The sequence below is a fragment of the Tubulanus polymorphus genome, chromosome 3 (assembly GCF_964204645.1).
Source record: "Tubulanus polymorphus chromosome 3, tnTubPoly1.2, whole genome shotgun sequence".
Classification (NCBI taxonomy): domain Eukaryota; kingdom Metazoa; phylum Nemertea; class Palaeonemertea; order Tubulaniformes; family Tubulanidae; genus Tubulanus; species Tubulanus polymorphus.
In genome coordinates, this window is record NC_134027.1 from 25,938,544 (window position 1) to 26,082,722 (window position 144,179).

Consider the following 144,179-nt stretch of genomic DNA (forward strand, 5'->3'; position numbering starts at 1 on the left):
AAGCTCCACCGATTCCGCTCTGCAGTCTAGTTAAGTACGCGAAATATTCGATAGATTGTTTTCCACGATTTTATAATTAAAATCGCGGTTTCAGTCACACCTCGGAGTGCGCGTCTCAGGAGAACTGCTCTGTTGAGTAAAAATGATGAACTTTCCACGTCACTGATCAATACCTTACACGAGACGCTACCGCGCCGACGCCGCCGCTGCTGTACAGCGAACTCTTTATATTATAACACAGAATTAATTTCAAAAGACGAAAATGCTCGCGGATTTTTCGATGCGATCGACCCGGTCTTAATAAGGTCCTGCGAGACGTGAATCCTTCACCATTTATCAAATTTCTGTTGCAAATTAAATTAGGTTTTTGACTGGCGTTTTAAGGAATTATATATGGCATGAAATAATCCTGGGATTCGAGCCGGATTAGGCGGCGATTTCGACGGATGGAAATTAGACAATTTGCTAAATACGGACGGACACATTTTTGTCACGAGGCGAAAATCGTTATTTACAGAACTGAGCGCGTGAGAATTAAATGATATAAAGTAACGTTACGCAGATGTTTATAGAATTACGGAGAGAGGGGGAGGGAGGGGGAGGGGGAGAGGGAGAGAGTATCACTTGAAGGTTCATGTGAAAATGTCACACAGAAATAAATGTCTGCGATTTCTCGTTAGACTAACTAAGTTTATTTGAAAGATACAAACCATCTTTGCGGTAGCTACAATGTTTGGTCCAGGTGAATTCTATGGGCAAAAATATTGCTTGTGGTATGGGCACTACATACATTTCTGGTTGTTTCATTTTTAAATGATTTTCGATTGACCTTTTGAATTATCATTGGTTCCTAGAGTGATTGATCCTTAACACCGTGGAGACCGTGTCGCACCAGGAGTGTTTCATATATCGGTATAGTTCGGCTCATTTTCCGGGCTCCATGGGCAGTGAGTGAACAGTGAAGACGATTAGTAAGTAAGACCAGACCCTGATCGATTTTTTAAACCACTAAACCATTGAACTAGGAATGATACCAACGGGTCGGGGGTTTTTCGACATGGAATAAAGCTCAAGAGAGAAATAAGGTTTATTTCATGGAGTAGATATCTAGAAGTATTATCCACGTGGAACGTACGTAAAGCCCATGAGTGGTTTCCACACATGGAATAAGAAGCCCATGAGTCGTTTCCACGTGGGACATACGTTAAGCCCATGGGTGGGTTCCACACATGGAATAAGAAGCCCATGAGTCGTTTCCGCGTGGAATATGAGTAGCCCATGAATAGTTTCCACGTGGGATAAGAAGCCCATGAGTCATTTCCACGCTCTGGAATGTATCCACGTGGAATATAAAGTCGATGAGAAGTGAGATTTCCACTGATAACTGCATAGATAGATTTAACTGTCAGACGAATTGACGACAGACAGTTGGAAAAACTGAAGAACGGAGAAGAACTAACCCTTAACGAACATAATGCTATTTCTAGCTGGCGCGCGTAATTAAATCCTGGTCTTAACACCTGAGGTCAGAATGTTCTACAATCTACCGATATTAGAATAAATATGAGGCTTTTCTTCCGATCACAGAAAGTCAAATTATGTAAAAACGGGCCGGAATTGTCACTGGAGTCCAATTTGCCTTGTAATAGACTACCGAGAATAAAGCATACCAGATGAGCACCATATTGATAAGTGATAAAATTGTCGATGGCCATTACGACTGGCGGTGCAGTCTAAATTTCTTTATATAACTATAATCTAGACGAGGGACGACTAGCATACGAAAAATATGACTTCGTTATAGTTGTCTCAGCCGCCGCACGGCCAATTGACGTGATCACCACTCGGGGAATATGAAACCTTCGTTCGCGATAATCTATTGTGTTGTACAAGTTTCACAGTTAAAAACTTGATAAGTGCGAAACTAGAATAAAAATTAATAATTTCTTGTGTGTGTATATCAGAAGAAATCGCGTCGTGTCTTCAGAAAATAGATGCCACCTACAGCGGAATGAAAGAATAGAATCTATTTTACGAGAATAAATATCTAGAATAGCCCCACGTGTGGAGATGAGATGGTGAGGTTAAAAATCCGCTGATTATAGTTTAGAAAATTCAAATTCAAATTTATCAATCAAGAATTAAGATCAAAAGACACAAAGTTTCACATTCTTCGTCAGGCGCGACGAGATAACAAAACCGAGGGGTATACACAAGATCAATGCAAATTTTGGCTAAAAAGCTTTCTAACCTTCACACTTCGTAGAAGATGATCTGAAGCATATGAAAATAACATAATACCATAAAACTCTGCACCACAGTCCTCTGAGTTATAATTTGATTCAAGTTTTTTAGTTTACTCATCGAAAATGAACTAATTTTAACTCTAGTTTATTCTGAAATAGGATTTGGGGTCAAATAAGATTTTTCATTCAGAAATTCATTTATCATACTTCATAAACGTATCATTTATCCATTATATACAAGCTAACCTATAAAGACTTAAAAAAAACAAAATCTCCAATATAACGTATTACATAATCACGTACGGTTGCATATGTCGCGGATTAGACAAGACTCCGCGTGGCGCAGTAAAATACCAATGGTGGATTGACTGATCTTTTTACCAATCAAAAACAGAAATTAGAACGGAGGAATTAATCAGCGAGAAGTGATTGTATTTCACCCCGTTAATGAAAGCTTGATGGGAAATTGCACAAGTCCACTTAGATGGATTCGTGTAATTAAACCTACGGTGGTTTTACACCCTGCGTCGCTGCTACGGTTGCTGCTGCTGCTGCTGCTGCTGCTTTGTGGGGTGATCATTAAAAATTGAAATCCGTATTTCTCACCATATCGCGACGCGTTCGGATTATAACAGCAACTTCTTTCAAAGTCAAAACGATTTCAACTGAAATAGATTTGCGTAATTCTTAGAAAAACACTAACAACAAACTTGAGCAATCTGAACTTTACCTGTTTAATACATACATTCATACATTCATTGTCGTTTAAAGCTAATTTTAGAGGAAATGCCGTTTTAATGGCCGTCAAGCGAAATCGCCTAAGAAATAAAGGTGAAAGTAACATTTGACGGCCAGTTGACGGCCGAAATGACGTATGCGAACATCAATGTATACCATTTAGAAATAGTTCCGAGACTTTGTTTCATTAGTGCGGGATTTCTATATTACACGCATGAGTGAAACAGTGCTCTGGTCCTATAGTCTTACAAACCACGCTGAGATAGCAAAAAACCGTTCTATTCTTACTACCGGTGCCTGGTATTAACTTATTGACAGCTCTAAACCCGAACCGCGCGTGGTTAGCTATGATTCGTTTGTAATTTGCATTTTGATGACTTTTTCATGGACAGTTGATATAATAACATTTTGTCTGATATCCATTAAATAAATTTATCGCATTATTGCCTCGCGGATCGTTGCGAGAGAAATCGTCGCCTTTTTTCATACTGTCTCAAAGTCATTATACAAGAAAATACGCGCAAAACCGATTGGAAATTACTGAAATCGTGCGTCATTCACCAGCAAATGAATCTAGTCGAAAATAAATGGGAAAACCTATAAAAATACAAAATGGTATCGACGTATCAGCGCGACGCACTAGTCGCACTGCGAGAGAACATCCAGCATTCAGATCACCGAGCCTATACATCATAACATACCTATCAAAAACTGATGAAGTCTAGAAGATATTTTTGTATACATGGATAACTCCGCTTAATTCGTATCTTCGGGGACCGTTGATGATTTTCATATGGATGATTAAGTAAAGTATATGAGTACTTTCAAATTCCAACATCCCCAACGTGGTCACACACACAGTCCTAACCTTACCATCTTAAATAAAGCCTGGATGATTCAGGAAATTCAGGAAGCTGTTGTCAATTAATAAACTCTGAATTGAATTGACCGGCAACCAGTCTAGCCCGGTCTAGTTGATGACGTAGTGCACATCCAATCAAAAATTTATTGTTGAAGACATTGTTTTGAAACGCCAATTTTTAATGACGTAGTACACATCATTCACTCATTCGCTGACTAACAAATAACGTATGGTAGACATCAATATATAAAGCATTTTGTAACGGTTTTTACAGCGTCAAAATACGAATAAAGCGGTGTCGACTGTACTAGATTAGGTGGTAATTTCAATACATATATATAACTGGAAATAGATGCGATAAGTTTTCGTAGATGTGATCTCTATATATCAATAGTAATAATGTGGAACTTGATCGAAAGATATCAAAAGTAACTTCATCCAATGACGACAATATTCTCTCTCTCTCGCACGTACACATATGTCTATCATAACTGTATATGGTATAATAGTATTTCATCATTCGCTGGTCGGGTATTTTTTTCTCATACGACGCCAGCTCATCAATGATATAAGCTGGCCGTAATTGGCGCCGCAATTTTCATATCTTACAATCGGTCAGATAATGAAATTTCGAGTGATATTCCGCCAGCCGAAATTGGTTCATCACCATATAGAATAGCAGCGCTGATAGGGCGACCCCGGTAAAAAACGCGTCTAAATGAATTTGCTCATAAACCGTCGATAGAAATCATCAGATTAGGCGCGGATTATCAGATTAGGCGCGGATTATCAGGAACTATGTTATAACGTACAATATTTCATACGTGATGAATCGAGTTCAATGGGAATAGTTTTTTTCTCGTTAATGGTCCTAAATATTATTTGTTGATTGGTTTGATTCATAGTTGTGGTGTGGCCCGTACAAACTTACCAGTCACACCTGCCAGAAACGAAACAGCAAATGAAATTTTTAAATCGGAAATCGAAGTGCAAATATTTATCTTCAAATAGGGATTGACCACGTCTTTACGTATTCGATTGGTAGATTTCGTTTAATTTATTTTGATACAGATATTACGTAGTTAAAAGGCTAGTCGAATTTAGAGAAATTGTTTTTTTTTTTAAGTGCAAGAGGAACGTTTTTAGGATCGTCTCCTGACAATCCTTTATTGTTATATGGCGGCATATCTTCAGCACTCGTTGGCAAACAGACTAACACGCCACGTGCCAAGACCCCGTAAAGGGTTAACCTAATCTCAATGGTAGTTTTTTACTTGATCAAAAGTAGGCCCGCTTCATTAACGGCACCTCAGGTTTGACGGTCGAGGCGTTTTGAATCTACACGCATTCGACCCAGCTTTGAAACAAACAATCATTACTGGGGTGTATATATATATATATATAAATATCTGCGCTGAAATAGATATAAAACCTGACAATAATAACTCACTGCATAATCCTACAAATCCCTCGCTGAATGGAACCGAATAATTAATACTGTCGTGATTATGATGCAAATAACAGACGCGGTTTGATAATGCTAGCCACGAAACAAGATGTATTGCTAAGATTAGGCATTCTTATTATTACACTTATACACGGCTTAATACGGCGCTCATATCCGCCGCGCACCGGTCGCCGCATTAAAATTAGTAATTAATAAAAATACATACTGTCAACGCCGACTGTGTTTTCAAAGCTGGGAAAATATGTGAACGGATTTCTGCGCTTTTGTGCGGCAGAAACCTTTTTTTAAAATGAGCTTCACGCGCGGGTTGTGAACGATAAATCAGTTCGCGTATCGATAAGATTTTAAAGCCCGGTCTGGCTATAATTTAAAGGATCTAACTGTGTCGAATCCTGTCATTCTGGAAAACAAGATCCTGATTTAAGAAATCAAACTAAGGTTTGCTTCTATATTGAAAAAGATGAGAAGCTTTTGTGTGGTCGATCAAGCCTGTTTCACCATGTACCCCCTGAAACGCTTTAGTCTTCCATCGCTATCGTACCTGTCGATCCCGGGGCCGGGGAAGGGTCCTTGGAAAACGCCCCGTCCCTATTTTTCGTCAAGCATAATCTCAACTACCTTTTGATACTAATTTCTATCTAAAAGAAGCCATGAAACGGGTTTTAGAGGGTCCATAATTTTTTTTTCAAAATTCCACTGGGTGACGACCCTCGATAGGTACATAGTCAGTTAATCAAATTCCAGGATCCGCCTTGTCGATAATGATTTCATTTCTAAAAAAAGAAAAACGTATTAATATCGCGATAGCTAATAACGGGATTGAGAAATACTGAATAATGAATAACGAAGATGTAATAAGCAAACGCTAGAACCGCAGCGGCCGGCGCTGTTAGCAAAATGAAGAGATAATTGAACTGCGGTCATTTTGATGAAATTATCACCTCCATTCTCTCCCAATCATTGCCAAATCATGGTTTCTCTCATTTACCGCGCCGATGACCGCTAATAACCGCTAGTGACCGCCAGCTACTATTACCGCATTCTACTCTGTCATTGGTTCGCGGTGACCTCATTGTTGACCGGTTGTCTTGGACACCTATATTCTATGCAAATTAGATTACGAGAAACTGGTGTTTTCTTGTTAAATCAGTAATGACGGACATCACTGGCGATAATTGTGAAACGTCCGATACCGTAATTGTGTATATCATGAATCTGGGCACAGCTTGTCAACTGTTATTGAATTATCAGCTTCATGAATTAGCGGCGATGAGCTGAAAATTGGTCCACAATCCCGACGACTAAAGAATGCATTCGACCAGCTGGTAAAAAAATATACGACCGGTCAGTTTGAAATTTGAACCTTTCGATGTTTTGGTTATAAAGCGAAATAGCGACATCTTGAACAGTTGAGCCCAAATGCACAAAGTCAAAAAGTGGTTTTGAATCTGAAGACTGGTGTCAAGTTGTTAGATTGGCAATAGAACTAAGATGATCTTAGACTGGTCTTAAGTTGTTAGATTGGCAATAGAACTAAGATGATCTTAGACTGGTCTCAAGTTGTTAGATTGGCAATAGAACTAATGATGGTCTTAGACTGGTCTTAAGTTGTTAGATTGGCAATAGAACTAAGATGATCTTAGACTGGTCTTAAGTTGTTAGATTGGCAATAGAACTAATGATGGTCTTAGACTGGTCTTAAGTTGTTAGATTGGCAATAGAACTAAGATGATCTTAGACTGGTCTTAAGTTGTTAGATTGGCTATAGAACTAAGATAATCTTAGACTGGTCTTCAGTTGTTAGATCGGCTATAGAACTAAGATGATCTTAGACTGGTCTCAAGTTGTTAGATTGGCAATAGAACTAAGATGATCTTAGACTGGTCTCAAGTTGTTAGATTGGCAATAGAACTAAGATGATCTTAGACTGGTCTCAAGTTGTTAGATTGGCAATAGAACTAAGATGATCTTAGACTGGTCTCAAGTTGTTAGATTGGCAATAGAACTAAGATGATCTTAGACTGGTCTTAAGTTGTTAGATTGACTATAGAACTAAGATGGTCTTAAGATAGAACTATAGACTATGGCTATAGAATTAAAATGAACTTAGACTGGTCTCATTTTTTTAGCTTGGCTAGATGGTCTAGGGCTGGACTTAGGTTGTTAAAGACCAGTGGGCTTAGACTGATCTTAGAGCAATGACTGTACAACCTGAACAGGTGGACTCGCAGCTAGACTCGTTGCGCTAAGCTCATTTTGGTTATAGAACCAAAATGAGCTTGGCCTGGTCCTAAGTAGTCGTGTCTATTCAAAATTAGCTCAGTCCGGTCTTAAATCTAAGTCTTCGTGGCCCAGAAGTTAAAGTAAAGACACAGTCGATGTCACTGATGACGATAAAGCCAGTAGTCCGAACATTACGGCAGTAATCTCAGCTTCCTCGCTGCTGTTACTAATTACACACGAAGTTAAGTTACAGCCGTCAAGTTTGGAGACAGCAGGGAGTGATACGGAGACAATGTGATTAGCCCGGATCATTGTATGAGCACTCAACGATGAAATTACCTATATACCGAGTCAATTAACCGCGCGTATTAATCTAACGCAGCTCGTCACAGGTTTTTTGTTTTAAGGATTGACCTCGTCGCGTCAATTCTTTCATGTATAATCAGCTAAGGTGAAAATCGAATTGAACGCCGTTTCGCACTATATATATACGCGCGTGTGTAGAAGGTTTGATCGGCGGCTTTGACAGCGTGAATGCAATTACTAAACTATCCGATTAATTTCACGATAGATAATTAACCGGTTTGACGGGAAAGGAGGGTTTTACGGATGCGTTGCAGTTTCTTTTTCTAGTTTCGCCGAAAATAGAATTGATTGTGGATTGGATCTAGCAATACTCGGGTCGCCGATGCGGAAAGTGAGATCTGAAAAGCACAATGAAGGCTCCATTCAAAGCTTCGCTAAGAATGAACAAGAAAACTTAGTTGTTTTTTTGCGCCTTGAAATTTAACATCCGTATATCGCTGAATATTGTAGACAATGAATGTTATAATATAAATGACATGATATTGAGAATCAATAAAGTTATTTTTCAAATTTGAATTGCCCGGCAACCAGTCTAGCCCCAATATTGATGACGTAGTGCACATCAATTCACACAGTACCCCTTGAATAACGCATGGAATTAGCAATTGAATCGAATTGAATTGTTCGGGGATCAGTCTAGCCCTAATAGTGATGACGTAGTGCACAGTACCCCTTGAATAACGCATAGTAGTTAGCAATGTATAAAACACTTTTTGTAACGGTTTTTACGGCGTCAAATAATCAATATGTAATATACTTTTCTGAAAGTAAGTGTCAGACACGCGTTGAAATCAAACATTAGTGAAGTTTCGTCCATAAATTATGCACCCCAAATGTAACATACACCCACACATATATATACACGTCGTATATTGTCATCGGAGAAGATAGTGTCATGATTTTAATGGAAAATCACTTAATTCCGTAATGTCGAATGCATTTAAGCCAATCTTTATATATTCGGTGAAAAAAGTCCATTAAATCTTCGAACCTCTGTACGATGAACTAATAGGCTTTCGAATTCACTTTCACGGATTAGAGCATTGTAAACTGCGTATCGCATTTCTCCTTTAAATCAGCGCAGCATAAGAACATTTGGGGTCTTACTTCTTTCGTAGTGTTTAATTTGATCTTCTTCGTTTTTGGGAGTTCTAGAAATTTGATTGCAGAATGCGGCAATTAAATATGGTTTAGTACGCGCCAAAGGTCACATTATAGAGAACAATACCTCTAAGGTGCTATCTTTAATGGTAGGAATGGGACGGAAGGCGATGCGCTTATGAATATCCTTTAGGCAAGAAACAGAAGCCGTCTCGTCAAACTCAAATAAAAGAACGCGGAAACGAAATACTCGAATCTGAAGAAAGTAGTGCTCACGGCAACAATAACCCTCAAGGATCGAAGCTCAAGGCTGTCGTAATTTATATCTTTTTATTCAGATTAGGACGCGTTATGATATTAATTGACGTGACGTATTGGGAGATGAATCACGGGGCACGCAGATCACCGGGGACTAAGACACGCGTGTCACCGAGAACAACATTTCCGTCATTGCTTCCAGTTTCTATCTGCAATGATGACGGCTTATCAGCGGGTAATGACGTGAAATTTAAAATTTTTCAATCCGATGTCACTGGCAATTAAGACGCAGATGAAGGGATTTAAAAGGTCTCCAGATGTAATTACCGCAGCCGTTTCGGTGAAATGAAATCTAATACGGTGTCATAAATCATGCGATTTTTGCGCGCTTTCCGAAATTCGTTCGGAAGCGAAGGCGTCGTTTTGAAACGAGAAGAACAAGGCGAGGATTAAGACGGAGATCTGGTGACCTCGTCCATATTCACAATCACAGCTGCATTTCCAGATAACAGATAAACATGTTTAGAATTTCGAATACGATAAAAGTGGGTTCGAACCCTCTATTCAGTAAAATAGCTTTTTCATATGAAATTATATTTTTCGAATTTTTTTTTAGGGTTGGATGATGAATGATTAGTTCGTATATATCAATCCCTTAACCAATAGACGATTCCGAAAATAGTGGGTTCGAGCCCCAATTATTGTCCTCTATTCAGCGTAACAACTATTTCATTTGAATTTCTATTTTTCTGAATATTCTAAAGGGTAGAATGATTGCTGAAGAAATGTCAATCTCTTCGCTCCTCCTTTACACGTCAAAAAAGTTCTTTTTTTCAAGTGTCGGAGCAAACCCCCAGAATGATATGTATGTATGTATGTATGTATGTATGTATATATTGAATGGCGCCCGCTATGTATAAACTGTTATCAATAAACGTGCTCGAAAATCATAACATAACCGCACATTTTCCCTAACGACTATTAATTGATTAACTGATAAAATCCCTTAGCTTCAAATTATTAGAAATCATAACGGCGACAGTTTTCGAACACGGTCCAGTGAACAGAGCGCGTGAGCTCGTCGCAAAACTTAGTTAATTAAATCAACCGAGACCTGAGATCATTATCTCGCCATCTCCCCAGTTATAGCATCACCGACACCAACACTACTACACTCATCAATATACCGATATTTAATGGGAAAAAATTGATGAAACTTTGGTCCACTGACGGCGGGTTATTAACGAATCGTTGATACAGCTTACTGTACCCTGTCAGTTCGTGTACAAGGCGTATGTATCATGCACGGTTTATTGTATAACGATGGATTCATGATCGTCTGTTACGGGTTCCTCGCTACTCGAGCCTCGTCGATTCACGTTTCGTTGCGTCTTCGAGATTGATTTTCAACACTGTTTTCTAGTTTCGACTGTCAATAATAACGACTCGCGGACTAATAAGGCGACCTCATCTACTTTATCCGAGCACGGCTAATGATTTACAATATCCTCGACAGCCATAACTTAGGGCTAATGAGATCTCAACCGATGCGTGAAAATCACTGAACATCAACCTGCATAGGAAATCTTATCAATTATTACATTCCAGCTACATTAAGTGACGCTTGACGAAAAGCGTGAACTAATAGAGAATCGTCGAATTTAGGGGTTCGAACCCAAATTCGTATTGGCTATACATGTTAAAGGTCGCGCTGTTTATCGACCCGAGAAGTATTGAGTTTTATCTATCAATAAATGGTCAATAAAAATCAGAAAATGCCGGAAGATATGGAGGCCGAGTGAAGCAGATTCATAGCACCTCTTTTTAACAGATTGTGGATCAGGTTTATCTATCAGATCTAGAAACATCATTGCGCTGGGGGGGGGGGGGCAGGTTTTCCTAGGGGTTCTAGATACGAACAATGTTTTTCTAGACGAAGGAAACTATGGCGTTTACTAATTCGAGAAACAATAAAAACGTATATCCCAACAAAATATATCGATAGGCAAGTGCTTCGTGTGCATTTAGACTGGTCACGTTCTACGTCGATGCCATTAGACAGGTTGCCTGTCCATCTAATTGAAGATGGATACCGGTAACCAGTCTAATGCATCATAGACTGGTTACCGTTTCGATGACCGGAACGTTTCATAGACTGGTTGCCGTCTACGGTGGACCCGACAAAACACCCAACGGAACGATATCATTGATTGGAAAACGCCGCGAAAAAAAACGATGCGTTCTGGTTCTCCACAAACGTAATCAATTCCTGCGACGTATTTTTTATTATTCATCGGTAGAAAAATTGGCGATACCGCAATTATCCAACAATCTGCGCCTCTTGGAAGACTGGGAGACGCGATGCATCGATTGGCAATACTGCGAGACTTTCGGTGGCGTCTTCAATTAAAAAATCAATACACAGACACTTGACGTGTGGCCGTACACGCCGTTCACGCATGCAATTAACGTTTGACCCTATTCATCTTGAAGGTGTCGTCAAAATCCGCGTCGAAATAATCTGCCGCCGCGGATCTAATAGCGGTCAATTATCGGAATTTGTCGCCAAGGCGGAAGTCACTTTCAACTTTTAAATGTCTGGCAATTTGTGACTTTATTTAAAGGCGATGGCGGAAGCACCGCAGATGGAAGGAGACTCAGCCGGCAATAGGCTATAATTGATTACTAAGGTACTCGTCGGTAACCTCAGCAGCGGCAGCAGCAGCAGTAGCAGCGGATTCCCTGATAAAAAGGATTCCTCCTCAGTCGAGCCATCTTATCATTATGTATATATATATGCAGAGAGAGAGAGACATATAGCGCTCGTTCATTCGCCCGGAGAAACGACTTGTTAAATTCTGATAGTGCGGAATCGATGAATTTTTTTTTTCAGCGCGCGATATAAATCCGAGCCCTGTTTGCTATCGATCTGGCGGTGTAGAGGTACCGGGTTTATAAATGAGTGCGCCGCGCAGACCTACACCGATTGAACGCCGGATAATTATATCCGACAAGACCCTTCAATTTGATGAAAATTCTCCCAATCAAGCCGTGAATTTTTGCCAATGAGCGCCGAGTGGTTCCGCGGACGGCATTCCTAACAAATGTAAATAGAATTTAAGAACAATAAGTAATCTACGCCGGAGATCCGTGCCGTCTTAAAGAGTGCGCAAATTGCATTTTTCGCTCTTTTTATGGCGACGGAATTTTACATCATAATACATGCAAATTACGACGCGGATAACTCAATCAGCGCCGCGAACATCCGAGCAATTTGGTCGTCGAATTACGCATATAATTCGTGGTTTTTGATACGCTATTACATATATGCAGGCCTTTTGAAGAGGTTATGATCATTTTCAGGACAGCGCCACATCAGCGGCAACGCGAGCGACAACATCTCGCGCACAGACGACGCAGCGCTGGAAAAACATGGCTGAAACGACCAATCACCGGCATCGACCAGCAACCGTCGACATTTAAGTTCATTACAAAACTCATTGGTTATCTACGTGAATTAGAGAAAAAGAGGGAAAATCCGTAATTACATTCCGCAGTCATGTGGCGAGTTGGTAACTGAATTAAGCCGCTCGTAGATACGCGAAATCAAAACTCTGTTAGACGAAGTTATAGCCGAAGTTAAAAAATGCTGGTGACAGAGATATATGGAAAATGATTCCGCTCTCAAAAGAGATCCGAGATCGTCGTTTATTGCTCGAATCGTCGCCCGAGGCCCCAGAAATATCATACGAGTTTAAATGAAAACATGTAACGTAAAACCGTATAGTTATGATAGAGTTAGTGGGGGGGGGGGGGGTACAGCATGTATAGTCATCACTAGATCCATCAGTAATTTATTCGCTGTTTATGTTGTCAGTTTGAATTTTGTGGTGGTGGGGATGGATGTGGTAGGGGGAGTGGATGTGGTGGGGGATGGATGTGGCGGTGGGGATGGATGGGGCGGTGAAGGTGGATGTGGTGGTGAGAGATGGAAGGGGTGGTGGGAGTGGATGTGGTGATGGGGGTGAATGTGGTGGTGGGGATGGATGGGGCGGCGAAGAGGTGGAAGAGGTGGTGGGAGTGCATGTGGTAGTGGGAGTGGATGTGGTGGGAGTGCGTGTGGTAGTGGGAGTGGATGTGGTGGGAGTGCGTGTGGTAGTGGGAGTGCGTGTGGTAGTGGGAGTGGATGTGGTAGTGGGAGTGGATGTGGGAGTGCGTGTGGTAGTGGGAGTGGATGTGGTGGGAGTGCGTGTGGTAGTTGGAGATGCATGCGGTGGCGATAGTGTTCTTCAAATGATAAAAAGCAGGTGTGAAGATTGGTAAGGATTTTACCCGGGTCCGGTGCGGTATTTCAACATCAGCGCCGATATTTTTATTCAGAATCCGATAGTCCTGATGTCGTAGGTCCGGGTTAGTCCAAATGTTTGGTCCGCGTCCGGCATTTCATTGTTGGCTCGGCCGGGTCCGGGTTCGTATCCGAATTTCAATTCAATTAATCACTACAGATATCTTAGTGCAATTTCATCAAATTGTTCAATGCTTAACTGGTATCATTTACGAGAAATACATCCATATATCTATCATATCTAAAATATCCATTCTATCGAGACCTATTACTCCCACCATACAACATATACTACATTACATATGGCTGGGCTGATTAGAGACCTCAATATCAAAATAGCTATTTCTACCAGTTGCTAGTGTAAATTGATTGAATATCGAAATATATACATATCTCAAATATCGTAATTTCAACCAACACACATCCAGCCCTGCTATAAAAACACGTATCCTTTTTACTCAAATACATTATATCGATTCTTTCTCGCGAGGATTTTCTAATTCCTGTACAACGTAATGATTTTGTGCCGGTGATATTATCGCCATCGAGTATAGATCGTATTATGAATATGTACTTCAATCGGCGTGATCACAACTGAACTAATATATGTGCGGTATTTATTTCAAAGCCGTCAGAACAAAATGGAATGACGACGCTGTTGAATGAACGATTTCAACAAAACGGGTTCAAATAAAAATCTCAAATTAGGCTAAACAAAAATGATACCTTGTTTCTCCGCAGCGGCCGGGTCATTTTTGTAAAATATGATACAATTTATAAACAGTTCATTTCTATAGCGGCCGGGTCTGTTATGGTAACATTGATCACGATTTAAAAAAAAGTAATGTATAGGGTAGATAGGCGGCCGGCCGGGTCAACATTAAAGCTCAGCAGAGCGGAGAAACAAGGTATCAATTTTTTTTAGCCTTAGGCTAGAAATGATACATTGTTTCTTCATCCGCTGGGCTTAAAAGTTGACCTGACCAGCCGCCTATCTACTTTACCCCGTACATTAGGCCTACTCCTTTAAGACATAATCAAACTGACCATAACAATCATAGCAGTTATAGAAATGAACTGATTGCACATTTTATTGGAATAGACAAAATGACCCAGCCGATTAGGAGAAACAAGGTAAAATTTTTAGCTCTAGTATAAGGTCACTACCCCCTCATACCCCACGACAAGACGCCCCCCTTCGAACAACAACACCACAACTACCATCACAAGAAAAAAGACACTTAAACCATAAAAACCAATTGTGTCCATTAATTTAGATTACTCATCCAAGCCGCAAGCGCGTTATCTGCATTTCATTGTTTTCGCCCGATAATTGTTTGTGTTAATCAGGTCATTTTGCCCGTGGGTCAATCTTATCTTTTGTTTCAAATCAATTAAATGCGTTACTAAACAACTCGCTCTACTGGGCCAACGTATCCGTCGGTGAATCATAGATAGCTACGCTCCAGTGACGACTCCGCGTCCGACTGAGACAATCGAATATGCCATTTGTGACAAGCGAGAATCCGCCAGGTGGCGATAGTGTAGATTCGGACAACGATGCCGGATTTCTTTTCAAATTCAATTAAATTCTATCCATAATTTCTCAGATTCTATGAGTGAATCCTAAACATTGATTAACGAGGACTCTTCTGTGGCAATCGAGGATCCACCAGGTGTCGCTAGTGTTCATTCGGACAACGATACCGGATTTCATCTCGGATGAATCTTACATGAACCATAAAGATCAATGTGAGTTTATCAAGAGTCGTAATTTGCCTAATTTCTGATGTGGGAGGCTAAAATGCTTGATGAAATTTCATTGAAAAATAAACTTAATTTTGAGCCAGTGGGTTACCTGGTTGTACGGGGTACGAATTTACGAAGGAGCCATTTAGAATATTAAGTTATTCCTTCACAAAATGAGCATATATTACGACGCATATTTGTAGTTGTCGCAAATAATTCTAAATGTAGAAAAAAGATTTGAACATTGTTGAATGTCGGCGCTTTGTTTTGATGTTACCGGATACGAGCTCTTCGACTGGAATATAGCTTAAAGAGTTTATATGTAGATACGAAAATAATTAGATATACGCGTATATCATGAAATATACAATAACGAAACTCGCCGCCAGCGCCATTATATGATAGTCTCTCTGTAAAAGCAAAAATTAAACATCGTTTTCGCGTCCGCGGGTGAATAATTTCAGTCGTGATATTATTGTCTTAATTATTTGCCTGGCACCCCGCGGCTGTCCTGACGGGCGGGTCCTACTGACACGCCCTATCACTAGTCATCTATACAGTTAATAATATCAAATAAATAAACAGCCAAAAAGCACAAAATCGTCTCCGATTATCTTACAATCGATTTTTGATAGGAGTTAGCTGAGGCTTAATTTCGTGTACGTAACATCCTGGCAAAGTTTTTGGCTCCGGTTTTTACGCTTAACCACACGTTTAGTGCTCGGAACATTACGACGATTTAAACGCTTAAAATACGATACGCTTTATGTTTCAAATTCTGAATTTTCAACGTCGAATTTTAGCCTCGGGCGGATGAAAGTCGGCGGTGTGTGTGTGTGTATAGTTATTTTTAATATCATTCGCTCATATCAGTTAGTACGTCGATAATGACTGACAGATATGAAATACACGGGTTCTCAGATATATAATGACAAACCACAAAACGTTATCATTATCTTATAGGATTGTTGCAAAGAGGAGTCGTGTTAACCCCGCAGGACCCGTTTCAACAGTTTTGACTTTTGGATAACTCTGAGCTCGGAGCAATCATATTTGACAGCCAAGTTTTCGCTGAGTAAAATTAGTTCATTTTCAATGAGTTAACTGTGTGTCGAATCTAAATGCAGAACTGTGGAACTGGGTCCTGGTGTCAAATCAGTAAATGTTAAGACATATAGATGTAGTACTCGATATGGTATAGAGCCATGCTCGCTATCTATTCTCTAATAGATTAATTAGTAAATCAATTAGTACTCAATTAGTATCACTCTCCCTAAAAATACTGTAACATGCACTACGCGCTGTATAGCGAAAGTAAATTTTTCAAATTCAAGAAAATTTATGAATCTTATTTTACACCACAAGACCCAAACATATTGGAAGCTAGTATTGTTTATACAAAAAGCAGATGAAAGCTTCATGTATCTCTCGATACATCCGAACCTTATAAAATCTGGAGTGTATGTTAATAGTTTTCAATATCACATAATTTATATTATATACATTTTATTCATTTTCGACAATATTAAGCAATATATATGTTTCATTTTTCAACTCGTCAATAAACTTTCAAGTTAGTTCGCTTGGTTTTATTCTACCGACAAAATACTATCTGTCTTTTCGTCGACTGATTTATCTTAGAGGAATGAAGAAAACGAAGGAGAAATCGACAGGAGAAAGTTGCTCTTTATCGCCGATAGCGGCCGTGTTCACCGCGCGCACCCAGGTGCTCTACGATACCAGCTGTATTTTAATGACAAAAACTCATCATCTTTAATATGAATTCCGGGCGGTAATTTTCTCCGTGTCGCCCGGGCTTATCGCAATAGACAGGTCACGGTTCGCTCTCATCACCGCGCGCCACACAATTTATTAATAAATCCGCAAAAAATTGACACCGCGTCGCATTAATAACATCGGAAAGGCGATGTACACAGGCTGGATTAAAGCAACGCGTCTAATGGCATTATCTGATACGCGGCTAACATATCTAAGAAGCCGCTCGAATTTCTGGCTAAATAAGATTAAAAAGTGTAATAAAGAACCGAGTCGGCGCATTAAAACGCAATTGGTAACATCTGTGCCCTAAGTAGAATCTATCTCCTTTATCGGCGGGTTTGACTTCAGTTGTAACCACCACATCAAACAACTCAGTTTCAGACCGTTATAAAAAATATTATCTACGCATTGGCGAGTATGTTGTTGTTACTATCTTTGCCGCGATTTTCGTAAACTAATTATGAAATTGGAGACGAAAGTTTCCGCTATTAAAATCGTGTTTGAAAGTTGTCGTAAAGTTTAAATCCTTTAATATTTGCTTGGATGAACTTTTGAAGCGAAAGCTATTGAAGTCGCTACCAATTAGAGTTGTAATGTTCATACTTGGTTCGGTTTTAGCGTCAGAATGAGATCTGAAAGTCTTCAAAAACATCGGACGACGTCTTCGTACATGACCGAATCTTTTGAAAGTTTTCTTCTTTACCGTGCCTTTCCCGGATTTACAAATACGTCCCTTCCGTAATATCGAACTCAGACGGTAGATTTTGATATAGAGATCGCGGCGCTCTTTTGCTGGAAGGACGAAATCCTAAAATTAGCTTTAAAAGCTTACGACAAAACTGCATCAGACGCAATTGCGCTTATCGACTATCATCGTTAACATGGTCATTTCGTAATGGATAATGTTAGCTTCATTTACCAATACAGGACAGTGGACCTTTTCAAAGTATTTTTTGTCTCTCGATTGACCGCAATGGTTTAACATTTCAGCCGTCGGTTATGGAATAAACATCGCTGTCAATAAAATACACGAGAAATGATTCATTTATCGAGATAAATATAGAGGAATTTACCCGAATTGATCCCCGAGGGGACATTTCTATCTTATTCTATTGTTAGGGAAATTTATCCGGCAACCTTCGTATAATTATCTCGTCGCACTAGTCGAGAAAATGTCAATCGACTTTAAAATAAACATCAAACACAAAACAAACAGTTTGTTCGCACCTTTCAATGAAAATCACATCAAAAAGCTTCAGTTGCTACTAGTGTGGAAACGCTCTAAGAAAAAGTGCAGGTTTTTATGCGCGGTACCTGTTTCGGTATCTGGAAAGTTCTAATGAATAAATACCGCAAATATCTACGATTTCGATCGATGAATCTACGATAGAATATGATTCTAATTTTGGGGGGGGGGGGAAAGCTGAAATCATCATCGATGACCGTGAGTTGATCTGTGCAAGACGACCGATCGTCTGCGATATCGTTGTGTTTAATTGCTGCCTATGGGTGTTGTGTTACAAGTCAGAAAATACTCCGCTAATTGGTTGACTAGAACGTGTTTTCTTTCACTCGGCTGCCACAGGCGACTATAACCGATCTAAAATAATCAATTGAAATCGTGATTGATGATATATCATCAGTTTATATATGTTGAAGAGAAACGAACGCTATCGCACATACGATTCATCGTATCAGGTTTTATCATTGTAAATAACTTGTATTCTATTTACCGTAATCAATATATCTACATTTCCCTCAATATCGCATACCCTGACCATCATATACCTTAAAAAACCCATAATATATAAGAAAAAAAGAGTCTTATTTCTCATGATAGCTTATTCCGAGGTTTCGACTTTATCCAAAATGAGGTATTTTTTATTGTTAATAATGCGATCATTGTGTAATACGAAATTATTATCACTTTATATTTGAAATTCCGCTTCCGGTTGAGTTCCCTTACTTCATCATTTTGAAGATTCTTGGGCCTATCAAGTGGGAAGTGACGTCACAACCAGTCTCTTTTCGGGCTGTCGGTTTTATCATGAATGAATGAACCACGACGACCTGCTAACAAGGGCTTTTAAATTCCTAGTATCAGCAGTGGCTGTTCCAGGGGGCGGAGCATTCCCCTACCCGGACTGTACGTGGAAAGAAGTTATTCGAGACAATCTGCTTGGGTTCGAACCCTGCTACAATTTCTATTTTTGGATATCAAATAAGGAATTTAATGCCTTCGTAGTGAGTTAATGGGATGAATAAATTTGGTTTCCTTCTCTTTTTGGCAAAAAGAAGTAAAACTATATTCCAGCTCTAAACTGGAATTAAATCGAATTGAATAAAACGCGAATCTTATCTGTTGGGTTAATCTAATATATGTATCTCAGTACAGTTAAATCAATCGCTTATTTCGAGGCGAACCAAAACACAAAAACTACTCGTTTTAAAACTCTGATTATAGATATCGATGTTTGGCGCGGTAGTACACTCGTAACTCAGCGCTTGAGATATTCAACACCTCAATCAATTCCAATATGTAACAAACAGAAAGTATTTTGATTACTTGTGTGTGACATTTCATGATAGACCTACCAATAAATCTAAATACCCCCCTAAACAATATAAAATCGATCGTTTTACAAAAATATATCTAATAAAAATATATTGTTCGCGAACTTTCCTTTTTGTCTAGAACTTTCTAATGAACCAATCAGATGAGTAGGTGTGACAATAAACGCTGTCACTAACAGCTAGATAATTCGCTTGCGCAATGATTTTTTTTCAATTCGCCTCAAACACGTTTATGATCGAAAGAAAACCGTGATGTTTTAAACGAATTTAATTTAGCAAATTAATATTTAAAAAATCGCCCCCACCCCGTAGGGTCTTTTCATTATGTTGAACCAACATTATCATTGTATTGAAAGTTTGTTTGCGCCGAGAGGGTATTTCAAAAAAGTTTTTTTCAGCAATGTCTTCAAGCTGCAAATGAGTGGAGGGGGTTAGTTAGTTTTTGTTTCAATCTTGCCTTACGTCGTTCGGATCTAGGTTTTGCCAATACTCATCCTTGGACCGTTCTTTTAACGTTAACCTCACGACAGGAACACGGCCTTAGAAGTGTTGCCCGCACACCGCAATGGAAACTTCCATAGTTATGACTTAGACTAAAAGACCAGCCTAATATCATTTTGGTTCAATAACCAATCTAACAAAAGACCAGTCTAAGACATCTTAGTTCCATTGCCAATCTATGTTTCAAGACTACTTTCGCACTGGAGCCGACCCCATCAATAGTTAGAATAAAGATATTCGTCGAATCAGGGAATCTTCATTACACTGTTAAAAAAGAATCTAGTGATTCGTTCGCTTTGTTTGATATATTGCGTATTTTATATTATCATCATTTCCATAATCATCAACATCATCGAAACTTCTCGACACTTCTCGATTCAATAATTCAAATTACGCATTCTTATTTTTACACCTTACACGCGGCTTCCTTCATTAACAATGCATAGAAAAAGCAAGTCATCTGTAAATGAATTTATACATATTCGGCGGTGGCAGCGGCGGTGGCGGCGGCGTTTTCAGCTGCTAAATCCATACGATATTCAGATTTGTTCCGCGTTCGGCGTCAGATACTGACGAGCATATTAAAACCCAGCTCGCTATTGTCCTGCTGTAATTGAGTCTTGTGGTTGATTTCACTTCGAATACATTTAAAAACTAGATACACCGTTTTTATTTCGTCCATTATCAATTCATGCCTGTAAGGTAGAGATTCACGTCTACGCATCGCTAGACTGGTAGCTTGTCTTTGTTCGTCGTCAGATGTACGGATTCATATACGTTCGTACAAATATAGAAAACTGTTAAACAAACAGAACCGACCACGTTTGATTTCATTTTAATTGAAGTCGCAACAACCTCGGGCGAAAACAACCCCACATCATGAGCTATAAAGGTGTCGAACGTTTTGACAGACATCTTTGAAAAGCTATTCAAAAATATTCGTTTTAGTTTTAGTATTTGGTTTCTATAGACGAGTAAGCGACTGTCTAATTCATGAATACCTCTATGCACCAATGGAATATGATAAAAAACGCATTACAAATAGTTTTTTCAAAAAGAGAAAAAAATGACCCAACACTGCAGGACAAAAATATCCTAACAAAATGGCGGCTAGCAAAATGTAAAACGGTTTATCGAAAAAGCCCACAAGTATCTAACGTTTTGACTCTATGAGCCATTCTCAAAAGTTTTGAATATAAAATGAGTCGTAGGATTGAGTAGAAACGTCAAAACTCTCGTTTTTTGTTTGTTCATATTGTGGCTTTCCCTGAATGTTCGTTTTAGATTCTAAATCCCTTTATTACGAAATGCCCGAAGAATCGAAGGGTGTGGGTGAGCTATTTCATGACGTATTTGCTGTTAGGGTTTGCAATTACCTGATTAAACCGACGATAGTCTCCTTCGAAATGTCATGACTGTTGATTTTAATTTTTTGATGAACGAATTCTGCTTTTAATCTTTTTGTATTTCTATCTAGTGGGTTTAATCTTATCATCATTACTCCACGTCTGAATATAGGGGGGGGGGGGGTATTCTAATAGTAATAATTCTTATTTCTATACGTTTCATGTCGATTTTTTCAGTCGATAAATGAATCAAAGCGAGTGGAATTATAGCTGGTTTTTTTTTTGGTTTGTATAGAGTTAGTTCTCCCCATCACGTGCGGTGTCAATTAACCATGAACTGATCAAAAACTAACTGAAATTTCACGAGCGGCGCGTGGCGACGCGGCGCCAACAGAGATCGATCAGTTCTGAAAACTAACTGGGAAAAAAGGCGCTACAATAAAACTTATTTGTTTCATAGTATTTCATGCTAATAATAATATCAGAATATAGTGATATCAGAAAATACCTGTGGTTTTCAGGCCCGAACCGAGATTTTTGGAGGGGCACTTCTATTTCAGGAAAAAAAGGCATTTTTTCAAGGCTATTGAAAAAGGGCAGATCTTAATTATGTATATACCCAAAAAACATGGAAATTCTATCCAAATTTCGAGAAACCTTGACCCGAATTTTTGACACTGACATTTTGAAAGGCACTTTGAAAATTTTAGGGGGTTCTTTTGCTACTACCCCGGACCTCCACCCCCTGTGTAAAGTTGTTGATATCACATGTATTGAACACGTCATATTGGCCGTGAGCCATGAATGATGACTTCAGTAAGCCACTCGATTTAAACGGCCAGCGTGACGCGCTACGACTTCACGTGGCTTGTAACACGTGGAATTAACTCGATCTAGCCGCCCACGGTCGTCGCAGTAATAATTAGTCTTCCAAGTCAGCAATTCCGTACAAAATAATGGCTGAAATTCGATGCCGATGAATTATTATCATGTTCTACTCCGCGACAAAAAAAATCGGATAATTTTTCTTTCGAAAAAATCCAAACTACGCCGCAGTGTTGGCGGGTGATGCTGTGTAGTAATTAATATTGAATCTGTGAAAAATAATCAATCCTACTCGTCAATATAATAACTGATACGCTTCGATTTACGAGACAAAAAACGTTTCATTCGATTCTTTGATATATGGTTGTAATTACACACGCGAAATATTTGATTCTCAGTATGGCGAGTATGAAACCATTGATGTAGGTTACTGTAAATCACACGGACTAACAGGTTCAATCGGGGCATTTTTCAAAATACATGTACCAATTTTTCCACAATTGTGAGTTAGAGTTAGTTCATTTTCAATGAATTAACTCAGAGTTAAATCTTAACTCGGAACTATGGAACTGGACCCTGACTTTTAAATTAATTATGCCTTTATATCGATGGAATTTGATTCATTGCAAAATTATTCAAAATACATGTACCAACTTTGAGAAATGTATTTACTGAACTTCGGTAATTCTGACTAAATGTTGAATTCTATATAAATTATGCCGTCAGTGTCCATTCTCCGCTGCTAAATCAGTAATTATACCTCGAAGTGTTTCAACATTGACACCTGCCATATATGTCATATGAATCTGGAAATGCTTTTTAGATACCTACATTGACTGGTCTTATCTTCGAGTATCATAAAAATCAGCTTCTTTTAATATGATAAACTAATAACAATAATTCCACATGTCTAAACTAAATGACAACCAAAAAAATGTTGCAGTAGTAACAATAACAATAACAATAACAATAACAGTAACAGTAACAGTAACAACAGTAACAGTAACAGTAACAGTTAAGTAATCAATGAATGAACCGCAACCGAAATTTCCAATTATGTACTTCGATTTTAACCAGAAAAATCTGCATATTCGACCGCCGATCACACATCTATATTTGTACTTCGATTTCGAAATAAAACCCCTGTTTCGCCTCCCAGCAGGCGTGGTGGGTTTGTAAGCCACACCAAATCAAAACTAATCAAACGAAATCTAACAATCAAATGAATAACAGGGTCAATGCCTATTTTAAGAGAAGGGCCTTAGCACTGTTCAACGATACATAGTTGTTAGATTAAAGTTAGCGCACAATTGCTGAGCTATCTTGGGCGTCTATATATTCTAAAGTTAGTTTTCAGTTCGTAATCAATCTTTCCAATAATCGCCAAGTCTCTAACCTCGAACGAATTGACAGATACAAAATATACGATTGAATCTGAACTTAATTACAGCAAAAAGAACAACGCATGAAACTTGCGTCACTCGCCGTGTATATTATAATATAAGAAAACGCGTCACTTCTCGCCGGAATATTTTCTTCGGCGAGAGGTTGATTAATTTATACGATGTTCTATGGAAATTCATCAGTGTGTGATACAATTTAGGCAAAGATTTATGCCAATAATGCGTTCCCCCGGTGACACACGGGTCGTCCGAGCATCAAGCGAAAGCGTTTGACATATGAATAATTCCATAAAAACAATCGTCTATTGTTTCTGTTTTGCGCGCGTGAGGTGACGTCGGTTGATTGCGAGTTATAATGAGATTACTCGAGGTTTTCGATCTGATTATCGGCACGGGTAAGGAAGGTGACGGCGGTGACGAAATTAAGTTATTACCTCGCGCCGGGAGATATCCGAGCTTTCGCGCAGTCGTAAGTAATTAAGATGGAAGGTGTAATGAAAAATTGTCGTCGGCCGAGTTTATGAAAATTTCCCGGGTCATAAGCATCGAAATGAGCAATAAACAATGACCGCCGAGACACTGGAAATGATACGATCGATCGCCACGGGACGACTTCGTGATTGCACAAACCCCGGACCAAGTCCAGGCTTAGATTTCAGAACTACCTAAGACTGGTGTAACCCCAGTTTGTGTATGGTACTGTGTATATGATATACTAGCTTCAATATATTCACTATAATACTTGATTAACCACTGAACTTTACCAATATAGATATATCTGTTACTAACGACAGTTCCAACCACAGTAATTTAGTAAACATACCTAGCATTTTTATACGTCTGGCTTTGTAAAAGATGCAAATTCTGATTGGATGACGAGTGCCAAATTCGCAGGTCTAAGCTACTTCTGTCTTAACAGGGCAACCTAAATAGGAAGACAAGACCCCGGAGACCACCCCCTAAATCCACATCTGCTGCTTCTACTACAACTTCCTTGTTTTGCTGGTTTGACTAGGTCGGGATTTCCCCATCGTAGAGTTTAGTCCAGGGGCCAGTTGCACAGTCGTGACTTAAGTCCAAAAGTGGTGTTAAATCTTAAGACCGGTCTTAAGTTGTTAGATTGGCTATAGAACTAAGTTGGTCTTAGACCGGTCTTAAGTCTAAGTCATGACTATGCAACTGGCCCCAGGAGCTAATTGAGCTGAGGTAAAAGCTTGGCGCTCGTCACAAATAAATTCGAAAACGAAAACAAATACAAAAACTCAAAATACTAATATCAACTACAAAAATACTATTTTATTCTCTAATGAAAACTAAAGTCAAAACAAAATACAGTGAGGATAATGAAATAACACCTTTACAAACCTATTATTGAAGACATTTTTAGTCTTTGTGGAAGACATTTAACTAATTTCATTAATTATTGAAAAAATAAAGAGAAAGTTCTTCAATGTCTGAAAGTTCTTCAACTCTGATGCACCATTACTTATATCTGAATTCATAGCTATTTATTAACCTTTATCAACCTTTATCAACCCGTGTGTATTTCATAAGCCATATCATTAACTACACAACGCCACCTATTGGGCGTTCGCGTCAACTGTCCCGCGATCGCCGTTTAAGAACGTCGGCCTCGCATAATCGTACGTAATGTTCCGGTTTAAATCGCGATAGAAAAGCGTCCATTTTCCCTGCTACACGAGAACTACTGTTAAAACCTGTAAAAATATGAAATTAAAAAAAAAACAACCTCATTAAACTTGCGTAAATAAACCTGAAACTAACTAGGCCCCTCCTCCTATAGTTAGAAGCACAAAGGACCCATTTCAACAGTTGTGAGTTAAACTAATTGAAAATGAACTAATTTCAATTCAGAGTTAACTCTAACTCACAACTGTGGAACTGGATCCTGACTGCGATCAGAGTCAACTAAATCCACAGCTGTGGAACTTGATCCTGAGTTTTGAATTAACTCTAACCAAAAATTCATGAAGACTAGTCTTTATGAATTTTTGCTCTAACTCACAGCTGTGGAACTGGATCCTGAGTTCAGATGGAACTGGATCCTGAGGTGTTAGTTTCAACCTGTAATAGTAGTAGTTAGAAGCATTCTGGATGTTGTCCGTCATGAGTTCGGATTTGACTCTATTTCTCAAGCATCGGAGATTACATACTTTTATTCAAACGAATTCGATATTTTGTACTCAGATTTCAGATTTCGAAATCTAACCCCTTGTTTCGCTCCCGGCAGGTGTGTTGAATTCATAAGAAAACACACTAAATGAATAAGAGATTAAAGCATTGGAAATGAACTGATTTTACTCTGAGGGTAAAATCTAACGCAAAAATGTACTCGCAGATCCTGAACTTCAGGAGCTTGCAAGAGATTTGTCAGCAGAAACGAGAAATTTATTCAATCATCGAATCTAAAATTCTGAATTTCACAAAAATAACTTTTGTGTCCATAAATGAGCGAACCGCTTCAACGACAGCGATGTCTGGACCTTCGATGACATTTCGTCGTCGAGCTGAAACCAGTGTCCGCACACATGAAATTCAAATGGAGTAGTATTTCCGATAATAGGCGTAATATCGACAGCAAGGAAGAGGACTGGTTGATTTGATAAGCTTCATCAAGATTCAGATGGCCTAAGGCAATTACCATGGCAACGAAGATCGCAAAAAATCAAACGGTCTGGACAAATAATATTTCATACATTGAGAAATTTCCACTTTGGCAGCAAATCTTTGATATACGACGCGGAGAACGTGAGTAAACTTTCTAATGAACTGCGAATACTGATGGACATGTACGACGTATCATAAATGTGTGCCGTGCATTTCTGATCATGTTCCCCCCTCCTGAATTCCCTCATAGGAATTCACATCTGAATTAGTCAGTTTTAGTAGAAATTAAATGCAGTTATCTTTGGGTTAAACAGTTATCTCTGATTTGAATGGTTATCTCTGAGTTCAGTTATCTCTGAGTTGAATGGTTATCTCTGAGTTAGACAGTTATCTTTGAGTTGAATGGTTATCTCTGAGTTCAGTTATCTCTGAGTTGAATGGTTATCTCTGAGTTAGACAGTTATCTTTGAGTTGAATGGTTATCTCTGAGTTGAATGGTTATCTCTGAGTTAGACAGTTATCTTTGAGTTGAATGGTTATCTCTGAGTTGAATGGTTATCTCTGAGTTAGACATTTATCTCTGAGTTAAACGGTTTTCTCTGAGTTAAACGGTTATTTCTGAGTTAAACAGTAATCTCTGAGTTAAATGGTGAACGGATCTGATATGAGCTCAGTCTAACTGTACGCACAAGGCCCCACAATCCAGGTCTTGGTCTTTTATCTAGTTTGACTACTAGATAGTCCAATGAACCACAGAAGATGTAAATGGCTGCATAACGCGATCTAGACTTGAGGTGATGGCCATATCTGATTATCTTTTGCAAGGTTAGAACTCAAAGATCGACATGTCCTGTACGTCGAATCAATAAAGCGTTTGTACTGAATATTGTTTGATATGTTAAGTGCCGATTCTCATTTTTCCGCCGTGACAATCTATACTCGATGTTTTCCATAAAGATGTCCAATAAATTCGCATCACTTCAAAAATGTTCTATTATTTCTGCTTTATTTCGATTTCCACAAATCAAGTTTATACTCTTCCACGTTTTAGTCCCAGTTCCACAGCCGCATCTAGGGATAAGCCGAGTTTACAATAGTTTTTTTGACCTGGGCCAAATTTGGCCCGACCAAAGATGATAGACGAAACATCTAACAAATTTTATTAGCACAGATCAAATTATTCCAACAGGTTATGGAAATGACTCACCTCACTTGCCACAGCATCATTTTGATAACATTTTAGTAACGAGTGAGTGATTTACGCGTGAACGCGCTTATTAATTAAGCGCGGGCCAAATTTGACTCAGATCGGATCCGGGCCAGTAGTGTAATTGCCTGCCATATTTTGCCCATATTCTAAGCGATTCTCTTACTACAATTGACCATCCTCAAGTTCTCCACACAGTCTCCACGTTGTTGTAGAGGGGGAAACTTAATCTAAGTAATGTCGTTGATTACCTATTGCTACGGTGATAATCTTTACGAATAATAATGTCGCAAACCGAGTGATTATCGCTCCCTGATCTCTCATTGTTTGATGCTTGATCGCTTTCATAGATAAACACGACCTACTCATACCTCATTAACATCATTAACATGTCTTATATATAACACCCCACTAGAACGACCCGGTTCAAAGATAAACACGACCTACTCATACCTCATTAACACGTCTTATATATAACACCCCACTAGAACCCACCCGGTTCATAGATAAACATGACCTACTCATACCTCATTAACATGTCTTATATATAACACCCAACTAAAACAACCCGGTTCATACCTACTCATACCTCATAAACATGTCTTATATATAACACCCCACTAGAATGACCCGGTTCAAAGATAAACACGACCTACTGATACCTCATTAACATCATAAACATGTCTTATATATAACACCCCACTAGAACGATGAGGTCCCCATCAAACGCATTACCCCCTACACATCACATATTTCATCTCGCAGTCCAGGTCCTAAGCCGCCTGCTTGCTGGTGTTAGGGCTTGACAGAAGGTACTGATTGGTGCGGGACACAGCGAGGATTAGCTATTCTCCACAGAGACTCACTCTTCATCAGTTAAGTCCCAATCGCAGATAATTATACCTGTCTTATTGCAGTAACTATTAATACCACATTCCTGCACTGTAATGGGACCATGTCCCAGCACGACCCCATTTATATCCTTCAATTGTCAACCAACTTGCCTTCTGACTTTTGTCCCTGTCTCTGCAGTATGCTGGGACCCTATTCTTTCATATCTTACAACAACCCACAATACTGATAGATAGATATACACAGATAAATCTATTAATTATTCTAAGACAATGCGATATCGACTCAGTTACTCTAAGCAGCAGCAGCGGTGACTGTGGTGGGCCTGCAGTAACTATTAACACTGCTTACATAATAAGTCACAATCAATGAAGATTAACAACCACCGATCAATGTCTCAATGTCTTAATTGTAATCAAGAAGTTCATCGGTGATTCTCTGATTCTCTCGTGTTTGATGTCAGATTGACGAGGGTTTCCAGCTAATTATCGCGTTTACCCTCCGAGGCGACTACGATCTTAATGAGTAACGTCGTCAGTCGACTCCGCAGATGACTCCCGAGTAATCACATCAACGCTACAGTTCTCTAATTGTGTAACAGTTGCGTTAATTGTTGTCAGTATCACCGCGACGACGACGACAATGATATCGACGACGACGTCTGCGACAAACATCGTCTCTCGCGAAAATCAGTTCTTTGATGTTTTTAAACTTCGTTTCGGTTAATTATCGGCCTAATTGAAATCGACTTTTCCAATTCGAAAACGACGAATCGCGTCGACGAATCGACGATTCTGTCGGTTAACGGCAGTTCGCGTAACTATTAACGCTATTTACGACTGTGAATTCGTCATTAAAGTGATTTTTTTCATCGCTCATCACTTTGATCTGTTTTACTGCGTATTGTCGCATCTCAAGAGAATCTACGAATAACATGGTTTAAATACAGTTGAATTCGCATTCAGTCGTCATTATTTTTTAGTTCCAATTTGTGCATTTCAATTCCATGAATTCAGGGTGGCCACTTTTATTTGACATGCGTTTTCCCCCCGACTATTCCCTGCTGACAGGCGCGTTGTTTTCCCTGACTTGATCTGCTAAGAATCCAATCAACTTATTCAGTCAAATACGTAAAACATAGACAGAAACTGATTGATTTTATGCGCGATCTAGCAATCTCAGCAAATTTCCCTGATTTTTAGTTTTTTTTCCACCGAATTCCCTGATTTTTTCAAGAAAACGTAATTTCCTGACTTTGTAAAAGAAAAGCAAATTCCCTCGACTTATCCCTGATTTCCAGGTACGTGACCAAACTGTCATTGTTAGTGCTCATTTGGATAAGTCGTCACATTACCGAAGTCATTTCTATTTTATGTCTCAATTTGTGTATTTCCATTTCAATTTACTAATTGTAAGTCGTCACATTACTGAAGTCATCTCTGTTTTCAAGTCCCAATTTGTGTATTTACTTTATTTGCGTATAGAGTCCCAATTTACGAAGTGTAAGTTGTCATGCAGATAAGTTGTCACATTACTGAAATCATCCGAATCTTTCACCTCCAATTTCTAATTCTTATTCAATATACTAAGTGTAATTCATCATTTCGATAAGTCATGACATTCTACCATTTCATCTTCCGTGTGGATATGAAGGTAGCTTATGAGAAGTGTACGAATTAAAATTGCAACCAATCGACATTAAAATCAGACACAAGTAAATATTTCGAGTTGGCGTCAGATTGACAGATGCCGTCTCGAATCACAATCGGTTCAGTTCATAATTCAACTTCACAATTACATTTATAACCGGGATTTAAAGCGCGATCTCGGCCTCAGGCGTTAACCATCAACGGTTTATGTTTTAAATCGATGTCTATTTCAAGTCGGTAGTCGACATCAGGTACAGATCTAGACGCAAGGAGCAATTCTCGCGTGGCCTTTTGAAAATACTGTGGTGAAATACATGCCAGTATGAGATCACCGACACCGCATAAGAGAGGTAGAGAGAAACAAAGTACTGCTTGGAATAGGGACACGATCTGAGTTTTATTCATAACACATGACTTGGTATATACAACTTTATCTATAGAAATCCAACGATATGTGACAGAGATTGAGATTTGTGACTGAAAACTCAATGTGCGTTGACGGGGCTTAAACACTGTCGCGCGAGTCAAGTCGGTTGCCGACATCAGGAACGGATCTAGACACAAGCGCAAGGAGCAATTCTCCCTTTTGAAAATACGATACCAATTTTTTCCCGGCCTTTTTTCCGGCAACTAATAAGACAGCAGTCGGCAGCTCAAGATTTATCATATATTCTCTATAATGCGCCTCAAGTGCTAAGAAATTAAATAGAAATGCGCTGGAACTTCTAAATTTTTCAGACCCTTTCTTTCTTAGCTCGGCGCTCGCTCTGCGTGGATACTTGCCCTTTTAAACTGTATGCCCTTTTCTTTATGCTCCGTCGAAGTCTGCCCCTGGAGCCGCCCTATCTGCCCCTGGAGCCGCCCTAGGGCATTCTTAATACCGCACTGCACCATTCCGACGCAACATTTCATCAAGACGTAACCGAAGATCCGCTAATTCTGAATAACAGCCCCTGCGTATCCGTATTAAAGCCCGCCGAATTAGGCCATTGTGTATTTACATCGGCGAAATTTAAGTTATTAATTCGCGGAATTGGATTGACATCGGAGAGGGTGAAATTATCGCGGGCGCGTCGCGGCTACGCGATCTAAATACGATATAATTCAATCGCGGCAATATTTCAGCCCGACAATTATACAGATTTAATAATATTCGCGAGGAACAACAACTGTGGGGGGAGAGAGATATAGAGTAAGAAGACTCGTTCGCTAAATTATTACGTAATCAACTCGACTCTCGTCCCAGACGGCTTCGGCCTATCTTACGTCGTTATAATTAATTTACGACACGAGAATGCGAGACTAATCAATTGAGATTTAGAATTAAGATGGACGCCCACCTTACAGATATATATATACATATATATATACGCAGCGTTATGGATAATTTGTGTTGAATTGAGATGAATGTCGCGCCTTAATGTTCATCTCTACGAATAATTCCGATCAAATTAACGTCTCGTAAAGTATCCGTCGGTATCTCGGTTACGGTGGCCCGAGAGGTGCGTATAACTAGTTTAATTTCTATAGCGCACCTACGGATGTAATTAGACCCGTGTAATGTAACACTTCTCGTGCGACCCTTGTCCGGTAATTGCGCGTATATAAGAGATTCTAATGAAATCTCGGACGGAAAGCGAGTTCGTCCGTCGTGTCGTCGCTCGGTGAAATAATTCATTCTATCCGTCCTACTCACTATCGGGTGAATTATCATAACAACTAGATCATATTCTATTCTATATCGGACCAGATTTAATTGCACACGAGTCCAGCTATTTTTGTCTCCGATTTGACAAGGAAGGAATCACTTTCCCCACATATAGCAGCTTGTAGGAAATTAGTGGGAAATGGGTGTGCCATCTGGCCCCAAAGATTTTGGTGGGAATTGGGTTTGGGTTTGGTGCATGGTCATGTTTACAATAACTGGCTTTTTTTCCAGAACTACTAAAGTCGCAGAGTGTCATCGATCTGGTCGAGTAAAGTTTAAAACATTCAGCGGTCCTGACATTCAATAGTTTAATAGCTGATAATCTTCTGCTTATGACAAGGAACAGAAGAAGCCCAGGATGATGACAATAGAGCTTATGACTGATGACCATGGCAAAGTTGCGCTCAAGACTCAAGTACGAAATAGGTCTCAGATATTAAGACTAGTCTTAGTCATTAGATTGGCTATACGACTAAGTTGGTCTTGGACTGGCCTAAACCATGACGGCAACTGTGGACTCGACATTTCATGAAATATTTTCAATTCAATTTGACCAATAGAAGCAAAACTCAGAATGTTAGAAGAACTAAATTTGGTTGTAATATTTCCGGCAAAATAATTCAGCTAAATCATTGTAATAATTGTGAGTTTGAAGCTTTAAGACTGCTATTAAGAAGTTTGTTTAAAATGTTGACTATTTCAAATGTTAAAAACGTACAGAGCTTTTGATCTGCGAGTCCGTGATTCCAACTGATCAACATTTAAAATCTAACACGACTTGTGCACTACTGATATTGATCTCAGTATTTCAATTAATGAGCAAAACCCACAGCTGATGATTTGACAATTCATATTCTGACGGTTTAGAAGTTTTTAAACTTCAGTGAAGAAAAGAATGAAAATCTAACTTTACTGCGGATTATATGAACTGATTTCACCGGTAATTTAAGCGATTAACAGTTAGAACTAGTTCAGCGTGTCGACCGTGTAGATCAGATCCATCTCTCTTATCTCGCTAATCAATAACGAATCAATCAATAATCCAATACTAATCAATCGGCCGGTATACATATCATCAATACGACATTAACTCGATCACCGACCGATACGAACAGCTTAACTCACCATTTACTCCCGCTAATTACTGGTTAATTAAGCTTTTAATTACGGCTCACGATGTCATCAACGCCATCGTCGCGCGCGACAACACGCGATAATTTCCTTACTGTTAATTGCTCGTAACCGACGGCAACCGATTGACGTATGTATTTGTGCGGTATATATGAATCGGTAAAAGGTTAATTGACGAGTTGATGTAAAAACTTTGAATCGCGCGTCGTGGAAGCATCAATGGCTAATTACTGGTAGATCGCGCGCGGCGCGCATCTTTACGGGAATTCAGCAATTATCGACGTCAATGAGCTAATTAACGCTGTCTTATATCGATGAACTACGGAAACAACTCGTTATAGTTTGTGATTAGTGATAAATAACATGATACCAGGAACTGATACAGGGGGGACACAGGGAGCTGATACAGGGTAGGGGGACACAGGGAGCTGATACAGGGTAGGGGGACACAGAGAACTGATACAGGGGGGACACAGGGAGCTGATACAGGGTAGGGGGGACACAGAGAACTGATACAGGGGGGACACAGGGAGCTGATACAGGGGGTTCACAGGGAGCTGATACAGGGTAGGGGGACAGGGAGCTGATACAGGGGGTTCACAGGGAGCTGATACAGGGGGTTCACAGGGAGCTGATACAGGGGGTTCACAGGGAGCTGATACAGGGTAGGGGGGACAGGGAGCTGATACAGGGTAGGGGAACACAGAGAACTGATACAGGGGGGACACAGGGAGCTGATACAGGGTAGGGGGACACAGGGAGCTGATACAGGGTAGGGGGACAGGGAGCTGATACAGGGGGGACACAGGGAGCTGATACAGGGGGTTCACAGGGAGCTGATACTGGGTAGGGGGGACAGGGAGCTGATACAGGGTAGGGGAACACAGAGAACTGATACAGGGGGGACACAGGGAGCTGATACAGGGTAGGGGGACAGGGAGCTGATACAGGGTAGGGGGACAGGGAGCTGATACAGGGGGGACACAGGGAGCTGATACAGGGGGACACAGAGATCTGATACAGGGTAGGGGGACAGGGAGCTGATACAGGGTAGGGGGACAGGGAGCTGATACAGGGTAGGGGGACAGGGAGCTGATACAGGAGGAACACAGGGAGCTGATACAGGGTAGGAGAACACAGAGAACTGATACAGGGGGGACACAGGGAACTGATACAGGGTAGGGGGACAGGGAGCTGATACAGGGGGGACAGGGAGCTGATACAGGGGGACACAGAGATCTGATACAGGGTAGGGGGACAGGGAGCTGATACAGGGTAGGGGGACAGGGAGCTGATACAGGGCAGGGGGACAGGGAGCTGATACAGGGGGGACACAGGGAGCTGATACAGGGTAGGAGAACACAGAGAACTGATACAGGGGGAGGGATATGGAAATGATACGGGGTGGGGGAGAACACATGGAACTGATAGGGGGGACCTAGGGAACCACACACGGTTAGAAGGAACACAGGGAGCTGATATGGGGTGGGGGAGGGGGCATGGGGAAACACAGAGAACTGATTCAGGAGGAGGGATATAAAACTGATACAGGGTGGGGGAGAACCTAGGGAACCACACACGGTTAGAAGGAACACAGGGAGCTGATATGGGGTGGGGGAGGGGGCATGGGGAAACACAGAGAACTGATTCAGGAGGAGGGATATAAAACTGATACAGGGTGGGGGAGAACCTAGGGAACCACACACGGTTAGTTCGCTTCGCATAAATATGTGCCATGAAAACACATTAAGAAAGTGTATTATCCTTGAAAAGCCGTGTTCACAGTATCATTAGTTCTAATGAAAACGTTCATTAGTCCGGAACGTTCTATATTTAGTCCCGATTTTGACCAGACACCAGTGGAAAATCTGTTCAATGTTAGAACAGACCATTTCTCAACAACTGATCCATTCTAACTTGGAGTAATCATTTGACAAATTCGAACGGACTAACTAGTAAATAGTCTGAACGTGGCGTTATTTCAAGACCATATTCAGATCGAATAATGTATAACATCTAATGGATACATACACGGTGTGTGTATATATATATATATATATATATATATATATATATATATATATATATATATATATATATATATATATATATAATTATGGGCTATGTTTGAATTGTTTTAAGCTGAAACATTGGTTATATTAAAAACAGGTGGTTGAAAACATAAGAGGGTATAGTTATTATAGTTATTTAATGAGAACAGGTGTATATTGATTTTCATATCGAATACCGTATGTACTATATATACAATTGTTATTAGTTATTCATAAAATAGTATGAGAAATACTTAGAATTCCGTACAACTGTCACGACAAGTTGATATATCGATAATACCGGTCCGATTGGATCAGATTGTAAGCGCTTTGTTATTCAAAACGGTCTAAAATTAGTCCATTCCGATTTAGCATGGACCAAGCGTTCTCGCTAGGGAAAATGCATTCACGATTAGTCTGTTTCGGAACGGACTAATTTAAACTGACCAAAAGCACTGATTTAATCTTAGAACGGACCATTTCTGTGTCTAGCTAGACCAGTGATAACAGCCCATTTAGAAATGGACTAACAAAACTAGGAATGGGCTAACTAGTATTAGTTTAATCAGAATGGACTAATAAACGATAGCGCGAATGCATATTTTCCATTCGATCGTATCATATCATATATCATATCATCGCTGATTTTGGCCTTTTTAAATCAGTTTTTTGTTGTTGCATCACTAGAGCGATCAGTAAGATAAATGACCCATTAATTCGATATGTCACAATTTTTCGACGAAATCCGAACCAGATTTAAACGTAGTAGGGACGCAGGTTTTTCGGCTAAAGCCTCCTGACCAGTTAATTGATATATAGTACAAGCTAATGTAGCTACTAATTGAAACGGTGTTTATCTAAGTCGTTAACGACGCGTAAAAGCGGTTTTCGAAATGTCGTTTTGAATTTCACCAATTGTTGAAGTTAAATAATGAATTACTAAGCGTAATAAAGACAAAGCGAGTCGGTGTAAAATTGATGCGTTTTCGAGTAAACATAAAATCATTGATACTTTTATCGTAAAAAATCGTTTTTCCGAGTGATTTGTTGAGTATAAAGATTGATAGATAATTAGTATCGAAAATAGTGTCTTTCTTTTGAAAAATAATCAATTTCAATATTTTTTGTTTTGTCAAAATTTTTCGTATGAAGATTAATAGAATAATTAAAGAGTTATTTGGAAGGCGATCGTTGGTCAGAAGTGGATCTACGGGTGATATCCAAACAGGGGGAACCAACAGGAGAGAAGGAACTTTTCTACCAAAAATGAGCCCAAAAACTAAAAATCTTCTATCCTTTATAAGACATGTTTAAACTGAGAAATGGTCTGTTCTAAAATTCTAAAATGGAATTTCCATTCCATTTCAGAATTGTAGAATGGACCAATTCTCAGCGTGTGAATAGAAAACCTTGATTTGATTGCCTGTCAATCCAATGTTGCGCGTCTAGCTGAACCAGTGACAACAGCTGATTTAAAACCATCTATGAACGCACAGTGTTGATACGGTCCGTTCCAGGTATCGCCAAATAAGAATGGACTTAGTAGAGACAGTATGAACACGGCTTATCTATTCTCCATACCTCTGAACTGACACAGTCTTATAGCAGCTTTCTGGCGTCTACATCTAAAGATGCCGATGAATGGCACATATTTTCTGATCGATCGAATCTGACCCTGACCCATTAACCCTGAAAATGTCACTATCCCTCGTCAACGATACCGACAAATGTCACCGTTATTTGTAGTAACCCTTATCAATAATGTCCACTGGACTTAAGCATATATTTTCATTTTTTGTATATGTATTACTTTGGAATAAAAAAACTTATTTTTATCCAGAAAAAAAAAAAAATTTCACTACAATCGTCTTCACATTTTTGATCCGATATTTTGAACTGAACAAGTTTAAAATGTGTCCATTAGAGAATGCGTAGTAGTAAAGATTTGAGCAGCAGCAGCAGCAGCAGCAGCTTACAACATATCTCATTACTACTTAAAGACATCTGACCTCAGCTTCCAGCATGAAAAATGACTTCTAGTAAATCTTGTGTAAGAAGGGGATTATTCGAAATGTAACTGTGACACCGGGTCTTAGCCGACTTAAACCTCGGCCAATTACTAAAACAATGCCATCGATTGGCGCTAATTCCGTTGCCCGCGACGACCGTTGAGTCACCCGCGGAATCGCAGCCACTCTTCAAACTAGGATGCATCGAGACGACAAGCGATCAATTAATGATTCAAAACTCGGAAAGAAGTTGCGGCCATAATTCACCGAGGCTGTATTTATCATACGAGGTTACGAACCGCTGACACCGCTGAAGATTTGACGGTTCTCTATCTGTCTATCACAAAATCAAACATCGGGGAAAATATGAAATAATTTTGTCGGTGGAAAGAAAATCTGTGCAAAACAAGCATAAATCTGATGATAGAATACGATGAGAAGCAAGGTATCACTTTTTTATCTTAAAATAGGGATTGTCCTTGTTATTTATTTGATTGGTAGATTTTCGTTTGATTTGGTGTCCCTTACAAAAACCACCACACCTGCCGGGAACGAAACAGGGGGTTTAATTTTGAATTTTGATTTAGAATTAAATAACAAATCTAAAGACAATTAAAGATATGTGTCTTACAATTTTTCATTTTAATTCCTCATAAATAAATTTCGTTTTTGAATCGTTTAAATTTGCATAGTGGATTTCTAAATCATTAATCTGACAGTCCCTAATCAGAAGTTATCACTTAACAAAAAGGTTGAGGTATCCCGTCATCCCCCCACCAGTGCCTCCACACTCCCCTACCCCCCCCTGATATTGATGTATGGAGAGAAGTGTTAATTTTGTGCGGCTATTAGGTTTTTATTCCAAACAAATACGGGACGAAATTACAGATAGATTCAGCGTTGGCTGTATACGATGATCAGCAGCAGCAGCCGGCGGCGGGCTCCGACGAGAGAGAGAGAGAGAGACAGTTTTAAATTCCTCGCTGCACGCTATTTTCATTACGAGCCATTTCAGAGATGAGATCGAGTTCGTTTTGTTCATTGAAATCTCGTTTACAGATGAATAATTTCTCAACATCTACGAACTGTGTCCAATAGTGCAGTTCGTCCGGAGAATACATAAATCGACTCTTTCTCTCAATCTTTCTATCCATAGAAAAAGCCGAACGTTCAGGAAATGCAGTCCTTTCAGTTTACGACATGACCGCGCATGTTCAGATATTGAATTAGGGTTTAGGGTAAGGATTAGTGCTGGGTTATGCATTGTAGTAAAAAACTAAGAAGCTGGCACCTATTTTCTCGGAGCCACCCGCAAAGAAAACGGGATATCTCCAAAGCTGATATTTTGATATTACTGGAGCCATCCAAAGGAGAAGAGGATGTCTCCAAAGCTGTTATTTTGATATCCTTGGAGCAATCTACTAAAGAAAGGGATATCCCCAAAGCTGTTCTTTGGACATTCCTGGAGCCACCCATGAGAGAAAGGGACATCTCCGAAGCTGTTATTTTGATATTCCTGGAGCCACCCACAAGAGAAAGGGATGCATCTGCTGTTGATATCTTGATATACCTGGAGCCACCCACAAGAGAAAGGGATGCATCTGCTGTTGATATCTTGATATACCTGGAGCCACCCACAAGAGAAAGGGATGTATCTGCTGTTGATATCTTGATATTCCTGAAGCCATCCACAAGAGAAAGGGATGTCTCCGAAGCTGTTATTTGGATATTCCTGGAGTGGAATATAGCGTATAAACGGCGTTGTATTTTATCACCAACATGACATCATCGCCGCTCGTAGAGGAAGCAGCGACTTCGGGAAACTTAATGACGACGTTCGAACGTTTTAAAATTCATATTCATCTTAAGATGCAAATGGTTATTAGAGATAGATTAAGGGGATAATTAAAGCGAAAATGAACGAAGATTGGGGTTTACTCTCGCGGGAGGTTCGTCAACACGCAATTAACACTCAACGTGTTTCGAAATTCATCGCTCTATTCTTCATCAAATTTTTACATCGCGTCGGCGATAACCGACGACACTGGGAAATATTTCACATAACGCCGAGAACATCATAATTCATCGCATAAATCAAACACCTTTCAGACAAGTACTAATTTTCGATTGGGTACGTTTGCTAGGTTGACAAAAGTGAAATTTCGAATGGGAAAAGTGAAATCTTCGAAAACGAACGAATTCAAACTCGAATCAAACCTAAACCAGAGACAGTAGAACTCGTATCATTGTAATATATCCGACATGATTTTATAATCATAAGGAACAATAAAGTTTATTGAATTGAATTGAATCTAAGCAGTGGTGGATGCAGTCTTACTAACACCTTCAAAACGTTCAATGCTTAGACAGGCAATAAGGGCATGAGTTAGTTGAAGAAATATCTAAAAAGGACACATTCAGTCAAATAAAGGCTTGAATAGATGCCGAAATGGCTTCTAACAATAAAAGAAATACCACTTTACTAAGTAATTAGCCCTGAAAACTTATTAAGAGACCCTTAGATTTCGCCCTTGGATTCGACCCTGCTACGAGCCAAACTGAAATTTCCTATTATGTTATTCGATTTAAAAAATTTAATTCTGTAAATTCAACTGCTGATCACACAACTATATAGTATATCAATATCCGATTTCAAAACCGAACCCCTGTTTCGCTCCCGACAGGTGTGGCGGGTTTGTAAGGTACACCAAATCTAGACAAAATCTACCACTCAAGTAAAAACCAGGGACAATCGACTTTTTCTGGTTTACCAGTCAGGGACAATCCTTACGTAAGGATTAAAAAGGACGAAACTAATATTCCACTTCTGCGGACGGTTAAATAAACGATGCCCTGCATTGAGTGGCGTCTGATGTGGAGCCGATCATCAACGGCACAAAGACCACCACACGACGTGTAGTCACGCGATGTGAACATATCTGAGCAATTATAAACCATCGTTCGACTAGTCGTTTGCGAACGCTGATAATTACTGACAAAGAACAAGTCGTCGGATGAGTTGACCTCGAACGTCGTCGTCAGTCAAACTACCAAACGATTCCAATCGATAGATTTAGCTAATAATAAACTCATGGTTTAGTATAGGATGAATCGATGATTGTAGTTTCAACTGCGCGACCGCGAAAACAAAGAATCTTTAACTTTTCGCTATCTTCGTCAGCTTCTCTCGAGAATAAATATACCGACTTCGTTCCCCACCAGGGGGGCCCGGTGCGCGCCGTGCCGAGATAAATCTAGAGAATTTTCGAACAAAAAGTGAATACGCTTTTTACGGTTTGAAGAATCACTTATATATTATAACGGGTGATAACATCATCCTAAATATCAGCATCTATTAATCGTATGCTGTGCTGGAAAAGCCGCGTTTGCACAATCCCAAGTCAGTCCGCCGTAATTTTTCCGCACACCTGGAACGTATGAATTTAGAACGCACCAAATCCACGCTGTGCGTTCACATGTTTTTAAATAAATTGTTATCACTGGTCCAGTGATCACCGATCAAAACGAGGTTTTCTATTCACATGCATAGATATGATCTGTTTGGTCCATTTCTATATTCTTTTTGGTCCATTTTAAAATGTTACGGATTGATGAAGAACAGAATTTTAGTGTGAACCCTTGGTCTGTTGTAAATCAGAATGTAAAAAATTCCAAATTTTCTAAATACAGTAGTCTTTACAAGCACTTTCAGTATAAGGGGTTTTAGTTAGAATTGAGAAATATTTCTAGATTGATCAGCCGCGATCATCTACAGGGGCAATTTCATTTTCCCCCCCCCCCCCGCAAATAATCGTCGTCTCGCGCAAATCCGTCCAGCGTTAACCGTAGGAATGCCGAGACTGTCGTTTAGCGTTCGGTATCTAAACAACCATCAACAATTAACAGTTGTAATGCGCGAGCGCGCGTCTGCGGCCGGGATAATCTTCAGCCGCCCCCGTTAACCTCGACAACGCTAACGCCGATAATCACGACGATTTTGATGACTTGACGTTGCCCGTGATTTTTGAGCTGGTTAATTGTGATTCGTATTGCCATGGGAACCCGGCGAAAGAGATCACACACGAAAACTTGCATATATGATGTCGAATATCGTCATCGTCCTCGCATGCCGCAGCCGCTCGTGTCACGAAAAGATTAATAATGCCTTATCTTAAACAGCACCGGTATTACGAGGGGGTCATCAAACGTAAAAATGAATTAATGGTTTGACAGTCGACATGATCTAAAAGCGGGAGTGGATAGAGTAATGCGGCAGCTAGGAAACCGACTCGCGCGCGCTCTCCTCTTATTAATCGCCTCGCAATTATTATAAAACTCCTGGTCAAAGTCGGGATTATACCCATCACGGCGGGATAACATGTATCTGTATCGAGCTTCCGGGATTAGACAGTCCTTAATGGCTCCATTGATCTTAAAAATGACAAGTAGAACAACTCGGTCAATAACGCCGAGACTTCTTCTTCTCCTCGGCAATGAATGCAACTCTCTCTCGCTATTATTATAGAAAATGGATGCCTAATTCCGCGTGTCAAAATATTTCGCCCCGCAAAAAGTTTTTTTTTCGTTTCGATCAAACATTCGTTTAACGCATGTTTTTTGAAGACGTCTGCGGTTTGTATGCCGTTTATATCTCGGATGACAAACAGGAATTTGTCGAAATAAAGAATGGAGCGAATGTAGGAAAATTTGAAGGCCACCGACCTTAAAAGATGCAAGGAGGATGAGTATCAAATTTGCAGGTTTTAACTATGCCTGGCAGGGTACGAACCTCCGAGATGACCCCCCCAAATCCCCCCTGAGGTGTATCAACACTATTCTCCAGGCTATTGGAATCTACGCCACTCAACTGCAGGAACATTGAAATTGCACATTAATAGCTGTATTCATACTAAGTTTTTCTCTAAGTTACGACTATCAATGAAATTGATGTTGATGACATAAAAGCTATAGATTCATACATAACTTAGTTTTCTGACACATGAAATCAAAAATCAGTCAATTCTCAATAATCTAGTATGAATGTGGCTATATGGTATTTGAGTCGAAATGTTAAGCAAACTGTTAAAAAATTTTCAAACAAAATCAGAAATGGCTAGTAGTCGATATCGTTGATGTAGTTGATGTTGCTTTTGTCTGTTTCATTTCTAAACCGTGCATTCGGTTCATTATTATAATACATGAATTTCAATAGTGATGATGCCATTAACAACTATGACATAAACATCACTTTATTCACAATGTAAAACACTTCAATTCACTGCTTGACGAGATTCTGATTTTTGTAAACACTGTTGTATGTAAGATCGTCAGCCGATTGTCAGTTTAATTCATCTAAAGGAAATTAACTCTGATCGAGTTCAGAGGGAAGATGCGTAATGGGTCGGTCGGTCGGTCGGGCGGCTTTTGTTCTGGCAATTACGGGTTAGACACGACCGTCGTCGTTTAACTTAACGTAGATGGACGTGAAGTGGCAGAGTAAAACCATAATCCGCGCGATCTAACGGGAAATCTTCATTTAAATACGCATCGTTGAAACATCCAGAAATCTTTATTTCAAGCACTTGCGACGTCACTTATTGCCAACATCGAGTGTAGTCTAACTCTCAGTGAACTGACATATATTTTAATGATGCATAACTAATCATATACCGACTAGCTTTACACATTCATCAGCGTTTCATTTGAGTGTGTCTACAAAAAACAAAATCCGACATGATGACTGTAGACTGTAGACAGAAGTCAGCGGTTCACCCAGTAGTACAGTCATGGTTAAAGGTTAGGAACAGTCTTAGACCATCTTAGTTCGATAGCCAATCTCACAATCTAAGACCAGCCTAAGCTCATTTTGGTTGTATAGCCAATCTCACAATCTAAGACCAGTCTAAGCTCATTTTGGTTGTATAGCCAATCTCACAATCTAAGACCAGTCTAAGCTCATTTTGGTTGTATAGCCAATCTCACAATCTAAGACCAGTCTAAGCTCATTTTGGTTGTATAGCCAATCTCACAATCTAAGACCAGTCTAAGCTCATTTTGGTTGTATAGCCAATCTAACAACTTAAGACCAGTCTAAGACCATCTTAGTTCTATTGCCAATCTAACAACTTAAGAGAAAGGCAGTCCTGTGATTTTAGAGCACTTTTGGACTTAAGAGTTGTGCCACTTAGCTCTGCAGCCTAAACCAGTCATTCATTCGTAAGCCTCTATTTTACTAAGCTCTAAAACTGTAAAATCTCTGAATTCTGGTTTTCCCCTTTTTCTTTTATTCAATGAGAACAATTTTTAAACAGTCTATAACACAATAATATGATTCACTGAACTGGCGAACATGGATCGGGTAACAAACAAAACAGTTCAACTTTTTCAACTGCTTATTTATGATCAGTAGTCAATTCCTGGCAATGACTAATCAGAGAATGCTAGTGAATGGAGCCACACATGGCTGGTCACCACGGCTAAATGGTCACCACACTGGACAGACAAACTTTTAAGTGACCTCGATCACCTTGACTCGATGGTCTAGTGGTGAGCGGGCTGGCTCTGCGAGCTAGAGGTCCTTGGTTCAATTCCCCATTGGGTGTCCTCGATTTTCTAGCAATTTTTTACACTTATGATCAGTCGAAAAGAAAAGCCTGTTTTATTGTTTTAAAATCAACTGATTGCGAAAGTGATTCTCATCAGGTGGAATCAATCATAGCAAACATAAATAAAAGCTACCTCATCGGTTTAATTAAAAATCATCTCCCGTAATCTCGGAATTGTTATCTTTCAACGCGTGAAGCATAGATTATTACTAATACCAGTCATTAAATAAACTCAATGAACCTGAAAATATGATCTGCATAACAAAAACTATATGTGTGTGGCCCGCTAACACATCTGCTGTATCTTCAGTAGATGTTGTTTCTATCGAGAGATGGAAGGAATGCATCTCCGGTGCTACATTAACCAAGTTTACTTCATCAACTATTTAAATTCGTTCAAATTAATAAAAATAACTTTTTTATCGCGCGCGGCGTAGCTGAGCAGACGCCGACGACGCCTCTGCTGCGTAAGAAAAGTTCAATGAGTTTATAGACACATTGGCTGCGTGTGAGAGAATGTCTGAAACAAATATCTACATTACTTTCTTCTCTACTTCAAACTGGGTCTAATGTATTTGTAATGAATGCATCATTATAAATAGCGTATCAGTGTTCTTCGAGTACTGACATTTTAGAGGAACTGCATCGGAATCATCCGAGCATTTTTAAATTCATTATTCAAATGAATACAGCTACCACAGGGGGCCACTTTTATTTGACATACTTTTCCCTGACTATTCCTCCTCAAATTGTTTTCCCTGACTTGATCTGCTAAGAATTCAATGAATTTACACAGTCAAATATGTAAGATATAGACAGAAACTGTTTGATTTTAAGGGCCAGTTCCACAGTTGCGAGTTAGAGTTAACTCTGAGTTAAAGTTAGTTCATTTTCAATGTTTTAACCCAGAGTCATATCTTAACTTAGAACTGTGGAACTGGACCCAGACGTTTAGCTTTTTTACAAAATTCCCTCACTATTTCCTGACTACATTAAAGAAAACAAATTTCCTGACTTTTCCCTGATTTCCAGGTTTAAGCGGCCATCCTGTTTAAGAAAGGGAAGTGGCTTTTGTTGGGGGGGGGGGGGGGTTACCTAAATGTTAAGCAATATCTATTAGGTGTATAGGCCTTCAGTAACATTTCTGTCTACAAGTACCGGTATATATAATAACTTAGATGAATAAAGATTATAATCATTATCAATTCTATTATTATTCATTGGTGTAAAATTGTGGTCATTGAACGAAGCATTTTTTTCAGCTATATTTTGATATCAGATCAGAGGCTATCGAACACATAACTTCATGAAGCAGGCGTAGCCGCCACCCCCTAAAAACCCATCGTTACACAAAATCCCCCCCCCCCCCGACTGAATCAGAGGAATTTCTTGGTTTTAAAATGTTAGAATAATTTTCTATGAATCACATATTGATAAAGAAACAAGTGGTCGATAGCATTATCCAAATTCCCTAAGTTTTCCAGGTTTTTGGTAAAATTTGACAAATTCCCTGATTTTTCCCGAGTATTCTAGGTTTACCAGGTCAGCGAAAAAAATAAACTAACAAATTCTGAATCAAGAATCAATGCTGTAAGATATCCTTCGGTTATAGATATCGCTTCATTTTGAGCGCAGTTTGTTTTTACTTTGTTCTGCCCGATATTGTATTATTTTTCTATCGATTCGAAGCGATATTTCATTCGTCCGTGAAATCTCGCTCGTATCCACGGGGTGGAAAAGTCATCCGTAGTCCGCGCGCGCGCGTTTGCGGCCATTAAAAAAAAAAAAAGAAGAAATTCCCGCGCTCGCTCGAGGATTCGACATTCGCGAGAATCTTATTTCCGACGACGACGCACGACGCGACGCGACGAGAGAGAAACGAACGATTCGACGAAAATTAACGATTATCAACGAAACAAAATCGAAAAGAATAAAGCCGTAGTTTTTATGATAATTTCTGACGTTATTCATTCAGGTGTAAGAAGCAAATGTTGAAGAGAGCGCATAAGTATTCGCCGGGCGACGAACGCGCAGAAGAAGAAGATCAGAAGTTTCGTGCCCAGTGAGTTGTATTTAATTACGGCGTTAGGCCAGCCCGGCCGCCCCTTTCAAGTCGTTAATGATTTCGCCATTTATTGTCGAAGCCGACGGCATTTACTTATAATTTCGTCTGTGAAAAAATCGATGGATGAAATTCGGCGGAAACGTAGAACCATCGGGCATATTGCGTCCGCAGATTCCGCGGAACCCCGATCCGCGTAACGAGATCCGCGGCTAATATTGATGAACGCTAATTTTGCCCTTTCGTCGTTAACTTGATATTTTTCGTTTCTGTTTCGCGTGCGATCTTCAATATTTTTATCATCCCTTTGTAAAGTTTGAGAGGGAGAAGAGACAGCGAGACAGAGAGAGAGAGAGAGAGAGAGATGGAGAGGAGAACAGGAGGCGGAGAGAGAGGGAGAGAGGGGGAGAGAGTAGTGAGAGGGAGAAGAGACAGAGACAGAGAGGGAGAGAACGGGAGGGAGACGGAGAGGGAGGGAGAGAGGGGGAGAGAGTAGTGAGGGAGAAAGAGAGACAGAGGGAGAGAGGGAGAGAACGGGAGGGAGACGGAGAGAGAGGGAGAGAGGGGGAGAGAGTAGTGAGGGAGAAAGAGAGACAGAGGGAGAGAGGGAGAGAACGGGAGGGAGACGGAGAGAGAGGGAGAGAGGGGGAGAGAGTAGTGAGAGGGAGACAGAGAGACAGAGGGAGAGAGGGTGAGAACGGGAGGAGATGGAGAGAGAGAGAGGGGGAGAGAGTAGTGAGGGAGAAAGACTGGAGACTGTAGAGACTGTGGAGAGAGAGGTGTAGAGACTTTGGAGAGAGATAGAGAGGGAGGTGGAGAGAGGAGAAGTGGAGAGAGAGGTGGAGAGGAGAGGTGGAGGGAGGCGGAGAGGAGAGGTGGAGAGGGAGGTGGAGAGAGGAGCGGTGGAGAGAGAGGTGGAGAGAGGAGAGGTGGAAGGAGGCGGAGAGGAGAGGTGGAGAGGGAGGGGAGAGAGGAGAGGTAGAGAGGCGGAGGGAGGTGGAGAGGAGAGGTGGAGAGGGAGGTGGAGAGGGAGGTGGAGAAAGGAACGGTGGAGAGGTGGAGAGGAGAGGTGGAGGGAGGTGGAGGAGCGGTGGAGAGGTGGAGAGAGGAACTGGAGGGAGGTAGAGAGGAGAGGTGGAGAGGAGAGGTGGAGAGGGAGGGGAGAGAGGAGAGGTAGAGAGGCGGAGGGAGGTGGAGAGGAGAGGTGGAGAGGAGAGGTGGAGAGGGAGGTGGAGAGGAGAGGTGGAGAGGGAGGTGGAGAGGGAGGTGGAGAAAGGAACGGTGGAGAGGTGGAGAGAGGTGGAGGTATTATGAGGTATACACCGGACTGAGGCGTTTGAATAATGAGATGCTTCGCTGTACATCATCAAAGTGGACGACGAGGAGGACGACGATGATGAAATCCGGACGGCGAAATTACAAGCAAAAAGAGCAAAGATTATATTGGATTTATGAATACATGATCAATACGTGAACCCGGCGCATCAGTTCTAATCTCGCTACTTTCATTGTTGAAATGACCGAATTTGCGGCGTTCTTTGATTAATGACGCAGCGACATTGCGACATTGCTTCTACTATTGCCGGACTCTCGGTAATAAATAATGAAAGGTTAGCTCTCGCGTAGAGAGATATCAATACCGAACGTACATGATGAAAATATGAAAGTATTTTTTTCAGTCGGCTCGCTGTTGTAACATCGATTCGTATATTTCGAACGATATTAGAGAAATCTGGAGTGAAATTTCAAAACATTTCAGATCCTCAAACAAATATAATCAGTTGTAATCAGGAAAATGAACTTGAAAGTTTATTGACGCCTTGAATAAAAATATGTATCGATAATTGAATTGAATTGAACGGCAACCAGTCCAACCAGTCTAGCCCCAATATTGATGACACAGAGCACATGCGCTGAAAATTCATTATTAAGAAGATTAAAAGAATAGAAAATAATTCATGAAATATTTTCGATAGCAATTGTTATTTCAAAACACCAATATTGATGACATAGTGCACATTGATTCACACTGAACCCCTTAAATAACGCATACTAGGTATCAATGTATATAAACATTATTCTAAAAAAATGTTCTTACGGCGTAAAAAATATCAGTTTATCAACTCTGAGAATCTAACAAACCAATTCTAAAAACGCAATCAGGGAAATCTTAAAACTGAAATTTCAAAAAATATTTAAGATAATTATTCATCAAAATATCGGTTTATCTACCGTAAGAACCTAACAATGATCCTCCACACGCCGACAATTCAACGGTCCGACCATTTATTAATCAAAAATACCATCTTCATCGATCAGTGTTGTTTAATATTATGCTACGTTTTAGGTAATTTTTCAGCGTCTATCCGCGCATCGCGCTGATGACGGAGCTCCCTTCAGAGGTTTACGGATGTCCAGTCTCTGGAGACAGTCATCGATAGCCCCGGCGCACATTAAGGCGATATAGTGAATATTTTATAAAGCCATCAGTCGAATGTGTCGTATTTAACGATGTATCAGTTTTCATGTATAAATCGAAGCTGAACGAGGATTGTCTTAGTTCACACACAACACACACATGCATTGTGTTCACTGTGTATGACTTAAAGACTGTTTTTTTTTGTTTTCATACATTGATACTCAGTATCAGTTATGTAAGGGGTTCACACACATGCATTGTGTTCACTGTGTATGACTTAAAGACTGTTTTTTTTTGTTTTCATACATTGATACTCAGTATCAGTTATGTAAGGGGTTCACACACATGCATTGTGTTTGCTGTATATGACTTAAAAACTGTTTTTTTTGTTTTTATGCATTGATACCTAGTATTTTGATCTTAAAATAGGGATTGTCCCTGTTGTTTATTTGGTTTGTAAATTTCGTTAGATTGAGTGTCCCTTACAGACGTAAGAGGTTCTGTGTGAGTCGATGTGCACTTCAACATCAATATCGGCGTTTAAAAATAACAATTACAATTATGAATTTTTACATTTAATACGTTTAATGATTCTTACTTGCTATTTGATAAATTTTCATATATTTTTGATAACGAATTTTGGAGCAGATGGGGCCTACTGGGGCTAGCTTGGTTATACTGGTCTCTGCCTGTCAATTCAATTCAATTTCTATATAGAAATATTCTAATCGCCAACGTCTGGAATTCAGTATTCTGACTTTTAGAATCTAGTCGAATAACCTACCTGCTAAAGGAAACGTTTTCAGACTTGGTTTGTTTTTACGTTGTAATTGTGATATTCTCTTTTTTTAAGTCGAATCTATCCGAGATCTGGTATACGACAAATACATAACATAAGTCCTATACGTGTATATACATAAAAAAAACTCTACGTCATTCTACAGATTTTCCTAATGTGCGAGTAATTTCAAGGCAAACTCCATCAATTTCAGACCGTTACAAGTATATATATATATATATATATATATAGAATACGATTTCAACTTAATCTTGTATATTCGCGATAACCTCACACGAAACGAACACCACGACGAGCGACATTTATATAAGATATATATATATATATATATATATATATATATATATATATATATATATATATGAAATAACCAACACAGAGAGGACTCATTAATGGCATAATTTCTCCGGGCTTTGAATAATTCAACAGACAAAGCATTAAGGAAGAATATTAGCTATAATGACACTCAGTGACAATCCGATCCCCTTTTGCTCACCATCATATACAATGGAATTAGAACATTAACTGCAGCAGGAAGCACTCATTTTACTAATGCGTCCTCCTCAAATCAAAGTTTTTTTTTTTCTAATTATGCTAATGCACCGAGGAATGAAATGACAACCAACAGAAATCAGAAGATCGTCCGTCGCGGGCTGTCGTATGTCGCTGTATTATATTTTCATTGAAGCGAAACGAGCAGCCGTTCTCTGAATGTATTCAATGAGCGATCATAGATCATAGATCATAGATCATAGATCTTAGATCTTGATGAAACACTCTGTCCATTTAGTGATGATAATGATAATATCTAAGATCCTAAACTAATAATGAAAGAATAAATCGGAAATATTTCCTTGAGTTGATAGTTTATTCGACGTTTCGACTATATTCCAATAATATTCCTGTAAATGACTATTTCCTATACTATTATCATAGATCATATCGAACATATAAATAATCTCGATTCTAAACGATATAATCAAATTTAATAAAATATCCCTCATTTGAGTATTTTCGATATGTTTCGATATTGACTCTATCCAAATGCCGGTCTCTAATTTATCGTGTCTAAAATAAGGCCAAACAAAAATGATACCTTGTTTCTCCGCAGCGGCCGGGTCATTTTTGTAAAATATGATAAAATTTATAAACAGTTCATTTCTATGTCTGTTATGGTGAAATTGATCACGATTTTAAAAAAAAGTAATGTATAGGGTAGATAGGCGGCCGGCCGGGTCAACATTTAAGCTCAGCAGAACGGAGAAACAAGGTATCAATTTTTTTTAGCCTAAGAATGTCTGTATTTGCTTACGAAGCAGTTCTCTCTGATGTAAAACAGGAATCTGTTAAACCGGGGATGTGGCAGGGAGTCGCCTTGCACCTCCCCGAACGAGCTCATCATTATATTGCCATCTACTTGAAATTTCATACGAAAATGGAGTGAACTGCAGTGAAAAGAATCATTAATTATAGTTTAAGGCTACACTTTAGATGTCTATTAGACAAAGGTTATTAATAACTCGCGTTTAATGAATGTAGTTTGGGGGAAACAATATCATGTAATAATGAACAGATACGAGGCCATGAATATTCATTTATACGTTTCACTTACGCCCTACGCGCACGGGTTTCAGTCAAATACTGAATAACCTATTATCAAGTTTTACAAATACGAATTTAAAACATTCGGGATTTCAACACAAATTTCGCAATTGAACTAAACTGAATATTTGAAACAAAAACCGTAAAAGTAGAAAAACCCCAATATTCAGACGTGGAAAGATTAAAACGTCATTAGACGAAAACCCACATTAATAGTTTAAACGCGAAATTTATTTATCAAAAATCTGAATCAGGGGACATGACTTTTCGGACTCTCTCTAGAGACCCGTTGCTTTTAACCTTTAAATTTGTATCAGAAACTGTAAATTATCTTCACGAGGCCTTACACGTTGGAAACTGAACCGCGGGCGCCGGTGACATATGGACCTGGGACAATGTATCATCAACATACTCAGCCTCAGGTGATAAACAAGAGCACTAGATGCTGGGGCCCCGTGGTTAATTGAGTTAACTTTCAATTGCGAAGATGATGAATAATAAGAAAGTCAGCTCAGAATGAATGAACGAAGATATCTACAGAATTTCCTCACAATTTCATCAGTGATTTACTATAAATACGCAGATTTAAATGTGATAATTCAACACAATATGAGACAAATAGTATTTTGTAGGTTCACTAGATTCATTGAAAGTACGAGCTTTTGTTACTAGTGCCTGGTAGCTTCACCTCACAAAGCTACTGTGTAGCTTGTAATTTCAACGATGAATTTAGTTAACCTCCAACACCCATTTGACTCACAACTGCGGAACTGAGTCCAGGTTATTATTTTCCTTCTCTTATATTGAGTTGAATTATTACTTTTTACAGTAAATCACAGATGAAATTCTTAGAAGAAGCAATTTTTCACATACATTCAAAGCCCATTAACGCTGCTGCCTTTTTATTACCACTTCTCACTTACTGCTAACATATTTCACAGAACAAATTTGTCAAATCTAACTTAAATTCAATGGAAATACAATTCTTTATAGAAATGCTAAGTTCGTTATAAAGCCACGTTTGGGATAGATCCCAACAATTGCATCATAAAGGACACTAACTATAGGTGGATTTTCATGGTTTATGTGGACATATGTTGTATCTGATGAGATGTATCTCTCAGACTGTGTTACATAACGTATCTACTGTTAATTGGACATCCAGACAGCGTTAATCATCTGATTAATTAATTAATTAATCAAATTGTTTCTAGTCTGCTGAAACTGAAGTAAGGACATCTCTTTAGGTAACATCATCCCCGAGACATCTTAATTCCCCATTACGTAACTAACGTCCATTCGAGACACTCTAATTACACCATTACGTAACCCTGGTTACTCTCGCATCTTCTGGGAAATTCTCGGACAATGAAATTAATTATCATCCAGAGGTCATTTACGTTAATTGTTGTGACTTCTGGACGTCGCCGGGGCGCTCGAAGGTACCGAAATTCGGTTCGAAAATTTAATTGATATTTCTCTAGCGAGCGGTTAGTAATTTCGTTAACTCGGCCAGTGTATTACGGAATATGGATTCATCGCAGTTTGATTCATTCATCATTCGTCCCAATTAACAACGACCAGGGTCACATAAAGACTCATACACTCACGACTGGCGACGATGCCGGCGAAGTCACGGGAAGCTTTACGGAGGACTCAACTCGGCGCGATCATCAATCAACGAACATTATTGACGACTTCCAATCTGTCAAAATTCTGACGCTTTTCTCGATCGCGTTCGTAATGAAGAAATTCGGGAACAAAGCTCGCCGGTGACAGACGCAAGAAACGGCGGATTGACCCGGCGAGTGAAAACCGTTCATCAGCGATCAATTATCGGATCGACGCTTCTAAAACTATAACTCCGCATCGCGATTTGTCATATATCAATACGGCGGAATTAACTATACGCGAACAGTTCGCTAGAAATCTCACGTTTCAACCGGTCTCAACAATAATACAAATCATAACATCGATGAAACACTCAGTTTTTCCACAATGAGAAAGAAAGAAAAAACAGTCTGCTGTGTTTCCTTGGGCGCTTGTGTAGTTCGTAATAGTCATCTTCAGGAATACTGTATTCCTTGGGCTAGTGTAGTTCGTTCTGTATTTCGACTATATCATAATAGTCATCTTCAGGAATACTGTATTCCTTGGGCTAGTGTAGTTCGTTCTGTATTTCGACCATATCATAATAGTCATCTTCAGGAATACTGTATTCCTTGGGCTAGTGTAGTTCGTTCTGTATTTCGACTATATCATAATAGTCATCTTCAGGAATACTGTATTCCTTGGGCTAGTGTAGTTCGTTCTGTATTTCGACTATATCATAATAGTCATCTCTAGGAATACTGTATTCCTTGGGCTAGTGTAGTTTGTTCTGTATTTCGACTATATCATAATAGTCATCTTCAGGAATACTGTATTCCTTGGGCTAGTGTAGTTCGTTCTGTATTTCGACTAAATCATAATAGTCATCTTCAGGAATACTGTATTCCTTGGGCTAGTGTAGTTTGTTCTGTATTTCGACTATATCATAATAGTCATCTCTAGGAATACTGTATTCCTTGGGCTAGTGTAGTTGTTCTGTATTTCAACTATATCATAATAGTTATCTTCAGGAATACTGTATTCCTTGGGCTAGTGTAGTTGTTCTGTATTTCAACTATATCATAATAGTCATCTTCAGGAATACTGTATTCCTTGGGCTAGTGTAGTTGTTCTGTATTTCAACTATATCATAATAGTCATCTTCAGGAATACTGTATTCCTTGGGCTAGTGTAGTTTGTTCTGTATTTCGACTATATCATAATAGTCATCTTCAGTAATGCAGAATCCCACAATATTAACGAAAAACAGTCTGAAAATGTTTCCTAGAGCTAGCAGTTTATCTAAGGTTTTGACTATATTCTTAAAGTCATCTTCAGGAATACTGATGTTCAGTAGTTCGAGTGCCACTAGTCTCCTTGAGCTATAAACATTATTCAACTATATCCTAGTAGTCATCTTCAGGGATACTTAAATTACGGGAATACTGAAATTTCATTCCCGAATAGGACGAATAAACTACTAGCTCAAGGAAACATTTCTTGACTTGTTTCTCTTTCCTGGGATTTCATATCATTCTTAAATGGCCTTTCTTAATGTAACGTTCAAACTGTCTCAACAATACAAACCATAAAACAAACTACATTCCTCATACTAACCATTGATGAAACACTTCAAGTTCGTCCGCAATAAGACACCAAATATTTCCTTGAGCTAATATCTACTATATATCCAAATCGCGCAATTGAAAAAGATGACTATTAAAAGATGACTATTCAGATATAGCTGAATCGTTAACCTGAGCTAGTAGTTTATTCAACATTTAAAAGATGACTATTAGGATATAGTCTTATATCCTGATACATATTTTCAGTAAGATATATTCTAAGATATAGTCGAAATGTCGAATAAAACTGAAGGCTTCTTGCTTATCATGAGATTTTGTCTTATCCCTCATACTACAAAGCATTCATGGGTTTTCTTACATCTATATATTTGACAACGATAAAAGCATTTATTTTGATACTAATCAACTAAAATCTAAGTCTAGCAAGAAACGTTTAGCGGCAAAACTAACTACAAAAAATAACTGAAATCAAGGTATAACTAATATTAAATACTTTATAACCGCTTCAAAACTAAGCTACCAGGGATAAACCACACTATAACAGGAAATAGCTAAACATGGAAAAGCGACATTGCTGAAAACTTCTGAGCGCTTACATTAAAATCTGTCGCTAGTTTTGGCAAAACTTTTGTGGAAGATCCACTGAGTGATAGGGCGAAAAACCTGCGGAATATAAATATATTACATTTATTTCATTTCGGCAAATCATAAACATAAATTCTTCCGTTTGTTTTTAAATATTCACGTGGTAAATATTAATTTGATCAACGGATAACGTTAAGAAATCCGATTCTAAAAATTGTTTTCGCATTAAAGTTATAAAAATAACGGGGCGTCGATGATGATCTACATTAGACTCTCGTCTCACTAATCAAGTTCGAACGCGATTGAAAAAACGTGGAGCCGTAAGAAAAAGTACGAAATCATCGACAATTAAAAATAAAAATCAGGGCGATGTCGATTCGTATTCGCTACAGGGGGTAGTCGGCGCTTAACGAGTCCCGATGATGAAGAAATCATCGCGTTGAAAAACGAAGAAAAGAATTTAAGTTCATTAAGTACTGAAACACAACCTACAGAGAAAATAGAGCGAAGGATGAATTCAGACCGTGTGATACATAATTAAGTAATACTCCGAAAGACTGGGTGTCAGTTAGCCGTGAGAGGCATGCCTGGCGTGTATACCCCCTCAACGGATATTATTACTTGTATAAACATGATTAAAAACATCATCGCCGTCAGACAGCACCCGATGTAAGCTATTATTATAAAGGATTATGTTTTCTGATGAAGTATGCGCATCAAATGACCCGGGTGCAAGCTGCGCGAAAACCGCAGGGGGTAATAAGTACGCGAACTGGTTTTTTTTTCAGGTTTTTTTTTTTTCATTCTGTTTTGAAAATAAAGAATTATAGGTCTTTAGGTTGAACTGGTTATCGCTGAATTCGTGTCGTAATGAATCGATATAATCGTATAGACGATTGGAATACAAGGAAAGTTCTGCTAACTGTTGTTTTACCATTTTTTAATTCATGCATCCTATTTTGCGAGCCGAAGTCTTACATGGAATTATGGAAATGAATTATTATCATTATCATGATAATTTCTATTACTATTATTAGGACGATGATTCTTGAAATCATAAAATGCAGGGCTCGCAACCTATAATCAAGTGCTATCAGTAACAATAACGTTTATTTCAGTTACATTTCATTGAAATAGAAGAGCTTCAAATTAATCAGTAACCAACAGCAAGATCGTCAGTAACATCTTTCATATTTCGGTATGCATCAAACAAATCAAATCAGTATTCCTCATAATTCATAAAATAGTAACAAATACTGAAAATCAAGAACAGTTGGAAACTCTGAAAATGTAGCAAAAAAATTCCACATCTCAAAAGCATCGCTACCACACATAGCTGTTAGATTATGTTAATTACGACGTGTATTAATTATGTAAATAGATGAGGAGAACCGCGCGCGCGCCGCCGTCTAATACCAACAGCGAAATATGAACCTGATTTCAGGAGATCAGTTAATCACGATAAGTGGAAGAGGTTTTCCTTCGTTTGCCCTTCTTCACTGATTGAGCAACCTCCTCTACATAACGGATATCACATTGTTCATACTATCCGCTATAGTTAGTCCGTTCTTATTTGGTCTGTACCTGGAACGAACCAATTTAGAACCGACTAAATCAGTGTAATTTAAAATCGGCTGTTATCACTGGTCCAGCTAGAAACAACACTGTGATTGACAAATGAAGCAAAGTTTCTATTCACGCGCAGAGAAATGGTCTGAATCTAATTTCAAAATCTAGACCAGCAGGGGCAAGTTCCATAGTCATGGCTCAGACTTAAGACCAGTCTTAGACCAACTTAGTTCTATAGCTAATCTAACAGCTTAAGATCAGTATTAAGATTTAAGACCACTTTTTTACTTAAGTCACGACTGTGCAACTGGCCCCAGGGGCTGGTTCCTCAGTTGAGACTTGAGTACAAAAATGGTCTTAAATTTTAAGACTGGTCTTAAGTTGTTAGATTGGTTATAGAACTAAGATATTCTTTAATTGGTCTTAAGTCTCAGCCATGACTATGAAACCGGGCCCAGGGTCTTTGGGGTCAGTCTTAAATATCATGTTCTAAAATATTCGAAATTTTTGCTCGTATGAATGCTTGGACAATTCTAAATAGCAATGGACTACATTTAGATACAATGGACAAAATAACGTATCGTGAACCCGGCTTATACTTTGTTTAGAGACGGTATCATTCTCAGAGATCATAAGCGCATTACGTAAGTCAGGAATGAGCTGGAAAGTATCGGTTTGTTCAACGTAGAAGTTTCAGATTAAGAGGTCACCCGTAAAAGGCAGTATGATCGTTGTTAAGTTCATACGGTATAAAAAGGTTATCGGCTCCTCGTTAAGAGGTGGAATCTGGGTGCATTTATGAAACTGATCCGATCGTAGCTTCTCTTTATTTTTACTGTTCATTCTTTATTAAACACTGGCAGAATGTGAACAACGCCGTGAAACAATATCTCACAAATTAGAACTATCATCTCTATAAGCCCTTTATACCGATAGGTTACGGTACGAAAAGAGACACTCAAACGTGGAGAATAGATAGTAAGATTACAACCCATTATATACAAAATTTCAAAGATTTAAAACTGATTTCTTTTACCAAGAACCAAAGTGAAAATCTCAAGACAACTTTTCAAGCTCTCTCTCCCTGTCTATCTCTCTCCCTCCCTGTCCCTGTTACCTCTTGAATCTAAAGTATGTTGAATCTAAAGTATGTTTCAACCTTATCACCATGGCGCATTGAAGTCAGAAAATGTAACATATAGCTAAAATGTAATCAACATCTATCAACTTGTTGAATAAAAATCATATTTTTTTGGAAAATTTTTTCGATTTTACAGATTATGGGAGCCCAAAATTTTTCTAGAAGCTTCATTTCTCTATTCTATTTCCGGGGAGAAATATATAGCAATAGAGCACGTACATACCAATTAATGACAACATTTGTTCAACACATTTGAAATCGATAATTTGAGAAATTTCATCGTGATCGAGTGAACCTAATGTATGAACACTGGTTTACAATTGCACAAGACTCGAGTGCGTTTCAATCCATAGGAATCAGGGCCAGAAAAACAATTACTAGATTATAGGTCAAACTGGTACGGATCAGATTCAGAGGCAAATTTGGTCGCTACCCGTCACGCAAATCAATCACTCATTAGTAGATACTCATTTCTAAAAATCATCCGTAGCTACCGAGGACTTAAACAATTCTGACTGTAGAACATAATTTCACTTGACCCGATGTGAACATATGTGAAATTCATCATTGATTATAGAGTATTTCACAGCAGATATAAAAAGTAAGGGTCGCCGTAATTCACTAGATTATGGATGGTGTTTAACACCTGTCTGTTGTTATATATGATAATCAACTAGCGATAATGAGTATCATTGACATAGATATATCATAACAACGGCCTCTACCACACAGCGTTCTATGAATATTAATTACATGGACGAAGATCGCTAGATTTCTAACTAATGATGATAGACTGCTGAGTCCGCGTTGTGAAAATGATTGTTAAATCGAGAAAGAAATATCGAGTCTGAAATGTTTTCTTGAGCTGATATAGAGAGCTCACAACAATAACGAAAAACAGTCTGAAAAAATGTGTCCTAGAGCCAGTAGTTTATTAGACATTTCGACTTTATTCTAGGAATCATCTTCAGGAATACTGTATTACTTGAGGTAGTTTATTCAACTCCTCGACCATATTCTAATAGCCCTATTCTTTATATATATTTTGAAATAGACTATAATGTCGAGAAACATTTCTGACTCTATTTTTCATTCTTACTATAAGGTAAGCAGCCTCCCTATTAATATATATTTTGAAATAGACTATAATGTCAAGAAACATTTCTGACTCTATTTTTCATTCTTACTATAAGGTAAGCAGCCTCCCTATTCTTTATATATATTTTGAAATAGACTATAATGTCAAGAAACATTTCTGACTCTATTTTTCATTCTTACTATAAGGTAAGCAGCCTCCCTATTCTTTATATATATTTTGAAATAGACTATAATGTCAAGAAACATTTCTGACTCTATTTTTCATTCTTACTACAAGGTAAGCAGCCTCCCTATTCTTTATATATATTTTGAAATAGACTATAATGTCAAGAAACATTTCTGACTCTATTTTTCATTCTTACTATAAGGTAAGCAGCCTCCCTATTCTTTATATATATTTTGAAATAGACTATAATGTCAAGAACCATTTCTGACTCTATTTTTCATTCTTACTATAAGGTAAGCAGCCTCCCTATTCTTTATATATATTTTGAAATAGACTATAATGTCAAGAACCATTTCTGACTCTATTTTTCATTCTTACTATAAGGTAAGCAGCCTCCCTATTCTTTATATATATTTTGAAATAGACTATAATGTCAAGAAACATTTCTGACTCTATTTTTCATTCTTACTATAAGGTTAGCAGCCTCCCTATTTTTTATATATATTTTGAAATAGACTATAATGTCAAGAACCATTTCTGACTCTATTTTTCATTCTTACTATAAGGTAAGCAGCCTCCCTATTCTTTATATATATTTTGAAATGAATGATAATGTCAAAGAAACATTTCTGACTATTTTTCTTATTCTTACAATCAGATTTTATCATATAACTATTTCCTATAGAAGGTTGATATGTAAGTGCTGCTGCTGCTGCCCGAGGTGCTGCTGCTGCTCATACCCGGCGAATTCATATATCACGAAATTAGTATTTTACTTATAGAAAATTCCAGCTACAAATTCGATGTGAAAGCCGTTCAGTCGAGCGTTAAATTAAAGTGCAGAGATAAAGCGATGAATTTATTTCCGATGTTAAAACGTTGAAGTCAGTGAATCGTTGACACTTCCTCCTATAGCCGGGCTGGTCGGGCGGGCGGTCGGGCGGGTGGGCGCGCACAGTTACCTGTATCCTGTATTACTGATAACCAGTCTCATGCATGATTAAACCGCGATTAATAATTCTCAATACTTGTCGTCAATTTTCCGATATAGAAAATTCTTCGTAGTAAATGTCGTTTCAATTTGCGCGACGAGACGCGTGACAGAATAGAAATATAAAGGGGAATCCATGGTTTCATTACCAGTATCTGCAGCCTGGACCCTGCAACCCCCTCAGCCTGGACCCTACATCCCTTCAGCCTGGACTCTACATCCCCTCAGTCTAGACCCTGCACCCCCCTCAACCTGGACCCTACATCCCCCCCAGCCTGGACCCTACATCCCACCTCAGGCTGGACCATGCACCCCTCAGCCTGGACCCTGCATCCCCCCTCACCCTGGACCCTTCATCCTACCTCAGCCTGGACCCTACATCCCACCTCAGGCTGGACCCTGCACCCCTCAGCCTGGACCCTGCATCCCCCCTCACCCTGGACCCTTCATCCTACCTCAGCCTGGACCCTGCATCCTACCTCATCCTATGGCCTAGACCCCTATTGAAACATTCAATATATCATCACCATTTTTTAATAATTCTGTCCACACTTCACATTGTTTTCAGAATTTCGCCCGAGACATTTTCAACTGAAAATGAACTATTTCATCGGCGCACTTTCAAAAACTGATTGTCAAAAAAAGATCCTTTACTGTTGGTTTGGAATGGCTAGAAACAGTGTAGAGAATTCATCATCCTGGTCACATAGGTTTCATCACACAAAAATAACTAGCAGTTTCCCGCGGTGAGGAAGACAGCGTCGACCAATTAGCCGTGCCACTTCCAATCAGGTCGTAATAGGTCAAATTATTTCACCATCACAACCCGGTTTGAAATCAGCGACAGAACCTCGCGGTGCTGAAATTATAGATATAATTCTCGCAGCGACTTCGACGCTCAAAAACAAAATCATTAACGCCGCGGAAAGATGATTGTTTTTTCGTCGGTCTCCGAACTGTTTCAGCGCGACTCTACTTATTATCGTGGCTATTGCCATTGAAATTCATTCAACTTACCAACAAGCTTTTTACTTAACAAGGCTTTCAATAGCGCAAAAAAGTAATTGGAAGGAGGTCATTTTATTATTCAGCTCCTAATCTTTCGAATTTCGAATGAACTACCTCGTAACGTAAAAGAGTCTCCATCTGATTCGTCTTTAAAAACCAGATTGCCGATTGATTTTAACTTGCAGTTTTGGTAATGCAGCTTTAGAATGAAAAGTGTCGTGGTTAAGATTTGATAACTGCGCTATATGAGAAAATATATTCCCATCATTTCTATTAATCAGCATTGAATCAAAACTAAATTGAAAGTCAAATCTTACTGATATACAGGACTCATTCCACAGTAGAAATCTGACTATAAACAGCGGAAATGAACTAACTTTAACTCTATAGCTGGTTCCATAGTCAATGCTTAGATTTAAGACCAGTCTGAGACCATCTTAGTTCTTTAAAGCTATTTTAACAACTTAGACCAGACTTAAGGTTTAGGACCACTTTATGAGTGGAGTCATGATTGCGGAACTGAGCCCCCGTGTGTTTTAAATCTGCGAAATCTGGGGCCAGTTGCATAGTCATGGCTTAGATTTAAGACTTGTTTAAGACCAACTTCGTTCTATACTCAATCTAACAACTTAAGACCAGTCTTATGATTTAAGACCACTTTTGGACTTAAGTCAAGATTGTGCAACTGGGCCCTGAAGCGTTAATGATCGGAATAAGATTCTATCTAATGAATGCTGAAACCTCCCTGATATTAATGTGTAATCAATATAGAGTAGGCTGGCTGATTACAGGCTGTTACAGCACTAATTAGTCAACATATCCTACATCAACATTCCAGTACAGCCCTCTCGCACTCACATATCTCCACCCACACTAGCAACAACCAGTCACACTCTCCCGCTCGCTCGGCAATAACTACTAAATATCAGACATTTTATTATCATCTGAAAAACAACAACAATAGAAATGTGATATACGCCACCGTATTATCATAAAAACAATCACTATTTTATTAATAGTAAAACAACATCAGGGAAAAACAAGCTTAGATCAGAAAATACTGGGTCAGATTGTTATGAGTACTTGATGCTTCGGTCTACTAGTTTACCCTGGATTTTTTTTTAAGTTCGAAGTTCGAAGTGTTGAGATTTACTGAAAATTATTGTCATCTTTTCTGATTGAAATGAATCTCTCCCTCTCCCCTCTTCTCCTCTCCCTCCCCTCCGCTCCTCTCCCTCGCCTATCCTCTCTCTCTTCCTCTCCCGCTCCTCACCTCTCCCTTCTTCACTGTTCTCAGCTTTGTACAGTTAAAAATACACCTCTCCCTCTCTCCCTTTCTCCCTCGCCCTCTCTTACTGTTCTGAGCACAGCACGGTTAAAAATGCCCGACGCATCCCTGATCAACTATAAATGCTGCAACGTCGTTATGCAAATTCAATTCATCCGAACTGTCGTAACTGAGATAATACATATTATAAGAATATGACGGAAGGTTAGCGATGGTTAATGAACCAGCGACCGACCGCGCTATTGTACGCACAAATTATTACTGACTTTTTTCATCATGAGAAAACTTCATCTAATTCCAGCACATCGAGATACAGAAGACTCATCTACTCCAGCACACTGAGATATAGAAGACTTCACCTACTCCAGCGCACTGAGATATAGAAGACTTCATCTACTCCAGCGCACTGAGATATAGAAGACTTCATCTACTCCAGCGCACTGAGATATAGAAGACTTCATCTACTCCAGCGCACTGAGATATAGAAGACTTCATCTACTCCAGCGCACTGAGATATAGAAGACTTCATCTACTCCAGCGCACTGAGATATAGAAGACTTCATCTACTCCAGCGCACTGAAATATAGAAGACTTCATCTACTCCAGCGCACTGAGATATAGAAGACTTCATCTACTCCAGCGCACTGAGATATAGAAGACTTCATCTACTCCAGCGCACTGAGATAAAGAAGACTTCATCTACTTCAGCGCACTGAGATATAGAAGACTTCATCTACTCCAGCGCACTGAGATATAGAAGACTTCATCTACTCCAGCGCACTGAGATATAGAAGACTTCATCTACTCCAGCGCACTGAGATATAGAAGACTTCATCTACTCCAGCGCACTGAGATATAGAAGACTTCATCTACTCCAGCGCACTGAGATATAGAAGACTTCATCTACTCCAGCGCACTGAGATATAGAAGACTTCATCTACTCCAGCACACTGAGATATAGAAGACTTCATCTACTCCAGCGCACTGTGATATAGAAGACTTCATCTACTCCAGCGCACTGAGATATAGAAGACTTCATCTACTCCAGCGCATTGAGAAGACTTCATCTCCAACACACTGTGATAAAGAATTCATCAACTCCAGCGCAAAGCACACATGTATAAGTTTGCATGATAAGGGGGCTGGAAATGGAAGTACAGATATAGTTGTGTGATCGGCGGTGAAATTTACAGAATCTCTTATTTGAATCAAAGTATTTAACTTTGGAAATATCGGTTACCAACGGTCTTAGACTGGTCTCAAATGTTAGACCCTTGTTAGACCCAGAACCTTGTTGAATCACTTGATTTTTTTCTAGGGGGGGCAATGTATCTCGGACTTCGTATTATTGCGATATTGCAGTCGATTGAGTGGTTATTAGTCGCTGTATTAGAGTACAAGTATTTTTAACAAGATTAACCGAGGCAACCCCCCGGGGATGAGTCAGTCTTATGCAAATTGACAATTCGCCCGACGAAATGAACATCAAATATGTATATACGACTGTTATGAATATCAATTAAGGCATTACTACGGCCAAGAGATTTTTACTGTAAGAAGAATATAAATTCAGCTCTCAATCTAATGAGACAGAGAGAGAGTGAGAGAGAGGGGGAGAGAGGAGAGAGAGAGATGAAGTCGTCTCGCGATCAGCGACGTAAATACTTTCTACAAACATTAATATTAATTCAATGATGAAATACTCGACACATATTAAAACCCCCTCAAGGGAAACCAATGCAGCGAATGAATCTGATTTCTACAGTTACGCGATTACAGACCATTTCATATCTCATAAATCGTGTTATACGCAAAATTATATTTTTCATAATTTATCATTTCAGAGATGATATTGAATTTTTCCAATTATCTCTACTAATTAGAATAATAACAATTATTACTATAATTATCTTATAATTTCCATTGTGTACTTTTCACTGTGGCACGGTGCTGATGCTTTCATTAAACTGGTATTATTACCTGAGCCGATAACTCTTCAGTCATCTCTCCCTTGGGAGAAATAACTTTCAAACGACTGCTAAGCGATCAGGGGCCGGTTCCATAGACTGGGCTTAGACTTAAGACCGGTCTAAGATAAACTTAGTTATATAGCCAATCTAACAACTCAAGACCAGTCTAAGATCATGTTAGTTCTATAGCCAATCTAACAACTTGAGACCAGTCTAAGATCATGTTAGTTCTATAGCCAATCTAACAACTGAAGACCAGTCTAAGATAAACTTAGTTATATAGCCAATCTAACAACTTAAGACCAGTCTTAAGGTTTAAGACCACTTTTGGTCCTAAGTCTTGACTAGGAAACCGGCCCCAGGAGTCATCTTTCAACCTAGGTTCCCATTTAGTCCATCATTTTCGAAATCACATATTCAAGTATTTCCATTCTATATGTGTGTTGACAGATCATTACGAGAACCTGATGACAATCAATCGCGCCGTATTTTTTTTAAACGTTAAGGTTAGGTTTGGGTCAACCTGTCAGTATCAGCCGATTCGCTCTGTCAGACCAATTATTACAGGGTCTACTCGTAATTTCCACTGCAGCCACTGCAGCGAACTCTCATCACACGCATTAATTATCACAAACACCTCATTACTAAGACTTCAGTCTTCAACTCTCTCTCTCTCTGTCGTGACGTTTTCCGACGAAAAAAAGAAAAACGTTGCGCGTTCTAAAAACAATCCGTCTTCAATCGTACATGTATGGCTTTATTCCTCTCTGATGCGGACGTTTGTTTACTCCATCCACGCAATCATCATCAAGAAATAAATATTATCTCAACAATTTGTTTGCCTTCCAAAAGAAGTAACTATGAGAATCGGTTAAAATTTGATAAGCAAGAGAGTGCAAATTGTTTCCATTTTAAGTGGAGAGAGAAATTATGGAAGAGGGGGAGGGGGAAATGGTGAGAAATAGAGAGGGAGAGAGGGGGTAAGGAAGAAAGGGGAAATTTGGGAAGAGGGAAAGGAGAGGGAAAAAGGGAGATAAAGAGGAAAAGATAGAGGGTAGAGAAAGAGGGGAGGGAAGTGAGAGCAGAGGGAAGAAAGAAGGGGAGAGGGAGTGATAGAGGGCAGAGAAAGAGGGAAGGGGAGTGAGAGGAGAGGGGAGAAAGAAGGAGAGGGAGTGAGGGCAGAGAAAGAGGGGAGGGGAGTGAGAGGAGAGGGGAGGAGGAAGAGGAGAGTGAGGGGAAAATGGAGAGAAAGAATGGGAGAGTGATGGGGAGAGAGGCAGAGGGAGTGAAAGAGGGGAAAGAAGGGGAGATGGAGTGATAGAGGGAAGAGGGGGAGAGAAAAAGATCTCTGGAAGAAAATGAAAATTTCGCCGAGCTCATTCGCTGTTCATGCTGCATCTGAGAGACTGCGACTGCGAACGAACGCAGAAGACGAAGAATTAGACAAATGAAATTAATCAGCAAAGTAAAAGGTTTTCTTGCTACGAACATCAGACCTAATTTGACAGTCTGCCATTACTGGTTGGCTGCGTCGATGAGTTGTGGCTGTTTACCAATTACGGATAAGAAAGCGCGTCTGGTAAGACCAGCGCGTGTGCTTCAGTGGCTTATCGCGACCTGACGGAATATCAGCGACGGCCGGATGGACGACCATTTTAATGAGCGTCGAGTGCGAGATTTTCACAACTCGAGAAATTCGCGGAAAGAACTCTCTCTCTCTCTCTCTTCTCGCCGTGTCGTTTCTCGAGTCCGCGATGACTCATGGTCGAATTGAATTAGACAAACCACTCGTGCTAAAGTCGAGTTTACAACCACGGGGGCTGACGACAGAAACGAGCGGCGAAATATCCACTTTTTTACGCGCGGTCGGTCGATAGAAACACCGAAAAACACGATATGTCGTCGGAGGGATTTTTACGACGATCAAAGCGACCGTTCGTCGTTTCCGACCGTAAAAAATCGAATTCGAATAACAACATTTTACTTCAAAACTGTTCTCCATTTTTCTTATTGTTATCGAATTTGCGAGTTTTCATGTCTGGAAACTAAAACGAGGGGCAAAAATCTGACGCGAACCTTTGAACTACATGATTAATAGTGTTCCGGTCTCTCTCTCACCGATTCTCCGGTCGATATAAAAATGATTTTTAAGATTTGATTCCGATGTAATATACGCATCGCGACTCGATGATGTAGCCCGAAGTGTAACCGGACTCATTTAAAGTTCTCTTGCATCCATCGTCCTCCTTGACGCAATGTTTAAGTCAATTGGTCTTTCATGTCGAGTATATTGAATGATCTAAAAACTTCCACGTGTAACAACAGACGATCTATCCTCGCATGCCGGCGAAATTAACAGTCTCGACCCGCAGGCTAAATCTGAGGGTCAACTTTTTTTTACTGCGAATTAATTCGAAACTGAGATATTTTTCTATTTCTTCGCAGGTTAGTTGCGCAGTCGTGACTCAACTCCAAAAGTGGCCGTAAATCTTAAGACTGGACTTAAGTCGTTAGAATGGCTATAGAACTAAAACGGTCATAGACTGGTCTTAGGTCTAAACCGTGACTGTGCAACTGGCCCCTGTTTATTACTGATGTCTTTATCATAAACATTGCTTAGTTTATTTTGATTTATCTCTTTCTTCTTTTCCAGGGTGTTCCCTTTTAATTTGGAAAGCCTTTAGATTTGGGGACGTCAACTATCTTGACAAATCAACAATTTACAAATATTATACATGTTCTGATTGAACATATCATTGTTAATATCATTATAGCAAAAGTAATTCTGGCAGTGCTTCCATTTTCCAAAATATGTGACATAATTGTACCTTTGCTTTATAGACAGACCTTTGCAGTTTTTTTTCCTAATAATTTGCCTATGAGATTAAGTATCCTTAGTTAAAAGGGATTTCAAAATTTTGAAAAGAAATAAACCATCTCCTTTTCAACGTTTCGGTTCCATTTTACTATATACAATAACAATGAGGACGCGATGATGTTTATTTTGATTTATCTTTTTCTTTTATTCCAGGGTGTTTCCCCTTTTTGGTACAGCCTTCAGATCTGATAACCATACCATTGTTATTCTCATTATAGTAAAAGTAATTCTGACAGTGGTTCCCTTTTCCAAAATATTTAACATAATTGCAGATTTTTTTCCCGATAATAAGGTGCCCTTTCTGAAATTAAGCATCCTTAGTTAAAAGGAATTTAAGAATTTTGAGGATCTCATGGAAGTAAACCGTCTCCTTTTCAACGTTTAGCGTTTACTATATACAATAACAGCACCAGTAATAATGAGTATGTTAGAGTTTCTATTAATTCTACGAATCTTTGCAGCGATTTCCGTCGCGTTTTCTCATTGGGTCACAGCGGGCTGTCTGTCTGTCTGTCTGTTTGCCAGAGAATGTGATTGTTTACCTCAGTAACCATTGATAACACGCTCTTGAGTCCGTGTGTCGTAATATGATGATATGAAATCCCATAAAAACAAAGATACAACAATCCAAACTGTTTCCTCGAGGAAGCAGTAGTTAGTTATATGTTTCGACTATATCGTAATACCTGCAGAATTGTTGTTATGATACAACGTCGAATAAGAAATTAGCTCAAGGTAACATTTCGTATTTGTTTTTCCATCTTATTGTGGGATGTTATATTTTAAGGATAGCCGTCTGCCTGCGCTAGAAGGTCAACGCGATAACGCTTTTGAGTTTTATCACAGGCATAACGAAAAACAAACGATTTTACCAAAAATCAGAAGAAACTGCTGCTCGAGAGAGACCGATACCGCAAAAAAAAATACAACCGCGCTGATTGAAAAAATATGTTCCGAAATTCATCGTCGAAGTTCTAATTGTAACGCGGTAAATCTCATGGCCAGTGGCAAAAAACAACGAAGCCAAACATCTAGCCAGAAACCGGCGAAAATTCAAATACCATTCGTGGTCGCTGTATTTTGAAAACGCGAGCCAATAATTAGAAAAGCAAATACATGTTATCGAACTTACAGCTCGTCGATAAGCCAACGGTGACATTTGTTGTTAATGAACTATTCTTGTCCGATCGAAACTAAAATGTCCACGACTAATTTAGAAATGAACAGCGAGCGAGCGGTGTATGTCACCGCGCAATACGCCGCAGTAACCTATAGATTATTTCGCCGATGAACATCATCCCGAACTTATTCGGTTTCATGACGCATTGAGTGAAGTTTCTAAAAAAAAAATTCAAAGTTCGGTTTTGGTTACAGTAATAACGACGTTGAAATCATACTCAAAGGCTTTCTCTTCAGTCCTTAAGTGGTTTTAAACCAAAGACTGGTTTTATGTTGTTGGTTATAATGGAATTGGCCTCAGACTAATTTTAGATATAAGGCAGGATTATGTAATTGACCCATAGCTCAGATGCATACTTAGTTGTGACATAAGTTCAAGTGATCTTATATCTCAAGGCTGGTCTTAAGTAGTTAGATTGGTTATAGAACTTAGATGGTCTTAGACTGGTATTAAGTTGTTAAATTGACTAGTACTAAGATGATCTTAGACTGGCCTCAAATCTAAGACATAATTGTGCAAGGGACCCGAAGATTATAGCCTTCACTGGGATAAATGAGAATCTTTTTAAAGAAATTTTATCTCTATCTAGAATCTGAGGTGAATAGAAAATAACTCGAATGGAATTCAATCCCTATTTTCGAGGTCGCATAGGAGTAAAAAGTTGATGATAATAATTATCGCCAGGTCAAGAGAGAAAATGGCGCAAATCGAGTCCATTGGCCTCGAGAAGTTATAATTATGTGGCCCGTATTTACATAGCTCTCCTCGCGAAAGAGTTGACAGTTTATTGAAGGCGAGTGTTCCATCCAGCAGCGGATCCGTCGTCGCCGACGACCAGAGGCGTATTAATCACTTAGAAGATGAAATTCCGTGCGCGCGCGGAAAAAAAACCGGCACATGAAGCAAATTAGGCATAATTACGGCGGCACGACGCAGCTACCCGCGGTCGTATACGGATAGTTAGGATTCCATCTACAAATGACGCGCGGTCATCATTAATTCCGTTTTGTTTTAATACACGAGGCTGCGACCTCCGGCCCTTAATCAGGTTTTCTCCCGGAGACCGGCAATTTATTGATATTATTTCTCGCAGTCATACAATATGCAAAGATGAGTGAAGAGGTACGACAAGAAATGGCGTAAGTTGATTACTCGGCGACTGTAATTGTGCAGGCCAGCAGAAAACGCATAACCAAATCAACAGTAGTCTGTCTAAAAACCTTTCATCATTTTGAGTCATGTAAGCCAAGTCAAACAGAATCGACTGTCAGTACAGGGGGTATTAGCAGAAACGCAGCATCGGTAAATATTCCAAATTGATTAGAGTTACGAAGAAATGAAAAAACTTCCAACACTTATCCCCGCGTCCTTCGATTTATAATTCATGAACCTTTTTTCCCTAACGGTATTTCGATATGCCGACTTAATTCCGGTAGTTGGAACTAGAGGGTGTCCGGGGGGGGGGGGGGTAAAGATGCGATATCATATTTCGAACCACTGCGGAAGCTAATGAGTCATTAAAAAATACCGTCTTTAAGACTAATTTCAACACAAAGATTTTAGAAGTCGATCGAGTGGAGCAAATATTGGGGCCTTTTGAAGCGAGAAGGGTCAATGCGACTCAAAAACATTCAAACATATTCATTTTGAGTCATGCAGACCCTTCTCATTTCAAAAGGCTATGACATATGTTCCACTCGATCGACTTTTTAAATCTTTAAATTTGAAAATACACAATTTTGTTTAAAAATACTAAGCAGAGCATTGACAAAGATCCATCATAGATTTGGAGAGCTCTGGTGAGTTCTCTACAAAATTGTGTAAAATCTTCAATTTTTAAAGATTTAATTTCATAAGAGTAAATACACAGATAAACTCATTTCGAATCTTAGTGTTAGAATTCACCTCTTAAGATGGCAAGTTTTCAATCTTGCCACTCATTACTTTCTCCGATAGTTAGAAATATTCTAAATATGGCATTTTCTCCTGGACACTGTTTAGAGCGAAAGTCCGACCAATACCCGGTGGGGGTGAATACCTAGCTAGTAATACTCGATAATACGGAACTGTCGGCACCGGTTTAAAGAAGCTGCAATAATCGAAAATTAATAATCTGTCGAACGCATCGTGCGCCGCTCGTCGAACGATCGCCGGTTTGTCTTTGGCGGCAAACGTTGTGTTGACCCGACGAGCGAAATAGCCATCAACTCGTCATCGACGAGAGCTAAATTAGCGGCGCAGAGAAAACAGCGCGACGAACTATTGACTAAAGATACAGGTGCTGGACGCTGAATAAATATGACGATCATATCAGTGGTCCGGTCGGTCGCCCTAATCAACTCATTTGTTCATTACCCCCGGGCCCGCGTCCGGACTGCGCCGATGCCGTCTATATTAAAAGCAACTGCCGACGGCTGATTTTTTACTTATCGAGAATCGCGACGTCCAATATGGCCGAACGAACGAATGGACATATCGTTTGACCAAACGAAGCTTTACATTCTCCAGATGCGTCGTCGTTGCTGCGCGATAATAGCCGAATAACTAACAGCAACATTAAACGGTCAGCAGTCGTTTTAGACTAATTCGGACTACGTCATTCGTTAGGCTTCTCCGCTGACGTTATCAACGGCTAGTCACGTTTCATAACTTTTTTCCCGCGACGCAACCCGACGACGACGAAAGATCAAAGTTTGTCGTTCCGTCGATATACGTACACACGTATTAAACTAATTAACCAGACATGAAACGCTCTCGAGATTTCGCAATAATCGATGCGAGTGACGTCAAATTCGGAACACTGATGACATTTACCGGCTAATAAATTCAAACAAAGACTTCTCAAAAATATATGAAGTAAACCTTGCTTAGCTCTGATAAACCAGGACAGGGGAAATAAGTCATATCATATCATCATCTTTATTTACCTTTACAATTTCAGTTACATATAATTAAAAATTCATAAAGATTAGTCTTTATGAATTTTTGATATAATGTAAAATCATTATTACCGGTAAGAGACTGATATACATGAATACATATTTCAATATATGTTTGAGTAAAGGATCAGAGAAATAAGACTAGGAGTCAGAAAATAATTTCATTTTTTTCGGAGTTACCAGTAGTCATGAGTTGACCATGTCATAGTTTGGCAAGGTTTATGGTTCAAATCATTTTAATTTCAATAAATCTCAGAAGAAAGCACGGTTTATAAATATTTTCATAAACAAAGCCGACATAAAAACTGTCAGTTCTTATCACACACATATTGTTTGTCTGAAACGTCCATCGTCTGATCAAGGAACGACCTTCAATTATCAAGGTAAATGCTGAAACCGTTATCAGGAGATTAAGCCTTTCAGAGGTTGCTTGTTATACATACATATATACATATAAACGTTCTTTAACCAGTGTCACAAGTCATTACTAACGAAATATACGACTTAAAAGTCGTTTTGGCGCCGCGTGGCAGTCGCGTAGGTCTTACAGGATGCTTGCTTGTATATACGACGACGATGACGATGTCTGAAGTGATTACGGCTAACCCGGTCCTGTAATTGTGTTTAGCAATGGTGAACCGAGATTCCAGTATTCATTAACTCCTATGAGACAGTACTAACCCGTCGATAAAAATGTGCTTATTGCCTCCTGAGTGTTGGAGATACTTTATCACACGGCGCGGCGTAGGGACACAAAGGCTATTATACACTAGCTGAAACCCTCATGACACGACTTCACAATTATTCCATGCTAACAATTCACATAGTAATCAGCTCGTATAATGTATAATTCTCAATTGACGATGAGACCTGCAGCTGATTTATTATTACTTATTATATATAGCTGACTCCTCCTCGGTTCGGTGCCGCTCGAATTTATTTGGTAAAACTTTCAATTTCCTCAATTCTTGGTATACTGAAATATTTACAGTAGTCCTAATGCTGATCCCTGATTCTCAACCCAGTGAAATCATTACTGCTGTCCTTTTGTCTCCCAGTTCCCTGATTGTCAATATTTACAGCAGTCCAAACGCTACCGAGTTCCCTGATTGTCAACTCAGTAAAATATCTACTGCTGTCCTTTTGTCTCCCAGTTCCCTGATTGTCAATATTTACAGCAGTCCCAACACGCTATCGAGTTCCCTGATTCTCAACTCACTGAAATATTTACTGCAGTCCCAACGCTACCGAGTTCCCTGATTCTCAACTCAGTGAAATATTTACAGCAGTCCCAATGCTACCGAGTTCCCTGATTCTCAAATCAGTGAAATATTTACAGCAGTCTCAACGCTACCGAGTTCCCTGATTCTCAAATCAGTGAAATATTTACAGCAGTCTCAACACTATCGAGTTCCCTGATTCTCAACTCAGTGAAATATTTACAGCAGTCTCAACGCTACCGAGTTCCCTGATTCTCAATATTTACAGCAGTCCCAACGCTACCGAGTTCCCTGATTCTCAACTCAGTGAAATATTTACAGCAGTCCCAACCCTACCGAGTTCCCTGATTCTCAATATTTACAGCAGTCTCAACGCTACCGAGTTCCCTGATTCTCAATATTTACAGCAGTCTCAACGCTACCGAGTTCCCGGATCATCAACTGTGCATAATCATTTTTCCTAATTTTCAGCAGCGTCTATACCTCAGTTAAACAAGTAATCAACCGCACGTACAATGGAGACTCAGTAATATTCATTCTCATGTCCAGAATATACTTCGGGAACTCGGGAATAAAAACGGTGAGCGATTCGTCTTACGCCGGTGAATGAGATCATTAATAATAACTGTTATTGCCCTTGGATCGTACAATGACTTCCACGACTCTCGATAATTATACACCTTCCTCTAGTGATTATACCTTAGTTATGAAATTTATCAAAATTAGTCAAGATTTATGACGATCGAAGGCTCGTTATTAGCGCCGGATAAACGTGACCCGCACAATTGAGGGCGTAAACAGTTATACAAATACTCGGCTTCTTTGTGTGCGGCGCTTATAAACCTTATAAACCAGAATCATTACGAAAATCTTCATCTACATCTTATAGAAGTTTGAGAAATCCTTTCCACCGCTAAATCTACCTTAATTATAATACATTTAATGCTTCTGCATGTAAGCCTATGTTTATAGGTCACGATCACACGGAGACGATTTGGCCCCGGGTCAAACTGGCGCGGATCAGACCCGAGTCAAATTTGGCTCGGGCTAAATTAGAGAGCGCATTCACGAGTAAACCATACGCTTGTTATGCTGTGGCAAGTGAGGTGAATCACCTCCAGGGGCCAGTTGCTCAAAAGTTGGTTAAAGATAACCAGTCGATAGATACCTGAGTAACAATGAACTTTTAATTGTCACTATGTCAACTATCCACTGGTTAACTCTAACCAACCTTTGAGCAACTGGCCCCAGAACCAGTAAGCTATTCACAAGCAATAATTTTACCTGGGCTAGAATTCGTCTCGGGCCTGGTCCGACATTGGTCTAATCAGGCACGCTCCTACGATCATGGCTATAGTCTACCATACGCTGCCAATAACATTTACTTGTTTTTCCTAAGCTTAAGACAGCGAGATCAGCAATGAGTTCACATGACTCCCAGCCTGCACTGTCCTCATATATATTACAGTAATTGCCTTTCCATAAAGAAGAGTCCATCGCTCGCAGAAGAGCATTCTATTTCTACGAAGTCAGAGATTTCGAGATACAATTCAACGAAATTGATAGTTGAGCAAGGATTATAGCAACGTTATGCTAACCCACAGAAAATCATCTTCTAGTACATCGATATGTAATACATCGATATATAGTACATCGATATATAGTGCATCGATATGTAATATGTAGAATGTTGAGAGCTTTGACCAGTAAGACAGTATAAATACAAGAGAAAAAGACTTTAAGCGTTCATTACCATTTCGTCATACATTATTCATATCGCCTGAAAATTCTTAATGACATAAAATGTTACAAATTGTCGTCGAGTTTATCAGGGGACTGGGGTCATCTGTATGGCGATAACTTTCAGATTAAAAACACATATTTTATCACAACTAATCCAACGTAACTCATTTGTATGGTAATAGCAGTCGCTCCCTGTGGCTCAAATAGCAATTTACTTTGAAAATTAGTCGTGTAACGCTTGCACTGTCACGACGACGTATAATTGGTGAATATTTTCACCCGGTTCAGTAATGCACTAATGTGCCCGACTGTTTGTTGTGTGAGGCTGTTTGTTGTGTGAGACTGTTTGTTTTGTGAGGCTGTTTGTTGTGAAAGTCTGTTTGTTGTGTGAGGCTGTTTGTTGTGAAAGGCTGTTTGTTGTGTGAGGCTATTTGTTGTGTGAGGCTGTTTGTTGTGAGGCTGTTTGTTGTGAAAGGCTGTTTGTTGTGAAAGACTGTTTGTTGTGTGAGGCTGTTTGTTGTGTGAGGCTGTTTGTTGCGTGAGGCTGTTTGTTGTGTGAGGCTGTTTGTTGTGTGAGGCTTTTTGTTGTGTAAGACTGTTTGTTTTATTGTGTAGGACTCTTTTAACGCTATTGCAGGGTAGCTCATTAGAAATCATTCTCTGGTACGAGTCCATTAGAAGTGGATCTGGTAAGTCGGTTTGGGCAGGGTCCAAACACATAGAAATGGCTGAGCTATGTGGGTTTGGACTGGACCCAGTCACACAAACGTGGCTCTGGCGTGCGGATTTGGACTGGATCCAGTCACATAGAAGTGGCTGTGGCATATAGGTTTGGACTATATCCAGTCACACAGAAATGGCTGAGGCAAGTGGGTTTTGGACTGGACCCAGTCACACAGAAATGGCTGAGGCAAGTGGGTTTGGACTGGACCCAGTCACACAGAAATGGCTGAGGCAAGTGGGTTTGGACTGGACCCAGTCACATAGAAGTAGCTGTGGCATATAGGTTTGGACTATATCCAGTCACACAGAAATGAATGAGGCAAGTGGGTTTTGGACTGGACCCAGTCACACAGAAATGGCTGAGGCAAGTGGGTTTTGGACTGGACCCAGTCACACAGAAATGGCTGAGGCAAGTGGGTTTGGACTGGGTCCAATCACACAAACATAGCTGAGGCAAGTGGGTTTGGACTATATCCAGTCACAGAGAAATGGCTGAGGCAAGTGGGATTGGACTGGATGCAGTCTAACTGTGTCATGTTAGTCAGGACTGGAACCAGTCGCATAAAAGTGGCTGTGGCAAGTGTGTTTGGACCCAGTCACACATATTTTTAGACTAAAAACTAAACTCAATTCATTTAACTGTAATAATAAAGATTTGTGTTATTATCTAATACTTACCTAGTTTTGAAGCTAATTCGTCGATATCTGATAAAACGTCTGGAATGCGATCAGCGTTGACGACGATGCGTTCGATTTCGCCGACTTTAAAACCGAAATCAGTTTCATCTAAAACGATCGTAAACGTCTCGTAACCGAAACTACGACGTTCGGTTCCGATTCTCGCGAACTCCGCGCATCTCGCTCTGTCGACGTACGCCGTCAAATTCTCGCCGGATTCGACGGGCACTTTCAAAATCGTCGAAATAATCGCGAGAATCTCCGATTCTTCGTCCGATTCGTCGTACCGCGACGTCAACGAGTCCCGCTCGACCCCGACCTGGTTCGGAACGTGTTTACACTGCCATCTATTATCGCGTTTTCGCAGCCAACAATCGGCCAGAGTGAGCGCGTAACGATCGTTGTCGTAGTAATCATCGTAGAATTTTTCGGCGGCCAGGAACTCGGCTCCGATCGCGAGGATTTTATTCTCGCTGTCGTCGTTAACGATGAATTTACGTTCTAATTCAATCTGTTGGACTCGTGGTTGAGGGGTGACTTCAGCCATCTGAAAAAATAACAGCAAAAATATTCATTTCAATATTCATATATTCGACCTATTATGAACTATGAACAGATGAGCTTTTAGAACTAAGATGATGTTAGATTGGTCTTAGATTAAGTCCTGCTTGTGCAACTGGCCTCCAGGGGCCACAGTTGCACAGTCATGACAAGTCAGTCAAGTCCAAAAGTGGTCTTAAAGTGGTTGTTAGATCGAGTATAGTACAGAGTTGGTCTTAGACCAGTCTTAAATCTAAGCCATGACTATGAATGCTGGCCTGCAGTAGATTATGCTGAGTTGGTCGGTTCAAAGGAGGGCTTTTCTGTTGTAGTATGGATGGAGTCAATAGTTTTTCATGAACTATGGATCTATCAGGAGTTTGCAGTTTTTAAATCTCCTTCCATGAGAAACTCTTGACTTACTCAGTACTGGTCAACTGGTAAACCACCGATACCATGCCAAGGGCAATACTTAGATTAAGACCGATCTAAGACCATCTTAGCTCAATAGCTTATCTAACTTAACTAAGACATACGACCATTTTTGGCTTAAGTCATAAATGTGCAACAGGTTTCATTAATAGGAAAATTCTACCACAATTTATTTCAACAAAGCTTCGATTTCTCTTCAGTATCTAGTCAACTCGACAGTCCAAACTCTAGCGAGTGCTCAGATTCTGAACTCAGTGAAATATCTATAGTCCCAGTCCTTGTCAGTAGTAGTCTGAGTAAACATAGTCCAGTTTACTGCCATTTGAAGAAATCAAACTTTTACTGATTACTCTTTATATACAGAGATATAACGACAAAAAGTCACAAACTGCTGTGATTTAATGTTTGAGAAATGAATGACTGTGGACAGTGATTGAGGTCTGATGGAACACATCTCCGCTGCTGCTGCTGCTGCTGCAGCTGCCACTGCTGCTGCTGGTGCACGCCGATTATTCATTTTTTAAGACGTCTGATTACTGGATATTGTGTGTCGTGTTTCCGTTGGTCAACAATAAAGTTTCATCTCGGCGGCAATCACCGGACATTAGCATTCATAGCTCGTACTCAGTGATAACTAGGCAGTAGTCAGTAATTGATCGGGCGTATTTATTAAAACGACAGATATATTGCATTTTATACGGATTTCACAGAGTCCGGCGACACTGTCGTTACTCTCGTGGGAACGCTAGGTCAAGGTCGTCGCTCGGAAGACGAAATCCGAATGGATTATACATACTTTTCATTGTATTGTGTTGTAGTCATTTGGTGAAAGCGTGAGTTCGTTTCGAAAATGGCAAACAACACCGTTTGACAAGTACAACACAAGTAGCTCTTGATACTGGCTGTAGTTCGTGCAGTGTTCTCGCTGAGGATCGCATTTCACAAAAAAACATCATGCCTCTAATTCTTGTTAAAAACGAAATTACCCTCATATGAATAGTGGGGCTTAACATACTCAGTTTTCATAAGCTTTGATTAAAATGTAAAATTTGCATGTCGTATATTTCGGTTAAGAGCTTCAACAAGTGGGTTCACAGACCTGAATAGTGGGTTCATCAGTTCAACAGTGGGTTTATAGAGCTGAATACAGTGGGTTCATCAGGCTGGATACAGTGGGTTCATCAGGCTGGATACAGCGGGTTCATCAGGCTCGATACAGTGGGTTTATAGAGCTGGGGATAAAGTGGGTTCACAAGGCTGGATACAGTGGGTTCAAAGAGCTGGATACAGTTCCACAGTCGAATGATGATTTTATTTTAGGTTTGAAACATTGGAGGAAAATGAACTGATCTACTCATCTCTGAAGTCAAATGTAACAAGTGGATAGTTTATGTAAAATCCAAAACTAAAAAATACGAGTCCAAAATGTTTCTTTGAGCGAGTAGTTTACTCAACATTTCGAATATATCCTAATATTCTATAAATGGTAATAAACTACGAGCTAAAAGAAACATTTCAGACTTAATCTTTCATTCTAAGTTTGGGATTTTGTACGTATAATCATTACAACACATACTCAACATGTTCCATCAGAGGTTCTCAAAATATGTCTCTAGGGTTCAAATATTGAAAATGAACTTATTCTAACTTTATTTCAAAGTCCGACTTAACGAACCGCTGTAGAACGAGATTAACAGAACACCAGACAACTAAATCCGATCCACGCAGAACGGCTGAAGAGACATTCATTCAATCACTGTCTCGCCGATCAATCTCGCCTGATTTTTTTTTCTTTTTAACGAAACCGATAAAACATTCTCAATTTCTCTCTGTTTCTCTTCTCCCTCTTTCTCTAAAACCGAATCATGCAATAATTGCTTTCTTTCTCATCAGTTTCGAGACATGAATACATTTTCTCCGCAGCTAAACGAACGACGAGTCTCTCATTTACCAACAGTCCATAATAAGCCGCTCTTGTTAGAAAATACGTCGGCACATTAACGGCGCGGACAATTTCACGAAATTATCCCATGTATTCAAGTCTTGTCCGTGACATGTGTTTAATATCAGAGAGAAAATATTCCCATGGAAATCTCTTGGCGCGCGGCGCGTACGTCGTCGTCGAAGGAAGACGGCTAATTGGCCGAGCCCGTTAGCCCGGGCCTGCGTAATGTCGTCTAATGATCAGCGGATAATTACGGTCTAACAGTCGAAGTCGCGATCGTCATTAACTCTGAAACGTTTCGAGTGGCTCGCCCCGAATTGCAGGATTAGTCGAAAGACGAAAAACCACGGTCAATAGACGTTTTTTACGATGACGATGTTAAGATCGAGTTTGCGACTCTGTGTGTGTGTGTGTAATTGAAGCAATTAAATAAAGGCAAAGATGATTGATATCGAGCTAAGAATTAATGATAGCTAAAGCTTCGCGAAGATTGTTGATTTTAGCTTCAATTCTGACAAAGGAAAGAAAATGAAGCGACTGTTTTCGGTACATGTTTCATCCAACAGTAGAATAACCCTGTACAGACGTGGAGAATAGATTAAATCACCCAAACCCACTAAAGAAAGTTAAAATCCACCACAAATTTAAAAGATTGAAATCTTAATTCATTCATCAACTATCAATATCTAAAATCAAAACGCACAGCATTTCAGAATGTTGCTAACGTTTTAATTTTCGTAATTTTGACTTACTTTCTTCATCAACAAATTTCGTTTTTATTATTCTTAATCTTCTAGACTTGAATATAGTCAGATTTTAACATCACTAACTAAAAAACAATTATGTCTTTATTTCATAAAAAGGTCACAAAAACCTTATTAATATCCACCACATTTTTACCAAATCACAGTCACTGAATATCTTCATTAGAACGTTCACAATCTATGGTTTCTTTTCACGCAAAATTCAGTGATTACAAATACCGAATATACTAACGACATAAAAAGCTTAGTCATCGAGAAGTGCTCAGCTCCCTGTTTACCTGTGGAACATTGTGCAGGTGTGCCCTATTAGAAATTGTGCTCCATATGAATTTTTAAGTCATTCAAGGCCATTCATGTAATATGTATGTATTGATAGGATGGGAGCATAATCTATAGAGAATCCAACCATAATAACGAAGAAGTAATATGAAGTACGAATATGTTTCCTTGAGCTTCCTTGAGTTGAGCTTCCTTGAGTTGAGCTTTCCTTGAGTTTATTCGAAGTCTCGACTATATCCTTATAGCCATCCTGAATTATTTCTGAAAATGACTATTAGAATATTGTCGAAACATCAAATAAACTTCTAGAGTCATAGAAACATTTTTTGACTTCGTGCTAGTTTTTGTTAAACCCTGGGCCCGGTTTTATAGACTGGTATTACCTTTAACCCGCGGGGCTAACTCGACTCATTTTCAATTGAGTTCGTCCCTGGGTTTAAGGTAATACCAGTCGATAAAACCCGACCCTGGGATTCTCTGTAGATTATCGTCAGAACCCGGATGGCTGTAGTGTTTTATCAATAGTTATGATAGGAGAATGTATGTACTTCCCGTGAAAAGCCCCTGATATAATGTAATATAATATTTAAAAAATATTAATATAGATAAATTATCAAAAATACTAGTAATATATTATAGTAGCCTATATATATATATATATATGATATTTAATAATATCTATATATATGTATATATATATATATATACGGAGTAGTATTAATGTGCGTTTCATTATCAACCAATCAGGAATATTGATTTTTTAGAATATTTTCATGCACACCTAAAACACTTATTATAAACAGCTGGTATGAAGTGTAGAATTATTACCTGATGCCGGTTAAATTATTTTTGATACCACGCGTTCTGGAGTGGTATGCGCCGGGTTTCAACAGGCCATGTGTCTGTTAATTGTTATGCGTGTTATAACAGTTTTTTTTTGTTGAAATAATTTTCCCCGATCAGGTGACATCGAGTGTTTTTGTATAACCGGTTAAGCTCGGCTCTGACGCCAGCGACAACAGAATCATTAAACAATTTTTGAAAACCACGATTCGAATCAGGTTCAGAGCTAAAACGATACGCCGAACTCAGTTCCACAGTTCTGAGTTCTCGAAGTTAACTCATTAACTAATTATAACTCAAGAGTGAACTCTAACTCTAACAGTGGAACCTGAACTTCCTAAAACAACAGTGAAGAATGAATATAAAACCCAGCTGGGGGCTAGTTGCACAGTCGTGACTTAAGTCCATATCTCAAAACTCTGCTCATTCGTTCGCTTATATTCAGGTTTTTTTTTTCCGATTCTATCAGAAAAATGAAGGCATTTTAAATGTTTCTGTTATTGATTGAAAAGTAAGTAATACGTGCACGACGCGCGGCGCGGATGATGGGCGTGTATCGATTGCACAACATCAGGGGTCATTAGGCCCGCAGGGGTAATTATCAATGCATCAAACTTTTACACGTCGAAATATATCATAACAAATTGAGGCAGATATTTCAGTACTTTGCAAAGAACAATGCCTACGAGCAATCAATAATATGACGTTCTAATAATACAACATAATATATATACACGCTATTATAAAATCATTGTTTTCTTTATGAGTTTTTTTTTAGTCATAGAATTCTCTTTGATAGACACATGGGTGTGACTGAAACTAGCTAGTTAGCTAGTCGGTTTTATTTTGCGGCATAAACAAAAACCGGCATCATCAGCTCTAGGGCGCTATGCTGCGTTTCAGTTTTAAAAGCCTGTCGAATAACGTGCCCTCTCCTGACCGCCATCGCGATAACAGTGAAATCTCAATATTGACTAGTAGAATTATCAAATATATATTAATAAATCCAAAAATGCTCTCTACTCCACGCATTCAGTAGTAGAGTATATCTCCATTTACATATTACACTTAAACAAACTGCTCTGATGCGAAAAATCATTTTACGCAATTCACCATCTGTAGTCTATAAATACACGCGGAACAGAGTATGAAAATTTCAAAAAGGTAGATAATCACGGCCGGGCGTAGGTAAAGCCTGTTAGCGCTAGCCGTGGTTAGTAAACTGTGGTTAGGTATAAATGGGCCTAGAAAAACGCTGTTAGCTAACCACTGTCTTTCTGTGCCCTGTTGTTCTAAGTTGGTTAGCCTAACAGGGTTTTCCCGCACAGGCCCCAGGGTGCTGTGGTTCTGGGACGACAGTTCCACGGTTCTGAGTTAGCATTTGACTGCGAGTTCTCTATTCATAGAAAATGAACTAATCACGAGTGAACTCACAACTGTGGAACTGGATCCCATGAACTTTCTACGTTTAGTTTTTTTTTCAAACAAAAGCATCCTACTACTATATTCAGCAACTAATCAATTCATAAACGTAAGGATTATCAGCGTGATAATCTGACAGAAAGTTCCTTCTTAGAATCTCATCTCATAAAATCTAAACTATATATACATAAATATATTCAGTGTTGATATTCGTACCTAAATACTAGACTATAGTTTAATGAGCTGCGGTATATGTATGTATGCATATCGTACACACAATGCACTCGACAAAATAAAATCGGCTTAGGATAAAAATTGAATGAGTCTGAAAATAAAAACGCCGCGTAAAAGCTAGAAATACGCCCGGCGATCATACACAAAGTTACGCAATGAATTAATGATAACAGAAAGAAGATATGACACCATTGACTTATTCATTAAATTTATTTGATTTATTTTATCTCGAAAGTTCCATCGTCGTCGGTGTCGTACGACTGATGGATGCGTTACCTTCACGCGCCTCCAGGCGTCTGGTATTAATTCGACTTTGTACTAAAACATCAGTAATAATTGACTATATTTTCGCGCGTCACTCGTCGGGAGAGAAAGGGATATTGAAAGTATTAAGACATCACAAACGTAACCGGCGACGACGCGACGAGATGCGAGTTAAATTCGTGACATTTAGCGTTTCATCTCAGCGCGAAAAATACCGGCGAAAAACAAACACATAAAGCCGTCAATAATAGAAAGGTGCGAAGAAATCGAACTGAAATCAATAGAATTTACACGTCTGAATTTATTGAAGAGAATTAAAACCTTCTATTTTACTAGTTTTAAGTAGATATTCTAATAGAAAATGATGTTTACAGAAATAAGTGTAGTCAATTTGAAAAGTTTTTGATTGGTCTAGAGCTGGTCACCTGATATAACCGAAGCTTGTGATTGGTCTAGAGCCAGTCACCTGATATAACCGTAGCTTGTGATTGGTCTAGAGCCAGTCACCTGACGAAATGTAGCTTGCATTTGGTCTAGATGTGGTCACCTGATTTAAACTAACAGTCCATACCAAAGGTTCCAATGTTTTACTAACCCTTACTTTTGATTGGTCTAGATCTGGTCACCTGATATAATCGTAGCTTGTGATTGGTCTAGAGCTGGTCACCTGATTCAAAAAAAGTCCATACCAAGGGTTCCAATGTTTTACTAACCCTAACATGTGATTGGTCTAAAGCTGATCACCTGATATAAACAGGTCGCCATAAGGCAGTAAGTTCAAATATGAGCCCAGAGACAAAACTTTGGAAATGAACTAATTTAAATCGGAGTTAACTCCAACCCACAACTGTTGAACTGGGTCCTGGCCCTTCAATTTCACTGCAGGGACAAATTTAGGGGCTGGTCTGGGGCTCCAGACCCCTCCATTCAGGTGACCCTCTTAGTCAAGATAGAAATAACTTAAACCTGCAAATTTGAAACTCATGGCTGTGACGTGGCTGCTTTATATGAAAAATGCCTTTTCCTTCTTTTGGACCCCGGGGGTTCAAATTTCCCAGACTGACCCCTGCACTGGGAAGGTGGAAGAGAAAACAACGCACCCTAACTGACGCATTTGACTCATTTCTGGTGCGCCATTTTGCGTCTGTCGGCGATGTTCATCATAACCCCGAGTCATCGTGTCACAGCTCAGAAGCTCGTCAATCTAATTACTCAATCGTTATTTGCCCCCCTTAAATTGCGCGGCGTTCGATGTTAATAATAAAACTGATCTACGGCAGTTCGAGATTAATTAGTGTGTATGAAAATAATCCATCTCGCATCGTTGAACGCCGTTGTGTAAACACCGCCACCGCCCGCGTGCGCGCCAACGCTCGCTTGCCGTTCTTTAATCTACCCTCGGCATCCATTGCGTTCGACGACTACCGCGATTTTAAAACGCAAATAATTTCTATTCGCGCGTAAATGAATTTCTAGCAGAAACGGTTTTAATTTCGTTGCTCGTTAATCGGCGATGAACTTTATCATCTTTTTGACTTATCGACGTTCACAATAGATTTGACTTCGCGTGGTTCATCGTCGACGCGTGTTTGCGTCCGACAAATTGCGAAAGTTTCGTCGAAAATATTTTACGTAAATGAGCAAATGAAACTAATTCCGTTTATGACTCGAGGCTGTGTTTATCTAAATTTCATTTTACGGCGATGAGTTTAATTGCAACGTCGACTGCTTCTTCTGTGAATCAAAATTTCGCAGCAATCATCGAGAGTAGTAGAAATAAATGTCTGCTTCATACGATGAACTAATTTTCATTATGGACTGTTTTCATTATGAAAAAAAACCCTGATAACAAGTTCAGTATTCCCAAAAATGACTATCAAAATATAGTCGAAACGTCTAATAAACTACTAGCTCAAGGAACACAGTATTCCTGAAGATGACTATCAAAATATAGTCGAAACGTCTAATAAACTACTAGCTCAAGGAACACAGTATTCCTGAAGATGATTATTAAGATATAGTTGAAACTTCAAATCAACCACATTAGCTCGAGGAAATATTTTTTTGTTAATATTGTGGGATTCTCTATAGAAAGCCCTGATAACAATCAGCACTTTTTATCATTTAAGAAATGAAACTTAAGCTCGCTTATGTACAGGGGCTGGTTGCATAGTCAAGGCTTAGACTTAAGATCAGTCTAAGACCAACTTAGTTCTATAGCCAGTCGAACAACTTGAGACCAGTCTAAGATCATCCTAGCTAGCCAATCTAACAACTTAAGACGAGTCTAAGCTCATTCTATAGCCAAGCTGGTTCTATAGCCAATCTAACAACTTAACACCAGTCTAAGACCATCTTATGGTAAAATTTCAGGGATGAAATCTAATTCAACTTCAATCTGTTGTCAGATTGACAACAATCATTGATGTCAGATTGACTGAACTTTATTGTCATACCAGGTAAAAAGATGACAACCAGAGACAATGGATGAAAAAAATTCAAATGATCTCGTATCGAAAGCTTTTTCGATATCGCTGTTCTTTCTTTCAACAGATATATGAGTCATTGATAGTCCATTAGATCTCTCACAGGCAATACGAATGCCCTTGGATATTAAAATAGCCGAACGTTCATCGGTTAATATGAGACGCGCGAACTTCGGCGAGAATAAATGTCATTGGAAATTCCGGCATGTCATAAGTTGCCACGAAACAGATAAGTCATGAAACTCTGTGTGTGTTAAAGCGATTACGGTTTCGTTTCGTAATTCTCGGGTAATCACGTGACCCGCGTACTAATCTTACAACCGATGACCTTATTAAAAGCGAAACCGGCATCGGCGTCGACGCACGATTCCTCCTCGATTCCGCGATACAACAATCATTACTGATTCACGGCGACCGTCCGCAGGTATTTGATGAAATTTACTCGCGACTTTTATATGATATGAGAGAAACTCGCGTCGGTGGCATGCCTCGCATTCGAAAACCGGTAAAATCTATCGAACCCGCCGTCGTCGTTAATTCTAGCGGTAACTTCATTTCGGCCAGTAGAAAGCCGGCGGTAATTAAGGTAGCTCGTCGCGTCGATGTTTGGTTCAAACAAAACGATCAAACTTCAAGCCGCCGGTAATGAGAGGACAGTTTTTGTAGTCGTATATTTGATGCAAATGCAATCAGAGGTCGGATTCACCGTTGGTCGGAATTTCGCCGCCGGGAATTAGGCATACCGCGAGAAGCCGCGGTTAAAAAGCTCGCATCCCTCTTAAGAAGATTCAATCGAAAATCATCGCCACATCCCGACTACGCGCAATTAATGGGTTTCGCCATCGTTCGCAGTTTATCCGAGTACTTTCAGATCACTTCTCCCCGAAGCCCGACAGACTGCAAATCATGAAACTATCGCGCGGGCATCGACACTCATATTCATTCTTTTATATATATATATAACAAATAAAAACCCACTACGTATAGATTTAAGTTTTATAACCAAGAGTTTATTTTAACCCTTTCAGTGCTGACTAATCAATACCCTATAGTGCTGGAGATAATTTGAAAATTTTGAAAAATTCCATCCTAGTGTGTTGAATAACGGGAATACCACTATAGTGCGTCTACACCGCCGGTGTATCAATAGTTACTAATATTTCACTGTTTGACAGGTGCTGCCATTTTTCAAGAGAGATAACTACTAATTACTAATTAAATCAATACAATGCGGTGCGGTGTACTAGCAAAATCCATCACTGATTCGTACACCGCAGTGCGGTGTAGATGCACTGAAAGGATTAATGAAAATTCTAAAATGATACAATGTTTCAAACTGTCACTAGAGATCATCTTCAGTTCCAAACGTTGCGTCATTTTGAATTTTTGGTTAAATCAATTCTTGGATTTAAACTTTTAAATCTGTACATAGTGGCTTTTTTAACGCGCCGTAAAAACTGTTACAATAGTGTTTTTATACATTGCTACCTAGTATTAGTTATTTAAGAGGTTCTGTGTGAGTTGATGTGCACTATGTTATCAATATTGGCGTTTCAAAATAACAATTACAATTATGAATTTTGGAGTTTATTTTATAATTTAATATATTTCAATCTATTTTTGATTATTTTTGAGATGTGCCCTACGTCATCAATATGTCAGGGACTGTTAGCCAGTCAATTCAACTCAATTATCGATATATTCATATCCAAAATTGATCCTCAATATCATATAATTCATATCATATTAATAATTGTCGACGATATTAAGCAGTATACGTGTTATTTTTCAAGGCATCAATAAAACTTTCAAGATAGTTTTTTCATATCATCTTTCCTCTGTTCTGCATGTTTCAATACACCGGTTATTCAACTTTCATTCATTGTTAAATATCTATAATTAAATGTCTATTTTATTGGGTAATATTTTATATATCTGTAAATTGTCTTATGTTTTTGTCAATTTGTAAAGTCCGTTGAGATAACGGACCGTAAATAAATATTATTATTATTACTATTATTATTATAATATATTTCTTGCTAGTTCAACGATATCACGAGTCGATGACTCTGCAGTCGGCGGCGGCGACGATATCGGTTAAGAAACAGATTTCGCTTCGATTGCAAAATTCACCGGCGCTTTAGGATAAATAGAGAAAAGTTACTAATCACCAACGAATGATATATAGTTCATTATCGTTATTGCCCGATACGCCTTAAATAATCGATCGTTCGTTCGTTCGTTTCGTTTTAACCACTTCGTGACATTTCATTTCAAACAACGTCGACAAAAGTTCACAAACTTTGACAAATCATATTGTTCGACGTGTGCGCAGGAGACACGTATTGATTGGATGATGCGCTAATTGTATAATACATATATATATATTCATATATATATATATATATATGTCACGTTCACCGAAGAGTTTGGATTTTATTCAAAGTTTTCCCTATTAATTTCAGCCACGGGCGAATTTTACTGCATAAAAATAATCATCAGTTTCATTGTGCGACGACAACGTGTTCAATCTATATCCCTACATTATTACTAGAAGCCCTGTTAAGAGTATATATATATATATATATATATATATATATATATATATATATATATATATATATATATATATATATATATATATATATATATATATATATACATATATACTTTAAGTAACATTAACTACTGAAAAACATTGTCCCTCAAGAATTAACAGTAATGCATTTTATCATTCTATATATGACAGACGTTTCTGACTATTGTATAAGTTCTGATGTATTTAGAGTTCATGAATTTAGTTCTACTTGTTAAAGATCAAAAATTGCAGACTCAAAACCATTAGTGCATTAACAGTCAGGGACTCGGTTGAACAGTGCAAGCTTAGATCTAAGACCAGTCTTACCTTCATTTTGGTTCTATATCCAATCTAACAACTTAAGACCAGTCTAAGCTCATTTTGGTTCTATAACCAATCTAACAACTAAAGACCAGTCTAAGCTCATTTTGGTTCTATAACCAATCTAACAACTAAAGACCAGTATAAGTTCATTTTGGTTCTATAACCAATCTAACAACTAAAGACCAGTCTAAGCTTATTTTGGTTCTATAACCAATCTAACAACTTAAGACCAGTCTAAGCTTATTTTGGTTCTATAACCAATCTAACAACTAAAGACCAGTATAAGTTCATTTTGGTTCTATAACCAATCTAACAACTAAAGACCAGTATAAGTTCATTTTGGTTCTATAACCAATCTAACAACTAAAGACCAGTCTAAGCTTATTTTTTTACTATAACCAATCTAACAACTAAAGACCAGTCTAAGCTTATTTTGGTTCTATATCCAATCTAACAACTTAAGACCAGTCTAAACTTATTTTGGTTCTATATCCAATCTAACAACTTAAGACCAGTCTAAGATCATTTTAGTTCAATAGCCAATCTAAAAAATCTAAGACCAGGAAGGTTCATTTTGGTTCTATAACAAATCTAATATAAGTAAAGACCAATTTTGACTGCAGTCACAACTGTGCAACTGGACCAAGTTTTTTTTTGGCCTGGGGAAAATTGACCCAAAACAGGTGTGGGCCAGTTCGACCCCGGCTAAATAGTCTCGACAGTCAGATTATGGCTATAATCAGTATGCAGAATAGGTGAACGCTAAGTGAATTAGGAACACAGATTGTAGTGACGATGAAGCGAATGATACCGATGTTGCTCATTTGTGTGAATAAGGAATACAGATTGTAGTGAGGATGAAGCGAATGATACCGATGTTCCTCATTTGTCAATGTTTAATCGACGGCTGATGGTTTAATCGCGGTGATTAACATTCAACAGCAGACGAACATCGAGACATTAAAACCATCGCCGAGATTGACCACGATTCTCGACCGTAGATCAACGAGCGTTTCAGAGATTACGCGCGCCGTGCGAGCGATATCTCAAGAGACAAAGGAATTAATAATTTCATCCGTTATCTCGAGATCTTGTATCTCTTTCTTACGTTGATAATTTGCATATCAGTTTTTAGTAATCAGCTGTATTACGGCAGACAGCGCGCTTACCACGGAGATGATTACCCCGGTTAATCCCGGTTAATCAGGTGCCCCATACTCTGATTACCACGGTGCCCATTGCCCCAGTTAACTACATGCCCCATACTCTGATTACCACGGAGCCCATTGCCCCAGTTAACTACATGCCCCATACTCTGATTACCACGGTGCCCATTGCCCCCAGTTAACTACATGCCCCATACTCTGATTACCACGGTGCCCATTGCCCCAGTTAACTACATGCCCCATACTCTGATTACCACGGTGCCCATTGCCCCAGTTAACTACATGCCCCATACTCTGATTACCACGGTGCCCATTGCCCCAGTTAATCACATGCCCCATACTCTGATTACCACGGTGCCCATTGCCCCAGTTAACTACATGCCCAATACTCTGATTACCACGGTGCCCATTGCCCCAGTTAATCACATGCCCCATACTCTGATTACCACCGCGCTAGCTAATCGTGCGCCCCATACTTAGCTTACTCTGTCTCTGAGAAGATCTCTTGGTGCCACCAGATCAGAGGCGAGCACAGTCGACTAATCAAAGATTTATCATGTTCTCTTCAATAAGACATAAATCGTGAACCATATATTATGACTTATAGATATTGTCAATATTAACATCAGTAAATAATTCAGATAAAAATAGACTCTCCTAAATATCAATGAAATTGATGACGACAATGATATAAGTTCAGTTGTACTAAAATACTAGAAGTATTTCAGGTGGTTTCTACAGTCCCACCCTTCTTCAGTCTAAAAGACATTTTAGACTCAAGATGGGTGGCGAAATATTTCAAATAAACTTTTTAGTCTTTCAACAATCGCACGATTTTACATTTATTGTTTCATCACGGACATTGTGATCTTAATCATTCAACAAAAAGACTGAATCAGAAAGTGAAATGTTGAGTTTGACGAGTTCGGACCCTTTCTCAGAAAATCAAAGCAATTAAGCGCGATCATGTCGAACTTCACATAGACAGACAGAGAAAGGAAGTCAGAATCAATGCGTTATGTTTGATTATATTGATGAATATGTTTAATGTCACCCGCGGGATATAACTGATGTCCGCAATAACGCCACACTACGCTCCACGCACACGAGACGCACGACTCATAAATCTTTTTCAAGTTTGCGTTCGAACGAAGAGAACGGCTTCGTGATTAGTTCGAGGTCCTTTACGCCGCGACTAAGTCATCATTCAAACATTCGCTAATCATCTCACCCCTCAACCTCCCCTCCGCTCCCCCCCCCCGACAAAAATCTCAAGTAAATTCTTCCCGAAAAACGTTCGTCGATTATGTATTAACTTAGCATTCGACGCCGACCGAAAAATTCTGCATGAAATTCCTTAATAATTGCATTATCATAATGATTCAAATATAGGAAGATTTTCACAGACATGCAGAGTTGGGTCCAGGGGTGAAATCTAAGGTGAAATCTTTCTAATCTTTAAATGTCAAATTCATAAGAATAAGTTTTTGAAATTTCTGATAAAATTCAGCCTTTATTTTACAGAAAGTACGCCTTTCATCGGATATGTCGATATTGACGATCTATTTTTCATATAGAATTTTTACCGAATAAATGGGGAAAAAATACATTAAAAAATATGATAATATTGTGATGAAGGACTGCATTAAAGCAACAGTTTTAGCTTGTGTATGAGAAAGCAGTCCTTAGAAAAGAAAGATAATACAAACAAATAAATGGGTAGAATTGAATAGAAAAGGAATAAATGACATAATACATATTGATGTCAATTTGATGAAATTGAGCCTTTTTGACGTAAAATACCATTAAATAAACAGAGTAATCGATATTTCGAGGGTTTTACAAAGGTCCCGCTGAATCCTGCCCGACGTGTTCACTCAAACTGATTTTAACGCTTAATAGGATAATAGATATATTCAATAGCTTCAATAAAACCCGTATAATGCGAGTCATATGGCTTACTATAAACTAAACGAGGGAATAAGAGAAAGACCGGACTGAATCCTCGGAATCTATTTTCTTGATGAAATATAACGGAAAGAAGCGACGGCGTCATTGTTATTAGTTATGATTGTATGGAGACGAGCTTACTGACGATGACAAGGCGTAAGACTCGGGGTCGACTGATGACGAACCCCGTCGCTAATAACAATTCATATAAAACGCGCGCCCGAAAATAATCAAACAAATCAGACCTTCTAATCAACGAGAGTGATCGAGGTTAAATCCGCGGATTATCCGCGTCATTGTTGCGCGACCCGCGACCGGCGATAACCGACGCCCGCGTTCGTTTCGAAAACATCTCCGCGGATATCGACCCGCTAATTACGATTGCGATTTAAAAACGCGGGCCCCGGAATCTTGCGGGCGATTTGTTTACGATCGAACGAGCGCCGATGGACTTAAAACGCGACTAAACGCCAGTTTTCATGTTTCCCGACAATTCGCGACTGGCTATAAACTCGAGACGAATAACGCTTACTGGTATCAGTGATTCATAATACGGACAGAAATTAAAATCTCTAGATACAGATTCGCAAAAGTCACACACAATCCCGCGTCGCGAGACGAGATATAAAATAAGTATTGATTGCCACACAATAGATCTAATAACTAATGATATCTGATGCTTTCGAACGAACAATGAGATCTTCTCTGAAATCTGAATCCGGAATAAAAAAAACTGTCAAGGCATCACCTACATTTATATATACATTATGTATCTATATATGTCACTATTTATATATTCAAAGATGAAAGTCGTTGCTATAACCTGATCACATGGAGATGATCTAGCCCCGGTCAAACAGGCCCGCACCAGACTGGGGTCAAATTTGGCCCATGCTTAATTAGAGAGCGCGATTACGCGTAAATCACATACTCATTACTAAAATGCTATCAAAATGATGCTGTGGCAAGTGAGGTGAGTCACTTCCTGAATCAATTAGCATTCACGTGGAATAATTTGAGGAAAAAAAAATTATATTATATTCTAGAATTTCTAATGCTTATATTTGGCACGGGTCCGCTCCAACATTTCTAGTCAGGCTCAATTTGGCAAGTGATAAATTCGTACAGACCAATAGTTTGACCCGTTCTAAAATTTGGCTCGGGGCAAATATATATTTTTTATCGGACCAACTTTGACCAAAATGCTCGTGCGATCGCGGCTTTATTCAGTGAAATGATATCCTATATATACTGCGCGTGGCGTGTTGATTTTTCTGGCCATTGATTTCACGTACTTATCACTTATCACTTTGATAATCATCTTTTCTTGTCCAACATCAACCGCGCGAATTAATGAAAAAGATATTCCGATTTTCGCGCTCGTTCTATTTTTCCGCGTCGAACACAAAACCGTCGAACAATCGGTAAAAAAAAAAAATAATAATTCATCGTTTTATCCGTACAACGTTTCTCGAATATAATCAATTAATCTCGGTTTGGTTCCGAGCAAAACACGAACGAACACGAAAATATCAAACATCGGATATTAATTCTCGGAAGCTCGTTACGGAAGTTGTCGCGGCGTCCATTACTCAATGAGAGCGCGCCACAAAAAACTCACCGCGAAAAACAATCCGCTTTTATTAAGACGCTAAATGCAAATTGCCAGCACTACGAACATTGACCATCGACACAACACTATTTACGTTCTATAACATGCAGGTTCTTATTAGAAACTCTACTGTATCTAATGCTATTAGTCGGCGGACCCCTCGTCCCTTGTCACCCCCTAATGATGACTAGAATTAGGGAAAAGTCAAGAAATCAATGGAGAATCCTGGCTATTTTTCTGATTTTTTTAGTTAATCAACTAGCGGTCGTAGCTAATAATAATTAAACGTACTGTAGTTCCTTCTAAACGCATTTTATAGAGTCGGCCATCTTGGAACAAGGTCTGGTCAACACCCTGGTTTTCTGAGCTAGTCGTTGGAACTAAAAACCAGTGCTTAGTTCGGTCATAACATATTTCAGAGTCAGCCATCTTGGAAATAGGTCCGACCTACGGCGACTGTGCTCAATCACATGGTCCACCAGTTAGTTCCCATTAACTGACATTTGGTTTCGGTTAGATCACAAATAATAGTAAGACTGCAAGTGACTGAGTGAGAGTAAGACTGTTGGAGTGAGAGTAAGACTGTTAGGGTGAGAGTAAGACTGCTGGAGTGAGAGTAAGACTGTTGGAGTGAGAGTAAGACTGTAGGAGTGAGAGTAAGACTGCTGGAGTGAGAGTAAGACTGCTGGAGTGGGAGTAAGACTGTTGGAGTGAGAGTAAGACTGTTAGGGTGAGAGTAAGACTGCTGGAGTGAGAGTAAGACTGTTGGAGTGAGAGTAAGACTGTTGGAGTGAGAGTAAGACTGCTGGAGTGAGAGTAAGACTGTTGGAGTGAGAGTAAGACTGTAGGAGTGAGAGTAAGACTGCTGGAGTGAGAGTAAGACTGTAGGAGTGAGAGTAAGACTGCTGGAGTGAGAGTAAGACTGCTGGAGTGGGAGTAAGACTGTTGGAGTGAGAGTAAGACTGTTAGGGTGAGAGTAAGACTGTTGGAGTGAGAGTAAGACTGTTGGAGTGGGAGTAAGACTGTTGGAGTGAGAGTAAGACTGTTAGGGTGAGAGTAAGACTGCTGGAGTGAGAGTAAGACTGTTGGAGTGAGAGTAAGACTGCTGGAGTGAGAGTAAGACTGCTGGAGTGGGAGTAAGACTGTTGGAGTGAGAGTAAGACTGTTGGAGTGAGAGTAAGACTGTTAGGGTGAGAGTAAGACTGTTGGAGTGAGAGTAAGACTGTAGGAGTGAGAGTAAGACTGTTAGGGTGAGAGTAAGACTGTTGGAGTGAGAGTAAGACTGTTGGAGTGAGAGTAAGACTGTTGGAGTGAGAGTAAGACTGTTGGAGTGAGAGTAAGACTGTTGGAGTGAGAGTAAGACTGCTGGAGTGAGAGTAAGACTGTTGGAGTGAGAGTAAGACTGTAGGAGTGAGAGTAAGACTGCTGGAGTGAGAGTAAGACTGTAGGAGTGAGAGTAAGACTGCTGGAGTGAGAGTAAGACTGCTGGAGTGGGAGTAAGACTGTTGGAGTGAGAGTAAGACTGTTAGGGTGAGAGTAAGACTGTTGGAGTGAGAGTAAGACTGTTGGAGTGGGAGTAAGACTGTTGGAGTGAGAGTAAGACTGTTAGGGTGAGAGTAAGACTGCTGGAGTGAGAGTAAGACTGTTGGAGTGAGAGTAAGACTGCTGGAGTGAGAGTAAGACTGCTGGAGTGGGAGTAAGACTGTTGGAGTGAGAGTAAGACTGTTGGAGTGAGAGTAAGACTGTTAGGGTGAGAGTAAGACTGCTGGAGTGGGAGTAAGACTGTTGGAGTGAGAGTAAGACTGTTAGGGTGAGAGTAAGACTGTTGGAGTGAGAGTAAGACTGTTGGAGTGAGAGTAAGACTGTTGGAGTGAGAGTAAGACTGTTGGAGTGAGAGTAAGACTGTTGGAGTGAGAGTAAGACTGTAGGAGTGAGAGTAAGACTGCTGGAGTGAGAGTAAGACTGCTGGAGTGGGAGTAAGACTGTTGGAGTGAGAGTAAGACTGTTAGGGTGAGAGTAAGACTGTTGGAGTGAGAGTAAGACTGTTGGAGTGAGAGTAAGACTGTTGGAGTGAGAGTAAGACTGCTGGAGTGAGAGTAAGACTGTTGGAGCAGGAGCTGTACTGCTGGAGTGAGGGAGCTGAGAGTAAGACTGCTGGAGTGAGAGTAAGCCTGTTGGAGTGGGAGTAAGACTGTTGGAGCAGGAGCTGTACTGCTGGAGTGAGGGAGCTGAGAGTAAGACTGCTGGAGTGAGAGTAAGCCTGTTGGAGTGGGAGTAAGACTGTTGGAGCAGGAGCTGTACTGCTGGAGTGAGGGAGCTGAGAGTAAGACTGCTGTGTGAGAGTAAGACTGCTGGAGTGAGAGTAAGACTGTTGGAGTAAGAGTAAGACTGTTGGAGTGAGAGTAAAACTGTTGGAGTGAGGGAGCTGATAGTAAGACTGTTGGAGTGAGGGATGCTGCAGTATATGCTGCTAGTGGCCGAACAGACAGACAACAAGATGCTGAAACCAATAAAGAAAGACGAAACATTCGCTGCAAGTATAAATGACAACATAATAACTTGATCCTGGTTGATTATAGAACACCAAACATTTGACAGGAAGTTTCTGAGTAACGTGATACATCATCATATCGTGTAGCGACGAGCCTCAACCGCCAGATTTAAGACGTCCATTTATTTCGCCAGTCTTAATGACTCTCATTAAAGATGTTCTCATCATGTCGAGAGGGAAAGAGAGCGCGATGCTATAAGCCACACGGAGCTCCTCGCAACAAAAACCATCACTTATGCATTCAGTTTACATTTAACTGAGTAAGAGAGTAAGAGCGCAGTTTTCGAGCTTACAGAACAACGCAGCTACAATTTCGATTATCTCAATCTACTAAGAGCTTCGTTAGGTTGAAATCTGAATCGCAAATTTTTGCGCACCGGCCAGAGAGACATGACGGTTTAGCCACGATGAAGTTCTTTTTGTTGTTGTAATTTTCATGTAATTGGTGAAGTAATGAGATTACATGAGCTGAACTGTGAAGTGCATAGTACATTTATATTGAATTAATAAGGTGCAAGACGTGACTAATAATCTATGTCCAAAACTAAAATAATAAATATTTCAGAAGGCAGTTACACGGGCAAAGACCAGTCCAAGCCCGCCTTGGTGCGCTTACAACTAAAGACCAATTGAACCGAATTTCCAATTATGTACTTCGATTTAAAAAAAGAAAATTCTGTAAATTAGACCGCCGATCACACAACTATATCTGTACTTCGATTTCCGATTTCAAAATCAAACCCCCTGTTTCGCTCCCGGCAGGTGTGGTGGTCAGTAAGGGACACTCAATCAAAAAATCTAACGAAATTTACAAACCAAATAAACAACAGGGACAATCCCTATTTCAAGATAAAAAAAAGACCAATTGAATAAAAAAACGGCAATCTTGTGGGGAAAAACTAAAGCGTTTTTTTACCCAATTCTATGAGCTGTTTGTTCAAAGCTTTTTTTCCTCGTAGTTATGGGTTTCATCTTCAATTACATAAGAGACAGAATTGTAGACACGCGAAGACCAGTCCAAGCAAATTGCTGCTTTATCCAATCTAACAACTTAACACCAGTCAAAGCTAATTTCGGTTCCACGCCAAAAACTTAAACGTAAGCCAATTTTGGTTCTATAATCAATCTAATCACATGAGACCAGTCTAAGCTAATTTCTGTACTATAACCAATCGAACAACTTAAAACCAGTCTAAGTTCATTTTTGTACTATAACCAATCGAACAACTTAGGACCAGTCTTAGTACAGCTTTGACAGTCAATCTCCAGTCTAAGCCACTTTGCTTATGCTATAACTTAAGATCAGATCGAAGATCATTTCTCAGTGGCGAACTGGGCCCAGTATGTCCCGATGAAAGCGATCGTCCACGAATATACCGATCAAAGGGAAACAACTCATATAAAAACACAAACCGTCGTCGTCATCTACGAAGACGTATTTTCATTTTCATTTCCACATTTGATGATGTGATAATTTCATACGTACGACGACGAGAAGGAATCAAGCGAAGAAGAGATAACAGGATTTTTATTACGGAGGTAAAGTGGACATCGGGGAATCATATATTACAGATCGGCAGCTGCCAAACGCTAATGATTCATACACAGGTCTTTAATGATGAAGTATCGGCTCACTTGCCGCAGTTCATTTTTACGAAACGCGTTCTCGTTACTGTAAAACTCAATTTTCATACACTGAAATGACGCCTATTATGATATTTTTGCGATTGGCAATTGATTGATTTCAGCGGTGATGATCAGTGTGATGATGTATCGCCGAGACTGATTCAATCCGAAAACAGCTGCAATATCGCTCAAACATCTCGAGATATATACTTTTGCTTTTTACACGTATAAGAACTAACCGAAGACATTAGTCATAAGTATAAGGAATAGTAGTTGATGAACCTGAATCCTCCAAATATGCCGGCATTCAGTAATTCTACAGATAAAGCTGTTCCTCCTGATATGCCGGCATTCAGTAATTCTACAGATAAAGCTGTTCTTAATGATATGCCGGCATTCAGTAATTCTACAGATAAAGCTGTTCCTCCTGATATGCCGGCATTCAGTGATTCTCCGGATAAAGCTGTTCCTCCTGATATGCCGGCATTCAGTAATTCTACGGATAAAGCTGTTCTTAATGATATGCCGGCATTCAGTAATTCTACAGATAAAGCTGTTCCTCCTGATATGCCGGCATTCAGTAATTCTACAGATAAAGCTGTTCTTAATGATATGCCGGCATTCAGTAATTCTACAGATAAAGCTGTTCCTCCTGATATGCCGGCATTCAGTGATTCTACAGATAAAGCTGTTCTTAATAATATGCCAGCATTCAGTAATTCTACAGATAAAGCTGTTCCTCCTGATATGCCGGCATTCAGTGATTCTCCGGATAAAGCTGTTCCTCCTGATATGCCGGCATTCAGTAATTCTACAGATAAAGCTGTTCCTCCTGATATGCCGGCATTCAGTGATTCTCCGGATAAAGCTGTACTTGCTGCGGTTGTAGAAAGATACATAGAACACGTCCCCGAAGCGACAGTCAGCAATTACATACATTTACCCAGTGATTAACACCTGTCTCTGAAACCTGTACCTTTGATTGACCTAATTACGCATCAGTTCCAGTCTTAGGTCGGCGGGGATAATTTGTCTAATAATCTACACGGAGATGTTCCGCTGTAGCTTCCAGTCCAAACTGGCTCTAATGACACTCGCTTCTGAGTAACTCATAATTGCCAAATTAATTGCGCACAAATGTCAAGTTGTCTCTCGATTCATTCTCACCGTATACATATCTTTTTTCAACGGCGCCAGGACGAACGAAGAAGACCTTCGCTAATTTCGATGACGAATATACAGCCTAGAGATGGCTTCTTTCGCCGGTGAGCGAGAAAGAGAGAAGAGTTAGAATTAACCGAGGGTTAATTGTTTGAAAGGTCTGTGCACTCACTCAGTCACTCCACGGATGTGTATGTTTAATTGGCTAGTTTTACCGATGCGCATATAAAACGCAGATACTGACATCGTCAACTGTTATTAGCACGAACTATCGCCATTATCATTAGTAGTGGGCGATTTTAACTTGTGTTTATCTGTTTTGAAACTCAGAGGAAAGATTTCAAGTTGACTCAGATTTAGCGAGAAATATGGACGTATAATACTATTATACATTCATGTTGGAACAAACCATTAGAACCCGATTATCGCTAACATTTTTATGTTTTTAGATTCATTGGCTTTTTTTACTTTTCCCTGATTTTCAAGAAAAGTCCCTGATTTTCTGCTTTTTTTAAACAAAATTCCCGAACTATTTCCCGACTTTTTCAAGAAAAGAAAATTCCACGACTAATCCCTGATTTCAAGGTAAGTGGTTATCCTGTTCATTTGCTAATTCAAAGTCATCAGAGATGACGAACATCAGATTGAGTTCGGTCTGATACGTGTCAGCAGTCTTGTGTCCGACATTTAGGCCGCATTGAAATATAATCAATTGAAAGATTGCAGTGAATCACGATTCTCTATGATTCCCCGCTGCGCCGCACAGATATTATGCAGATGCATGTAAATGTCATTAGACGACTCCGGTAAAAAGAGCGATGATAAGTGGACCAATAACTCCTCACGATTTCTTCACTTCGAGAAAACAGAATCGCTCGTAATTAAACTATGGAAATGACTTTCAGTCAACCGGTCCAATTTCGAACACGTCGACCACTAGAACGTTTCAGCCTTTGAAGGACTAGCAGAGGCGGATCCAGGGCCCTATCTCGAGGGGTTCCCAATTGTATATGGGCACTCACTATTATGGGGAGGGCACTTTCTTTGTCAAACCACAGCAAAAAAGGGCACTTAACATCAAACTTGTGATTTTCAGGGGCACTTACTACGCCAAATCATGCCAAACGAGGGCGCTTTACGTCAAATCCATGGATTTGGGGCATCTCCAGCGCACAGGCAAAGCTCGACGGTATTCCAGATCCCTTGGAACCCCCCTGGAATCCACCTCTTTTCTAAGCAATAAGCCTAGCGGTCCTTTCCAATACCAGTCAATGAGTATTGACCTACAAACACCCTCCACCTCCCATCGCATCATCATAACAGATAGTCAACCGAACTACACTGATTCACGTGTCACTGAAGTAAGATGCTCTTGACCAGTGCAGTAAAACACCTCAACAGGATTTTGGCAGTATCCCGGAAATGACACTATCCGGACAGGATACAAGAAATTTCTGATTTCTCCATTAGAAGATGTTTTATTCAATTCTATCTAGTGTTGGAAATTGGAGGATCACCTATCCTGTGAAGAAGATATTCTTTAGAATAGGATAAATTTAGCCTTGAAATTATGTAGAAATACTTCAAAGCCGTTTAAATTTGACATCTGACCTTTGACCTTCTCACCTCGATTTCGCCGCGACCGGTGATGAACCCTGTCACGATAGATATCGAATTATTTGAAATTTCAGCTACGATTATTCACGTCATTACGTCTGGAATTAGTCGAAAAAGGTTCCGTTATCGTCATCGGTCGTCATCTCGAATAAGTTTATCATATCGCGTCTCATTTGAAAACGACGGAAATCCGATGAGGGTCTCATTAAACAAGACTGTGAATCATAACAAACCGCGTCTCTATAACGCGAGCGAGCGAGCGAGCGAGCGAGCGCGCGCGTTAGTGACCAGCCGAGCGCCAGACACAATTTCACCATCAAATTTTTCTTCTTTACATATTGATTACTTTCCCGCGGGGGCAGTATATTTCGCAGGGCCCCGGGGCTAAAACAATGCGTTCATTAATTGTGATTCTGGATGTACGATGCCGAGTGACTGAGATGATGCCCCGCCCGCAGGGATACCGCTACCGCTGCTGCTGCTGCTATGGCAAACAACATCTCGTATGATGGCCGTCACATAAATTAAAACTTATGATTACTGACGGATAATTCTCGGGGAGCGGTGTCTGAAATTGTTTTTCTCAATGATATAGCTCTCTCTCTCTCTTCTTTCTCTCTCTCTTTCTCTCTCTCTTGCCAACCAATTTAGAGTTGCACGAGTTTGAAAGGTTTATTATCGCCGACACGGTTTTCTGTGCGCGTTATTTTTGTAATTACACTTTTACAGACGAGGACGAACGATGATGAGTTTTGTGTTTAATAACGTTCACGTTTCTTCTGTCCAATTCCTGATAGAAATTGACACTTCTTCTCGTCGGGAAAGAGTGAGAGACAGTGAGAGACAGTGAGAGACAATAGGTATTTCAATCAACTCACAAAACTAATGATGAATCCGAAACTTCTTAACTCTTTTACAAACTGAAGCATTCGATTTAAAACCATTGCCAAATTCATAGCTTACAAATCAAGACGATATCAGACGTAGACTCGACTCAAGAAAAATCTTTAAGGAATATTTCAATAAATACCCAGGGTCCAGTTCCACAGTTCTGAGTTAAGATTTGACTCGGAGTTAACTCATTGAAAATGAACTAACTTTAACTCAGAGTTAACTCTAACTCACAACTGTGGAACTGAGTCCTGGACCCAGTTCCACAGTTGTGAGTTAGAGTTAACTCTGAGTGTGAGTTAGCTCATTTTCAATGTTTTAACACAGAGTCAAATCTTAACTCTGTGGAACTGTGGAACTGCACCCTGAGTTATAAGCTTATCTCAAAATGTCGAATATACAATTATAGCTCGAGGATACATTTTGCACGAGGCCATGTTTCTTTCTTATTGTCAGATTGGATATTGATCTTAAAACAGGGATTGACCTTGTTATTCATTTGATTGGTAGATTTTTATTTGGTGTCCTTACAAACCCATCACACTTGCCGGGTAGCGAAACGGAGAGTTTGATTTTGAAATCAGAAATCGGCGGCTGAATTTACAGAAGCTTTTGTTTAAATCAAAGTACATAATTGGGATCAGATTTAACATCAGCCCTAACTTTAGTGATTTCAGTTAGTAAACCAATCTTATCTCAGTAACATAATGAATTAAATGACTTGCCCTTCATCCGATCAATGGCTCGAATGAATGATAAATCGCGCTTAACCGAAATTCAGGATTAATTCGTAAGTAATCCGGTGCCGTCAGTGGCGCGCGCGACCGCGCGATCGCGATCCCGCGACGTTTTAAGGGTCACTAATAACGGATGCTGCCGGGAATGTATCGTCTCAGGGATGGCTGCGTCGAGATCCGTCTCCGGGGACGACGGCCGAGAATGCCATCCATCACGTAACAAACATAGCATAAAAACGAGAAATTGGAAGAAGCCGCGACTGAATGGGAATAGTTAACTGGCTATTGTGTTAGTTGATAAGACGAAGAGTTTATCTACGAGACAGAGCCGGCAATGATTCGATGCGAGACACTGTCGCTGTCATAATAACCCGTCGCAGTCACAGAACTGATAATTTCTACTAATAAGTTTCTCAATGATGATGATAAGTTAAAGCGATGTGATTTTCTGCGCACGAACGTCGCGACGCGCTCGCAGACTATTTCCTATGAATTTTTGATACGACAATAGGATTTCTGATGTTCGATCCGTCTTCTATACACGGGGGATAAAACTCGTCCTTCCTTATTTAGTAGATTCTTAATTCGATCCATTTTAATTTAGAACGGACAAAGTGTTCGCACTAGCAAAAAGTCTGTTCTAATTTGGTCCCAAAACTTCAGAATTAACCATTTCTCTGTGTGTGAATAGAAACTGTGCTTCATCTGTCAATCACAGTGTTGTGGTGTTGTGTCTAGTTGACCAGTGATAACAGTTGATTTAAAAACATGTGTGCTCAGCTAAACTACAAAAAATTCCCCAATATTTCCCTGATCCTGGACCGAAAATTCCTTGATCAAATCATGAGATATTCTGGGTGGGGCTCTTTCTAATCAAGCGTTTCCTTGCGTCACTCGTCACCAGCAAGAACAACAAGACACCAAAAATTCACATTCCCTGACATTTCTCTGATTTTCCGGAAAAGTGAGCATTCCCTGATTTTCTCAGCAGGGAGTAAATAATTCCTTGATCTGTAAGAACCCTGAATACAATAACCGTGATTTATATTTTTCATCAAGCATCTTCAGCATTGGCATCTTCGGGATGGGCCTTGATAGTCTGAACGCCGGGCCCTGATAGCCTGAACACCGGGGTTGGGCCTTGATAGTCAGAACGCCGGGCCCTGATAGCCTGAACACCGGGGTTGGGCCTTGATAGTCGGAACGCCGGGCCCTGATAGCCTGAACACCGGGGTTGGGCCCTGATAGTCGGAACGCCGGGCCCTGATAGCCTGAACACCGGGGCCGGGCCCTGATAGCCTGAACACCGGGGTTGGGCCCTGATAGCCTGAACACCGGGGCTGGGCCCTGATAGTCTGAACACCGGGGCTGAGCCCTGATAGCCTGAACACCGGGGTTGGGCCCTGATAGTCGGAACGCCGGGCCCTGATAGCCTGAACACCGGGGCCGGGCCCTGATAGCCTGAACACCGGGGTTGGGCCCTGATAGCCTGAACACCGGGGCTGGGCCCTGATAGTCTGAACACCGGGGCTGAGCCCTGATAGTCTGAACACCGACACCAGGGCTGGGACCTGATAGTCTGAACACCGGGGCCTGATAGTCTGAACACCACACATGACGTCAACGCAATTTTTTATGCAAATAATTCGGTTGTACGTTTAAGCTCCCTCCGAGCACCCGTCATTCGACGCTTAAGTAGACGGACGTGAGCATACAATAATCAACACTAAAACAGGGACGAATCCGACGGATTAGCTTCGCGACGCCAGTTCATAGTATTAACCAGAAATGAAATAAATTATCGAACGCGAGAGTTTAATACAGTGATAAACGACAAACAGACGCAGAGAAAGTAAACTCTCTTTTACCACAGTTTTACTGATCTCTTCTTCCGATTATTTCTAAAATGTCGAGAACAATTTCGACTAATTCGTTACCGATGACTACGTAATGTTCGGTTCGGTTTTACGCTAATGACTCGCGTCGCTGTTCGCGACTCCGTTTTACAATTCTACTCGCAATCCGATGACGATTACCGGCAAAAAATGAATCTTTCGAAATATGGCTCGATTCGTCGACATTGGAAATTAAAGGGCATCGGAAAATGGAAAGTTCTTTCCACAGATCTTTAAGAGATAGAAATTGCTACTAAGGGTTCTAAATGTTAAATGATATATTTGTAAATTCTAAAACGCCTCCTGTAACTGGGTGGCCTTCACTTACCCTGATTTTTCCATGTGAATAAGAGGAATGTCAAGGTTTAAAATGTTACAATTCATTCATTTTTCATTGAATCGCGTATTGATCAAGAATCACAAGGTCAACAGCATCTTAACTCCCAAAGTTTTCCAGGTTTTTGGTAAAAAGTTTGTCAAATTCCCAGAGTTATCCCTGATTTTTTCTGATTCCCTGAGTTTTTCCCGTTTTCCAGATCAGTGGCGCCACCATGTGTAAAATTAATATGAACTTTCTTGAAGATATATTAGTACGATTACTTAGATCAATAAAGATTTATTACTATCATTTAATGTCAATTGATAATATATCGATTCTTCGTTCCATTTCAAAGAGTCACAGGTAAGGAGGGGTAGGGAATAGGGGGGCTTCCCAAAATAGGAAAATTTTGAAATAATTCTTTTTTTCCAGAAGATACAAGGATCTTAGTAAGGGTGAAAATACCAAGACCAGGCTAACTGACATCTCTAATCTTAGTAGTTTTTACCAAAAATAAGAGTAATTCGATATCCAAAAATAGTTAAATGAATGAACTAGAAATTATTTGGACAGACCAAAATCAGATAAATTGCATGGGCAGCATTGAGATAATAAACCCATCCTGTAAGTCAGGTGTGACAACGCTTCAAAACCTTGCTACTTCCGTTACAAGGCTCGTATGTCAAAATTTCAAAGCCAATTAAATGAATTCTGATTCGATGGTTTATACATTATGATAGTTAGTAAGATAGATTTGCGCCAGGGCGAGATCGCGGGGCACATCACAATCTTACGCCGTATGACAGACAGTCAGGCGCAGTCTTAGCCAATTAGTAACCAGTTCAATGAGGTGACATCTGATCATTCAGTTCATCCATCATACTCATACCCTTAAACTATAATTCATCAAATGTCTCCATCCTCTCTCTCTCTCTCCTCTCTCTCTCTCTGCAGTGATTTATCTGTCTTCTCTCTCTCTCCCTCTCTCCCTCTCCCGTTCACTGTCTGTTTTTTATTATAACCTTTTCATCCTACTGAACATCTGCATCAATTCAAATGCGATTCAGAATGGACCATTCATGAGATGTGTTCACAGTTAGTCCGTTTCGATTTGGCCCCTGAAACGGCCCGATTCAGAATGGACCGAATAAATGTTGTGCATTCATACATGATGCAACACTGTGATTAACAGGGGAACACACGAGAGACAGACTTATCAGGGGCACACGAGAGACAGACGTATCAGGGGCACACGAGAGACAGACGTATCAGAGGCACACGAGAGACAGACTTATCAGGGGCACACGAGAGACAGACGTATAAGGGGCACACGAGAAACAGACGTATCAGGGGCACACGAGAGACAGACGTATCAGGGGCACACGAGAGACAGACGTATCAGGGGCACATGAGAGACAGACGTATCAGGGGTACACGAGAGACAGACGTATCAGGGGTACACAAGAGACAGATGTATCAGGGGCACATGAGAGACAGACATATCAGGGGTACACGAGAGACAGACGTATCAGGGGCACACGAGAGACAGACGTATCAGGGGTACACGAGAGACAGACGTATCAGGGGCACACGAGAGACAGACGTATCAGGGGCACACGAGAGACAGACGTATCAGGGGCACACGAGAGACAGACGTATAAGGGGCACACGAGAGACAGACGTATCAGGGGCACACGAGAGACAGACGTATCAGGGGCACACGAGAGACAGACGTATCAGGGGTACACGAGAGACAGACGTATCAGGGGCACACGAGAGACAGACGTATCAGGGGCACACGAGAGACAGACGTACCAGGGGTACACGAGAGACAGACGTATCAGGGGTACACGAGAGACAGAGGTATCAGAAGTACATGAGAGACAGACGTATCAGGGGCACGAGAGACAGACGTATCAGGGGTACATGAGAGACAGACGTATCAGGGGCACACGAGAGACAGACGTATCAGGGGCACACGAGAGACAGACGTATCAGGGGTACACGAGAGACAGACGTATCAGGGGTACACGAGAGACAGATGTATCAGGGGCACATGAGAGACAGACATATCAGGGGTACACGAGAGACAGACGTATCAGGGGCACACGAGAGACAGACGTATCAGGGGTACAAGAGAGACAGATGTATCAGGGGTAGGATCCAGCGGGGAACATAAGGAGCACGAGCTCCTGTTGCAATTTTCTAGTGACCTTTTGAAATATGGCATCATTTTTCAAGGCACCTTTTCCACTGGCGACTAATAAGACAGCTGAAGCATGAGATAGCAATGAAAGATCAAAATTTTCAGGACCCTTTTTTGGGCTGCATGGATATCTAACTTGCATACGTAACTTTCCCTTTTTCAGTATATATGTGCCCTTTTCATTTCTTTGTGCGCCCGTCAAAATCTGCCCCTTGACCGCGCTTGAAAGTATCCTAAGATATTATCCCATGAATACCCGTGAGTATCCGGTAGACAAAATAACACGAATTCTTAACATAACATTCTGATTGGCGATTTTTTAATTAAAAGCGCTCATTCGATGAGACAATAGTCGTTTTTTGGTTTGGCTCGGTGCAGTTATGTGAAATATGCATTTGATTAGCAGACGTTAATACCGAAGACGTCTTTCGTCCCTCCAGTAATAAACGACCATAACTCATTAATAAGCAGATGAATTATGAATTTATTCATTGGATGTTCCATCTTTTTACATGTATCTCTCGTCTCCGCGTTAATTAAACAGCCAGATTGGTCTGTAGTCTCGTGGGTCAAGGTCAAACATTCACCCACATCATACAGCCCCTATATAGAAAGGCCTCCTTTTTTAAAACAACTTTGACGACGCGTTTAAGTCATATTTCCGGCAGTTGGGAGAGAATTTGTAAAAAATATTTTTGACCTGGACGAAGAAAATCCTAAAATTAAGGGTTTACTTATTTTCTTACCTTTAATTAGGGTTAAATGTGTACTCTGTGTATTTTTCTGTATCTCAGTTCATCTGAAAAAGAAAAAAAATATCATGTATGAATATTTGTCAGTGCAAAATCAAAATTGAAATTCAAAGAGGTCTCTAACCGTTATATACTAAAACACAAAAAGATAAAATCAAAGTAGATATGGGGGTTGCCCATGAAGAACATGCAATGTTACAATGATTTTCGACAATCACCTTATGATATGCTATATGTACATATCATAGTAAATTATGTGCTCAAGGAAAGGAAATTATTTTACACTTTTTTCTTTCTTATTGTGAGATTTTATATCACATATCATGGAAAGTGGTCAATATTTCAACCCTCCCCCCTCCCCCCAATCAATCAATATGACAATAAAATGAGATAGGATAGGAATGAGATAGTAAAATATCATATACATATAATACACAGGAAGATTCATAAAAATGTGGAATCGATAGAAATGTTTGTGCGATATTGTTTTTATGGTGAATACATCAGCTTGTGCTAACGATTTCTCAAGTGAAAGGAAACTGTCACAAAACTTCAGTGATTAATTATCACCAGACATCAATATACGGAAAGAGTCGACTCCGTCAGTCAGTGAGGAGTCGTTCGTCGCCGGGGCAGTTGTTCCCCTACCCCCAGAACACACTGTTATTAACATCATTGTTTGCTCAATACAGACGACGCTTTTCATTTCCATGTTTTTATCAAAGATGAAAATCGCGAAGACATGTTCGCGGATATTTTAATAGAAATTAGCGCACGGCGACAGTTTCTCGTGGTTTACGCAGTAGTAGTAATCAACAGACTTGTGCGCTTCATTCATTTTGCACCCGATTCAAAAAAAGTTTTTTTCTTCTGAACTATAACACGAGAAAAACTTCAATCATCAAATCGAAATGACCATAGTTCATCTACGACTCATGAACTGCGTTCGAGCTACATTAACGTTCTAAATTTAGTCCGTTCCAATAACGTTCTAAATTTAGACTGTTTCAATTTAGAACCGGACCAAACATTCTCACTAGCGAAAATTTCGTTCCTTATTGGTCTGGTCCATTTTAGTACCACTCAATTTAGACTGGGCCTAATTAAAGAATGGACTAACTAGCGATATCGGTCCAGTTCCACAGTTGTGAGTTCGAGTTAACTGTGGCACTGGGTCATTGTGATTGCGTAGTTTAAGTCCAACATTTCGTCTTAAGATTATAGAAGTTTTAAAATTCTAATCAGAATTCATCTCTAAAACATTAGAAGAATTTTTACGAAAATTACAAAAAATTATAATCTATCATTCCAATGGATATCTTAACATACATATATATATATATATATAAATATATATACATGATATATAATAAATGTGTATGATATATGAGACTTGACTGGAGACACTGGAACAACATCTGGCTCTTTTCAGTAAAACAATACCATCCATTCTGAACTGAAAACATAAAACAAAGACGCAGCATGCAGCGCTCAAGCCTCTTGGTTTATGAGAGTATGATGTATGTTTTTACGACCTCTGATTAATTGTTGGAGACAGGTTTTTTCCCGTTCTATCTGAGCCTCCTGCGGTTTGCGGGACAGATGTATCGACTGATACAAGTCAACTACTCGAATTATTCTTAACCTAGTTTTTAAATTCAACTTGTCATCACTTATTAGAGTTCCCGGCGAAGTTTAGATAGAGTTCTAAAGCATGACCCTTCTATCATAATGTCAAATATAACTTGAAATTCAAACTTATTTCAAATAACAGTAACATTGCCGATACCCTTTACACAAGCATATAGCCATCTGGAATGTGCGAGATCTGCTTATGATGATTTAGTTTTAAACAATTTGATTTTTGTTTTGTGTTTCCTTATCTTTCTTTTTTATGATACAAGCATCGCTTCCTATAAATATTTTCCCCACTGCATAACAATCTATTAATCAAACTTCTTCGCTAACAGAGTAGTAAATATCTGGAACCAGCTCAGGCAATGTTGTTGTTCCATCCATAGATAGTTTCAAGTCTTGCCTATAGAAGTTTCTCTTGGCGGTTAGGAACTAATAGCTCAATTTTCTGTGCGAATAATGTGTGTCGCAGATTCCGTTGAAGACCAGCGGCTTCCAGCTCCAGGTCCTCGATAGAAAAATTAACAATAATCATATAACAATAAATCATATCAGGGACCCAAACTATACCTAGACAAATACTAAAAGTTACTGTCGCCTTGGATAATTGCATGCCCAGTACTGATGACACAAACCTAGACACTTTTCTTTCGGCCTTTACTAATCCCAATAAACCAATCTTACTAAATATCGCGAAATTTATATATTATGGGCTTGTAAATATCACTTAAATAATATTGTATGTATATATTAGACATTGTATTACTTCTCTCTCTCCTTTTATTGTTTTTCTTTTATTGCACATCCTTTCTGTCTGTTTGTTGTTATTGTTGTTTTGTCACAATTTTCCAGTTCCAATGTGATTCCGATGGCCCCAGATTCATTTGTCTCCGGTAAAAAAAATGTATCAGTCCCATAACATCCGAGGCTACTGCTTAATTACATTCAACAGATTGATCGGTTTTATTTCATATTTCTAACTCTTTATGCGTTGTTGATAAACTACATTCTCGAGTATGTACGATAATTGCGAGACCACCCGAAGCTTTTTAGTAAATGATTTAAGTCAACATCGGGCCGGCTTAATATTTTACATACACACAACGTGTTTTCTTAACCGCCCTGATTTATTATGCTTCATTACATCGTTATTCCGTTTGCTAATTAATACTGTTTTAATAAGGATAGCTCAACAGCTTGTACGCGATACAGTTTGCTTCCTTTGCGAATTTCGGAAAAAATTCTCCATGTGTACAGAATGTTTACGAATACAGCTGATGCTAGTACAGATTGGGCTATCTTCCGGCTTAATCACGACTACTGGGTCTTAGCAGAAATGCAAGATACATGAGAACATTTTCGAATACGTAAATCGAATTTGTAAGATTCTGGCGAGGTTACCGATCTTTTAGTACCAACAGAAAAGGACACTTTCCATAAAAAAAAGGTTAAAAATAAATTGAATATCTCTATTCCTTTGATTCTTAAATGTCATTTCGATAGGTGTTCATGGGTATATGTTAAAGGCCTACTAAATGAATATGGTCTTTCTATTGAATGACGCAGAGTAGGAAAAACCTTCAGTGAACAATCAATAAGTTTACTACATATTTTTTAGTTTAGTTCATCTTATAATAATGTGTCCTATATGAACGATGAAATTAACATGCAAGTTTAACATGCTTACAACATAAGCCCAAACCCAGGGCTTATAAGTTACCGATGAAAATTGGTAATCAAATATAGATACACTCAATAACAAAGAAGAAAATAAATATATATTCAAATTTTCATTTCTACATCTTATGCCTTCCACCAGCAGTTCTAGAGAATAAGTTCTAATTGTTGAACAAGACAGCGAAATTTTCTGTTCATTCAAAACTGAAGAACAGGTCCTGCTCATGCACGACTGAAGTTTTGACAATGAACCCCAGATCCACAGTTCCAAATTAAGATTTCACCGCAGTTAAAACGTTGGAAACGACTAATTCAAACTAAAGCGTTAATTCTAATTCACAACTGCGGATCTGGATCCATCAATAAAGGTATTAATTACACAAACATTTCTCAACGAAGAGTTTCGCTCGTTAAACATATCGCGTTCCAAACATCTAAATATACTGAATAAGTGGTTTTTTTTAATTGAATTATCAGGTTCACCTGGACAGCTGCATCGCTGTTCTAAATGAATTCAAATTATCATATGTATCACACTTACAAGGTGAAACCTACGCCAGTTACAGAAAAACACGTTCATTCAACTCAAACAATGAGAATATTTTGGCCCTCATAGGCAGCACGGAATATGAAGTTTGGCTCGAAATGTTCATGGTTCGATTTGGCTTAAGAGTTTAAGTCATGAAGATAGGTAATCATGAACTGGGGATTGAGATCCCATAAATTTGAATCCTCACTATGATTGACTACTGTTATCGGAAATGAATGATCCGTAGGCTAGAATCAAACTGTAAACTGCAGGATTCAATCCAGCTGTTTTATCTATGAACTCAGTTGTTTTCTGACGCATTGTTCCTAATCCAATGTTAATTGATGGAATACTTTATGAAGGAAACTCATAACAAGAAACAGGGGAAAATGAAAAATTTCCAAAAAATTAGATCTTCCATAATCCTAACCCTAGCCCTAGCAGGACTTGAACCTGGGGCGCGTGCATGACAGCTCTCTGTCCTAACCACTAGACCAATGCATGGTAGTGTTGAATGGTTGTAATTTTGTCTACCACTCAGGTATATAGCAGCTACAAGCAATTATCAGATAATTGCTCGTAGATAGCAGTGACCAGTTTAAGGTGTGGCGACTCTATTCATTAACAATCACCGTGTCATTTTATATTTTCAAAGCTCGTCAGCAAGGCAAACGATTTTCCACTGATAAAGCATTTTTCAGAGAAAACGGAAAATAAGATTATAAACTCCGAACTGAGCTCTCGACGTAAAAACGCCAACGAAATATATTTGAAAATAATCTAATATGACAAAATGTCATTTGCGGCGGCTGATGAAGCAGTGATTTGTGTGTATGTGTGTAAGAGACGCTGTTGGGCGAATCTCACATCGAGAGTTCGTTGTTCGTTAGTAATAATTAATTTATCTCCTGTGCTAATACAATAAACTCATCTGAATAAATGTATTAATAAGGAATTCAGTGCAGTAATATCGCCGTTCTAATGAACAATGTTCTCAAGATGGAATATTAAATGATGCAATAAGCAATTTAATCAAGCACGCGCCGTTGTAACAGGATGGACGTGGTTTGTCTAAAGGACGCATTTTTGCCGGATGATTCGTCCATTTTCAGAGTCTGATTTAGAAAATGTGGGAGGTGGGGTTCTAAAGAAAAGGCACGCGTATTTTATTGGAGTATCACAAGCAGGTTCCAAAATTTTATTAAATTTTACACAATTCAATTTGCAAATATCTGTCTTGATAAAAAGTGCAATCTCTATATAGACAAGCAGTTAGCAGGGGCCCTGGACCCCGAAAAACCCCTAAAATCAAATTAAGGCAAATTCTATGTTCATAAAAGGTACCTGGCCCTAAATTAGTCTTTTTTGTTCTCTCATAATCAAATAATAAAATAGGCTAATTATTTTTCAAGTATCTCACAGCTTCTTAGGCAATTCATGGCCCTAAATGTACAGTTATTCTACTCAGGACATGAGAGCATGTCGCATTGCGTAATCAATTTTCCTCGCAATTTACGCACTACGAAGACAGTTCCTAGAACTTCCAGGAACAGTAGTAATCGATAGCGTAAAGGCTATACAACGATTCAATAGAAACAGCGACGTGAACGGCTGTATTCAGACGGGCGTCGTTCATTATACACGCGATTAAACATTACAATATACATACCGTCCAAATAAGCGTTACTTCCTTAACCGCTTAGGTCGTCAGTCTCGGATGATCAAGCGCGTTAAAGTTTTAAAACGACGATTAAACTCTGCGTTAATTGCTCGCTCCCGCATCTCCATCACACCGCCATCTTGTTTCCCACAATGCCTCGCTCACGGCGTTAATTAGGCCATGCGCGCACCTGCCGCGCGCACCTGCTTACTGATTGCAATTAATTTTTTGAATAATTAATTAGCGCCGTAAAATACTGGCGGCGGCTGGTGTTGTGTCAGAGCGTGATAGCGCGTTCACTGGTCAGCACGTGTGTCTGTAGTAGAGAGACGGAGAGAAGAGACAGCTCATACTGCTGCTCCTTACACTCACTGATGATGATACCAGCGCGCGCTCTCCGCTAGTATCTAGATACACGTGGTGCACCGACCCGACCGACCGACCGGGGATGTTTTTAATCGATGTGTGTGGCATATCAGCCGATTCTGTGCGCTCTGTGTCGGTACTGTGTTGTGTGTATTTTTCTCCGATACTCGCTGGGCTGTTAATTAGCTATGGGTAATTAGTCGAACGCTAAGGCAATGCGCACTGCGAGTGAATGACTGTGACCAGAGATAGTAGACGCTTTAGCGTCAGTACTGCTTGGCTGTATTGTGTGCAGTCTCCGCATTCTCAATCGATGCTTAAAAGAAAAGGTAGGTCTTTTTTTATTCCTTTATTTTAAAACTTTGAAACTATTCGATGTTGTAATTGCGTGGTTTGTTAAGTCTTTAGGCATCTATTTGATAGAGAGCCATTACATTCATTTACGTGATGGACAAGTCCGACATTTTGTGAAGTTAAGTCCACGATCAAAAAACCGAAAACCTAAAACATGGACAGTTAAAATTTATTTGAAAATCCGAATTCTCTAAAAACCAAAAAACCAATCAAGTAATGAATGACCTTTGATAAGTGTTGATTGTGTGACCACCCTCTATGAAGCAGTAGTGTCAAGTCTGCGGATTTCATTTTTTGGATCTCTGAATAGAGCGGCCATTTTTTCAAGTACCGGTACGTGTAATTAATACTGTACGCAATAATTATTTTATCATAAGACCTCATTCCTCCCTTGCCATTTCGCGAGTCAAACCATCCTCAAATAAATCCGAAAATAACTTTTTTTTTGTATATGTACTCGTATAATGATCTAGTAAGTTCTGCAGCCTCCCAGTAGGTGTCGTTACTCACTTGCGCCCGCTTGTCCAGCGAAATAATAATAATGCTCTTTCTTTCGCTTCTCAAATCTTCGAGCGTTCATTATCGATCGAAAACGAACGCGGATGAAAATCATCGGAGCACAAATTTTCTCACATCACCGGATTTAATACAAATTAATTTATACGGAATGAAATGATGAGAGACAGCAGTCGACCGTTCTGTTCTATACACCTCACTGATTATTCGCATGATGTTTTTGTATAATTTGAATCTTAAAGAATTAACTCTGAAATATTTCTCCGCGCCGAGGATGTATAACCGTATCAGGGGCGGATTTTAGAGGGGGTTTGAGAGTGAACCGGGCTGCCCATTTTTTAAAAGCCATATCGTAAAATCTAAAAACAAAACTGAACAAAACTACTTTCTCAAGATTAATATTAAATAGTAATCTTCTGAAATTATTTAGGGAGGGAGGGAAAATGTAAAATCTGCAATGGACCCTGACACAATAATATAGTCACAACAATCAGTGAAATATTGTCCTTTTTTGCCTGGAAATGAGGTCTATTTTCGTCCTGAACCCCTACCTTCCTAATTCCTCGATCCACTCCTGTATATTCAGGATGGGTGCCATATCCAAGCCAACCCCTCCACCCCACCCTCAAACTCTCTTCATACATTCTCAGAAGTTTTTGTCTGATGTTTTTCTCATCTGCTCTGAAATTGCATCACTTGAATTTCATGTAACCCGTGCCCTTCCTAGTAGCTGTGTTTGGATACTGGATCCTGCTATAACAGCATGGTCCCTATTTCTAAAATCGAACGAAATTTGTCAAAAAATCATGCTGAAATATTTTAAATTTGAATCTATAAAGTTAAAGCGTTGAAAATCGAGAAAGATTTCTTGGCGATTGTTTTCTTTTTTAACATTGTGTGGTCTTTAACGTTGTGCGGCACCTGTTACCGCTTAGAATATCTGAGAGAAATAATTTGCGCATTGATTAGTCGGAACGGTGATGTATTTTCCATTTATATTAAAGATTCGCTAATGAGATACGCGTTTTAATTTCGTTCTCTTATCTCGCGTCTTTAAAACGTTTTTCTTATTGTATATCGGGGTTTAATTTATTCGTCAAATCGAAGCTTTTCGTTATGGAATTGTAATTATTGTTCGCACGTGAATTTTTCGACGCCTAATAAACGATTTTTTAATTATAAACTATGCGTCATATCGCGGATTAATAGTTAAGATATCGCACGCGTGTGTCTTACAGCTAAATGGCAAATAACAACATGGAATCGTTTTGGGTCAAAGTCTAATCGTATATTCAACTATATTGACTTTCTTTCACATGAAAGGTGAGAAACAATTAATAAATTTTGCTTAGATTTTTTTTACATCATCTTACGTTTTAGTGAATCAGGGGCTCAAACACTATAAACAGTATCAAAAGTGATCGCTCTTTAAATTTCGGATATCCAAGGAAAGTTATAACCTCATCTAGCATTTTGAAGTAAGTCTACAAATCAGCATAGCGTAAAGGATATATGACTTTATTTTCAAGAATTTTTAGGGCGGATATATTTTTGAATCGGGCTCAAAGTTATCACCTTGTCGGTTGCCCCCTTTTCAAGATAAATGCCCCTGACAAAAATATTGTCTCGTATCCTCCTAAATCCAGTTCCGAGACGTCTTATGATCTACTCTAGTTAATATGGGATGTAGAATATGTAAGGCAGATGTGAACATCTGAATTTTGATTAGTAACGATTATTGTCAAGTCCTACTTCGACAAAAGGACGCGAATTTCTGTTGAAACCATCTCGAGATCTTCTCGGATACTTCCAATCATCCCCCGAACGCGATTAATAACAATTTAATTTCTCTTAATCTTGCTTATAAATGATGGAGAATTATGACGGCTTGAATGCATATTTATCATCTAGCAATAAATTAATTACGCCTGTCAGGAATAGCTATGCATATTAAATAGGCCCAGATTTGTCGCTAGTTGTGCGAAGGGTATTATGAGTGAGTTGGTTTAGACTTGACAGTTTGAATGCGGTGGCTGTGTGTCACCTGCCCGTGGGCGCTATCTAATAATACCCGGGGTCTTAATACCTATTGTCTACGCTATTTCAGATATATCACCGTGAATCTGTCATTTTATATCGCAATATATACATCTCGTCGAGATATTTTTTCGCTTAGACAAAATTCATTGATCTTCAGCTTTTTTTTAATCTCTTTGTATATACAGTAATCCACGCCTTATTCGCACATGCTGAAATCCGACTTTCAACTAGGACAAAAACGAAACCATTTTTGTTATTTCTTAGCTTAACTAATCTTTCCTATCTTTAACTTGGACTTCCCTAACCTCGGACTGGTCCCGGTTAACTTGGACTTCCCTAACCTCGGACTGGTCCCAGTTAACTTGGACTTCGCTAACCTCGGACTGGTCCCAGTTAAGTTGGACTTCGCTAACCTCGGACCAGTCGTAGTTATAGTGCAAGTTGGGCGATTTTTATTGTATTTACTTGAAAAAATCATGGATTTTTGACGGAATATCGATATTTCATTCCATCATTCGATTCGTCTGATATTGCGAACTCGATCTCGTCGTCGCTTCAGAGGTTACAAAATACGCATTAGTTGAAAAACTGATAACGCCTGAGGGTTGTGACGGTTTGTGTGTGTGTGTGTGTAAAATGTATAAGATTACCAGGTTAGAGGCCGGAACGGGCTGCTGTGTAGATTGTGTGAATAAACTGTATTTATAGCCTGTGGCTGCGTTCACATACAAACATCACTCACAGTTCTCGCACAATCTCTAACGGTCTTTGTCTCACCTCACGGAGAAACAATGCCAATCTGCTGGGTGTGAATGGAATCGAAAAAAAAGCCCTGTGATTATTGTTTCTTTTTGTAGAATTAGAACGGTTGGTGCTGCTTGTAATTAGTCGTCGGCGTAGTGCACCTTCCAGGTCAGGTGACGCCCAGTTCAGCCTGGTTAACCAGGAAGATATCGACCATCGACCAGTTGCACAGTCGTAACTTCAGTCCAAAAATAGTGTAAGATAATCTATAAGACTTTAGACTGGTTGTCATTCCAAGACTTTAGACTGGTCGTCATTCCAAGACTTAAGACTGGTCGCCACTCCAAGACTTAAGACTGGTTATCATTCCAAGACTTTAGACTGGTTGTCATTCCAAAACTTTAGACTGGTCGCCACTCCAAGGCTTTAGACTGGTTGTCATTCCAAGACTTGAGACTGGTGATGATTCCAAGAATTAAGACTGGTCACCATTCCGAGACTTTAGACTGGTCGTCACTCCAAGACTTAAGACTGGTTGCTAATCCAAGATTTGAGACTGGTCATCATTCCAAGACTTAAGACTGGTCACCATTCCGAGACTTAAGACTGGTCACCACTCCAAGACTTAAGACTGGTCGCCACTCCAAGACTTTAGACTGGTTTGACACCGGGTTAAAAGACGTCTCCTCCACAAACTCCACGACCAAATTTGATGATTCGGTTTGATAGCCTCAGATACGCAGGCACATACACAGACTGACGGACGGATGGAACAAAGTTGTGTTTTGTAAAATAATTAGCGAATGGATATGTTTTGTAATTAGTCTAGTAATCGCTGGTGAATCTATACGGCGATCGAAATCCGTCGTCGTCGTCGATGACAAGGATTTTTTTCCGTGACGTCGCGCGCCGGGGTTGATCAGTTGTTTTTCTCGGCGGACACTATTACAACCGACTAATCACGACGGATCTATAACTTATCCCATCTCTTAATTGCATTTGCATATTAAGCGGCGTTGTTCGTCCGTACATTTATAATAAACGGTTCGGTTTATTAGTTTTAATTTCGCGGCCGTCAACAGTCATAGTAACTCCGTAGATTCCACCGCCGATCAATTATTCGGATTTAATTACTCGGTATATTCTGGATACCTGCGTTTAATACTAGCATTCTTAAAGGCTTAGTCGAGTTAATTGCCTTCCATTAATTGCGTAGTGTTTGTAGTGTATACGAACGTTCGGTTCGCTTGGACAACGTCGCAATTTCAGTCGGTGAAGTCCACCGGGCGTATTGTGATACGGTCGACATGTACGCGATGACTCGAAGCGTGTAATCCGCTGCTTCCGTATGATATATAGATAGATGATAGATATTATAACCCTGGACGCGATCGGTGCATCAAAAACTGTTTTTACTCGAATCGTCCGACAGTGTTTTGTCTTCTAAGACTATCAATCATCGACGACGGTCTCTAGTCAGAGTAAAGAGGCAATGTTGTGTCGATTGATTTTAATTTTCGATGGATGAAAATCTGCATTTAATCTCGTAAATTTTGTATATTTTAGGTTTTAAGCTTATAATCTATTCTCCACGTCAGAGTGGACCTGGCTTTCCTACTATCATCAATCCTTAAAGACGAAATGGAAATGATTACGTGTATGGGCCAGTTGTCGCTTAGATGTGGGAGTAAAATAACCCTTATGACCATTTTGATATTTGTCAGTTATATTGCTACATTTTATGGTAGTCGTAACGTTGGTGGTTTGGGATTTGCCCACAGGGGTAAACTTTGATATGCTATTTATTGACCACGCATTTCTTTTCAAGATGTGATTCGCGCAAAAATGAATAAATTTCTCATATCAATTTTGTACGATCACATGGAAAAGTTAGGGATGGCCGGGTAGTGGCTACCGTGGGTAAAGAAGTTAAAAAATGATTGCGTTCTTGTCTGTGTTAGTCTAAAATCTGAGTTGGCTTTGTATAAGGTTACTGTATATAACTGAATGATGAATTAATTGCGAAATATCAGATATAGCTGTAAGAATCTCAGATATTGATTTCTCAGGAATTCCATGATACCTTTCTCTCTCTCTCTCTCACACGTCAAGCGGTTTGGTTCTAATCCGGCTGCATAATGATATACATCCCTTATGAGAATGCAGCTTCCTAATTGATGTGTAATATGAATTCAGCTCATCTACACACATACCACAATTATCTTATACCAGGGAAAAGTCACAGAATTTGATTTTTGGTGTCTCGAGTGGTTTACAGAAACTCAGCCTCTACCGAGGGTGCCACTTAAAATCTAACCTAAACGTCTATAGATGAAACTGCCCCCACTGTCTAGATGTCTTGTCATTTTTAATCAGGGAATTCTAGAATCGTCGTTCGGATCCACGTGTATCATTATTTTACCGACACCTACGTATTAGTAGACTCGTATTATTAAATCTTCCGAATCCGCGACGAACGAAGCCGTTTTTCGTTTCGAATAATTAGGAAAATACCGGGAACAGGTTTGGCCATTAAAGAATTCCATCCGCGTTTTGAGTATCGATTTTTAGAAAATTCTTTTTTTCCCGGGCGAAGAAAATCCGAAATCGGCTGCAGTTCGGTCTTCCATTACGGTATATTATTATTATAAATCATTCACGTATATATATATATATATATATATATATATATATATATATATATATATATATATATATATATATATATATATATATATATATATATATATATATATATATATGTATAAATAGATAGATAGGGATGTGTGAAATTATAGAGTAGTAGAACTACCGTACGGAACTGTGGCGCTGTCTCCTCGCTCTCATCCTCGTCGTCGCCGTGATAGATTTCAAAGTGATATTTATGTATAATACGTTCCGTTGTCTCAGAGAGAGGAGAGAGAGAGAGTTGGTGAGAGAAGTGATTATTACCCGCGCTTCGGCAATCGGATCCGATTGGTGAGCGCGCGTGGCTGCTGTATGCAAATTAACCTTAAGTTAATGATTATCTATTGTACGACGACTACGACGACGACGGTGGTGGCTCTCGGGGTCCGCGCAGTCAGTCGTTATTACGCGAGCAACGAACGACCGATCGAGAGAGAGTACAAGCGAGAGAGAGAGCTGTTGTGATTGCGTGCTTGCACTTGCTGCTCAGTCAGATCGCGTTCAGATGGTGGCTGGATCTGACTGCGAACGCACATAACTGCACACGCGCTCGCTCGCTCGCGCTTCAGTCACCGGTTATCATCGACGCGCTACTTTCACTAGTAATAATCTCGATCTCACGAGAGAGAGAGGAAGAGAGCGAGTTTTGATTCATCCGTCTGTCGTCGAAGTGTCCCGTCGAAAACACGACTTGAAAACTTTTGAAATCGACGACGCACGACGAACTCGACACAATCCGACAACCGAAGCGGATAATTCGAACAACTCGATTCTTTTTTTTTTTTGAGCGCGAAATAAAAACGTATCGCCGATACCCGCGTCGCTGTCGACGAGCGGAAGAAAGAATCGTCGTTTCGATTGATCTTTAAAACGCGGAAAGTGTGGATAAGTTTGAAGAAAAAGGGATTTAGTTTTTTTTTTTTTCCGATTTTTTTTTTCTCGTCGGAAAACCGTCGGAGAATTCGTCGAATCGGTCGCGTAATCTGGAATTTATTAATCGAACGAAACAATTTTTCTGAAATCGCGGACGGAAAATTTTAATCGTGGTTTTTTTGAGTTGGACTTGATTTAAACGTCGTGGATATCTTTACTGGTAAAATCAGGTAAGTTGTTACTTTCATTTAGCTGTTCTGCTTCTTATTTGTTTCGCGCCATGAATTTCTCTATCGGAAATATTTGAAGATATCGATGTCTAAAATTCTAATATTTTTAAGTGGCTTTTTATGCCATGAAATGCCATGATTTTCGACTATAGTTAATCGACTGAACTTAGAGAGAGTATGATTAACTTGAGAGATATCTGATCAATTCTTTCAAATTTTGTGAGAATAAATCTAAAGATTTTGACGGAGTGGTCGCCTCTGACCTGGAAAACTCAGGGAATCAGAAAAATCTAGATACGATTAGGGAAACACGGGGATTTTGACTAATTTAACCAAAAACCCGGAAACTCCTGGGAATTTGGATAATGCTATTGACCACGTGTTTCTATGTCAAGTGATTCGATGAAAAATGGATGAATTGAAACATTTTGAAATCTAGCAATTTCTCTGATTCATTCGGGGAATTTTGTGTAATCACATGGAAAAATCGGGGAAATCTCGGGTGATTTGTGAATGGCAGAAAGTGACCACGCTGTATAGTTACACATCTAAACTTAGATATGACGATAAACTTGATGCTTTGAATAATTATTTTGGGATTTTGCGGAGATAAATCAAAGATTTCTAGAATGTGTAACGATTTGAAATAATCTCGACGTTGAATTACGATGAAATCTGACTGATTAGAAAGTCCAGTAGCGGAATTCAAGCGAGTGCGCTTAAAGTCGATGTAGGATTTTTCATGAAATATTAGAAAGAGCGAAAAGGGCTCGATAGATTGAGGCGTTAACGAAGTGAGATTTCAGTGCGGTTTCGGGATCAAGATTAGAAATGAAAACCCGGTCGAGCGAGCGTCATAACAACGTCCGTATATGCGATTCCGTCCGTTAAAAGCTTACCCTTTCATCATTAGTCATTAGTCATCGGTATCCATTTTATGTGACCTCTTATCTTAAGACATTGGCTGCAGTGAGAGAAAAACATTCATTTTATGCGCAAGAAACGCTGATAAACCCCCATGGCTGGCGTTTGGGGTTTATCGTTTCCTGCTTATCGATACGTACCCATCTCTGCCGACTTTAGCCTTCAATTAAACCAGACAAAAGCCGTTGCGAGGTTCGACATTCCTGTCACATCTTCCCGGCCACCGCGTTTTACGCCGTATCCCTTTTCAGTCTTTAATACAAAGCCTTTAATGAGTGGCGTATTAATGTCGAAAGACGCGGATATATTTTTAGCCGGGATTTCGAAGAAGGGCGCTGGCAGCACCGGTTATATCTCGTCGTATTTTATGTATTTACGCCTTTAGAAAGTATGAACGCGTCGGTTCGCAATCCCCGGGTTTAGAATCCGTGCGTCATTTTTTCCGTCAGCTATCGACGTCCGCGTAAAGTAGGATGGAATCTTTGAGCGCTAACGATTCACTAGATTGTACTCAGTAAAAATGTTACGACGGGGAAAAATCATTTTCAGCCTGTAGACGATTCTGTAGGATTCTATTTTTTTTTTTTTTGTAAAAGTGTATAAAAGAAAAGTGAGAGATTGTCGCGTTGTAGGTTTGAAGGTGTTCGGTTTCGAACTAGAACAATGTGGCGGTTTCTTGAAGAGAAAATTTTCAAACGAATGATCCTCCTTAACTGTTTAATCGATAACTGATATAGATATCTCAAGAATTGATACCGATCGATACCGCGGTTATCAGCGCCATGTTCCCTTCTTGTAGAAACCACCGCGAAATCATTTTCAGTTATTTTCTAATGAATCGTTGTATGAGTTTTGAAGTAGAACGTTCAAAGATTTCGAGGATTCAAAGTATAGTCGAAGATGTCTTACGGGTTTCCTTTATTTCAATTGAGAACGACGCGTATAAAATATCACACACGTTGCATCTATACTGAAAGTGAAATACCGACGAGAACGAACGACGACGATGTTTCTTGGATCAGCTGCTCGAATTCAGTTCAATAATTATTTCTCATTAGCGAATTAAGGTGAACCGGCGACGGAAAGCACCGAGTATCAGATTGTGAACTTCCATCTTGTCGTCTACAGGGACTAGAAATGCAAATAGTTGTCATGTCTTATTTCGCCGGAAAAAACCGACTGGAATTTATTCGATAAAACGCGACAATGATCGACGTTCCAGGTTCTCAAGGTTTATTTTATTTCATTTCTTCAGAATTCTCCGATCAGAATTATCTGCTGCTATCGGTTCCCTATTTCGTTTAAAGGTCCTCGAGTTTCTTCAAATTTTCGTTTCGTGGGATCCTCTCTTCAGACGTGGATATCGGATAGTTCTATCTGATGTTACGCGCAAAAAACATCGCAGCGGTTAGTGAAAGAACAACCGTTAAAATAACTCGATTATGTGGCTAGAAAAGATGATACCTTGTTTCTACTGAGCGTGGCCCAGCCGGCCGCCTATCTACCCCATATATTACTTTAAAGAAAATCGTAATCAAGCTTACAATGATTGTCCAGGAACCGATTACAAATTTGATTGCAGTTTACAAAGTGACCTAGCCGGAGAAACAAAGAATAATTTCTTTAGCCTTACAGGTTGAGTTGTTGATAAGATAAAAACCCACTATGTACAAATTAAAAGAATTCTGAAATCGAGAATTTATTATTGAAAAAATCTAAAATATAAGAACGCAAACGTTTCGATCTCGCCCTAGAGATCATCGTCAGGTGTGTCGGGTTGAGTTGTTGTTGGTATTGTCGGGGTTATCATCGCTGCTGTAACTGTGTCAAAATACCCGAATCCAGTTCAACCGTAATGACAAGTTCATTGCCGCCGATGTTAATTCAAATATAAACTAATGATAATTTATTAAGCTTGATTTGCATAAAAAGTTGATTATTGCGGGTTAAGTCATCATCGGTTTTGTCAGTATATGATCGTTGCAGCTGTACGAAATCTGCGACTCAGCTCCGACAGGTCATTGTCACCGTTTAATACTAGTATTTAATGATAATTGATTTAGCCTAGTTGCCACGAAAAGGTAACAGATTATTGCGGGTTAAGTCTTCGTCGCGTTTGTCAGTTTAGAGCTGGATAAAATCCGCGACTCGGCTCCACTGGTTCAATGCCAATGTTCTAATGCCGGTGATAATGATAATTAATCGGCCCGATATCGTAAATGCATGAATATATAATAACCTTCTGATAATCATGAAAATATATGCAACGTTTATCAAAATAAATAATGGTTTTAACGCACCGAAAAGCTGTTCGTCGGGATTAGTGCGTTTTACGTATTAATCTAGAAATTCATATTATTATCAGTTATGAACGGAGTCAAATTTCAAACGACAGATCCTAATATCTAGTTACAAATGATTTGCAAATCCCCTGTTAACGGGTTTATTCGGTGGTAAACATTTACCGTTATCTGATTCTTAAAAACCTTTTGCTCGGATGGAAAACCTCTTTCCGACTGTGCGCGTTAACCCTCCTCATCGGCTACAGGTCTGTATCGGTTCGAAAAATGCTACGTCCAGAAATACTGATAGATTTGAGACGTACCGAGTTGAGCAAGGCTTTCATTATGCGGTGTCGCCATCTGGTGATAAAATCCGGAACTAAGTTGAAACTTCACACACACAGTTGCGACCGCGCGCAGAGAGAGGGGGAGAGATGGGGGAGAGCTTCTCTCGACAGATGCTGAAGTAATAATTACATTAGGATGGAATGATTTCTCCTGACACTTCGCTTCGAATATGATAACGAAATTAAACATTTTACAATTTAATTTGTCAGTTTTCGAATCGAATTAATATCTCGAAACCTCGAAACGCGATCGCGACTCGAGAACGGTTTCATCGTGATCGTAAAGAATCGGTGGACATTTCGAATTATTCGAATTAAATATCCGAGATTTACGTTCGTATATCGTCGTCCATATCCCGAATAAAACCTCACCTTCACCTGAGAGTGGCTCGGATTTTTTCCCCATGGTCGGTTTATTTATAAACAGTTCGAACTGTGGAAGGAAAGCAGCAGATTGCGCAGGTAATTAGTAGCAAAGTAAACAAACTGCATGTCTCAGCCTTAATGAACCTGTCTGATTGTTTTTAAGCCGTCGTGATTGATCGCTGATTATTTGCCCGCTTACTAAAAAAAAAAACCCGTCTCCATATAAACCCATTCGTTATTTTAACGGTTGCGAAGGTTTCAAATTTAACAGATTTAAAACAAAATCAGTTTTTAAATTTAGCAAAAAATACTTTGAAATGAAAAAAAACAACTAATTTCTAAATTTTCAGCTTCTATGCTATTAGTTGTTAGTGGTTTGAGTTTCATTCCTAGAAATATTCTTTGTTTCTTTTATTTCGGAATGCATCCTCGTTGTTGATCAACGGGTCCTCTCCCTCCCTCCCTCCCTCTCCCTCTCCCTCTCCCTCTCCCTCCCTCCCTCTCCCTCTACTTCTCTACTTCTCTACCTATCTCACTCTCTCCCTCTCCCTCCTCTCTCCCCTCCTCTCCCTCCTCTCCCTCTCTCTCTTGTTGGCAAAAAAACTTGTAAAGAAAGAAAGAATTTCTCTAGTGCCGTGTTTTCACTATAAAACATTAGTATAAATAGCTCGATGCATTCACAGAGTTTCGAGTTTGATAATGAATCGAAAATAACTACTAAACTACACACAACGAGATATCCGCGCTGCAGCTCGCTTCGACCATCAGCTTGTTGCGTTTTTTTTTTTCGAGCATCATCTCAACATTTTTAAACCCGCTGGCCTCCCACATGATCTCGCTGTATATGTATATATATGTATACATGCTCGAGGCGTTTAATCACTTAACTACAAGCGTTTTAATTAAAACCAGCCGATGAATTTCATTTTCGTTTTGTGTCTAATTGCGCGCAGACCAGTCAGATCTCATTACTCTAAATGTTTTTCAGTATGTTAATTGCCAGCGTTGTTTGATCCCGGCTGCCGAAAGTTTCAGACTGCATGTTTGCGTGTGTATATGCGCTGAGAAAGTCTGGGTCAGGAATTGAGGCGAGGTCATCCGGCGCTATAGTAGCGGATTCTCCGCTGTGTCGTCGCGCTAGTATCTTATCGCGCCGAGGAGGATTACGGTAATCTGTGTGTGGTTAACAGCTTGTTACAGTCGGAACACAGGTGCGTTGCAGTGCTACACGACAGTCTCTCTCCCCGTACAATGCGCCGTGCTCTCTCTCGCGCGCGGTATGCCAGTACTCCTCGTCCGTTCCAAATCTGGAATTATATCTCGCGGAATAATAATGATTTAGGATTTAGAGGCGCTTTTTAACAAAGGTAGGGTTTCTAGTATAAAGAATAGGCAGCTTTAGAGTTATAGACAGTTTTACGCGGGATATAGGATTTTGCTTACGAACGAAGTTTCAATGAAACTTCGAAGTTAATCCTGTATCGATTGTGAAAAGTTTCTATCGGTATAATCTGACGCGCTAGTCAGAAATCTGTGTCCTGTTTCGAACTCCTCAGTCAATATCTGATGACATTCGTTTGGGTTGTTGTGTTTGACGCGGGGGTAATATGACTTTCAGGTTATAATTCGACATCGCGCTGTCCCCGAGGATCGCTCATTTTTCTGCCGATGATGATTCAACGTTTTGATTCCTAGATAACGTTATTCGAACTCTCGGAAAGATTATATTATCATTCGTACAGAGAATAACTCGATGCTGCTTCGCGTCAAACGGAATCCTCTTCAATTGATAGGTGTTTAACATCAAACTCCCGCTGCTATTTATCGGGTTCATACGATCCCGTCCAATCGCTGAACTGTTAATTATCTTACCTCAAAATTGTCAAGTGGTAAGTCTTATCAGTGTGGTGTGTGTGTGTGTGGGAATGAAGGTTTATCAGTCGAAGTTTACCTGCGGTAATTAAGCTTTTACCTGATAAGAAGACCAAAACACATAGCAGTTTAGTTTTGTACGTACAGAACTGCTGTCTATGCGGCGAACGAACGAATGAACGAATCGTAGCTGATTTTTTTGAGTCGAGGAGAGGTTTCGCATTGTTGTATCAGGTTTGCTTCCATCTTTTCTTTATTCAAGCTCGAATAATGTTTAATACGAAATATCAAAATATCTGATGTATCGATGACTGTTTTAGTAGATGTGGAATTACGCCGTAGGTTACAGTGACGGCGGTGTTACCGGAGTTTCAGCGAGAATATACGAGTCATTGTGTCGTGACACATGATCGGTTGGTTGGCTCGGGACACAAAGTAAAAACACATCCCTCGAGGGAGTAAAAATATACAAGGTTGTCGTAGCAGTAATAGCAATCACTGGCTCGCTCGCCTACACCGGGGTTGAGGAGACGGGTTGAGCTCGGCGCTAACGCTCGCTCATTAAAAACTGTCATACTGAAATACGAATAATTACCAGTCTGCGACTACGACCGGCTGGAAACTAAGCCGTGAAGATTAACAGCGGCAAAAATACGATTCCACCGTAGTCCACCACACCATCATTGTCATTAAGCCTCGGCGATCGCCATGGTTTCAGACGCTTAGCTATTGTTTTCTGGCAATGACACTAATTAGCTGATATACGACCAAATGTGATATTAGTAGGAGCACTGCTGTAGTCTCACTCACTCACACACACAGCATCTCTCCGACCTCAGCAAGGTGAGTAGTGTGAATCAGTGTTCCTACTCATTCAGGCTATAAATCAGATTGTTTTTAGGTTACAGTCAAACTCGCTTTTAAAGTCGACGCACATTACTGAACTTGTCTTTTTTTAGTCCCAATTTGTATTTCTAATTCAATGTACTAAGTACAGTAAGTCGTCATCCGATAAGTCATCACATTACGCTGAAGTTGTGTCTATTGTTGAGTTTAAACGTGTGCTTAAAATTCGATTTATTAAGCATAAGTCGTCTACTCTGTACGAGTATGTCATGAAACGATGCGATGATATTTGATTTGGAAACTGTGGGATATACGTATGCCCCGGGAATGTGTCAGTTCCCGGGAATGTGTCAGTTGGGCTGTGAAACCACTAGAGCTATGTTGTCGATTTATCATTCTCATTTAGAACTGATTTCATGGTTTTGGATTATGATACGATATGGAAAATTATGAATACTATCATTTAACTATGATACATCGGTGGAGAATTTATAAATACATGTGTTCCGTTTCACCTAGACTCGATCGGAATACGTTCGAAAAACTGTCATCAACATTTACAAAATTTAAAGGCGTGAATCATGAATTAAGTCTAAATTTAGCCCTAGTCGTAACATTCGGCTATGAATGAGATTTTAATCAGGCTAATAAATCAGACATCTTTAACTCATTTTAAAGAACTTTGTAAATAATGAGTCACCGCATTGAAGAGCAGCCCTGTCTATACATACCTGATGAAATGCTGATTAATATTTTGATATCGGGTCAAGATTTTCATGTTTGAATGCGCCGTAATGTGTGCACATAAATAATACACTTCTATTGATATAAGCATCCTTCATTGGTTGTGGCTCTGTAAATGATTTTAAACGTTTAAATGCCACTTGTGTTTACCTTAATTTCAAATGATATGCAGAGTTTATCTTCTAACCGAGGACCGAAGTATTTATAACCTAGATATCCGAATATAAAGAGACTCGAAACGCTTTGTTCAACGGCTCGGTTTTTTTTAGAACGTATGAAATGATGCGATAGATATGGGTCTTAAGCGTAAATCTTCGACAATTGAGGTTAGATCTGAAAAACTGGAAATTATCATAACGGCTGCAGTTAGAATTGCGATAATTCGAAAAGATCTGAAGTGGAGATTTATTGAAATAATTGCTCAATAAGACAAGGAAAGAAATAGGTCTATCACTCTTGCCCACCCCCTACTTTTATCTAGATAACAATACTGTAGGTATTTATGTTCTAGAATCGCTATATGCTCAGAAAATTATCAATTTTTATGAATTTCCTTAAGACCCCTGAAGTGCTTGCTCTTATGTAGCTTACAACTAAGCCTACGATAGAACTACGACTAGGCCTACTGGATTATGCCCCCTCCCCTCTTGTTCTAAGTTCCTGGATCAGACCCTTGTTGGGTTATAGTTCATACTGGACCTCCAACAATTGAGGTTACAGTTGAAATTACAGCTAGAATTGCAGAATTAGAAATCTAAAGTGGAAATGTATTGAAAATTTGCCATGAAAGACGAGGCAATCAATTGCCCATTACTCTTGTTAAAGCTGGGTTCAGCGATTCAGGTTTTACATCTGAAAAAAAGAATGCAAATTCATATTTGAAGAGATAGAAATTTGATCGAACGATTGAAAATCTGGAGTAGAATTGCCCATCACTAATCCAGTTATAGGAGTCGGAAAGATAGAGCGTTTGTTACGTCGATATCGGCCGGTCCCGTCGGTCAGTCCCGCGTTTAGTGATCGCTGCGTTCGCGATCCTTTCCGGCGTTAAGACAAAAATCATGGCCGATCGTTCGGGCCGTCGAGGCCAGTCGTAATTAAAACAGCTAGTCACAGTCGCTATGGCAACGGCTTTCTTAATTCTCTGATAATATTCGTCGAGTACTGTGAAAAACATTTGATAGAATGGTCCTTAATCCGGCAACCTCGCCAGATCAGATGTCAGCTGAGTGAGGACAGTTTAACGCTACGTGATGAAACTACCGCCGCGCGCCGGCTCAAATACACGAGCACTGATTCAATAATTCAAACTGTTAGACGCCGTCGTCGTTCACGAGCTAACCGTATTTAGAACGTTCTGAATTCCAATTTGAAATGGACCAAACGTTCATGTCATTTAACAATGGACCGATTAAGACCGATCAAAAAGGCCGATCGTAGTATTGTGTGTAGCTGGACCAGTGATTGCTGCTGATCTGAAAACAGCTTTGATTTGGTCGGACTACTTAGACTACCTAGAAGTAGTGTGAACCGTTTGGAGTTTTTGTCTCGTCCTGCAACGGACATACCTGAGATTCTTCATTGCACATTCTTACCACTCATGAGTGAGTGGATCCAGTCGGTGTATCGAGACTCAATACCCTCGAAATCTTTTGAGTGCCCATTGGAGTTTGCTGAAATGAAATCTAAAAAAAGAGCAATTTCTTAAATGCAAGGGCATAATTTTGTCGAAAAACTGTTCAAAACTGTATTGCCGGAATCAAGCCCTATCTGTACCCTAGAAATATTTGGGAATAAGGACCTTCAGATTTTGATTGCGCCTTCTTGACCGGAGAAACAATAGTTGTTTGTGGGGTCTGATACCTTGAGAAATACCATCAGTTGAGGCTGAGATTGAGATGAGTTTCAGTAATAACGATACAATTAAATGAGATCTGGGCGGTGTCCACACCCCCCACTGGGCGGCGTCCTCCTCCACTTACCCTTACCCCCCACTGGTTCATTCTATTGTTCCATACAACTTACTATTAATGCGTTGATATTGAACAATATGTCGCTAATACTAAACGTTCAGTTACGTCTTTGTTTTATTGTTTGCTAATTTAACCTTTAGGTGTGTCAACTACCGAAGCCAATCTTCTCTACTGATACTAGTCATTATAACGTGGCCTTTGAGTACAGAGTTTAATGTTAATTCATTTCAACTGTCATCAGTTAAACCTCGATTTAGCGATCACTTTTGGTTCCGGGCAATACGTTCGAAATTCTGATTGTTTCTCAGAAAACAAGTGTTCACTATACAGAGGTATTCAGTTGAGAGGTTCCCTATAGAGAGGTTTTCACTAGAGGTTTTCGCTATAGAGAGGTATTCAGTTGAGAGAGGTATTCAGTTGAGAGAGTCCCTATAGAGAGGTTTTCACTATAGAGAGGTGTTCACTATAGAGAGGTTTTCACTAGAGGTTTTCGCTATAGAGAGGTATTCAGTTGAGAGAGGTATTCAGTTGAGAGAGTCCCTATAGAGAGGTTTTCACTATAGAGAGGTGTTCACTATAGAGAGGTGTTCACTATAGAGAGGTTTTCACTATAGAGAGGTTTTAACTAGAGGTTTTCACTATAGAGAGGTTGTAAATAATGGAGTTTTTACTGTTACTTCCTATATTTTGATGGCATTATTATTAACCTCTCTGCTCTTTAACAGCAGTTGATCTGGTGAGGGGGTGCTCCGACAGCACGTGCAACCTTCATAAAGTCATCATAAATCTCTTGTCGATTGTGTAATAGGTCTCCCACGTGAGAAGTCATGAAATCACTATTCAATTTTTTCAGTTAGAAGTATACCAATTGTGCCTGTCTAATTCTAGGTTTTTTTGGGGGGATCTACCCAAATCCTGGATCCGTCGTTGTATCAGATATTGTCCCTGGTTTTACTTGAGAATCAAATGAAAATGAAAGAAATGTGATAAGAAAATTTTTTTCGTTTTATAGAAATCTTTTTTATAAATTTTCGGTAAATTTTGAAACGAATAAAATCGAACTCATTATCGTTGACCCGATCAAATAACGGTGTTCGTTAAAAACACCGTTGACAGTGACGGTTCAGTGACAGTTGACGGAATATAAACTCTTTGTGTAGTATCTGCGCTGATCAAGTGTCTCTACTCCGCGCGATGAGAGACAGAATGACTAAAACAAAGACAGATATTAACATGACAGGTTTATACCCAGGCGTTAAATATAACCACAGGGCACATCATCATCATCGTCGTCATCATCATACACATGTTACATATGTCTCTCTATAAACGAGCGTCGCATTTTAAATCTTTTCTTTTCGTTTTTTTTTTTTATTTCGTCGCAGATTTAATGGATGAAATTTGATCGTCGGTGAAACATCCTTCGGGGAATAGAATCATCGGAGGCGTGATTGAAACAGGGTCTACTCGTCGTGGAGGTACGTTTAGCTTTAGATTCTCATTATACCGCTATTGACGACTGTAAATCAGACGGTTTCAGCTAAATCCAGATGAAACACTGATTCGTGATCGCACGGGGTTGATTTAGCCCGGGTTAAACCGGCCCGGACTAGCGTCAGATTTAGCCCGGGCTCTCTCGTTCGTTACTGAAATAGTATCAAAATGATGCTGTGGCAAGTGAGGTGAGACACTCACAATTAGTGTTGAGCTCAAATTCGGCAAAGGCCTGATCCAACAATTTTAGTCTGCCCTAACATGGCCCATGTCAAATTCTAGGTACGAGCCCATATGGCACCGGATGGTTGGTTGACCTGGGCCTGATGTGGCCCGGGCCAAATTCCACACAGGTCAAATAGATGTGGCCACAACTAACACCGGTGTGAATGGCAGGCTTGGACCTTATCCGATACAGGTCCGAGTCAAATTGTACCTAATTGAAATGGTATCAAAATGATGCTGTGGCAAGTGAGGTGAATCACTTCCACAACAGAATTCACATGAAATAATTTTAGCCATGATACCATATGTTACAAGCCTGGTCCAATGATTTTGGTCGGGCTAAAGGTGGACCATGTCAAAAAAGTCCATGAATCCATAGGGTCGGTTGACCCGGTCGGTCGATTCCACATAGGTCAAATAGATGTGGCCACACCTTACACTGGTGTGAATGACAGGCTTGGACCTGATACAGGCCAAATTAAACCCTAGTCAAAACCCTAGTTCTCGTCTTAAACTAATGTTTTTCGATTATTTCGAGAGGTTATGTTATATTATGTCGTTAGTCTTCATATCTTCGGTAAAGCCGTATAAAATAACGAAGCATTCATCGGTTGATTAAGACTGATTTCTGGTATGGGGGGATATCGGGGAATATCTCCCTCCCTCCCTCTCTCCTCTCCCTCCCTCCCTCCCTCTCTCCTCTCCTCTCCTCTCCTCTCCTCTCCTCTCCTCCTCTCCTCTCCTCTCCTCTCCTCTCCCTCTCCCTCTCCCTCTCCCTCTCTCTCACTCCCTCTCTCTCCCTCTCCCTCTCCCTCTTGCTCGCGTACGGCTATTGTTCGATCGGTCGTATGGAAACCAAACGACATTTGCATCTTTAATTCGCTCTGATTACGGCGTAAAAAGACGGCGAACAATTAAATCGCGGGTCAAAGAACCGACTCAGGAATTAACGAGACTTCGTCGTGTTCAACGGGGCCTCGATGTGTGAATGAAAGAAAGACGCCGGATTATCCGTGATAATTACACTAAAACACGGCTGTGCCGGTTTTTCCGAGCGCGTGCGCGCCCGCGCCACGTATTGTCTTTGTTTCTGCGTCTCGGGCGACGGGTATATTGAATTACGACGGCTCGAATTAAAAAGCTCGTTAGACAATAGACGAGTATTTTTATTAATTAATTAGATTTTCGTAAAGAATGCCCCGCTCTGTCGTCGTCGCGCTGTCGGCGTCTGCATTCGTTTTCGCGAGATACCGACCTTTATTCTCGCGATCGACATCGAACAATCCATGCGCGGAATTTCTCAAAGATTTGAGATTCTTGATTCTTCGAGATGCAGGGAATCCGAGGAATCTAGAATGAAACAAACATGACGAACGCAGCCTTGAAAATCATTTCGACATGTCTTCGATGATATTTTGTTTTTGAGGGGGAAAACTAATGTGAATTTATCACAGGGCGGCTGTTGACCCTGAGAACCTGGAAAATTGTGAAGGGAATCAGAAAAATCTAGAACAATCACAAAAAAACTCTGGGAATTTGACAGATTTTATGAAAAAAAAACCTGGAAACAGGTAATTTGGATATGTTATTGACCACGTGTTTCTTTATCAATACGTGATTCGTAACAAAATGAATGAATTGTAACATTTAAAACCAAGGCTTTCCTTCGATTCACTCGGGGAAATTTGTATGAAATTCAGGAAAAACTGAGGGAAAACTGAGGGATTTGGTAAAATCGGTAGAAAGTGGCAATCATTAGATTTCGACTTTGAGAGAAACCTATGCTGATAGATGATGATTAATACTTTATTATCATCGGTTGTTTATGATATTACATGTTTTTCGATAAGGATTTTTTAATTACCGATGACTGTGTATATGTAGGCCTATGTATGTATGTATGTATGTTTAAAGCAGCTGGTTAATTCACAATGATATATTTGTCACATTTGTATTAGCAGAAACGCTGTCAGTGTTATTAACCTGGCTTCATTAGGGTGTGGCCTTTATTAATCTGCTTTATGTGTTAATTGGACATGTTTCCCCCACCCAGTGAACCGCCGACTGACTAGTCTGTCGTACTGGTTTACACACAGTCATCTGCTCGGTGTAGATTGCTATATTTCGGATGCTCTGTCCATACATCCATACATCCTCACATCTCATTACTTAATTAGTCTTTTAACTCCAGATTGTGTAAATATCTCTTAATTTAGTTGTAACTTCAGTATTCCTGAAGATGACTATTTGCAGGGGAGGCGCAGGGCGTGCGTACCTACCCCCTCCCACCTAAAAGTGTCAAGTTGCCCAGAAATTTTCCGGCAAAATGTAAGCTGACACCTAACAAAGTTTTAAAGTCATAAGCTTTTCTCTGTATTTCTAAGTTATCTTTCATTCGGGGTGAACTATTAGTTATATGATATATACCTTATTCCAGGGGGGGGGGGGTGTTACTGAATCAGATGCTAAATCTGCCCTGAGGAGACATTTCGGAATCTATTTTTACATTCTAATCGTGGAATTTTATATAATCATTACGAACGCGAACTCCCTTTCTTTTTCATCAAAAGTTATTCGTATATTTCGTTATAAGCTATTTCATTCGTCGCAATCGGTCGGTAAAAAAAAAACGAGGAGAGAAAAACTGTTTTGCAAAACAACTGGTTATCGTAGCGAAGAAAAAAAAATTGACACGCAACTAAACAATGATTGTCCTAAATAACTCGCTGCATTAATTGTTTCAGAATTATATATTTTGCCAACGATTTGATTATAGGACGAAAATCTGTGACGCGAAAATAGAAACGAACCGAGGAAAATAGGGATTTTTCGCCTCGATTTCGAATGGACGTTCGTTTTTTGGGGTTCTCGAATCTCCGATGCATTATATTGCACGAGATCGGAATTAAAAACTATGAAACTCGTATTACTTACGGAAATAAGAATCCGACGAAAATACGAAGCTAACCGAGTAGAATAGGGCAATTAATGCAGTCTATATAATCACCAATAGCTAATGAGTATAGTTACAAAATAATGAATTAGGGAGCAGAAAAAAGGGTCTCATTTTCGGGCGATGGAGTTCGTAATCAGGTCACTGTTATTAGAAACTCTATTAGATATTGTTGATAATTATTTGGAAAGCAATTCGCAGCAGTAATTAGCGTTTGTAATGCAACAAATTTTATAGTGTTGCTGAGTCATTTATTTAAAAACAAACTATATCTCGCTCGCTGGCGGCAATGCTGCCTCTATGTAAAAAATGTCAGGAAAATTCAGTTACACATTTACGAGATTGAACGATAGCTACTGGTCAGCTATAGAACAATTTCAGGCTAGACTATTCATAACTAAGCTGAATAGTAAACCAGGGGGGCTACTACCCTATAGGGAGCAATCAGAGATGAGCAGTGGCTAGCTGATTGGGTCATGTGACCTAGTCTAGACCTATCAGAAGCCTACAGTTAGTGGGCACAGTAACCCTAGGTATAGGCTAACTGGTTGAGTCAGTCATGTGACCAAGTCTCGACCAATCAGGCCTACAGTTAGTAAACGCATTAACCCTAGATGTGGCCTAACTGATTGTCATGTGATCAGATCTCGACCAATCAGAGGCTGGAGTTAGTAAACGCATTAACCCTAGTTGTGGCCTAACTGATTGTCATGTGATCAGCTCTAGACTAATCAAAGGCCTGGATGTGGTGAACACATTAACCCTAGGAGATGTCTACCTCTGATTGCATCATGTGACCTGCTCTTCGACCAATCAGAGTTTAGATGGACTCTTGCTGCAGTTCTGATCTTTTCATTGGAAAAAAATATGAGTTTCTTTTGTATTGAACCTTTCATAATACTTTATGGTGCTGAAAATCAATGTTTAGTAAGAATGTGAGAATGATGCAGATCTAATGATGTTTTGATTGACTGCTCAGGTCCAGTGAATTAAACCGTGTAAATTGAGCCGATCGTCGTCAGCTGTAATTCTAATCATTAATTGCCTGAGAACCAGAACAAACTTTGTGATTAAAACCAATGTTTATTTCATCTGTTCAGAAGTCAAACTTTGTAAATTAATAACATGTACGACACAAGCGTCCTGCGCACAGTGGCGTAAATATCCAATATCCACGGTTTAGATATTCGTCTGTAATTACAAAGTTTAATTGGTGCAATGACAATTATTATTAATGAGAAAACCCCTGTTAGTGAGATATGAGCTGCTGTACTAGTGGTTCGGTGTAGTCAGTTCCATTTTGAGATGAGATGTACATATTTGTTTCTGTTATATCGGAAGGAACCTCATACCTATAACTGATTCAGAATCACGGCCTGCTAGTGGTTGACCAAATCTGTTGTATAGTTGAAAGATTCTAGTGAAAAGTCTTTCAAATATTCTTTCCTTTCCGACATGGAAAATCATTCATGCAAGCTTAAAAAAGAATAGGTGTTAGTGAAGCTGGTGTGCTGGGCATGCATTGATACAGGGGGAGTTTGTCACTCTTGGACCTATCTGGTGTTTGGATACAAGATTGCCCATAGTCCAAAAGACTGGTCCAACTGTGCCCCCCGGAGGTTGGAGGCACTAGCTCCATGGGTATAAAACTGATGCCGATATCTGGAGAGTTACAACTTCGAGCGAGTGGCATCGATGATGTTTTAGAACAGGTTTGAGGAGTTCATTGTAAAATCTTTTAAGAACTGATTTGCACCTCCCATAGATTCATATTCCTTCTAGAATTCTAGAAAGTCGACTTCATATTTGTGTTAAGGTGGACATCGTATGTCAGTCACGATATACATGGAAAATAAAGAAATTATAGAAGCCTCTGCCTCGACCCCTGGTGACCATTATCAAGTTACTTTACATAAGCTCGATGATCAGGTTTCGTAGAAAACATTGTCAGGTTTCTCAAATATCGACAAAGCATAAACCAACAACCTATTTTGAATCTTGAATTTCAGATCTTTATCGGATTACGTTATATATAAATATATATATATATATATATATATATATATATATATATATATATATATATATATATATATATATATATATATATATATATATATATATATATATATATATATATATATATATATATATAAAGCGTTATAGATATTTTTGGCCACAATGATCGAAAGGCCACAATTATCTAATCAAACAGCGGCACTTTAAACGATAGATATTAGAGACGTTTGTTTAGGAAGTAATTAGTAAAAGATGAGGCTGTTGTATCATTAAAACTAACGTTAATGACTGCGACAGCGCGGTGGTATCTGTCGTCTAATGACTGCAGCAGCTAGTCAACTAGCTCTCCGGATGTAACCCATCCAATCATCGGCTGCCAGTTGCCCGACGTTCCACACGTAAAAAAAAGATTAATTAGTTTCCGCTGGTCATGTTATTGTTCTGGCTAAATTAAGGTAAAAACAGTAGTTCACTTCCCGCGCGCGCTAATTATAATGCCATTCGTCAATTTTGTTGCCAATGACGACCATTACATTGTCTTCTAATGCTGTCATTGCGATACACGTCGACATTTTTTATTACGTAAAGTTTATTTTGCGATATAAGAAATCACTCTTAGTCGTAGAGGCTTTAAACACGGCGGCCTCTGACTTGGAAAACTCAGGGAATCGGGAAAATCTAGAAAAAATCTGATTAAAAAAATTTTTAACCGAAAAAATGGAAAACCCTGGGAATTCAGATAATGCTATTGACCACATGTTCCTTTATCAATACGTGATTCATAGAAAATTGATTGAATTGTTACATTTTAAGCCCAGAAATGTCTCTGATTCATTCTGGGAATATTATGTGATCATATGGAAAAATTAGGCAAAAATTCGAGGTTTTGTGAATGGGCAAAAACTGGTTATCAGCTGTTTAAGCCGGACGAGGTTCGGCCACCCTGTTTAAGCCGGATGAGGGTCGGCCACCCTGTTTAAGCCGAATGAGGGTGGGCTACCCTGTTTAAGCCGGGTGAGGGTCAGCCTTGGGACTGTTCGCGTTGCAATTCTCAGCCACTGATAGCAACGATTGCATAGCAATGACCCGTCGACCTTAGACGCAATAAATCGCGCATGTTCTACTTTCATTGACTCAATATCATCTCTTCCAGTCACAACAAACATGTACGACACTGACACAGACTAGTCGCACACCAGCGACCTACGCCCACCGTCAGACGCTTTACAGGATTTTTAAGGCATTGATTATTTTTTCGAATTTTTAGTTCTTTTTCTATTTACAACTTATCCCGATAAAACTTCTAGAAATAACCAAACGTCGTGACAACAAAAAGTAGAATGTCAATTCAAGTGTTTTTGTCTAAAGTTCATAAGAGTGGCTTAGATAATTTCGGACGAATAAATGATATCTCATTATAATCAGTAATGTTTAATTATACAATAGACTATCTATGTGAGGTAAATACACATTGAGCTGATAAAACTGATAAACGAAACCCAACGGACTTATCTTAATTACCGCAACCAACTTTGAATGATTTATTTCAACCATTAAGATAAGCTTCATAAAATGCATATTATGCAAATTCCAATGATTACATATAATATAATTATTGTTCGCCGGTATTTTTTACTGTAGCATCAGAACCCAGTTAAACAGTTGTGAGATATAATATTATGATGATGTATTCACTATACACAGTATAGATAATATGAAATTACAAACAATTCAAAACGTGTATTATTTACATACATTTATGTTTACATACATACATAGCTGGATGCTTGGAAAGTTATAGTTAAATCTGCCGGTTCAAATTAGTTCATTTTCAATGTTTTAACTCTTTAAGTCAAATCTTAATTTCGTATTTGGTTGATTGGAGAATTGGTTCGTTCGGTTTCTATTTGTTTTCGTTTGTTTTGATTTGGTTTTCATTACAAACCCATCACACCTGCCCGGATTGAAAACAGGCCGGTTCGATTCTGAAATCAGAAATCGAAATACAAGGTGTAGTCGAGTTGTCAAATGTTAACCAAGAGACCTATGATAAACTAATTTTATCTCAAGACTTAACTTTAACTCACGACTAGAACTGCATCCAGCCCGGGCACAGTTTCACAAAAAGGTTTAACTCTCAAATCGATTTAATTTCTTCATCAATTCAGTTTACCTTAAATGGATTTAGGCCTTAAATCCTTTTTTTTAAATGGCCCTGGGCTTCAAGTTGCTTATATCATTTCTAATAATCCGAATATGATATTTAAAAATTCAAAAGAAAATGATCTCGTTTCATGCAAACCTCGTATGTGATATAAGAAATGATTTCGGAGGCTATTTACATGTCGCGTATCGCTGCTTGCGAAATTAAATTTTTATTTAATTATAGTCATTAGACAGTCATTGAGAGAATTCAATCCATTCTTCAGTGTTAACTGATGTCCTCAGAGAGATTCAGAAAGAATAGAAAAATCTGGTCTATTCAAACTACGGGTTGAATAGATTGTACTTTTGATGGCTATAGGGCATCATAGGGGTTTTGAATGATGCCGGGAGACGAAATCTCTCCAGTGAAATAAAAGCCATTTCAGGTCAACTATAGCTGCCAATAGATTGTGGAATTATAGTCAACATGTTGCATGACAAAACGTCGTCCCTCATTTCGGTCAAAAATGAATTCCGATGATAGGCTTTTTATCTATAATGAGTTTGCATGTGCGCAGACGCTGCCGGATGCTGGACGTAATCATTGTAAACTTCAGGCCTTGAATTTTAAATCAACTCACAATTCGTATGTAGTTTCAACGGGGATATGAATTGAAATGGATGTCAATAGTAAAAAAAATCATCAGCCAAACAAATGAAACCGGTCAAAGATCGTGAGGGAACTTTTTGATGCATCTGGTTGTCGAGCATCGATTAGATTTTTTTCGGTTATGAATTTTCTCCCGGTCAAATTTATTTTTTGTGATCGCTCGGATAAATGTCACCGCGTCCACCACCACCAGCGCGTATAATAACCCAGGCAGCAGCAGCCTATAGTAGGTTATAGAACTCGAAGATAGCGGAGAAACAGGGGTAAACTACGTGGAGAAAGATTCATATGTAAATGAAGTTGTTGCATTGTATTATAAGAACAGGTTGAACCCAATATGAATGGCAATCAAGATCGTCAGAGGGTTTGTCTTAAAATCCTTTTAACTATTGAAATTGTGACAATGCAAGTGGCTTCCATTTAGGTCAATACGAAAATTACCATTCCGAGAGGGTTTTGTGTTGGGCTTAAGCGAAAGATAATTGCATGGAATTAAAATGACTATTTACCGGTAGACCTCAACCTAAGCCAGGCATATCACACCTTGATAACATGACCGGTGATGTCATCAATATTCAATTTGCATTTTAAGAGAGGTATTGGAGTGGTGTAGTCTATAGTGTGTTGGTGGCGACTGGGCTCACACCGAGCTGGACTGAACTGAACGTACAGCACTCACCGACTGTTTAGTACTGAGGAAACTTATAACGCGTGATAGATGGATTAAACTCACTCATTTGATTATATACGACATATTTGCCGGTGTTTAGCGAGACAGTGATACTAGTTATACTAGTTATAGTTATACTAGTTTAATACTAGTTATACTAGACAGTGATACTAGTTTTCGAGTTGATGATATACAGTTTGCGTCCAGTGTTCGAAGATGTTGTGGATTATTGGATAGTAAGACCGTAGACAAGATACATTTCATTATACAGGTGGGTAGGCCTAAGTCATTCATTCAGTCAGTATCAGTCAGTCATTCAGTCATTGTCAATTTAGTTATAATTCTATCATTTATGAAAATCTTCTCAATTATATAATGTTATGTATATGGAGAAAATCTTACTGAACGCGTAGCTGAATTCGGAATTGGAGACTTCAGATAAATAGATTTAGCATTTAGGGGCAATGAAATAGATATTTGGAGTTGTAAAAAGGCTTATGTAGATTTGAGGATGCATCATTTATAGCATTTCCAGGTAGAACACGTTTTGATATCCTGTAGCAATTATGCAACAGGGTGCAGTTCCACAGTTCTGAGTTAAGATTTGACTCTGAGTTAACTCATCGAAAATGAACTAACTTTAACTCAGAGTTATCTCTAACTCATGACTGGAACTGGGTCCAGAAGTTTATAAGATTCTATAGAACAAGGCTGTGAAAAGTCGAGTTCTCATTCAGAAATGAGTAACCAAATACATTTGAAGGTCTCGTCTCGTTCGGGGCTCAAAAGACCCCCTGGATCGGCGCCTGATCGTTCATCTAATACTCGTTTTTAACAGTACGTACTATGCATACCTCGGAGGTCTTCAGTTTCTCGCTATGACAATCGATGAAGAAATTATCATTGTGTATGTAGTGCGTAGAAATTCACTATAACTTCTGTCTCGAATACTTTACAAGTCATTACACAATACTCGAAGATTAATCGCCTTTTAGCCGTTGTCAGAAATAAAGGTATGCGCGCCTTAAAAGTTTTGCTCATTACGATTTCCTGGTAAATAGTATTGAAGAGCAGTGACAACTTGACCCCGGTTGTAGAGTCGAGAGGGTTCTTTACGTCCATGACTTCCTGCTGCACGTATGATTGAGACCGAGTCTGCGCAATACCTGTGGTTAGGTTTAGGGAGACTTCTGTCATCAACTCGGGGACTTCATGAACGGCGCCTTTTCCATCACCGACCTGTGGTGAATGTGTACCGATAACAAGCCCACCTAGCAGTATTAATACGCCTGACGCGATAATAGGCATCGAAAAACAGATAGATGGTGATAATTCAAATCTCTAATGCTGTTAGCTAACTGCGTCATTAATAATGACCGCTTCACTCAAGTTTCTGAATTCCGCCAAAAAATCTATTCTTAGAACTAAGAAATTAACGAACATGATCCAATTCGAATCATTCGTACGCTTAGAATATTTGACATTTCCACGGTTAGTTCCTGTTTGCTTTTGAATTTTTTACCAGTTCGGGCTATTGTTTAACCGGTAATCGCGGCTAGACGCGCCGCGTTCATTCAGTCATGGCAAATAATCAGCCACCTCGGTTAATTGTGCGAACGAAATGTTTATTCAAGTCATGGGCAAAAATTATGCATTTCGCGTTTGTCTATTGCTTTCATCAGACAATAGTTGATTGTGCGGAGAAAAGTTTTCGGCCCGTGGATTATAACAGACATTAATAGTTCGACAACACCTGGGATCGCGAACAAAAAACCGGCGCTATATTTCCGCGGAGTCGGATTCGAGCGCCCGCGCCCGATAAGCCGGGGTCCGACGACGAGATGCAGTACTCGCGCGCGACGCCGACGACGAACCGGTCGTATTTTCACGCGAATCGAATTCACGTCGAATTTACGATTTTTCGCGATCATATGAAAATAATAAGCGCGAAATTAAGCTCGGGGTTCGGGTTGTCATAAGAAAAGCATGCATGATTCACCCCAATTAACCGATTGTGTATGGAATATCCTGTTTTAACAAACCAAAGAGTCGCGCTATTGTTCTTTCACGTGCTTTACCTTCTCTCGCATTTCTATACATGACAGAAGAGAGCGCTTCGATTCTACGGTAAACGATGCCCCGGATGAAGAACGCTCGACGACGAGACGCATGATTTATCGCGGTGAAACACCTTTGAATATCTCAGCTCTGAGCGCGATGTTTTTTTCATTAATCGTATTGATACGAGTTCAATATTAAGATCATCTAAACGAGTTTATTAATGACAAAAGAACAACATATGGAAGTTACTATATATATATATATATATTCATTGATAGTTGAAATAGAGCCTGGAGTCAAGTTGCGATTGAGTTGATGACTACTGTTTGAACCTGCACGCCTTTTCCATATTGTGCCACATTGGTTTCACCGGTGACTCGGAGATATCAGGTCATCAGTCTGAACCGTGTGCGTTACTGCAATGTCCCCGGGTAAGACACCTATCCTCATTGCCTTTCTGCACCTAGGAGCAGGTATTGGGGGTGCCAGGCCTGGTAGATGACTTTGATCTCAAAATAGGGATTGTCCCTGTTTTTTATTTGGATGGTAAATTTCGTTTGATTTTTCGATTGAGTGTCCCTTACAGACCCTGCACACCTACCGGGAACGAAATAGGGGTTTGATTTTGAAATCGGAAATCGAAGTACGGATATAGTTGTGTGATCGGCGGTCGAGTTAACAGAATTTTTATTTAAATCGAAGTACATAACTGGTAGATGACTGTATGAGTATAGTGCGGCTCCAATGTTACTCCACTCCAGGGCGAGATGACTGATACACAGATACAGATATAGGCTAGCGGGTGGAGGAGGATGAAAGTGTACCAATGTCACTCCTCTCCAGGTAGAGATGACTGCATCATAGTTACAGATATAGGCTATGGGGTGGATGGTGGAAGTGTACCAATGTCACTCCTCTCCAGGTAGAGATGACTGCATCATAGTTACAGATATAGGCTATGGGGTGGATGGTGGAAGTGTACCAATGTCACTCCTCTGCAGGTAGAGATGACTGGATCATAGTTACAGATATAGGCTATGGGGTGGATGGTGGAAGTGTACCAATGTCACTCCTCTCCAGGTAGAGATGACTGCATCATAGTTACAGATATAGGCTATGGGGTGGATGGTGGAAGTGTACCAATGTCACTCCTCTGCAGATAGAGATGACTGGATCATAGTTACAGATATAGGCTATGGGGTGGATGGTGGAAGTGTACCAATGTCACTCCTCTGCAGGTAGAGATGACTGGATCATAGTTACAGATATAGGCTATGGGGTGGATGGTGGAAGTGTACCAATGTCACTCCTCTGCAGGTAGAGATGACTGGATCATAGTTACAGATATAGGCTATGGGGTGGAGGAGGATGAAAGTGTACCAATGTCACTCCTCTGCAGATAGAGATGACTGAGATCATAGTTACAGATATAGGCTATGGGGTGGATGGTGGAAGTGTACCAATGTTACTCCTCTGCAGATAGAGATGACTGGATCATAGTTACAGATATAGGCTATGGGGTGGATGGTGGAAGTGTACCAATGTTACTCCTCTGCAGATAGAGATGACTGGATCATAGTTACAGATATAGGCTATGGGGTGGATGGTGAAAGTGTACCAATGTCACTCCTCTGCAGATAGAGATGACTGGATCATAGTTACAGATATAGGCTATGGGGTGGAGGAGGATGAAAGTGTACCAATGTTACTCCTCTGCAGATAGAGATGACTGGATCATAGTTACAGATATAGGCTATGGGGTGGATGGTGGAAGTGTACCAATGTCACTCCTCTGCAGCTAGAGATGACTGAGATCATAGTTACAGATATAGGCTATGGGGTGGATGGTGGAAGTGTACCAATGTCACTCCTCTGCAGCTAGAGATGACTGATAAACTAGTAATAGATATAAGTATCACTGGTCACATTGGTTGTGTATATCAGGCACTAGTATAAATATCTGTAGAGATTTTTCAGCAGATTCCTAATTCAAAATTATATATATATATATATATATATATATAAAAACATCTCTAACTTTACTATATATATATATATATATATATATATATATATATATATATATATATATATATATATATATATATATATATATATATATATATATATATATATATATATATATATATATATATATATATATATATATATATATATATATATATATATATATATATATATATATATATATATATATATATATATATATATATATAGTAAAGTTAGAGGAGATGTTTGTGCAGTGTTTAATTCACTGTAACTCAATCTATAAACAGTTTAATATTTCTCAATATCAGGCGATTCATACGTATTTGACCCGTGTATCGATTATCTAATTAATATCGTAATATTTCCTCACATCGTTAATTACCTCATCGTCGTCATCTATTTTCCTCTACTCCCCGAACATCATACGCGTAATATAACTTCAAAACGAGCCCTCGGGAGAACCGGAGGGGGGGAGCTTGTATTATACATATTTGGTCGAAATCGAATTGCGAACTATCGTTTTGACCCGCCTATCCCCGTGGCAGTTCGTACTGAATCCTGTGTAATTGAAGAAAGTTTTAATTACCGGTATTCGCTCGGTGTAAATATAACTCTTACGTCGTGTCATCGGTCGTAGTTCGGCTTTAATCATCGGTTTCGTTAATCAAACTTTCTTCGTATCTGTATCGATATATTACACACACGCGCGCGCTCGCGAGCCCCGAAGGCTGAATTGAATTCTGTTCGTTACAAATTTTGTTTCGTCGTTTCGGTATTTATTCATTCTCGTGTTTATTGTTCTTCGTTTTGATGCTCGACTTGTTTTAAAAACTCTCGATTGAAGTTCGGAAATTGATTATTTTCCTCGTTTGATTAGATAAGTTGGATATAGATAGATACGTTTATTAAACATTTCGACTTTTCCACAATCTGTTGGGTCAAAAAAGAACACAGGTACAGATATAATTTATTCTGAAATCAGTTCCTCGACCCTGATCCCATCCAACCAGCCCTTCCGGGATTTGAACGTGGATCCCCTGGTTTGGAAGCCCTGCATGCTAACCAGTAGACCATTGAGTCATGGTAGTTATCTGTGTCTAGTATGAATGTGGTCAGTGGTGACCAGTCACGTGTGGCGTCGGTAAGCTGTAGTGACCAGTCAGTTGTGAGACTGTTCTGCCCACTTGTTTCGCCTTATCCTTATCAGACCAATGTTTCAGGAAGTTTTAAGGCATTTTAAGCTGCTAGGGGTTCATGCACGTGGACAAAACCCTCGGCTACAGGTCTGCCTTTAGCAGTAACTGTTAGCTTTGTGCCTCCTATAGTAGGCTATAGTAGACTAGTATATATATATATATATATATATATATATATATATATATATATATATATATATATATATATATATATATATATACCATTCATATATCTGCTGAATAGATATGTGAAAACAGCCAAACAAGGTTATATCCACAATGTCCAGTCATAACAAATAATGACCATTGGTCTTGAAACTTTGAACATTAAGCCGTAAAGATAAATTGAAGGGTTGTTTTTCTCAACGCGAAATTACTACCGATTTTCTCTTTTCTCGTAGTAAACGCGTTGTCATCGGTGCCACCTGACTCTATTTTCTGACGCTATTCAATCTAATTAACCGGTTAATAATTCTACATCAGTTAACTTTTCAATCTGAACGCAATATTCGAAAATGCGCGCTCCGTCGCGTTACAATAAGAGGGTGATTAAAGCCGTAATTTAGCGTCGGCAGCTGTTACGAGACGAAGTTTAAACTTCGCTGGCGAAAATGAAT

At 39.5% G+C, this 144,179-nt stretch overlaps 1 protein-coding gene across 4 annotated transcripts; it reads right to left on the reverse strand.

Annotated features, from left to right (window-relative positions):
• Nucleotides 1-2,777: 2,777 nt before the first annotated feature.
• LOC141902570 (thiamine-triphosphatase-like) lies at nt 2,778-111,309 on the reverse strand. Of its 4 annotated transcripts, XM_074790366.1 has the most exons (5): nt 110,964-111,309; nt 105,448-105,500; nt 74,860-75,406; nt 54,279-54,345; nt 25,439-25,502 (listed from the first exon to the last, which is right to left on the reverse strand). In XM_074790366.1, exons 3-4 carry the CDS (start codon nt 75,404-75,406, stop codon nt 54,293-54,295), a joined length of 600 nt encoding a protein of 199 aa, XP_074646467.1. In that variant the 5' UTR covers nt 105,448-105,500; nt 110,964-111,309; the 3' UTR covers nt 25,439-25,502; nt 54,279-54,292. The 4 variants fall into 4 exon arrangements, with proteins under 4 accessions (XP_074646465.1, XP_074646464.1, XP_074646467.1 ...); XM_074790364.1 differs by lacking the exons at nt 25,439-25,502; nt 54,279-54,345 and adding an exon at nt 2,778-2,911; XM_074790363.1 differs by lacking the exon at nt 54,279-54,345 and having other exon boundaries at nt 25,266-25,502.
• Between the last annotated feature and the right edge of the window lie 32,870 nt (nt 111,310-144,179).

Excerpts from the sequence above, each read along its gene's own strand:
- LOC141902570 (XM_074790363.1), bottom strand. The coding sequence starts at position 75,406 with ATGGCTGAAGTCACCCCTCAACCACGAGTCCAACAGATTGAATTAGAA. Across the intron at positions 25,503-74,859 it reads CGAATTAGCTTCAAAACTAG|GTTTTAACAGTAGTTCTCGT; the intron begins GTAAGTATTAGA and ends ATATTTTTACAG.